The sequence below is a fragment of the Rattus norvegicus genome, chromosome 2 (assembly GCF_036323735.1).
Source record: "Rattus norvegicus strain BN/NHsdMcwi chromosome 2, GRCr8, whole genome shotgun sequence".
In the NCBI taxonomy this organism is placed as follows: domain Eukaryota; kingdom Metazoa; phylum Chordata; class Mammalia; order Rodentia; family Muridae; genus Rattus; species Rattus norvegicus.
Genome location: NC_086020.1, coordinates 67,011,656 through 67,155,834, shown reverse-complemented (window position 1 = coordinate 67,155,834; position 144,179 = coordinate 67,011,656).

Sequence of the window (144,179 nt, the reverse complement as noted above, 5' to 3'; positions counted from 1 at the left end):
AATAGGGCTGGTCACTTTAACATGGCAACAATTAAAGTGATTTTTTGCTACCTTTTCCTTTTCTAATCTCTTTGTGTTGAGTCTACTCGGTAAGTTCAGGTCATACTCAGGTTTATAATATTCCAGTGTAAGTGTGAGACTATTGTGAAAGTGTTGGAGGACACAAGGATATCTTGCTTTTCCTAGAAGATTTTGAGCATTACATTTAGCATTTAGCATTTACAGTTTTGAATGTGATACTCTACTGCTCACATGTTACCTGGTTCATTCTGTTTGTAGACATGAATCAATTTTTTTCTACAAGAATAGTGGTTTCACATTCGTGACTTTATATTTGTGTGTTGCTGTGTGTGTTTAATCAAGTCATTTATATCAATTTTTATTTGTGGATGAGCATATTTGAATTGGTCAGATTGTGCCAAAATCTCTGAATTTACATTCTTTGATCATCCTTATTTGCCTCTCATTTTAAAAGGATCTCTATTTTTGGTCTGATTTAAAATGCTGAACTAACATTTACAGTCTTTCATCAGTCACAGCATATTGTGCCATCTTCTGCTCGTCACCATGGTTTCTGAAAAGGAATTTGCTGTTATTTCAATTGCTTTCCCTGTAGCCTAGGTGTCTTTTTTCTGTACATGGACAATTTTCCAGTGTTTCTTTTCTGACAGTGATATTATAATCTCCTTTGCAATTTTGTTTTTCCCTCTACCCATTTTTGAATTTTCTCTGGATTATCATTTTCTCTAGGTTTCTATAAGTTTCACACATAAGTGTCCCATATTTAATGACTGTTACTTCTCTGTGTGCTTATTTTTACCTCATGGCCTTCTTCTCTTTTAGGTTCATGATGGCCCTGGTGATATGGTCCCTGAAGGTTACCTCTTTTATTCCTATTTCTTGATTACCTTGGGGGTTGTGATCTAGAATTCAGACATCATACTGACAGACTGTTTCTTCCATCATCTTCATCTGCTACTTAGTGTATTCACTGGTTCTTTCTTCCACATCATCTAAAATCGCAGGTTGTATTTCTGTATTCATTTGCTATTTCTCTCCCATATATCCCCACTGTGAAGTGGACTTTGACTAAGGTGTGGATACCATATGGCGTTGCCATAGCTGGTATCCTTACACTTGGACTTTTGTACATCTGAAAAGCCTTCTGCCTTGTATATTAGTAAGCAACACTTGAAAAAACTCCTTAGCATTCTCACTGGTTTTTGATGGTGGTGCTTGGTGGGCTTTTAGAAACATCAGCCTCCAACATAAATCATTACTTCCAAATTTATGTCTGATTATCTAGGTCAATATCTCTGTCTCCATCTTTGTCTCTGTCTCTGTCTCTCTCCCTCTCCCTTTCCTTCTCCCTCCCCCGCTATTTCATTCATTACACTACTGCATTTAGTCTTCACATACTTACTTCAGTTTTCTATGTGGTTCTCCTAGACAAGGACACTATCAGGGATACATGTCCAACATAAACCTAGAATGAGAATCTAAAAATGACAGGACTTTCCCCCTTTTCTTTCAATTTCCAGTTTAGTGACCTTATGTTTTCTGATAATTGACAAAAGTTTAATGAACTTTTAGTTAGTGTATCCTTTATTGAGTATTTGTTCTAAAATGGAGAACATCATTCTTTCCCAGTCTTTCAAACTCTGGTTTGAGAGGTGAAAGTAATTACTGACTGGTTAAAGTTTTAAGAGCTGGAAAACATTCTTCTATTCTCATAACAAGGAAAAAAAGACTTACCAAGAAATTCTGCATTAGAAATCTAACACTGATCAGTCTTTGCCAATGATTGTGGTGTATTGTACTCCAAACACCTCGCTAATGCTTTATAAATAAATCCATCAAATTAGTCACTTTGTATTTTTTCTACAATTTTAGAATTTGGATGATCAATTTTAAGGGAAGCTTAGACAAAGCACAAAGTATAAGACAATTGTTTTTAAGCTATATCAAACATATGATGCATGCATGTTAAAATGGTATTAAAGTCGATGAAATTTTCATAATGGGTAAGTTAATAAGATGTAAGTTTACGATTGTTTTAATATTATTTTGTATATTGATAAATTTCTATGAGCATTATTTATACTCATTAATACATTATAATTAATTTTACCCTGCCTTATTTTATAATAATGTAATTTTTATTATTCCTTGCAGCATCATGCTTCATAAATCTAATGAGATATAAATCAGGAGACACAAAATTGATTTGGTGAACACAAACTGTGTTATCTTTTTGAGCAATGTAGAATTGTTTTCTCTCTTTATCAAACACATTTTCCCTCAAATACAATATTGCAATTACAAGCCAAGCATGAAAATGTCTGTGCATTGTACGAGTGCCAATGAGTAATCTCCTGTTTGGGGCTATACACATTGCGGTTCAGCTGTTCAAAGCATGTTTACATAAGCTCACATCTTTCCACTCAACAAAATTTCTAAAAGAGCACAGCTCAGTGAAAAATTGAAGAGGGTATGATGAGGGGAAAACAAGTCTATTCTTAACAAGCCACAATCAAATCATTGCATGAAGCGCCTTTCTTTCTTTATTCTGCATATGGTATAATAGTCCTTTAGATGAAAGAAAACAATAAGAAATAAAAGTTGACAAATAGTGTTACAATTCAAATTGAAATCTTAGCGTCTCAAAAAAACAGATGCTGAGTCACCAAAAAAAAAGGTTATTAACAGTGTTTTCTATTGATTCTGGGAAAAGTTTTGCCTTGAGGGACAGTTGACAGGAGAACTCTTTTCTATGCAGTATACTAACTTGGGTGCCGTGAAAAGTAAAGTAGTTTTCTTCAACAGGAAGGATTTTGTTTATATATTGAAAAGGTTTTTAAGAATTAAAAAAACGAGGTTGGATATAAGATATAAATTCTGTGGAATAAAACTACAGTGAACTTTTCCAAGACAATCACTCTGATAAATAAGTTTGATTTTTTGTCATTAATGATGCTTTTTAGTTATTTTTAAAATTTACATGGGTACACAGAAGTAAAGTAACCTCTTTGATTTTAGACAAATTGTGAATTATAGCATTAAATAGAAGCACTTTGTCACTGGTATTTTCTGTCATCTTAATTTTGATCCTAGATAATTTTTCTTACCTCCTATAAATAACAAAGTTTTACCTCATTTGCTTCCTTAAAATTTGGAGGTCTAAAATAATGGGGATTCTTCTTCTAAGATCAAGAGAATCAATTAATTATTACATTTTAATATACAAGATATTTGGTAATATAAAAATTGAATGATATATTTTTCTATATCGAATCTCTTGTAGAAAGAAATAAGAGATGGATGGATGAAGAAACTGGAGACAGGTATTTTAGGAAACAGTATCAAAGGAAGAGGAATATTTTAGGTACCTTCCTCAAATGTCTGCAAACATCACTTTTCTCTTACCATTTGGATCAAACAACTACACATCTGAGGTACTTACACCCATATTTTACTATCAGCCTCTTTGGTACATGCACATCATAGAACAACAGATGTCAAGAGATGATGCCTCTGAAGCAGAAATATGGATTTGTTTTTAAAACTTCAAATATAAATTTTCTTTTTCTTCCTCTCTATCACAAATGAGTTTTTGACATATTTCCATCCATGAAATACTTTGTAATAAGGCAAGATACATACCATACATACATAGATCCATCATCCTTATATGTGTCTATTTATGTATCTAGGAATCTGTGTATGTATCTATGTATCTATCTATCATTTATATATCATCTGTCTATTCATCTCTCTATATCTATAATCTATAAATTTACAAATGAAAATGTAAGTGATTATATACATATCTATGGAAATGCCACCTTTATATTTTTTCAGTTCTTTACTCAACATAGATTAGAACTAATACTAAAATGTCCATTAACAAAGGCAGTTAGGGATCACAGCAATTGAAATCTTGAGTTGGTGTTCAGTGGTTTCCTTTCTGTGTAAAATCATCTATCATACTGGTAAGTTCATTAAGCCCACCAAACAAATGACTCAAAAATATCTCCAAAAGTCACTAAAATAGAGCAAATGCTCTATACCGCTTCCTCCAGTAATCTATGTACACAATAATTACCACTGCGGGATACTCTCAGAGATGCCGAGCAGCCTAGCAGAGACCAGAAAGCTGTCTAGAAAGGCTCATACTATCTTGAGCTGCCTGCAGGAGGACAACTGAGTTTTAGGTTTCTGTTTTTCATAAGCTGCCATATGCGCTGTGGTAGGCTTTTTGCGATGCCAGTGTCTTTGAGTGGTCTCAGCCCTTGTAAGTAACTGACCGCTCGCCTAATTTCTTGTAGTAACACTACCAAATTTATAGGTTTATATTTTTGGACTTTGATGCTATCCATACTTTGGTCTGCCATTGGTTCACTAAATTGGGAGTAGAAACTTGTTAATATCAATCATAATAGACAACACGAATACACTTGAGTTACTGGAAAGAATAGTTTTACAAGGAATCCCATTATTTAAAGATGTGGAGAGGACCTATAACAGTAAATATTAAAGGTAAAACTCTGTGGAGGCTTTATGTTTTCCCTTTTGAGATGTGATCTTATTATGCAGCTAAGAATAATATCAATCCTCGGGGATGTCCTTGCCTTATCTTGAGACTGCTGGGATTATAGAAACTTGCTAAGATTCCTGCCCAGGGAACACTCATCCTAAACTGTATTGATGATAATTCTCATATCAATTTTCATCCACTGCTTCTTGAAGTTCCTCAATTTCTCACCCATGCTCCCAGATATCACTTTTATTTACACTGTATTTTATTATTAATAGCTCCAAGTTGCAGCTTCTGATGGCTTATACTTTTCTTACCTTGGTCCTTAAGGTTCTCCATAGCAGAAAGTTCAGGATCATGAGCTTGGCATGGTCCACTGCCATGCGTGCCTGCTTACCATCCCCGATAACATACAACTCTCCTATTTCTAGAATAGGATGCTGTGATGTTTGAGTTTTTTTTTTTACTTCACCATAATGAATTGAAATTTTTCTCTAGTTTGTGATAATGTCCAGTGTCAACTGTAATATGATGTGAATATCTAACAAGTGCAGCTGGGAGTATGTGAGGAAAATTATACTTTGTGAAAGGTCTCTCTTATAGTTTTATATAAAATGAACTGGAAGAGCTAAAAATAGAAGCACTATTTAGATTATGTAGGGAAGTAGATAACACAATGTTATATTTAGATCCTAAAAACAGAAACACAAATGCGAGTCATGAGTAAGCATTGCTGATGTCATAGTTTAAAGGGAACAGGTTTATCCCCTTCAGAAGATTATTAGCTAAATTCGAGATGTTGCTCACCTGGGTCAGTGAGAGGGGAAAAACAGTGACCACAGGTGGAACAATTATAAACTCAATTCATTTACTGTGACTGTGTTCAAGGCTTTGGAGTGGGTCACAACTCTTGACCACTTATTATTGTCCACTGTAGAGTCTTTGCTTGTGTAATTTATTTTCAGGTCTTAACAATATTTGTATTTAGGTTAATAGGTATCAATAATAATGGAAATTCTGTTATTCCTCTTTCTATTGTATGAAACAATATTATGTGGTTGAAGTCCTATTTTGCAACAGAAAGATTTGCCTTCAAGAACTACTTCAAGAATGACTTTTGTACATTGTGCTGTTCTTAATTATGAAACAAAATTAGATTGATGAAACAGAAATTGTATCTGAATTTAAGACTCAATGGTATCACTGGATTTCCTTTTGCTTTAAAGATGTGTTCATATTTATTACTAGTATGTTCATTGTGCAAAAAAAAATCTGACTATTAGATATAAAGACACATGGTTTAAATAAAGCAACTCTAAGCAGCAGTTTGAAATGGATAAAAGTGGCTTTTTTCATACAAAAAAATTCAGAGCTATTTAGATGTTACCATTGACACCCTGAAACAATGGAGCAAGAATAAAGAAAAAAGAGGTCTGAAAAATATCATTCTCACCTTTTAAAAAAACAATTATAGATATATAATATTCATTCAATATTATTGAAGAATATCTTCATGTGCACATAAAAATGCATTAAGTTTCTACTGTGTATTACAGACTTGATATATCATGAGAGTAAGCAAAGTTGATTTATCATAGTTGATTTTCTAACTATATTTTAGGACATTAATGAAGCAAAAACATTGCATTAAAATCTCCTATAGGGTAATTAAAAGTGTAATTATTCTATTCAAGAAATACCAACTATAAATATATAAATATCATTATACATGTATAAAATGATTGTGAAAAGAATTTCAGAGGTAGATAAAAATATTTAATGAAGATCATTAAAGTCTGTATTTAAGTTAAACAAATATTCAGATTACTTTCTTCTGTATTCTCTCCTTTAATTCTCTGTCACTGTCCCAAGTTTTATAACACAACAAATTCATCCATGGTACAAAGACACATCAACTTTCTACCTTGTATCAAGTTCACTTGATACGCTGGCTTCTACCTTCTCAATAGCATTTTCCAAGGCTTAATGCACTGCTTTTGTATTTGTATATCTGCCCTTCACTTGACATAACGGTGTGTGGCAACCTCAGGTCAAAAGCATCCTGCTGGCAGTTGAAACATTTTCAGATTGCTATTGAACTTTATTTTTCCTGGTATTGTCCAATTTCCTCCCTCAATCTCAGGAGGTATGTCAAGTACCTATGCTTGAATAGAGGTTTGTGTGCTCACCCCTCAATAAGTTCACTCTCAATTTCTTGTTCATTTTTTCCAAGTTACGTGTATATAGTTCTTAACAATTGTTTCATTTCATTGACATGTTAGAAGACCACTGATTATGGATTGAACTGTTATGTGTGTGAATGAATACGAAAATATTCATCTGCATTATTTTAAGACAAGTTATTCTTAATGATGAGTGAATATTGATTAGTATCACCTATCTATTTTATTACCTTTTAGTACCATAAAATTATGGTACTAAAAGAAGTTGTGCTTAAGAAACAAATAATATTTTCTTTATTACTCAGCTGAGCAGAATGTATCAAACTTTATTGACTAATATCTGACTATGAAAAACTGCTAATACTAAACTAAATGTGCATTTTAACCCTTCGTTCACAGCCATATATTTTGCATTAAAAATTCATAGAGCTTCCAGTTCTAATAAGGCAGTCTATTTTAGAACTGTCTGCAACAAAATCATTTAACTAATAATCTAGGGGTAGGAAGAATGATGAATTTGCAGAGATATACGCATCTATAGGAACTGTTGGGAGGCCATGTAATTTGACAAAGAGGAATTAACATTGTTAACGAACAATCTCTTAATCCTGTCATCATTCCACACAGGAAGTTATGCTTAACTGTTCTAATTGACCTAATACAACAATTGCATTTGGATGAGGTTATGAAAATACACAGCTGTTAGCTTTAAAGTTGGAGGGAAAAAAATCTCAAGCTGGCAAGAATGCAGTGTGCACAGGCTTAAAAGACTCATTCATTCTAAGACTTCAAGAAAGGAACAATGTAACTTGCTCAAAACCTGATTCAAGGACAATGAGAATTCTATCAGGAGTTGTAAACGCAGTTTAATAGTATTTCAACCCAATAGTGGAGGGAATTTCTTATAGCTGTGCTATAAAGATAAAATGAATACATATACACCATAAAAGCTCAAAGTCTAAACCTTCCAGCAGCATTCTTTTGTGTATAATTCAATTTTACAGTATATCAATTTTCTGAACTAACATCATATTGCCTGGCCATATCCCCTTGATGTGTTGCTTCAACTCTTTCCATGAAAAAAAATGGTTGTAAGATATATACAGAAGTGCACACGGTTGCCTCAAGAGATAAGGCATATACCTGTTAAGAATATTCAAGGAAAATTTTGTCGACTTTTCACTGATTTTCATCTCACAAAATAAAGAACAGGGGACACCAACATATAACTCAGGCAGTATGTGCTTAAGGCACGGCATTGCTCCCTGATGGTGAAGCAGCCTCCAGCCGCAGTGTGTACATGATGCTATGATGAGGCTCTAGCTGGCACTTAAGGTTGAATATTCCTCTGCAAGGACTTTCTCAAAAGCATTTCCCTAGTCATCACTCCTGCAAAGGTCATTTTCTATTTAGGAGGACCATTCAGATATCTTTGCCATATAACATGGATAATAATCTATAACGATTGATTAAAATATATTTAACTATTACTCAGTTTTCCCGTAAGAATGAATAGCTAATTCAACTCTATATTTTCTATTTTTAGAAAGCTATTCAAACGTACATAAATATTTATACATAAAGTGTTCATATATGTATGACTATATGATAGATAAACATTATTAGAGAGAAAGAGGCAGATTGGAAAATGACATTGATAAATTATTTTTAAATCTTTTGCTTTCGTTTACTACACATCCAATTTAATAGAAAAATAATTTAAACCATACTTTACAATTTTCTAGGTTTGGACATTTTGTAAAGTTTTTTTTTTTTCAAATTTCTTAGTACCACCAGAGCTCAAATCAGTGTGAGCAGTGCAAAATATAAAGTTCTGTCATTCTCCTTGTGACTTTTATAACTATGGGATATCATTTTATAAAATACAAATAAAATACCCCTTTATAGTTTTATTTTAATGCACTTAGCTTTTGAGAGACTAACAGCTCTTTTTCAATTTAATTTGATTCCATAATATTTTCTAAAATTTTGTCATAGTTTTATAAAGGCACATTTAAGATCTGAGTTTAATTATAATTAACAGGTTTAATTTAATCATACAAATCTCCTAAATGCAGAGTGGGAAAACATTTTAAGTTGGTACAGTACTATTTAGAAAGAAAAAACAAAGAGACTGAGGAGAAAGTATTACTCACTTCTTTGTTTATATTTATTGTTACAGTTGAATACACTTTATATTTTAATGCTAATGGCAAATAAAATACTTGTGACTAAATGTGACTTTAATTAATATTTCAGTTTTCCTCAGTTTTAATATACCATTTATAATAGTGTTTCTTCCTTAAAACGTGGAGGTTTTCCTTTTTTCTTTTTTTTTTTTGATCATTTTTTCCCACTTTGGGATATATTTGAATTGTAAACCATGTCCATCATTAATCTGAAAGAGGAATCAGTCTTTGAAAACACTTATCACATATTATTGAAAACATTTAATTTGTATTTCTTTTTTCAAATTATATCTCTCTTGCTATATTCATTTAAGTTGGACTCAAAAGTAAACTCCAGGGACTAAACCACCATCCCAAGAGAACACAGGGTTGGACTTATGGCACCAGCTGCATATGTAGCAGAGGATGGCTTAGTCAGGGATCAATGGTACAAGAAGCCCTGGATCCTGTCAAGGCTAGATGCTCCAGTGTAGGGGAATGTCAGGGAGGGCCGGTGGAAGGGGGTGGGTGGGTAGATAGGTGAGGGAGACCCCTCACAGAAGCAGTGGGTGTGGGATAGCATGTTTCTGGAGGAGAAACTGAGAAATGGGGTAACAATAAATTATAAATAAAAATTCAATTAATAAAAAAAGAAAACTTCCATTGACTTATGAGGGTTTTTAAGAATTGTGGAAACTCTGGAGAAGAGAAATTAGGGAAATTACTGAATCAACAAAGTTGTATTTAGGAAGGGGATGAAAACAGTACTGGGAACTTCCAGTGGGAATGTCGACATTGTAATGCTCTTACTACAGCTAGGAACATACAACGCCATCTTTGATACGCCTCCACTAAGCACCCCGCACTACACCTTCAGATCATGTGCTCATCACTGTATGAAAGCAATCATTGGTTGAAATTCTATTTACAAGCTATAGGTCTTTCTAGACAGTACTATACTTGTGATATTTGAATCTCATCACAGTTTTTTAACTTTAATCTGTAGAAAGAGAGGGAAGCCTCAAAATTACATTATGAAATGAGGAAATGATATTTGAAAAAATCCTTACTGCATTTCAGGAAGATCAACAAAAATAGAAAATAGGGGCTTAAAAAATGGATTAGTGGGTAAAGCAATTACTCATCAAACATAAGATCTCAAAGTCACTTGAAGCTGAATGTGACAGTGTGTGTGTGTGTGTGTGTGTGTCTGTGTGTGTGTGTGCTGAGTGTCTGTACATTTGAAGACATGATGGAAAGGCATCTTGCATGTACTTCTGCCTTCAACAAATACATACATAGAGTACCCTCTTAGCAACAAGCATACACATATACCTTATATATGCATACACACAAATAAATACATGAAATAAATAGATCAAAGATAATCAAGGATGGGGAAAATAATCTGGTGAATACCTATGGTTTAATGCCTCATTTAAACTGTTTAGGATAGAATTAGGAAAGTTACATGAATGTAAGGGGTTTCAGAATTAAGTTTTAAAGGTATTGTTGGAAAAATATTCTGGGATGATGGAATAGCTACTGCAAAATCACTGAGAAATATTCTTGGCTGACTCACAGAGTCATAAAGGCCAAGGTAGATGGAGAAGGTGAGCAGAAGTGAAATCAGAAGGAAATGAGGTCAGATTGGTAACCATGAACCAGAACATTATTGGTCTGCAGACAGGCATAAGAACTTTGACTTTTATTAAATTAAATATGAAATCATTGCAGGATAAGGAGTAGAGACCCTATTAACAAAATACTGCAGTAATATAGAAATGCGAAGGTTGCAAAAGGACTTACACTAAACAAAAATGAATATTTTTCAGATTCTAGACAAGTATTGTGAAGAAAAGAGTTTCTAAAATTTTGAAATGTGGGTATAAAGATCATAAAACAATAAGGGAGACCTAGAAATTCTATTTGAACAAATAGAAAGATAGACAGGGCAGAAATTAAACAGGCAATAAATCAACGGGAATAGGGGGCTTAAGGTTGTGAATCTGTGCTCATGATATTATAGTGTAGTTATTTCAGACATAAAAGTAGGTCAGAATCTATGTCCTAGAACACACCAACATTTAAAATGTTATAGAAAATAGACAGCTACTAGAAACTTATAAATGTAGAACAATAAATTATGAGCAGGTTTTATTTTTAAAATTAATGCAAAAGGGAAAATATTGATGTGCTTGAAGACAAAACGAATGTTGTGAGGATGAAATAGCAATCTCCAGTCATGTATGAGGGAGATATTTTACATAAGCATGAACTCATGGTACCTGTGAATGCCTTGATTGAATCTGCACACAAATATGGAATAAACCATCCAACTTGATGCAGAAGGCTCTCAAGAGACCTTACAGCTCACTGCTGAACTATATGCTGGCAAAAAATTCTTGGATAGGGAAAATCATTCCCTTCCTTCACTGACTGGAGTATTTATGACCCCAATTAGACTTCAAACGATAATGCTAGATAGTTCCAATATCCCTGGTTAATGTAAGGTCATAAAGCAAAACAAAAGCAATAGTCAGGAGTCTTACAAAAAAGTGGAAGTGATCAATCCAGAAAAAAAGTGGGATGGGGGAGATATAAAGGGAATGGAAGTTTTTGATGATAGCGGAAGAAAGTAAAAAAGAAAATGTGTGTGTGTGTGTGTGTGTGTGTGTGTGTGTGTGTGTGTGTGTGTCTTTGAAATCGTCAAATAAAAAATCAGTGAATGAAAAATAGAACAACTACTTTGGGGTTTCTTATAATATCCTGGAAAAAGAATAGTAGACTAGTGAATACAGGGAAAGGGAAATGTAATTATAGTGAACAAGTATAATCCTTTCTTTTTGACACTGGTATTAGAAATGTAAGAGGAAAATGCAAGGAAAGTCAGTCAAGAGACCAGAAAGATACAGTATAAAACAGTCCATTTCTGCTGAGAGAAATGACTTCAGACAGAGCTAGACTCTTATCTTCCCTCTACATGTCTACGTGTTAACAGGATTTCTGTCCTAGCTTCTGTAGTGTTATCTGTGAAGTCCACGAACTGTCATGTTAAGGAAGAGGAAGGTGGAGATGCATGGATTTAATAACAGATTATAAGATAAACATCTGGATGAAGTGGAGTAATATCAGGAGTAGTGACTCATAGCATTTACAGACATTGATGCAGTAACACATTTAATGTGTGGCTAGTTATAAAGGTAAAGTTGATTTTTATCTGCCTGCCTTCATGCAAGCATGATCCATGCATATTGACATGAATAGACAGAAAATTTTACTAAATGAAGAATGAGGTAATTTAAGATAAAAATACAGTAAAGAAGGATAAGAATTGTAGTCCAATGAATTCTTTTCATAGAATGGCAAATGGTAGTTTATCTGTTAAATGAGAATAATAAAACAATATGGTTCCACAAAGAGATAAGCTGTAAGAATGAGAATTGGCGTCACCAGGCTAAATTCCCATACCATGTTTGTCTATTTTCGTGAATAACATATTTTGAAACACAGACAGAGACATCTATTTACTAATGTATGTGATTGTTGTTTTTCTTGTATTGGCAAAGATCAAATGACCCAGGGATAGTAAACTGTTTCTGGATCTACGCATTAAACTATGGAAATCAAGAACCTGAGCCATATTATTTATTTAACTCCTATGGCCATTTTTTCTGTATATATATATATATATATATATATATATATATATATGTTGCATACATAAAAATTACAGTACACATATGAGTACATCCCTCTGAAACCAGCAGAATTAAAAATTAGAGTGTATAACATAATTTTCTATTGATTCAAAACTTTGAAAGGCAAAATGGAGATTGCCCAAATCTTTTTTTTTTTGCCAGACATTCCTTTGCATGTAAATTACAATTGATTATTCTCTCTGATAACTAAGTGGAAGGCTTGTAGGTTTGGGTTAATGAGAGAATGCTCTCTGAATAGTAAAATATCAGCCTACTGCTTGTAGAAGACAAAACTGCAGAATGGAAAAGACGCAGGGCTTATTTTGTTCCAAATGTCAAGGACAATTTAAGTAAAAGAACAGAGGTGAAAGAGGGCAGAAAATGTGGAATGAATGAAAACTAGGTTTGCCTAGTTATAATATAGAATAGAAGCAGGGTTGTCTTGGAATCTGGTTTGCCCTGGTTATATCACAGAAAGAGGAAAAAGGTTGCAATGATTTTTTTGTGACCTTTCTGAAAACACATAGCATCAATCTACATATATTTAGGAGATACTAAATTTTGATCTATGACAATAATGTAATGTGTAGTCATATGATCATTTTGGTTCTATAGTGATTGTAAATATAAACAGGTTGTGAGATTACTCTACCTTGTAAATAACATATCTCTCCTTTATAAAAGTAGACTGGAGAATGGGAAAGAGTATGATCCAAATATATTAGATATTGTTGTTATATATTGCCAATAGTCAATAAATAACACTTCTCTTTTTGAGAGGTAAACATTACTGTATTATCAAATTTTTGAATTTAGAACTAAACAAGAAAAGTTAACTTTCCACTTCTTGTATTTATAAACTCACATTTCATAATAGAGAACCCAATACTTGACATTTTATTTCCAAATTTTCCATATTATACTCCATTAAATGATGTCACTCTTTTGAAGTATATTATATACCCTTTTAAAACAACAACTGTTCTAGTTGTTCTTAATTTTCATTTTGATTATCTTATAAAATGATTACAGAAATGCCTTTATATTAAACACAAATTATTATGAATTTAAAGGAGCAAGATAATATTTTCATACAATATGTTTAAAGTGGTTACCTAGTTTTAAAGTTTATCTGTGATAGTTTTAAATTTTTCCTTTAAGAAATATTAGTATTTCATATTTTGCTGTTCAAAAAGAGAATATGGAACTAGATAACATGGGAACTGCCATTATGGTTACTATTGTAGAGGTAACACAAGAAGATTTTGAGTTCAGGGTTTCTCTATCAACACTCTTGCTCCAAAAGAATCAAGAGCCAGTGAATGCTAAAGAGGACAGAGATTCTTGTAAGAAAGCATCACGGACAACCTGATTTCTACCCATATATTCCACATGACAGCAAGAGGGCTGATCCTGGAGGTTTTGGATTTAGCTCATTGGTAGAGCACTTGCTTGCCTAGCAAGTAAAAGGCCCTCGGTTTGGTCCTCAACTCCAGAAAAAAAAATGAAGTCACTTAAGAAAATTCTCCTGGGCAGCATTTTCTTTTAACCATACAGAGGACCCCCCCCCACTCACTCACACACACACTCACTCTCACACATACACACTCACTCACACACACACACACAGGGAGAAAGAGAGAGAGAAAGAGAGAGAGAGCGAGAGAGAGAGAGAGAGAGAGAGAGAGGTTGAATTCTCAATGTTGCAGCATGTAAGTTCTACACAAAGGTTCAGATAGATAATTTTGATGATCAATTTGATAGGTAAGTCAGAATGAGAAGCATAAAGCAGATTAGGAATGAACATTTTTGTGTTGTTTCTGGAAAAAATATTCAATACATAATGTTAATTCTGAATGTAGGTAGCACTGTACCACAGTTACGAAATATAATACCCTACAGATGCACACACACAGGCGCGCGCGCGTGCGCACACACACACACACACACACACACACACACACACACACACACTTCATCCATGATTTCAGTCCAACACAGTGTGATGTAAGCTGATTTCCCATGCCATCTGCACACTGGCACAGGGAAATTCAAGAAATTACTAGCTCTCTGACCTAAACTTAGTTCATCACTTCTTTTTCTCTCATTAAGGGGAATTTTTCTAAAATATTTAGATTTGAAACAAGTATTTTAGTTTTGCTTTAGTTCATAAAGAGAAGGTTCTATATATTATGAAGTTGTCTTGTATATAGTCTTTAAATGGAAGAAGATTGGAAATACTGGAATTAAAAATTAGCCTTAAATAGAGATCTATAAACCTACCTTTGCTAATATATGGATAAATATATAGGGACATTAAGCAATATAAGACTCAATACTTGGGGCTGGGGATTTAGCTCAGTGGTAGAGCGCTTACCTAGGAAGTGCAAGGCCCTGGGTTCGGTCCCCAGCTCCGAAAAAAAGAACCAAAAAAAAAAAAAAGACTCAATACTTAAGGCAAGATGTTATAAAAGCTTGCCTGTTGTTTTGTTTTCTAAGCCTTCAGCGGCTTAGCCATTCAGTTTTAGCATTTCCTTGATAGTTTTGTTCTTCTGAAATATGAGGAATATTGTTCTGAGATTAAGTAACTTTGATTTTTAGCTACTTGGATGGTAAAGATCCATGCATGAGAACCACTGCTCTTCAAAGAACTTTGTTTAATCGATTGTGTCAAATTCATGTTCCCAAGTGTTTTCTATTCATTTCCCAGAATCAAATACAAATCTCATAGATATCAGCATGGAATAGTAGGTCTTATAGTACATGCCACTGAGAATTAAACAAATGGATTCCAAAAGTTTCACATTTAATTTGCTTAGTCAACAGAAAGAGTAAGAATGTTGTCTCACACACACTTTCTATTCCTGTATTTTCTGTTTTGTTGCCTTCTAGAGAGAGAGAGTCGTTAACAAAAGGAGAAAGATACCTATGATTTCTATACCCTGATCAAAGGAAAACCAATAATGAGGAATTACCTAAAAGCAAAACTCCTAAGCACATAAGCCCTTTAAAATCATGTGTTTTATGTTTGTCCTTGGAAATACTTTTTTGTTGATTTATGGTCGTATCTCTTCAACCTCATTTAAAATTAGTTCTTTTTATTATTATATATGCATGTATATGCATGCTAAAATTTTCTAAGAAAATGTATATGTATTTCATATATAAACATATACTATATAAATATACATAATTTCTGGCATAAAATATTCAAATGGTATGTTGTCACTCCATTATATAGTTGTTTCACTTAAAATTCCCATGTATGTATGTATGTAAGCTTACTATCTCTAGTAGTAGGTTTTTCCTATCAGCAAAAAGATTTTATTTTATTTATTTTTATTATTATTAATTATTTTTTCATCTGCATACCAAATGTTGCCCCCCAAATCCTCCATAGCAGAGTTCTTTCCCCATCCCCACTCCTCTTCACCCTTGACCCTGCATCCTCTTTCCCTGGGACATCAATTCTCTACAGGAACAGGCTCATCTTCACCCACAAAGGCCCAACATTTGCTACATATATATGTACCAGGGGCCCCAGACCAGCTAAAGTATGTGCTTTGTTTGTCCTGGGTGGGAGAAGTAAAAGGGAGAAGAAAAGGAAGGCATGATCAGGTTTGGAGAGTAGAGGAGACAGGAGAGTAGTTCAGAGGGCCAGGAGATTGGAAATATGTAGGTACCAAGGGTGGGAAAATAGGGGAGCCTATTGAAAATCTCAGAGACCTGGGATAAGGGAGGCTGCCAGGAGTCAATAGGGTGTCCTTAGTCAAAATGCCCGACGGTAGAGATATGGAATCTGAAGAGACCATCTCTAGTAGTTAGGCATATCCCCCAGTGGAGAGATGGCACACAAAACAACATTCAAAAGTTTGGATGCAAAATTGTTATTGCCTAAACGAAATGAAGGTACAAAAATAGAGCAGAGCCTATTCATTCCATGGGTGAACACCAGTCCCTGAAATCATTACTGATGTTATGCTGTGTTTGCAGACAGAAGCCAAGTGTGACTGTCCTCTGAGAGGCTCTGCCAGTATCTGACTGAGACAGATGCAGACATTTACAGCCAACCATTGGATTGAGGTAGAGAACCCTTATGGAGAAGTTAGGGAAAGGGTTGAAGTCAGTGAAGGGATGACAACCTCATAGAAAGACCAACAGTCTCAATTAGACTGGAGGACTAGGAGATTTCAGAGACTCAGCCACCTGTCATAGACCACATGACTTTTTAAAGATTGTAGTATTGGTTATCACTTTTTCTATTTTCCTTTCCACTGCCATGGCATTCCCTTTCCATTCAATTCTTCTATTCTAATTTCCTCTTATGAATTGCTATGTTTTATTTCTCTTTTATGGAATATTATCTTCTCCTTCATAACTACCTTAAAAGCTACCTAAACTCTGGTTGTTCCGGTTGAAACACTTCTGGTTTAAAAGTTAATGTCTGAGGCTGGGGATTTAGCTCAGTGGTAGAGCGCTTACCTAGGAAGCGCAAGGCCCTGGGTTCGGTCCCCAGCTCCGAAAAAAAGAACCAAAAAAAAAAAAAAAGTTAATGTCTGTATATTAAAACAAACATTTAATTATTTTATCTTTGGGTCTGGATTACCTTATAGAGGGTAAATCTTCTTAGGTCTGTGGATATATCTGAAAACTTTATAATTTATTTTTAAATGTTTTAGTTTAGTGATTAAAATTACAACATATATTTTTCTCTCTGTTTCCTCTCAAACTTCCCAATATATATACCTCATCCTACCTTCAAATTCATGGAGACTTATTTCAATAATTATTACTGCATAAATTGTTATACATGTACATACACAGAATTCATAAGTATATCCTCCTAATTATGCATGTATGTATTTAGGACTGACAGCATGTCACTAGAAAACCAGTAACTGTGCTCTTTCCTAGGAGAGACCGCCTTTCTGACTCCCAGGTTTTTTTCAGTAGCCTGTAGTTCTTTGCACATGGATGAGGCCTAATGGGCTTTTCCTGTCCCCCTTAGCATGTCCATTTATGTTGTCCTTTTTTTTTTCACTTTGAGATAATCATTTCGGTGAAACTTTATGGGTATAGATTCTGACATTATTAAGTGATACTGTTTCATGAAAAGCCCCTGATCCCTGGCTCTCATAATCTTTCCACTCATATTTCCACAGTTTTCCATGATCTTTGTTGTGGGAGACTTTTGTAGATGTAACCTTTGGGACTTGTCTTCAAAACCTTGCATTTTGATAGGTTATAATTATCTTCACTGTCCTCTGCCTGTTGCAAAGAAAATTTTCCTCCATGAATTGCGAACATATTTATCTTGGGTATAAAGACAAATATTTAGGATGCAATTAAAACTTCTGCTGATTTAGCAAAGCATCAGTTGGAATTTCTCCCTTAAGATCTATTATATCACTACACATGATTGGTTGGCTAGGTTTCCAGTAACATGGGTGAATTCTTATTGAGAAAGCTTTAGACCCAGTTAGAGAACTGTTAGTCACCTTCAAGAACATTTGTGGCACTACCCAATGTTTAATGTTATGGTATCCTCCTGGCAATTCTTTTAGTTCATTGTCTTTAGATTGGTAGGACATTTGGTCGCTACCCACTGTTGGAAGTTTGCATACTACTTTCTGATACCATAAAATTTAGTCCTCCAGGAGATTATTTTCATGTCAGTTTCAGCTCCAAATCCTTTGGGTTTTGTCTGAAGTACATACTGTCTTCAGGAATAGGGACTTACCTTCCATCTCTGGGGATAACCACAGGCAATTATAATAGCCCATGTGTTCTAGGTGTCTTCTTGGATAACCCAGAACTACAACTCAAATAGAGATTTCATTTCTGGTGTTGGGGTTCTCCTTAGATTGTCTTTGACTCTTGGAGACAGGATTGTCATCCACAATGTCAAGCTTTCATTTAGCCAATATGTATATTTATTAATAGATTCACGTGAATTTTTGTTATTAGGTAGATAAATAACACTGTCATTAATTATGACTTTTTCAGATAATTTTAATGCTCTATAATGTCCATATCTCCTTCCTCTATAATTATTTCTTTTGGGTTTTCACATATGTAAACCTTCTGTGTGTAAGCCTAAACTCTTTGTGTAAATCAATAAAAAATGATTTGGGCATGGTGTCTCATGCAATTAATCCCAGTACTTTATGAATTCAAGATCAGTATTATCTATAAAGTGAGTTCCAGGGCAGAGATAGATACATAGTGTGGCTTGTTTCAAATAAATTCACTTAAAATAAGTGAAAATGAATAATTTAATTAATTATAATATCATATAATTTTGCCTCTTTTCTCTCTTTCCTCCTGGCCTTCCCTTCCATGTAACCCCCATTTTGATCTTGCTCAGATCCATGATCCTTTTTGCAAATATGTATGCATGTATGTATACATATGTATTATGTATGTATGCATAAATGAACATATATGCTATTATATTGTCTGTGATTATTGCCAGAGATAGAAAGTAAGCTCTTCTTGCTAAAGAGAGTATGCAATTCAGATAGGACCATAAAAAGCTTGAGATGCTGAAGGAAAGGCCATTCAGAGACTGCCCCACCTAGAAATCCATCCCATCTGTAGACGCCAAATGCAGACACTATTGCTGATACCATGAAGTGTTTGATAACAGGAACCTGGTATGGCTGTTCCCTGAGAGGCTGTGCCAGAGCCTGACCAATACAGAGGAGGATGCTCACTGCCAACCAGCAGGCTGAGCACTGGGACCGCAATGGAAGAGGTAGGGGAAAGATTGAAGGAGCTGAGGGAGTTAGCAACCCCATAGGAAGAACAACAAAATTAATCAACCAGATGCACCAGAGCTCCCAGGGACTAAACCACCAACCAAAGAATGCACATAGAGGGACCCATGGCTCCAGCTGCTTATGTAGGAGAAAATTGTCTTATCTGGCATCATAGTGAAGCAAGATGGGTGGGGGCAGGGGCTCCCTCACAGAAGAAGGTGATGAGGGATGGAAAAGGGGATATTTGGAGGGGAAACTAGGAATGGGAATAACATTTGAAATGTAAATAAATAGCACACATATACATATATTTTTGTTATTAGGTAGATAAGTAACACTGTCATTATGACTTTTTCAGATAATTTTAATGCTCTATAATGTCCATACCTCCTTCCTCTATATTATTTCACATATATATATATATATGAGCTGGAAATAATTTGAATATCTGTATAACTAACTCTTTATCTGTCTCTGTCTCGCTCTATATCTATATATTATAAATAGATAGATACCTAGATAGATAGATAGATAGATAGATAGATAGATAGATAGATAGATAGATAGAGATATTGCTCAGCCCATTTAATGTTACTTGCTTATGGATATTTTCAGGATGACCGCTTAAAAGTGGTCACCTAGTAAACACTTCATGCAGCAAGTTCAAGTGCTATGGAATAAGAGTTTTCTATTTCCCTGGTTCTTTATACTTGCTTTGGTACATATACTCAGGTGAATTAATTAAATTGCTTGTGATTATAAAAATAAAAATAATAGATTAACATTCACAGATTTTATGGAGAATTTTACATGAATTATTTCTAACTTCTCCAACGTGAACGGTGCCTAGCATAGCAAGCTCTTAGGAGATAAAAATGTTGCTGAAATTGAGGTATGGAAGCTTAATTACCTTTCCCATGTCACACATCTATTAAGTAGCATAAAGCTTAGATTAGATAGTAATTTCATCTGAGTCTAAGGTCTGCCTTCTTAATTACTGCATCGCTTAAAAGCCCTGCAGAAAGAAATGTTGCAATTTAACCAAGACTTGTTACGAGACTCTCTTTAAGCACTATTTTACTAGGTGTGCAAAGAGTTCAGGAGGGCACATAGACTTAAGATGAAATTCTAGAGCCGGTGAGAGTAAGGAGAAAAGAAACAACCTTTTTTATTTAAAAGCCAAGGGATTCACAGTGTGGGGCTATGTACCTGAGCATAAGGAAGTATTGAATGCCAAGTATGAATGCACGTGTCACTCAAAAGTAAATAGGTGTTTATTTGATAAATTCATAAATAATAGAACTCAATTTCCTCAAGTCTCTTAAGTATGATATGATCCTGAGTATACAAATAAGAGAAGGAGAAAAACGATGAAAAGAAAAGAAACTTTGTTTAGGCACACAGAAGTCTTTTTCACCTATGTTTAGACAAAGGGTATGTCTCATGTGTAAATAGCATGTGTCATTTCTTATTTTTTAAACTTTATTTTATGTAAATAAGTACACTGTTGCTCTCTTTAGACACACCACAAGAGTGTGTTGGATTCCCTTTCATATTGTTGTGAGCCATCATGTAAACTTGGAATTGAACTCCGGACCTCTGGAAGAGCAGTCAGTGCTCTTAACCGCTGAGCCATCTCTCCAGCCCCACATGTGTCATTTCTTACTATGCTTCTCTTTTCAGTTTTTGGTGAAAGGCATTCCATTTCTCATTTTGTCTCTATAGGTCTGTATTGCCTTCTCTTTTAAACATTCCTCCTCTATTCTCTTTGCCATTTGCATTTTTGTTTTTAGAGAACATCTATTCTATTTACTGTTTTGTCTTTGAACTCTAAGAAGAGCTATATGCAGGGTACAAAGTCAAAAATTAGCACAAGTAAATACTCAATGCTAAACCAAAATTTCTCAAATATATTATTTTGCTGTCTTTATCATGTACAGAAGAATGTTTACAAAATTAAAAAAAAGTTTAAAAAGGTAAAACTCAAAATACTGAGTATAAAATGTACATAACATATTTATGTTCAGTATTATGGAAATAAAAGCACTTGACTTTATTATGGAATTAGAGTTTTGTAACAAATAGTTACAAGTAAATTTCTTCGCTATTTATGCTTTAGTATTTCTAAAATGGATTGCATAAGTATGGTCTTTAAAAAATATGTTTTTATTCAGTTAAAATCTCTGCCTTTATAAAATCAGTGATAGCCATGTTGTTCTGTCTTGGTTTTATCAACCAAGGCTAACATTATTTAAAAGGTAGGAGAAAAAGATGCAAAGAAAATACAACCTGAAGAAAAATATTTTGTCAAATTTAACCTTGATTTTTACCAAGATTGTTATTTGTAATATATGAATCTATATGATATATCATTTGACCTATATTATTTTTATGCAAAGCTATGCTTGTTTATCTTTTGTTTATCTAATTTTTTTAATTCTTTTTCTGAACAAGATCTCATATAGCTGTGGAAGGCCTTAAACTATATGTTAAAGGATAACACTGAGAACCATGTGTCCCCCCACTCCTTATCTCACAAGTGCTTTAGCTACAGGATTGTTTCAACATTTCTAGTTCATTTAATTGCAAAATGATTTCAGTTTGTGAGCATTTCAGGATTGTATTGAATATTTTTGTATAAATGTTCATGAATGAAACTGGCCTGAAATTCTTTTTTCTTTGTTGGGTCTTTGTGTAGTTTAGGTATTAGGAAGATTATGGACTCATAGAATAAATTTTGCAATGTTCTTCTGTTTATATTTTGAGGATTATTGATGTTAGCTCTTCTTTAAAGTCTGGTAGAATTCTGCACTGAAACTATATTACATGGGGCCTCTTTTTTTGGGGGGGGTTGGACTTTTTAATGACTTCTTCTATTTTCTTAGTGAATATAGATCTATTTTGATTGTTTACATGAAGTGATTTAACTTTAGAAAGTGGTTATGCACACACACACACACACACACACACACACACACATTGAGAATGTACTCATTTATAAGTGGATATTAGCCATGAAGTGGAGAATAACCATGCTACAATCTACTGACCTAAAGAGACTAAGTAACAGGGCAGGCTCAAGGGTGGATGCATAAATCTCACTGAGAAAGAAAATAAAATGGGTGAATGGTGAGAGTGGACTGAATGGTCATGGAATTGAGCATAGGAACAGGAGGGATAGATGGGAAGGAGAGAAAGAAAGAGAAAAAACAAAATATTTATGGGATGAGCTAGAGAACCTATGGCAATTGTAACTCCAAGGAATTTATGAGAGTAATCCTAGCTAAGACTCCTAGCAATGAGGGATATGGAGCCTGAAAATGTCATCTCTGGTACCAGGAAAGACTTTCAATGGAGAGAGTGTAACAGCAACCCAGTCAGCCTACAACATGTACAAGAGAAAAGATAGAAACAAAATTGAGGGAATGGCCAAACAATGACGAGTAGAGACTAAAGCCACTGAAGGGACCCCACACATGACAGTGCAATATTCTGTGATACTTGTAGACAGAAGCCTTGCATAACCATCAAGAGAGAGGCTTCATCAGGCAACTGATGGAAACAGATGCGGAGAATCACATCCAAACATTAACCAGAGCTTGGGGGATCCTGAAGAAAAGGGGAAGGAGTGTTGTAGGAGCCATAGTAGTCAAGGACACTACATGGACACCTACAGAAACAGTTAACCTAGCCTGATAGGGGTTCCCAGAGACTGAAGTGTCATGCACAAGATTGAAGGAGGCCCATTGCATAAATGTAACAGTTGTGCAGCTTGGTCTTCATGTAAGACTCATAAAAGTGGAACTCTGTTACCTGTTTTTAGGGTCCTTTCCCTCTAATGGGTGGAATCTTCTAGCCTCAACAGAAGAGGCTCCTAATCTTACTGCATCTAGATATGCAAAGCTGATGGTTATCAATGGGAGGACTTCCCTTTTCTGAGGAGAATGGGAAGACCAGTGGATAGGTGCTGTGAGGTGGGAGGGGGAGCATTGGAAGAAGTGGAGTGAATGAAAACCAGAGAGGATGTAAATTAATTAATTTAAAAAAGAAATACCTACACAGAGAATGAAAATTGAAATGAAACAGATTTTGTATTTTATTAATAATTTTTGTTAATTTTACTGCACTGTTCCATATTTTAAAACACCTGTTCCATTCTTCAATGTGGAGAAAAAAGGCACGTGGAGATATTTTCACAGACTAACTGCTGTCTCCTGTCTGCTGTGTTCAGAAAACCACTATGCATGTTCTCTTTAAAACTAATGGAGCAGCAACAGAGCACGGTGGGTTGTGCCTTATACACTATCACATAAGTTTGGCAGAGGTAGGATGGTTGTTGGAAGTTTGAAGGCACCCTAATCTACATTTTAACTCTCATGCCAGGCACAGTTATGTAGTAAACAACTATCAATAAATGAACTGTTTCATAAAATGCAAAGTAGTTAGCAGACAGCAAGATGCAGAACAGATACAGAAATGAAAAACTGTACTTTCCAGAAAATTTAGTTAATGTTTATTATAGAAAAATAAGTATATTTATGTGTTTATATTGGTTTTTCTTCTCACCTACACGACAATTTGACTAAGTTCTAAAATATGCAATTATCAAAATAGCACACAGTAATGATGAACAAATTTCCTAATGATGGATCAAATACTTTCTGGTCAAGAAATTCCCAAATAATTTTGTCCCTTTTATAGATCACTGACCCTTTTATCCAACCAGGCCCTTCTTTCCATTCCCTGGGCTAGAACTGCATGCTAGTGAATGACCCAGCTGCCTTCTGCTACATCACCATTTGTTCCCAGAGGAATTTCTACTTCCAGATTTCTTGAATGTTTTTAAATCATGCCTTGACAACTGCTTCTTGAAGATTTTACATTAACAGATTTTATGACAGTGTCTTTGCTATTTAGAAAGATTTGGGATTGATTAACTGTCACAGGATAGAATATTACCTGAAAATTCACCACTTTTAATCTTAATATTTATTACACTATACTTACAAACTGGCGACAGATTGAAAGCTTGTGATTTTTTTCAATCATTTCAACTTTCTTTGTAACAAGGATGTGTTCTTACGGATGACTTATTATATTTCTACTATAAGAAATAAGAGAATTAAAACCTAGCACCATACCACAACTGACATGAATTAAATGTCTAAGGCCTTAGTTGCTGAAAAGCTTTTTTTTATGAGAAAGGAAGTCAATCCATCAGGTGTTCAAGGGCAACAATCATTTACTATGATCCTAAATATATCATTAGCAAACTGAACTAGTTTCTTTTAATTTATTTTCAATACTAAGAATTGAACCTAGGACTTTATGTGTCTAAGACATTCTACTAATTACCTTCCTCTTTATTCCTTGTTTTATTATCCAAAGGCTGATATAATAACCAATACACATTGAATATTATACAACAAAATAAATACATTATTGCAAACTCCTGTGAATCAAAAGATACAATCTCAACCTCATCAAGCTAGGTGTCAATGTTTGTGCTGCGTTGGGACATTGCTTGACTCTCAAAAGAGGATTCCTGTCCTTTCCCTTTTCCATTTCCTTGAGGTTACTTATAATCCTTGACTGTAGATTACTTCTTTCTTCATCTCAGCACATTTCTCTGTCCTTATATTTTCTACTATACTAGCTCTGATCCTCCTCATTCTGCAAACTTTTCAGACTATATGAAAAAATAAACCAAGATAATCTATTATATTTACATCTGTGACCTAACCATACCAACGAAGTCTATTCATTTTGTAGGGTTAGATATTCACATAGTTTGGGGGACTAGAATTCTGAGGACGAGAATATCTCATCTGTTCATTATATCCTTCCTAACATGGAGAGAGGAAAGTGTTAAAAACAGGAATGTATCACTCAATCATAGGAAGTGGTTTTAGGCCACTTTGTTTGATAATTGGAGTTCCGAATTTTCATTTACACTTTACTCTTTAGCTAGGTAACAATAGGTGACTAAATCTTTGTTCCCAGAAAGAATTAATAGACTTGGAAGGATTATTGTACACTCTAGAAAATTATGATTTCATTGCTGAAGTAATTCTCTTATTTATATTGATAAAAATCTCAGTTTATCCTTATACAAGTACTATGCTCTTGATCAGTGATTCCAATGTGAAAGAAATATTCAGAAAGAAGTAGATATTTTTTCATACACTCAAAGGTGATAGTAAATGCAAAATTGATTTGTTTAAAGTTATCCATTAATATCCATTATTATCCATTAATATCATCTATTTCCTTTAAGAAATCCTAATGTGGTTTTCTGCTCAGAGAAAGAATATACTCTTCTCATTTAAAGTCAGATCATGCCAATCAAACAAGCACAGAGACATACATTGCCTTGGAAACCGTAGTATTTAATAAAATAAAACTTAGACTTTAACAAGAATGAAAGAATTATTCATTTTATGTTTTTAATTAAGTTTATGTGTGTCAATATTTCCCAAAGTATAATCTTTACAGCAATGAAAATTGTGAATAAAGACAGCCGCTCTATTTGGTGAGAAAGGGAAAGTAGTTATATACTCCTCAATCACAGCAAAATACCATGATAATGCTGTGAATTTAGATTACTAAACTAGAGCTTAGGCCCAGAATAGGTTCAGAATATATCAATTTTTTTCCAATTTACTCAAAGCATGGATCTAATCAGAATTTATATAATTCTTCACAGATAAAAGGAAGGCTTGGATTTTGTGCAGTGAATTACTGCTTATTAAATTACGTTATACATTTCAAAAAAAACCAAGTGATTTCTTCTTCATTACTATTTCAGAATAATCACTCCATTTTACTTTCAGAGGGCAACTATTCATAGAAGGATGGACAACAATTATCTTTAAATATGTCTGACAACTGTTACAAGGTCGTTCTACTAGTTAACCCTGAAGAAGATTTAAGAAAAAAAATTCACTGACACAGTGAGGAATATGAATTTAGAATTATCTAGAGTCATGAGAATAGTGTTCATGTACGTAGAGCTATCAGGGAGCTACCGGGTCTAGCAATTTATATCTCTGTGCATACAAACTGTACTGATTGGACCTTCTGCAGGGGCAATAGAATTAAATAATTTTGCAGAAACAGTTTTGGGGGAATACAAGAACCAATGGTCTTGAAGCATATACTAGCAATCTTTTACAAAATGACCTGATATCTTTAATCAGTTGACTGCTAGAGTAATCTATCTCCATAGCCTGTAAAACACTAGGTTAAAAAAGAGGAAATGGCACTAATAGTGCAATTCTACAGGAAATGAAAAGACTAGTAAGATGTAATTTTTCTTAAGTTTGTCTCTTGAAATAAAGGGTTTTCTGCATAATGTACAGGATAGAAATTTATATCAACTCTCTTTAAGTTATTTATTTATTTTTATAGGAAATTTTCTTTACTTACATTTCAAATGTTATCCCCTTTCCCGATTTCCCCTCTGGAGTTCCTCTATAGCTTCATCCCTGGGTGGAAGCACTTGTCAACTATATAGGAACACTAATACACACAGAAAGATGAAAGAAACATGCTTGCCTTCTAAGAAAACCAGAAGGAATTGAGGGCAAAGAGAAAATATGAATAGCTGGGAAACTGCTAGTGACAAGGAGGTTGAGGAGTGCAGAGACATTTTATATGTTTTTACCAGAATGCATACCTGGAATGGGGATACAGCTCAGTGGTTAAAAGCAAGAAGAGTGGAACTGAAACACACCAAACCCATGAAAAGGCCAAGTAGACACAGAGAACTGCCTATAATTTCAGCACAGACACAGGGCACCCAGGAGCAAATTGGAGAGTGTCACTAGTTGTTTTTGCCAGCTCTGCCTTGATAGATAAAGTAAAGAGTTATCAATGAAGACTTTGAAAGCCTACTGCCTCCATAATTTCACCCACAAACACCATGTACTTATGAGAAAAAGAATAAAAGCCTTATGAGGAAACAGACGACATTAGTTTTCTTAGTTAAATTGAAAAATTCAATCACAAGTTTTAAAATGATTCAATGGCCATTTTACCAAAAGCGATCTGCAGATTCAATGCAATCCCCATCAAAATACTAATCCATTTCTTCAAAGAGTTAAACAGAACAATTTGCAAATTCATCTGGAATAAAAAAACCCAGGATAGCTAAAACTATCCTCAACAATAAAAGGACTTCAGGGGGAATGACTATCCCTGAACTCAAGCAGTATTACAGAGCAATAGTGATAAAAACTACATGGTATTGGTACAGAGAAAGACAGATAGACCAATGGAACAGAATTGAAGACCCAGAAATGAACCTACACATCTATGGGCACTTGATTTTTGACAAAGGAGCCAAAACCATCCAATGGAAAAAAGATAGCATTTTCAGCAAATGGTGCTGTTTCAACTGGAGGTCAACATGTAGAAGAATGCAGATCGATCCATGCTTATCACACTGTACAAAGCTTAAGTCCAAGTGGATCAAGGACCTCCACATCAAACCAGATACACTCAAACTAATGGAAGAAAAACTAGGGCAGCATCTCGAACACATGGGCACTGGAAAAAATTTCCTGAACAAAACACCAATGGCTTATGCTCTAAGATCAAGAATCGACAAATGGGATCTCATAAAACTGCAAAGCTTCTGTAAGGCAAAGGACACTGTGGTTAGGACAAAACGGCAACCAACAGATTGGGAAAAGATCTTTACCAATCCTACAACTGATAGAGGCCTTATATCCAAAATATACAAAGAACTCAAGAAGTTAGACCGCAGGGAGACAAATAACCCTATTAAAAATGTGGTTCAGAGCTAAACAAAGAATTCACAGCTGAGGAATGCCAAATGGCTGAGAAACACCTAAAGAAATGTTCAAAATCTTTAGTCATAAGGGAAATGCAAATCAAAACAACCCTGAGATTTCACCTCTCACCAGTGAGAAAGGCTAAGATCAAAAACTCAGGTGACAGCAAATGCTGGTGAGGATGTGGAGAAAGAGGAACACTCCTCTATTGTTGGTGGGCTTGCAGACTGGTACAACCATTCTGGAAATCAGTCTGGAGGTTCATCAGAAAATTGGACATTGAACTGCCTGAGGATCCAGCTGTACCTCTCTTGGACATATACCCAAAAGATGCCCCAACATATAAAAAAGACACGTGCTCCACTATGTTCATCGCAGCCTTATTTATAATAGCCAGAAGCTGGAAAGAACCCAGATGCCCTTCAACAGAGTAATGGATACAGAAAATATGGTACATCTACACAATGGAATATTACTCAGCTATCAAAAACAGTGACTTTATGAAATTCGTAGGCAAATGGATGGAACTGGAAAATATCATCCTGAGTGAGGTAACCCAATCACAGAGAAACACACATGGTATGCACTCATTGATAAGTGGCTATTAGCCCAAATGCTTGAATTACCCTAGATGCCTAGAACACATGAAACTCATGATGGATGATCAAAATGTGAATGCATCACTCCTTCTTTAAAAGGGGAACAAGAATACCCTTGGCAGGGAATAGAGAGGCAAAGATTAAAACAGACACAGAAGGAACACCCATTCAGAGCCTGCCCCACATGTGGCCCATACATATACAGCCACGCAATTAGACAAGATGGATGAAACAAAGAAGTGCAGGCAGACAGGAACCAGATGTAGATCTGTCCTGAGAGACACAGCCAGAATACAGCAAATTCATAGGCAAATGCCAGCAACAAACCACCATTCTGAGAACAGGACCCCCGTTGAAGGAATCAGAGAAAGAACTGGAAGAGCTTGAAGCGGCTCGAGACCCCATATGTACAGCAATGCCAAGCAACCAGAGCTTCCAGGGACTAAGCCACTACCTAAAGACTATACATGGACTGACCCTGGACTCTGACCTCATAGGTAGGATTGAATATCCTAGTAAGGTCATCAGTGTAAGGGGAAGCCCTGGGTCCTGCTAAGACTGAACGTGATTGTTGGGGGGAGGGCGGCAATGGGGGGAAGATGGGGAGGGGAACACCCTTAAAGAAGGAGAGGGTGAGGGATTAGGGGGATGTTGGCCCGTAAACTGGGAAAGGGAATGACACTCGAAATGTAAATAAGAAATACTCAAGTTAAAAAAATAAGATAAAATAAAATAAAAAAAAGATACAAACAATAGTAAGAAATGATATACTTTGTGATACTAACATAAGAACCACATTAATTATAGTAATGATCACTTGTGAGATATTTATGGAGAATTAGACACTCTTTTATTAGGAATGTATATGGAATTACAAGTTTGTTACTGATAACACAACTTTTCATGGATTTTGTGTTTCTATGGATTTCAGAGTAAACCTTTGAGATGGTTCTATATTCTAGCTTATCAATACCTTTGCTTGGATTAGGTCTCAGTTCTTTGAAATCCTTGTCAAAGAAACAAAGTGTCTTTATAAGGCAGACATTTAGGGATTAGGTTTTATAGATTAGGTTTTGGATATACTCAGTTGATTTCACAACACCTGTAAATTGATTTCATGAAAAAATTTGTATTATCCTGGATACCACACATCACAACTTTCTTAATTAGTTAGTTAATTATTAAATTTTACAGCATTTTTAAAATGAACACATAGCTAAATTGTCTTATTTATTTGTCTTCAAGATGGTGATCTAGAAGCAATCAATTTTTATGTAGGACTTTGGTAGTACAAAGGCCACTTTTTTTTCCTCCATATTTATTAACTTGGGTATTTCTTATTTACATTTCTATTGTTATTCCATTTCCCCGTTTTCCAGCCCAACATCCCCCTAACCCCTCCCCCTCCCATTCTATATGGGTGCTCCCCTTCCTATCCTCTCCCCATTACCGCCCTCCCCCCAACAATCACGTTCACTGGGGGGTTCAGTCTTGGCACGACCAAGGGCTTCCCATTCAAATGGTGCTCTTACTAGGCTATTCATTGCTACCTATGCAGTTGGAGCCCAGGGTCAGTCCATGTATAGTCTTTGGGTAGTGGCTTAGTCCCTGGAAGCTCTGGTTGGTTGGCATTGTTGTTCATATGGGGTCTCTGACATTTGCCTATGTATTTGCTGTATTCTGGCACAAAGGCCACTTTTAAGCATTTGCTGTTATTTTAAAAACCAAATCAAAAAAAAAAAAAAACTAAATCAAAAGTGTAAATAGTAAATCAATAGTGTAAATAAAAAAATCTCCCATAAGATTAGTATGTCAATACCCTCAGTGGACAGCAAATTTACAAATATAAAAGCTGCTATAGCTTCCTGGTTGCTGCCGCTGCAGAGAGCCCGTGGGCAGCACCCCGCGAGCAAACTTGGGCCTGGCGACCACAGGTAAGACCAACTTGTCTGCTGCGAGAAAGCTGCCTGGTGAAATCTGGACACACAGAGGCAGAATTCCTCTAGGACCGGGCACGTCCTGTGTTTACCGGAAGTCCCACACCCCCGGATCCCTGCCCGCAGCAGCTCTCTGCTCCCAGACCCCGTGGGAAAGAGACCTCACCGCCTGGTCAGGTGGGCACTCCTGAGGCTGCAGAGCGGAAGAGACCACCAACACTGCCCACCCCTGCCCACATCCCTGGCCCAAGAGGAAACTGTATAAGGCCTCTGGGCTCCCGTGGGGGAGGGCCCAGGAGCGGCAGGACCCCTGCCTGAGACACCGCCGGAACCTGAAGGAAACAGACCAGATAAACAGTTCTCTGCACCCAAATCCCGTGGGAGGGAGAGCTAAACCTTGAGAGAGGCAGACAAGCCTGGGAAACCAGAAGAGACTGCTCTCTGCACACACATCTTGGACGCCAGAGGAAAACACCAAAGGCCATCTGGAACCCTGGTGCATTGAAGCTCCCGGAATGGGCGGCGCAGATCTTCCTGGTTGCTGCCGCTGCAGAGAGCCCGTGGGCAGCACCCCACGAGCAAACTTGAGCCTCGGGACCACAGGTAAGACCAACTTTTCTGCTGCAAGAAAGCTGCCTGGTGAACTCAAGACACAGTCCCACAGGAACAGCTGAAGACCTGTAGAGAGGAAAAACTACACGCCAGAAAGCAGAACACTCTGTCCCCATAACTGACTGAAAGAGAGGAAAACAGGTCTACAGCACTCCTGACACACAGGCTTAAAGGACAGTCTAGCAACTGTCACAAATAGCAGAACAAAGTAAACACTAGAGATAATTTGATGGCGAGAGGCAAGCACAGGAACCCAAGCAACAGAAACCAAGACTACATGGCATCATCGGAGCCCAATTCTCCCACCAAAACAAACATGGAATATCCAAACACACGAGAAAAGCAAGAACTAGTTTCAAAATCATATTTGATCATGATGCTGGAGGACTTCAAGAAAGACGTGAAGAACTCCCTTAGAGAAGCACAGGAAAACATTCATAAACAAGTAGAAGACTACAGAGAGGAATCGCAAAAATCCCTGAAAGAATCGCAAAAATCCCTGAAAGAATTCCAGGAAAACACAATCAAACAGTTGAAGGAATTAAAAATGGAAAGAGAAGCAATCAAGAAAGAACACATGGAAACAACCAAGATTATAGAAAACCAAAAGAAGAGACAAAGAGCTGTAGGTACAAGCTTCACCAACAGAATACAAGAGATGGAAGAGAGAATCTCAGGAGCAGAAGATTCCATAGAAATCATTGACTCAACTGTCAAAGATAATGTAAAGCGGAAAAGCTACTGGTCCAAAACATACAGGAAATCCAGGACTCAATGAGAAGATCAAACCTAAGGATAATAGGTATAGAAGAGAGTGAAGACTCCCAACTCAAAGGACCAGTAAATATCTTAAACAAAATCATAGAAGAAAATTTTCCTAACCTAAAAAAAGAGATATCCATAGACATACAAGAAGCCTACAGAACTCCAAATAGATTGGACCAGAAAAGAAACACCTCCCGTCACATAATAGTCAAAACACCAAACGCACAAAAAAAAGAAAGAATATTAAAAGCAGTAAGGGAAAAAGGTCAAGTAACATATAAAGGCAGACCTACCAGAATCACACCAGACTGTTCGCCAGAAACTATGAAGGCCAGAAGATCCTGGACTGATGTCATACAGACCCTAAGAGAACACAAATGCCAGCCCAGGTTACTGTATCCTGCAAAACTCTCAATTAAAATAGATGGAGAAACCAAGATATTCCATGACAAAACCAAATTTACACAATATCTTTCTACAAATCCAGCACTACAAAGGATAATAAATGGTAAAGCCCAACATAAGGAGGCAAGCTATACCCTAGAAGAAGCAAGAAACTAATCGACTTGGTAACAAAACAAAGAGAATGGAAGCACACAAACATAACCTCACATCCAAATATGAATATAACGATAGGCAATAATCACTATTCCTTAATATCTCTCAACATCAATGGCCTCAACTCCCCAATAAAAAGAAATAGATTAACAAACTGGATACGCAACGAGGACCCTGCATTCTGCTGCCTACAGGAAACACACCTCAGAGACAAAGACAGACATTACCTCAGAGTGAAAGGCTGGAAAACAATTTTCCAAGCAAATGGTCAGAAGAAGCAAGCTGGAGTAGCCATTCTAATATCAAATAAAATCAATTTTCAACTAAAAGTCATCAAAAAAGATAAGGAAGGACACTATATATTCATCAAAGGAAAAATCCCCCAATATGAACTCTCAATCCTAAATATCTATGCCCCAAATACAAGGGCACCGACATATGTAAAAGAAACCTTACTAAAGCTCAAAACACACATTGCACCTCACACAATAAAGTGGGAGATTTCAACACCCCACTCTCATCAATGGACAGATCATGGAAACAGAAATAAAACAGAGATGTAGACAGACTAAGAGAAGTCAAGAACCAAATGGACTTAATGGATATTTATAGAACATTCTATCCTAAATCAAAAGGATATACCTTTTTCTCAGCTCCTCAAGTTACTGTCTCCAAAATTGACCATATAATTGGTTAAAAAACGGGCCTCAACAGGTACAGAAAGATAGAAATAATCCCATGCATGCTATCGGACCACAACGGCCTAAAACTGGTCTTCAATAACAATAAGGGAAGAATGCCCACATATACTTGGAAATTGAACAATGCTCTACTCAATGATAACCTGGTCAAGGAAGAAATAAAGAAAGAAATTAAAAACTTTTTAGAATTTAATGAAAATGAAGGTACAACATACCCAAACTTATGGGACACAATGAAAGCTGTGCTAAGAGGAAAACTCATAGCGCTGAGTGCCTGCAGAAAGAAACAGGAAAGAGCATATGTCAGCAGCTTGACAGCACACCTAAAAGCTCTAGAACAAAAAGAAGCAAATACACCCAGGAGGAGTAGAAGGCAGGAAATAATCAAACTCAGAGCTGAAATCAACCAAGTAGAAACAAAAAGGACCATAGAAAGAATCAACAGAACCAAAAGTTGGTTCTTTGAGAAAATCAACAAGATAGATAAACCCTTAGCCAGACTAACGAGAGGACACAGAGAGTGCGTCCAAATTAACAAAATCAGAAATGAAAAGGGAGACATAACTACAGATTCAGAGGAAATTCAAAAAATCAGCAGATCTTACTATAAAAACCTATATTCAACAAAACTTGAAAATCTTCAGGAAATGGACAATTTCCTAGACAGATACCAGGTACCGAAGTTGAATCAGGAACAGATAAACCAGTTAAACAACCCCATAACTCCTAAGGAAATAGAAGCAGTCATTAAAGGTCTCCCAACCAAAAAGAGCCCAGGTCCAGACGGGTTTAGTGCAGAATTCTATCAAACCTTCATAGAAGACCTCATACCAATATTATCCAAACTATTCCACAAAATTGAAACAGATGGAGCACTACCGAATACCTTCTATGAAGCCACAATTACTCTTATACATAAACCACACAAAGACACAACAAAGAAAGAGAACTTCAGCCCAATTTCACTTATGAATATCGACGCAAAAATACTCAACAAAATTCTGGCAAACCGAATCCAAGAGCACATCAAAACAATCATCCACCATGATCAAGTAGGCTTCATCCCAGGCATGCAGGGATGGTTTAATATACGGAAAACCATCAACGTGATCCATTATATAAACAAACTGAAAGAACAAAACCACATGATCATTTCATTAGACGCTGAGAAAGCATTTGACAAAATTCAACACCCCTTCATGATAAAAGTCCTGGAAAGAATAGGAATTCAAGGCCCATACCTGAACATAGTAAAAGCCATATACAGCAAACCAGTTGCTAACATTAAACTAAATGGAGAGAAACTTGAAGCAATCCCACTAAAATCAGGGACTAGACAAGGCTGCCCACTCTCTCCCTACTTATTCAATGTAGTTCTTGAAGTTCTAGCCAGAGCAATCAGACAACAAAAGGAGATCAAGGGGATACAGATCGGAAAAGAAGAAGTCAAAATATCACTATTTGCAGATGACATGATAGTATATTTAAGTGATCCCAAAAGCTCCACCAGAGAACTACTAAAGCTGATAAACAACTTCAGCAAAGTGGCTGGGTATAAAATTAACTCAAATAAATCAGTTGCCTTCCTCTATACAAAAGAGAAACAAGCCGAGAAAGAAATTAGGGAAACGACACCCTTCATAATAGACCCAAATAATATAAAGTACCTCGGTGTGACTTTAACCAAGCAAGTAAAAGATCTGTACAATAAGAACTTCAAGACACTGAGGAAAGAAATTGAAGAAGACCTCAGAAGATGGAAAGGTCTCCCATGCTCATGGATTGGCAGGATTAATATAGTAAAAATGGCCATTTTACCAAAAGCAATCTACAGATTCAATGCAATCCCCATCAAAATACCAATCCAATTCTTCAAAGAGTTAGACAGAACAATTAGCAAATTCATCTGGAATAACAAAAAACCCAGGATAGCTAAAGCTATCCTCAACAACAAAAGGACTTCAGGGGGAATCACTATCCCTGAACTCAAGCAGTATTACAGAGCAATAGTGATAAAAACTGCATGGTATTGGTACAGAGACAGACAGATAGACCAATGGAATAGAATTGAAGACCCAGAAATGAACCCACACACCTATGGTCACTTGATTTTTGACAAAGGAGCCAAAACCATCCAATGGAAAAAAGATAGCATTTTCAGCAAATGGTGCTGGTTGAACTGGAGGGCAACATGTAGAAGAATGCAGATCCATCCATGCTTATCACCCTGTACAAAGCTTAAGTCCAAGTGGATCAAGGACCTCCACATCAAACCAGACACACTCAAACTAATAGAAGAAAAACTAGGGAAGCATCTGGAACACATGGGCACTGGAAAAAATTTCCTGATCAAAACACCAATGGCTTACGCTCTAAGATCAAGAATCGACAAATGGGATCTCATAAAACTGCAAAGCTTCTGTAAGGCAAAGGACACTGTGGTTAGGACAAAACGGCAACCAACAGATTGGGAAAAGATCTTTACCAATCGTACAACAGATAGAGGCCTTATATCCAAAATATACAAAGAACTCAAGAAGTTAGACCGCAGGGAGATAACCCTATCAAATATGGGGTTCAGAGCTAAACAAAGAATTCACAGCTGAGGAATGCCGAATGGCTGAGAAACACCTAAAGAAATGTTCAACATCTTTAGTCATAAGGGAAATGCAAATCAAAACAACCCTGAGATTTCACCTCACACCAGTGAGAATGGCTAAGATCAAAACTCAGGGGAGAACAGATGCTGGCGAGGATGTGGAGAAAGAGGAACACTCCTCCATTGTTGCTGGGATTGCAAACTGATACAACCATTCTGGAAATCAGTCTGGATGATCCTCAGAAAATTGGACATTGAAATGCCTGAGGATCCAGCTATACCTCTCTTGGGCATATACCCAAAAGATGCCCCAAAATATAAAAAAGACACGTGCTCCACTATGTTCATTGCAGCCTATTTATAATAGCCAGAAGCTGGAAAGAACCCAGATGCCCTTCAACAGAGGAATGGATACAGAAAATATGGTACATCTACACAATGGAATATTACTCAGCTATCAAAAACAACGACTTTATGAAATTCGTAGGCAAATGGTTGGAACTGGCAAATGTCATCCTGAGTGAGCTAACCCAATCACAGAAAGACATACATGGTATGCACTCATTGATAAGTGGCTATTAGCCCAAATGCTTGAATTACCCTAGATGCCTAGAACAAATGAAACAAACTCAAGATGGATGATCAAAATGTGAATGCTTTGCTCCTTCTTTAAAAGGGGAACAAGAATACCCTTGGCAGGGAAGAGAGAGGCAAAGATTAAAACAGAGACTGAAGGAACACCCATTCAGAGCCTGCCCCACATGTGGCCCATACATATACAGCCACCCAATTAGACAAGATGGATGAAGCAAAGAAGTGCAGACCGACAGGAGCCGGATGTAGATCGCTCCTGAGAGACACAGCCAGAATACAGCAAATACAGAGGCGAATGCCAGTAGCAAACCACTGAACTGAGAACAGGACCCCTGTTGAAGGAATCAGAGAAAGAACTGGAAGAGCTTGAAGGGGCTCGAGACCCCATATGTACAACAATGCCAAGCAACCAGAGCTTCCAGGGACTAAGCCACTACCTAAAGACTATACATGGACTGACCCTGGATTCTGACCTCATAGTTAGCAATGAATATCCTAGTAAGAGCACCAGTGGGAGGGGAAGCCCTGGGTCCTGCTAAGACTGAACCCCCAGTGAACTAGACTGGTGGGGGGAGGGCGGCAATGGGGGGAGGGTTGGGAGGGGAACACCCATAAGGAAGGGGAGGGGTGAGGGGGATGTTTGCCCGGAAACCAGGAAAGGGAATAACACTCGAAATGTATATAAGAAATACTCAAGTTAATAAAAAAATGGTATTTTCTATTTAGCTACATAAAAAAAAAGCTGTTATATATTGAGATGCTGTGATGAGTGCCTTGTCAACAGTTGTGCTTTGGTGTTGACCATGGAAATTTAGAAATATATCATGGGATATAAGTAGTTTGAGGCAGAGAATTATTTATTTAACCAATCATTTGTAGTTACCAATGAGAGAGAGAGAGTGGAGAGAGAGAGAGAGAGAGAGAGAGAGAGAGAGAGAGAGATAGAGAGAGAGAGACAGAGACAGAGAGAGAGGGAGACAGAGACAGAGAGACAGAGAGACAGACAGAGATAGAGGACAGAGACAGGGAGAGATGAATATTTGCTCATCCTTAATTTGGAAACTTGTGGACACATATATTTGTTGAAATAAATTAACCTCATTGTATTCACTGATGCTTAGTTTTAATGTAACTTTACTGACGTTTAATTTTCTTTTTATGCATACTTTAACAAAACCATAGTGACCCTCAGGAAGAAGTTGTAATGAGTTTCACTTGTGATGTTTGATCAGACAGCTTAGTTAGCATTTGTTATTCTAGATGAATCACTACAGTAATGCTACAAATTTAAAATTCAAGGATCAACTCGCATATTCTTTTACATCAGCATTGAAGTTCATGCTACATTTATTAATAGGCAACAAATTTCATGTCTACACATTATTTACAGATTTCTTCCAATTATAATTATTTGCTGAAACTATTCTCTAAGGAATATCTATTCTTCTTATGCCATTTTACTTAGTTATTCTTAAACTTATTTCCTACCAACTATAGATGTCTGCATTATTTATGTTCTATTGCACTCTAGAAGAGAAGCTGTGATATAGGCTGAACCATTACCCATTTGATTATATACCAGATGTTCCTTGCAAATATTATAATGTCACTGAGTGTAGTCCTTCAAACACGACATTCATTTCACCATTTGCCATATCATACTCATTATGTTTAGAGAATGCAATAATGAGGTATTTTGGCTGTGTAGATTTATGCTATTATATATCATCCTTAACAAAGAATGTTTATTTTGGAAATAGGTTCACAAAGATACAATGTATTTTCATGCATGACATGTACACTTTATGTCTAGGAACTTGAACTCTTTCATCTACTATATTTTACATAAACAAAATTTTAGAAATAATAATTATGGATCAAAATTACCTTTTTATTGTAATAAACTATTAAAAATTTTAAACGTGTGTGTGTGTGTGTGTGTGTGTGTGTGTGTGTGTGTGTGTTGGGAATTGTTTCTAACGCTTTGAATTAATAATCCCACCAAAATCAAGTATCTGTTTGTCAAAATACTGAAGGTACTACGAATTCAGGTAAATGTCCACTTGCCACTTCCTGATTGGGCCTGGGGAAGCAGCAGAGGTTTAGGAGTCTCAGGAGTTCCAGAGGGAAGTTCTTGCTAGCAGGAAAAAGTTTTAGGACTATCATATCTTTGAGCTAGTCACAGCATGTCAAAATTTAACTGATTCCGTTAGAGTGTGTGTGTGTGTGTGTGTGTGTGTGTGTGTGTGCGTGTGTGTGTGTGTGTGTGTGTGTCTGTGTGTGTATGTGTGTGTGTGTGTGTGTGTGTGTGTGTGTGTGTGTGTGTGTGTGTGTGTGTTTCATTAGAGAATCCAAAGAGCCACTGAGCAGGTGGCTCGGAGTGTGACCCACTAGGAACACAAAGTTGTTTAGTAAAACTCAACACTACATATATATATGATTATGGATTGATTTTAGGACAGTATCTAGACTTATTCATTCAATTCATTTGAATTTTGATTATCACCTTTCCCTCAAAATAAATATTCTCAATCACATCTTACAAACACTGAGTCAAACAACATTGAAAAACATCACAATCATTTCTCATTCATTCTGATGATTTTGCCTATATATGCACCCCTATATTCAACTATTGTCATAATTATGTGCTACGTGTGTGGGTTACACTGAAGTTATATGTTGATAGTGGAGTGTGTGGGGAGTGGTCTGTGTTTGGGTTGTATGTTTAGCCTGTGTATATTTGGAATATATTTTATATTTGTGTTGGGTTCTCTGTGCTTTAGATGTGGTAGCAAGAAACAGACAGACATCAAAATAATTTCAATTATAGACATACATATACATTAGATTTTAATTTAGTTAAATAAATTATATTAATTCCTTCTTCCATTTCTACCATTCGAGTACTCCCTGCATCACTTCTAAGTCTTTCTCAAATTCATGGCCTCTTTTACTTTAGTTATCATTTTATACACAGAGGCAAACACACACACACACACACACACACACACACTCATGTGCATTTCCACATGCTATTGGCTTTGTACATTTATGGCCTGTTTACATGACCCTTTGGCTGACCACTCATTACTTGAGAAAGAATTAAACACTTCCCAGAATTACTCAGTTGCCTGAAGTTTCTTGTCTAGTCTTGTGGGAATGCAGGTGTTAGACTTTCAGGTTAAAACATCCATTGCTGTCCATATTGCTCAAATATTGTTCAGTCAGCCATGATGACTAGACTTCATGGGTCTAGAATTTCTGACATTTTTATAAGATACATTTTCACAGTAAACTTTCTGTTCCTCTGGCTCTTACAATGTTTTTCCCTCTCTTCAGCAATAACTCCCGAGTATTTGATTCAAGAATTATATCACAGATCTATTAGTTGGGTTTTGTCAGCACAGAATCTCTTATTCACTATGTTTTGTTGGTACCAGAAGGCACTATGCTAGCTTTGAAGACAGAGAAATAAAATAGTACAACTTACTTGTAACACTTATGTACCATAACATCCAAGGCATTTAGTGTGTCTATGTACTGTAAGTATGTCTGTAACCTAGAAATAGATCTAGATCTATCTAGATCTGGGATCTAGAACTGTCTTTGAAATAGATTGCATCTTTCGTAGAATCTGAGCTAACTTGTGCATATTTCTCAAATTAATTCATGCCTCAATATGCTTAACTTCATTTTAAGGCAGTAACTGAAAGCCAAGCAATCTTTCTAAAGAATATTTAGCTCAGACCTCTGGAGCTCTAGACTATGATGCCAATATTACTGTTGCTCTATTAAGAATTTCATCAGGAGGGTGTTATGAGAATATGGAGGAGAGGAAGTCATAGAATGGTAGAGTGATACTTATTTTCCACAGAGTGTTGCTGATTTGACACTTCGTAACAGCAGCTTGAAAAACTTATCTCATGCTCTTCCCCAGTGAGTATGGAGTATTTCTAGTGTCCCTGCAAGCTGAATAGGAATAGGAATGTCTACCCCTTTAAAAGGCCTAATCACCCTAGATCCCTCTCTCTCTCTCTCTCTCTTCTCTCTCTCTCTCTCTCTCTCTCTCTCTCTCTCTCTCTCTCTCTCTTTCTCTCTCTCTCTCTCACACACACACACACACACACACACACTTTTTCTCTTTGCTTTGTTCCGTCTGTTTTCCATGCTGTCTCTATCTCACGTGCCATTTTAAGATAGCCTTTTGTCCTCCTTCTGACCCGAATACACCTCTTTCATTAGATCTGGTGTTTGTTGTGATCTTGCTCAGTGTTCCCTTCTTTATCTAAATGAAACTTGATATTGTAAAGGTCCAGTAATACTATACAGCCTATCTTAGAAACTAGAGTGTTCTGTCAGCCTATCCATTTAGGATACCAAAGAAAGCAATCTGAGTATTTTGTAGAAACAAACAAACAAACAAACAAACAAACAAAGAAAAAACAGTTTTAAGGTTTGTTTGGTTAATTCACCAAAAGTTTACATGACTGTTGCTTAAATAGTGCATGCCAAACAAGGCAGCTGCAATTCTTGCCCTCTGTACTTCCCTGTACCTTACTAAACAGGTAGATTCCCGTATTTATGCAGTGCTCCATCCATTCAGCCACCAAAATCTTCTCCCTTATTTCTCCACTTTCTGATTCTGACTTAATTCTGTGGCTATTCGCTCAGGTCTGACTATGAAAACATTAAGGTCGAACAATCAACAATTCCTATTTGTTTACTCGTATTAACATACCAATTAGAATTAATGTACCAACTTATCTTAGTCCATTTTAACAAATTCTTCCCCATTTTTCCTTTGAAAATTACACCCGAAAAGAGAGATATTTGCTGCTGTTTCTGCCAGATTCAGATTCAACCAACTGATCTTTTTTCCTTGTTTAATAAAGGATCACTGTTTTCTTCTCCTTCTCCTTCCTTCTCCTCCTCCTCCTCTTCTCCTCCTCCTCCTCTTCTCCTCCTCCTCCTCCTCTTCTTCTTCTTTGGAAATTGGTGTGAGTGCCTTATGCAGAGGGGATGCAGAGGAGAGCATTAGCAGTGACTGTCCCTTTCAGGGAAAAGAAAAGATTAACTAAAACAAATAGTCTCTTAATTTATACATGCATCTTTGCAAGAAATCCACTCTAAAAACATACACATGCACACACACACACACACACACACACACACACACACACACACACACACTTCTTAAAAGCCTTTTTGTTCCTTCAGCCATCATCCACCATAGAAATTATTTTCTCTAAAGTGCTGTGAGAAGAATGAGTGCCATTACAACATTGTTAATAGAAGTACACATTTTAAAAATAACATAATTCACTGAAATATTGATTTATCCTGAATATGAACTCAATAAACTAACCAGAATCCAAAAGGTAGAGCCATTTATAGAAGGGAAGAAAGATGAACATGATTTAAGAATATATGCAGAACACAGTAGAACACAGGTGTAATTTATAAGGAAATTAATAGCAATAGGATTAATATTTATTCAGGTACAAATATTAAGAACAATGTAGAATTGGTCCATAGTGATAAAAACAAATTAAGAGAATTCAAGAAAATAATTCGAAAAATAATGATCATTAAATGTGGGCATTGTCCTATGTTCTATGTCAATCCTATGAGAGCATCACCCTCACTCCATTGTACATACTATTTGTTGCCTGAACTGCAAGAAGTCATATAATTCAGAATCCTGAAATAAGGGATCACAGATCACAAATATTGAAACTGGAGAAAATGGATGTCCTTCTCCTGTGTTTTCATATTGTGGTACCTGATCTGCAAACTCATACTGCAGTGATTCTGACTTAAAAGATGAATAATCAGCACACAGAGCATTTTTTAATTGGATATTTTTTATTAACATTTCAAATGTTATTCCTTTTCATTGTGTCCCAGACATAAGCGCTCTATCCCATCCCTCTCCCCTTCTTATATAAGGGTGTTCCCCTCCCCATTCATCCCCCCTTTCTATTTCCCTACATTCCCCTACACTTGGGGTCCAACCTTGGCAGGATCAAGGGTTTCTCCTTGTATTGGTGCCCAACAAGTCCATCCTCTGCTACATATGCAGTTGGAGTCAGCACAGAGCATACATAATATCCAGCTCCCCATCACTCTATTATATAAAAAAGGAATAGAAAAATTAATATTGGGCATCAGTACCTTCTTTACAGAAAAACGAATTCAGACACCTTGTGTTTCAGCTCCTTAGGAATATATCTGAATATTTAACTCTCTCAGAAGCTCTCATGCTTACTGAGCTTGTAACTTACTGAGCTGAAGGAAAGGGATGCAATTTCCTTTATAGAAGAAGTTTCTGTAACCAAAATTTAAGATAATCCTTTAACAATCTAGCCAATAAAGTTTACCTATTTTTCCTGTACCCCCTGTATATTTTCTTCTGAAATTGATTTGTGGTGAATATGATAATATAACACTTGTTAACAATATTGTGAATAATAGTCTCTATATTTTGTGAAATTCCATCCTGCATTAATTAATAATTTTGTGCTTTCAGTCAAACTCAGTTCATGACACATTTTTCAAAAATCCCTATAAATTATATGTTAAACAATATGTGTCTTTATAACATAGTTTGAATGTTTTACCTTTTAATTTTATATAGTTTTGAGATTTTTTTATACATGAATACTCAATTATTAATCCTCCCTCTTCTCCTTTTAATCCTCTCATGTCTCCCTAATATTTATAATATATATATTATAATATAAGGTATATAATATATACTACTGAGTCCATTTAGTGACCTCACAAATATGGTTTTAGATATGACCATTTGGTGTTCAATAACCTAAAGGGAAGCTCTTTCCTGGAGAAAACTCATTGCTTTATCCATCATCAACCATAAGTTGATAGTACCTCGACATTGAAGTATAGACTGTTGTGAAATTTCTCGCATCAACACTGTTTTGTCTATTAGGATGGTCATTATGCTTGTCTTTTTAGGCAATTATATTGTTGAGGCTCTGAGAATGCTCCTTCCCTGACACTTCTACAAGGCACTGTCCTAGTCTTTTGTCTCATACAGTGTTTTCTACTCTTTCCATCATGTCCGTCAAGGTTTAGGTGAAGGGAATGTATTATTACTATGGTTACTTAACTATATTTTAGATCAAAGTGATGCAGATATAATTGAAAACAATCCATAGAATATTGGGTCCTGTACATTTGAAAAACGACTAAAAATACAGAATTTAGTTATCTATAACTGTGGAGTTATATATACTTTTTCTACAACTTCCAATTGTATGGAATCATTTCATCTCCAACCATGTTGAACATTGGAAATATAAAGTAGCCATCATATGCCTATACTTTGAAGATTGCACTAATTGTAACACACACACACACACACACACACACATATATGTATATACATATATATACAATATCTTTTTTCTTAAACTAAATAATAAACATAGTACTATACTTCATTTTCTGGTCTGGATTTAAACATAATTTCTGTTTCTCTATTGTGATTAGAAAAAATGTCAGATATAATAGGAAGCCCAATGATTTATATATTAGCTACATTTGATTTAGGATAAGCTCTGAAACTCTGAATAGTATAAACAATGAAACAATAAGTGAAATTGATCATTTTATATTTGCTTATATTATAAATATTTATATATAAGTATATATTATTTTTAACACGTGTTCCACTATATTCATAGCAGCTTTATTCTTTTTCTTCTTTTTATCATTATTAATCTTTAATTTTTTTAACAGTTTAGTCATTATCACCCTCCAGGTCTACCTGAGGAGTATATATTTTTATAACATATATTTTTAATAACATATTTAAAAGGTACATTATTTTAAACAAATTATTAGAAAAATAACAAAAGTGTATATAAATAATTTTGGAAATATTAGCAAAATCATGACACAGAAAAGAATTAAAAAGGTATCACTTATTGCTCACAGAAAAACATATTTAGATATCTCATAACTTTCGTTTTTAGAACAGATACTCACACAGCTTCATTACCAGAATCTTCTCTCATAGTATTTATTTATCACAGTTAAATATCTTAACTAATTATCACATTATTGCCCGCAGGGCACAGATTATATCAGAATCCATTTTTATTGCATGGTGAACTTCGGCAAATTTATATATTTACTCATTATTACTGTAACATATAGATGCTTTCTACTGCCCTGTGAACTCTGTATTTTACCAATTTAACGTCTTTTTTAATAAAACCTTGGCAACCAGTAATTACTTATCTTTTTATAGTTTTAAATTTATGTTTCTTTTATATAGAAAATAAGATACAGTGTAGAATTTTTAATTTAAGACCTGAACATTCAATAACTTATGAATGGTCTTTAGTATCCTGGGGTTCACCCAAGATTGGCCATACCTCTTGGTTGCTCATTAGATTTAAATTATAAGATCCTATTAGTGAAATCATCACACACCTTAGTTGTAACATATGAAGAAGGTAAGTGGGACTCATATCAAATCTTTTTCTATCTGGCTATTTTAAATACTACTTGAATGCATCATGCTGACTTCCTGGGGAATCAAAATGTCAACTGCTTTACCAACCTTAGAACAATCATAATAGGCTATGATAGATGTGTCTACTTGTGTGATAGTGCAAAGACTATTCTGGTGGTAATCAATTGCTCTCTGGTTGAATTTAAGAAATGCTTCAAAAAAGTGAATCCATGCTTGACATTGTAAACTCACATAAAAACACATGCATGAGAGAATAATAGCAATAGAGAAATTCACTAATGTTTGCTAATCAAATTGACATTAAGCCATTTTCTAAATATCTGTGATTATTCCCATAGATAAAGCTACTCTAAATCTTAATCATAGAATCCTTTCCTTAAAGTAAACAACAGCTAACACAGAGATTTTTAGCCTCCTGAGGTATTAAGGATATGTGGCAATCCAAAGCTCAGCTTTGAACAAAATATTCTTAACTCTAATCTATGGCTTAGAAAAATTCACCAACCAGAGTGCAAAAACAAAACATATGAATCTTAATACAGGATAAAATGTCATGAAATCATAAACTCATAGCAGGTATGATTATCTGCACTGTTGCAGTACAAGAATAGTTGTCAACAGTCAATTATGAATGGTGATGAAGTTCCTTGCATTCTTTTATTCCCTGCTGCATTGCTGTCTACTGTCAGATTCTGAGAGACGAATGGTCCTTTGCTATATACTTATGGTGGAGTTTACCAGATATGAATGCATAATTCAAAACTCAGAATCAAAAACTTTAGTTTTATATCAGTGGTTCACAAAAGAAATAACGATATAAACACATTGAAGCTGCTTTCAAGGAAGAAGGGTGTTTGGCAACAGTCTAAGGAAGATAGCTTTGCTAATTCCTCAACCTTTCACACAGGACACTGTAAAAGTATCTTTTGTGTGGCTGAAGCAACTGCCACCTCTAGTCCCTACTGCCTCTGTTTACTAACCTAGGCCTAGTCCTGGAAGCTTCTAACCTTTATAGAATCTTATCTAGGCCTAGAATGTTTTAGCCTCTGAGACTTACTGGAGAATAACCTTGCCCTTTCTTGTTCTTTCTGAGCTTTTGCTGGCTGGTTCAACTCATCTGCTTTGTCTCATACTATATAGGCTGACTAATTCAACCTGGCTTCTCTCTTTCTCTTCCTCTCCTGAATTGCTCTGCTTGTTCTCAAACTAATTCTAGCAATCTCTTCTAATTTTCTGACTCCCTTTTATTCTCTGGCTAGTTTGTCTTTACCTTTGTCTCATTTGTTTTCTGCAACTTGTCTCTGAAAATCTCTACTGCTAAAACTCTCCTTCTCTTTCCCCTTCCTCTATTCTCTGATTGCTTAAGTAACTTCCCCTTCTTCTCTCTTCTTGTGACGAGAAGTTGAGCATATTGTACCTAAGTCTGCTGAATCTTTCTCTGATTCATCACTTTGTCTGTCCCTAAGTTAATCACTTTCAAACACTGGTGTTTCCTTCTACATACTAACTTTACTTGCATTGATTTGAATTAAAGATGTATACTGAGGGCATGCAGGAATTCTAGCAGAGAGATTAAAGGTCTGGGCTAAGGCTGAGCCACACAAAAGCTACAAACAACTTTTTGTTTCAGTAAGTAATACAATGTCAGTAAGTAATTCGCAATGTGATCAAATACCTTATAAGAGGACACCATTGAAGATCAAAAGTTTTGTGTCTGCGTTGGTCTTACATTCCTCTTTTGGTAGTATGTAGGGCACCTTCTTTACCAAGCATAAGATACCAGAATATAGGGTGTAGGTTGTCCTTAGCAATGGGGCCTTGCTCTCAGTTTGTGAAGAGCAGTCTATTATTGTCTTGACCACTACCTGGGTTATATGAGTAGATTTGTTTGTTTTCAGGCACTTCCTTTTTTATACTTTATTTTGTCAAAGTAACATTTCTGTATTTCAGAAAAAAAATAGATCAATAAAGCTGAACGTAAGATACACTCCACAGACCATATGAAGCTGAAGAAGAAGGACAACCAAAAATGCAGATGCTTCAGTCCTTCTCAGAAGGGGAACAAAAATATACCTAGGAGGAAATAAGGAGAAGAAGTTTGGAGCAGAGACTGAAGGAACGGCCATCCAGAGACTGTCTTGGGGATCCAGCTCACATAAATACAGCGACCAAACCCAGACAATATTGCTGATGCCAAGAAGTGCATGCTGACAGGAGCCTGATATCACAGTCTACTGAGAGGCTTTGCCAGATCATGACAAATACAGGGGTGAACAATTCCATCCAACCATTGAACTGAGACTAGGTCCCTAATGGAGGAGTTAGAGAAAGGATTAAAGGAGTTGAAGTGATTTGCAACTCCCTAAGAACAATACTGACCAACCAGAGCTCCCAGAGACTGAACCACCATCCAAAGAGTACACATGGACAGACCCATAGCTCCTGCTGCATAAATAACAGAGGATGGTCCTTTTGGGCGTCAATGGTGGGAGAAGACCTTGGTCCTGCCATGACTTGATTCCCCTTCCCCACCCCCACCTTGTGTAGGGGAATGTCAAGGCAGGGAGGCAGGAAGGGGTGGGTGGTTGAGAAAGGCAAACACCCTCATAGAAGAAGGGGGAGGGGGATGGGATAGGAGATTTATGGAAGGGAAACCAAACCGGGAAAGGGGGTAACATTTGAAATGTAAATAAATTTAAAATACCCCGTCCCCCAGAAAACATTGACACACAGAGCTAACACCATCACTCTGCCTGCTCAAGGCTTTGGTTCCATCCCTTATGTTGCCCAGAACAGAGACATTTTTTACAGTATTAAGAATGTTGATTCACATTATTTTTAAGTAGAATAATATAGTATTCACCCTTGAATTCCTTTTAGCTATCAGTCGCTATTACACCAATGCAGTTGATCTGTGTTGGGTGTACACATGATAGTTGACTTTCTCATTTCGCTTCTGCAGTAAGATGACAATGATGGAGATATTACAAAATTGGAAATTCTATTACCCAGTAACACAGAAGTTATAAAAATCTGTCCTTAAATCTTTCAAAACCTACTTTTATAAGGGTCCCTGAAGGCTCCAACCTTCCTTCTAACCCACAAACAAAATTTGGGGGGAAAGGTTAATAAAAAAATGGGGGTTGCAGAAATATTTAGAAGTAGTTTTGGGGGGCAGTTCCAATCTTTCCTGTCAGGATATCAACAACTGAATCTAATCTGCTAACACCCAACAGGAATCAGTAGCATTGGCTCAATCCAGAAGAAATCACAGCACGAGGCTCTGGCAAATCTGCATGATTCCCTGGAAGTGGCAAGAAAGAGCAGAAATACCAAGAGAAGTTCTTTGTGGGGGTTTCTCTCTATGAAGTCACAATAAACAAAGATCAGCGAAGATCAGCAGAGCATCTCAAGGCAAACAAATGCAAGAGCATCCTCTCACTGTGGGGTTATTGGGGTTATATTAGATTCTTTTTGAGCATAATGTGTCCTCTCAAGCACCCAGTCTGGCGACATATCATAGGCCCTCTCAAAAGACAGCTTCCAGAAAAACACCACATACCTCTTCCTTGCAAATATCCTCTCATAAGACAGTTTCCAGGAAAAATATTACATAACACAGTGAAGTCACTAGAAACACCAGAAATTTTCTCATTTTAACTTATTATTATTATTATTATTATTATTATTATTATTTTGCCTTTTTTGAGGGGGAAGAACCTGTGTTCATCAGGCTCCACTCAAGCTTGTTATGTACTCATGGATAACTCCAAATTCTTTATTCCTAGGAATTTTTATTTCCTGTGCCAAAGTTACAGATATGTGCTCCCCATCTTGTTTACTACTTAAGGATTTTTATTCATTCTTCTGCTGAAGAGCACTAGAGACATTTTTAAGTGAGGCTGTTGTAAAAAATCAGTGAGTATTAAGTATCATAGCAAATATATAATCATTTTGAATATTCATTTTTAATCTATCTCTTTTATTTAACCTCTCCCAAGGGGATGTATATGATTCAAATGAATGCACCAATGATTTCACCCAACTACTTTTTGATACGTATGTTGGGGTTCTAGCTGTGATTCCTTGTCCTCCTGTTCCTCCCATTCTATAATGATGAAGTAGAGTTCAGGATAGTTGGGATTCTCCAGGATTCTCATTTAGTAGGGAACAGGTGCAGGGGTGCAGGAGTGGGATTGAGGGTATGAAGGCCTTTTCCAGAGATCTTAATGTTGCAGCTTTTCTACAAAAAGGTCTTCTCTCATTCTCTCCAAGGAAACAGCTGTATTAACCAATCTTAGCTTATCTATATAACTTTATGTGGGTGGTCTTATATGTATACACTTTATTTAGGGTGAATATATGGACTTTAAAGAAGAAGGCATTGTCAAGGCTAATTAAAATCAGTGACTAGAGTTGTAAAGTTCTGTGACCTGTCATTTGCATGGAGAGATAGTCTAGGAACCTCAAGTGGTTTCTGGGTTGGTTCTTATTGAGAAAAGAGAACAGGGTTGGATGTGAGTGTCTGCCAAGGACTACTCAAACTTGCCAGATAGAGGGCGTAGTTGTCTGGGAAGCCAGGACTAGGTAGGTGAAGGAGAAGCTTTGCTCTCCTTTGAGCAATTTTTTCCACAAGCTCTGATGAGCTATCAAGTCATGGCAGTTCAGGTCATTAATGTGACCTTAATTAGCAGGGTTTCCCATATACTTTCTACAAGATGCTTGTTTTTGGAGCCATGATTTTTTTTATTTTAATTTTTTTCTTTCATTTTTATTAAATTGGATTTTTCTTATTTACATTTCAAATGTTATTCCCTTTCCCGGTTTCCAGTCCATCAGCTCCATAACTCCTCCCCCTCCCCTTCTATATGAGTGTTCCCCTCCCCATCCATGCCCCATTACACCCCCCCCAACAATCCTGTACACTGGGAGTCCACCCTTGGCAGGATCAAGGACTTCCCCTTCCACTGGTGCCCCTACAAGGCTGTGCATTTCTACCTATGAATTTGGAACCCAGGGTCAGTCCAGGTATAGCCTTTGGGTAGTGGTTTAGTCCCTGGAAGCCCTGGTTGGTTGGCATTGTTATTCTAATGGGGTCTCAAGACCCTTCAGCTCTTTCAGTCCTTTCTCTAATTCCTCCATCTGGAGTCCTGTTCTCAGTTCAGTGGTTTGCTGCTGGCATTTGCCTCTGTATTTGACATATTCTGGCTGTGTCACTCAGGAGAGATCAATATCCGGTTCCTGTCAGCCTGCACTTCTAGCTTCATCCATCTTATCTTGTTTTGGTGGCTGTATATGTAAGAGCCATATGTGGGGCAAGCTCTGAATGCCAGTTCCTTCAGTCTCTGTTCCAAATTTTGCCTCCCTATCCCCTTCTAAGGGTATTTTTGTTTCCCTTTCAAAGAAAGAGTGAAGCATCCACATTTTGGTCACTGTTCCTGAGTTACATGTGGTCTGTGCATCTTGGGTATATTGAGTATTTGGGCTAATGTCCACTTATCAATAAGTGCATACTGTGTGTGTTTTTCTGTGATTGGGTTACCTCACTCAGGATGATATTTTTCAGTTCATTCCATTTGTCTATGAATTTCATGAAGTCATTGTTTTTGATAACTGAGTAGTACTCCATTGTGTAGATGTACCACATTTGTCCTAAGAGACAAAACCTCACAGAAAATTCCTGGATCTTTCGTGTCCTACAATGATTCTGACTTTTAAGCTAATTTGTGTGTGTGTGTGTGTGTGTGTGTGTGTGTGTATGTGTGTGTGTGTGTGATTTATTATTTAACATTTCTTTTTCTATTAATCATTCCACTCATTTATATCTCAAATGATATCCCCCTCCCCAGTTACCTCTTGCCAAATTCCCCATCCCATTCTCTTCATCTCCACCATCCCCTTTGCCTATAAGAAGTTACTCACCTGACTCTCTCCACCTGCCCCTTTGCCTCTAAGAAGGTTAAGAAGGTACTTTCCTGTTCCACTGCTCCAGCAGCCCCCAGGCTAGGTCATCAAATCTCCACAGGACCAAGGGCCTCCCTCCCCATTGATCTCAGACAAGGCCACCATCTTTGACATATATATCTGGAGTCATGGATCCCTCCCTGTATACTCCTTGGTTGGTGATCTAGTCTCTGGGAGAACTAGGTGGTCTGGCCAGCCAACACTGTTCTTCCTATGGGTTGTACTCTCCCTTAGCTCCTCCAGTACTTCCAATAGCATCCCCACCAGGGTTTCCCCTCAGTCTAAGGTTTGGCTCCAAGCATTCACATCTGCATTGGTCAGTTACTGGCAGATCCTCCCAAGGAACAGCCATACCAGGTTCCTGTCAGCAAGCACCTCTTGCCAACACCTGAAGGAAGGGCCATCCAGGGAATGCCCCACCTTGTTATCTATCCTGTCTGTGGACACCAAATCTAATAGGTTTTCAACTGGGTGTATTAAATAGTGTAAGAATATCCAGTCACAGTCAGTGGCACCAACCTCTGAAAGGGATGTTATACTGTGCAATGAGAGAATGAATGTTGACCTATACTGTTTATCAACCATGCTCTGCCTCCCTAGGACAATTGAAAGGTGTCCTATTGCTTCAAGTTGCATCAGCATTTAATATACCACCATGATGCAGTCAACTATACTTTAAACTATGAGGCAGTTTTTGGTAGGAATAAGATTATTTCATATAGCAAGTTTTAGTTTACTGCTGAAGGAAAACATGGGAAGTCAAGACAGATACTTGGAGACAGGAACTAATGAATGGGCCACAGAGTACTACTGCTTACTGATTTTCATGGGTTGTTTAATCTGCTTTCTGATATCACACAGAAAAAATGGCTTCTTCACAGTGATTTTCACCTTTCAATATCAATTCCTGGTCAAGAAAATTTACCACAGATTTTTTTTTAATAAAATTCATTCTGGTGGAATCTGTTTATCAAATAGGTTCTTTTTTTTTCAAAATTTCAAGTAGATATAAATCTAACCAGCAATGATGGGAAGAAAAGTTCAGTTAAAATAATATTAGTTTAAAAATCTTGTTAAAGTCAAATATTGTGAAGATTACATGATAGTTTTATAGTAAAATGTAAAGAATACATGCATTATACAGGATGATAAGTAACAAAATTCAAGTTTAGACAAATTCTCATAGAATTAGTTCCAGACTAGTCTGCACATCAGAGTAAGTCTGACATTAAAGCACAAAAAGAGAACTGAGCTGTAGCTCATTGGTATAATATTGACAAATGTGTGTAAAGTCATTGGTCAATATTTAATGTGACTAAATAAAAAAATCAACACTGAAATTGTATGAACTAAGTGGTTAATCTTCCTTTAAATATAGATGCTACAATGGGTTTCATGAACTCATGCATGTAGTTTTATACAATTCTTTTATAGATAATGGATATAAAAATATCAGTTATTTCTCCTGGTTTCTTTTGCCTTTGGAAATTATTTAATCACCCTATAATTATTCTGTGTAGTAGATAATATATCAGCAATTCTATAGTTTTGTTATGATTATATGACACAATTATAGTAAAATATAAAGTATGCCTCCTGCTGCTTAGAGTAAGCCTTAAAAATTGTAGTTCTTATTATCTTGTATTTTGTTGTGGTTGCACTTAAATATGGAACCATTTAAATCTGTAGCTATCAAAATGGATTGTAAAACATTAAAATTTAAAAATAGATGGGTTATTTCACAAAGATTGTTCTATCCAGCAGGCAAATTATAAGTCATTTTAAGATTTCCTTATTCCTGGCTTGCTAAAATGCATGTACTTAACATAGTTCAGTGCTGAATTATTGCAAGTGAAAGAAAACAAATAATAACTAAATTATTCACTTTTTAACCAGGCTGGCAATAATAATTCATTCTAACTTCCAGATCAGTAACTGGAAAGGGAAAGGACAGAAATGCATCACTTGCTGAATATTTTACAATTCATTTACATAAATATTGGTGAAATAAATGATATTTTAAAAGAACACAGAACCCTACAACTGATAAAATATGCCACTCACACTATTATCCACATGATGGGTTTTAAAATGTTGGCAGATCTATATAGTTACATTAGCAGTATCCTCTCATTCATTTTTATCATTCCATGAATATATCAAGGAAAAATTCTTAGTTGTGAAATGTTGTAACTTATTTTTAAAACCGTGTATTAAGAAAATGAATGAATTTTAAACAGCTGCAAAGGGCACAAAATCAAACTGTGTTTATCTGATTGCATACTTCTGCAACTGATTACAAACACCTACTATAGTTAATTCTTCAAAAATCCACTTTAATCCGTAATGATGTTATATAGTAATAGTTTTACTTTGGACACAGCTCACAAGAACTAACCCAAAGTCCTATGGTTTCTATGCACTCTAATATCTAGTGACTGTTTCCAAAGTTGCCTAATAGAGCTAGGCTACTGTTAAATATGTAAAGAAATCAGAAAATTGAATTTGATGGAATAGTCAAACCATTTGTTGTTTCTCAGTGTACTTTACTAGGGAGGACTGGTTTTTAAAATGAAGATATTTTAAATGATTTTTTTTGTTTTGTTTTGTTAGGTTGTTTGTTTGTTTTGAGTAGCACTGGAGAAGACACTTCTAGTTTGTGATGGATTATAAAACATAAGTTGAAAAAATGCACAAGTTAAAGCAAAATGAAAAGTAAATTAACAGAGAAGTTGCTGTCGTTTATCATACCTTAATAGAAAAATTCCCTCTCCTGCAGATTTAGCAGTCCATCATCAGCAGTAATCACCTTTGTAGTTTTGAATGCTGGGAGCTGCTTCATTTCAGAGTCCTCGCATCAATCACCTCTTAAAGATTTCTAGTCAGAGAGTTAATAAGAATTGTGCACATCATCTTGTGATTTAGGGGAGAAGAAAGAGAACCCACTGATAACACAGCTGTCAGAGGCTTCACTGACAGATCACAATTTTGAAGAAAAATTTAGAAAAAAGTTACCAAAACTGATAATTTTCGACTGAAGCATTAGTTTCTGTAGTTGCATATAAACTATTACAAATTAAACTTATAGGTGTAGCCAAAGCTAACTCAAAGAGAGTAGAAATATTTGGGGCAGGTATAAGTTAGTTGAATATAAGTGTTCAGCAAATTCAAATCATTGTAAAGCAATCCCTCCCCTAATACTTTCCTTTTTCATTGTATTAGCATTTAATTGTACAAACTAATAGTTTTTGTAATATAATTCTAATATATGTCTACATTATTATATATATGCACACACCCCCAAATATAGATATATAATTATGTGGTAGTCTTCAATGCCCTATTAACAAATCCTACTTGTCCTCACAGTTCCTCTTTCCCTATAACAAATTACTTCTGCTACTTTCATGTATTATTGCTATTGTTTATATAGATAGACAGACAGACAGACAGACAGACAGACAGATAGATAGATAGTATTTGCTGAGTGTTTACTGTTGCTTATATGTACTTTTGAGGCTTCTCTATAGTTTGAAGCCTTTTCTCATGGAAAAGGCCTCTTGTAAATCAGACATTGGTCCCAAAAGTTCTGTGTCACCATTTTCCTAGCGTATCTTGCAGGCAAGACAGATTGTAGGTCAAAGGATTTGTGACTGAGCTGTTTACATTTCTCTTTTGGTAGCCCATGAAGTACCCACAGCGAGGGGAATGGAACACTGGGATGCATTTTCTATGCAGACATCAGTTTGTAAAAATCTTTGCAAATTTTGAGTTGAAACTGTATCCAAATCACAGTGCTCTTTGCATTACAGAAACTTCTTAGTTTCATGAGATAGCATTTGTTGGTTATTAATTTTAGTCCCTGTGTTATTGATGCTATCTTTAGAAAATCTTATACTGTGTTAATGGGTTCAAGGCTATTCTCCATTTTTCTCTTCTGTCATTTCCAATATATATAATTTTCATTAAATTTTATATCTATTTTGAGTTCAGTTTTGTACAGCTTAGTAAGTATAGATCTATTTTCACTTGTCTACATGCAGACACCCAGTTAGACCACAGCCAGTTGCTGAAATTGTCGGATTTTTTCCCAGTATTTCTCACTTCTCACATACATTAAAAAGTTGTAGGAGTGTGCATTTATTTCTACATTATTAATTTGATTTCATTGATCAACCTGCCTGCTTTAATACTAATACCATGTTATTGTAATTACTATAACTCTCAAGTACAACTTGAAATCTGTAATGGAAAGACACACAGGAACTGCTTTTTCCATTTCTTTGAAGAGTTGTATTGTGATTTTGATAGGGATTCCATTGAATCTGTAGCTTGCTTAGTAGGATGACCATTTTAATATGTTAATTCTGTCAATCCATGAACATGGGAGATCTCTCTATTTTTTTTTTTTTTAGATTTTCTTCCATTTCTTTCATGAGAGACCTGAAGCTATTGTCACATAGATTTTTCACCTGTTTGATTAGAGTTAACCCAAGAAATTTCATATTATTTGTGGCTATTGTGGGGCAATTGTTTCTCTAATTTATTTCTCAGCCTGTTTATCATTTGTATAAAGGAAGGTTACTGATTTATTTGAGTTAAATTTATATCCACCCACTTTGCTGAAGTTGTTTATCAACTGGAGAAGTTCTCTGGTAGGTTTTGGGGTTGCTTATCTATACTAAAATATCATCTGCAACTAGTGATACCATTACTTCTTTGCCAACCTGTATCCCTTCTGCCTGAGTTAGGGTTCTCTTGCTGTGAACAGACACCATGATCAATGTAAATTTTAAAAAGGACAACATTTAAATGAGGCTGGCTTATTGGTTCAGAGGTTCAGTCCATTATCATCAAGGTGGGAGCATGGCAGCATCCAGGCAGGCATGGTGCAGGAGGAGCTGAGTGCTCTACATCTTCATCCGCAGCAAGCCAGGAACAGACTGAGCATCCTCAGGCAGCTAGGAGAAGGGTCTCCAAGCCCACCCCCAAAAGTGACACACTTCCTACAATAAGGCCACACCTTTTAATATTGCCACTCTGTAAAGGGCCGCTTTAACATTCGCCACCAAAAGATGGCGCTGGCTTCCACTGTGCCCCACATGGAAGGCCAGGATAGCCTCCGCCATTACAAGATGGCGCTGGCCTCCGCCGCACCAGCCAACTTTCTTTCAGGAAGTTAACTGTGTGCGCATGTACAAGAGTGCCTTCATGCCAGGTCTTTGCCCACTCCGGAGTGTGCCTTATGAGATCATGGTAGAGCGACCAATCAGGTGTGGATGCGCCGCGCTAGGGTGTATATAAGCCGCGCAATGCGGGCGTGCGGGGCTCTCTTTAAGATTTAATAAAAGTTTGGCTGCCGCAAGGATTCATATGTCCCCGCGTGTTTTCTTGCTGGCAAGGTCGCGTGTGGGACACCACTCCTTGACCCAAGAATATGCAAACTATCACACCTTTGATCTTTCTTTGCTGTCCTATTGTTTTAGCTAGAACTTCAAGTACTATATTGAATAGATAAGGGGAAAGTGGGCATCCTTGTTTTCTCTGCAAATTTAGTAGGATTGCTCCAAGTATCTCTCCATCTAGTTTGATATTGGAAGTTGGTTTGTAGTAAATTGCTTTTCTTATGTTTAATTATGGGCTTTTTTTCCTGATCTCTCCAATAATTTTAACATGAATAGATGAATAGATGTTGTATTTTGTCAAATGCTTTTTCAGCATCTAAGGTGATGATCATGTGATTTTTTTCCTTTGAGTTTGTATATATAGTGGAATAAGACATGGAAAGAGCAATTCTCAAATTCTTCTTTAAAGGCAAAAATACTATTATAGGGAAAACAGTTCTTAATAATAAAATACCTGCTGTGCAAATCACCATACCTGACCTCAAGCTATACTACAGAGCAATTGTAATAAAAACTGCATGGTATTAGTACAGAGACAGACAGACTGATCAGTGAAATAGAATTGAAGACCGAGAAATCAAACCACACAATCACAGACACTTGATCTTTGACAAAGAAGCCAAAATATGCAATGGAAAAACAAAAACCTCTTCAATAAATGGTCATGGTCTAATTGGCAATCTGTATGTCACAATATGAAAATACATCCATATTTGTCACCTTGCACAAAGTTCAAGTCCAATAGAATCAAGTTCCTCAACATAAAACTGAATCTAATAGAGGAGAGAGTGGGAAAGAGCCTTGAACTCATTGACACAGGGGGGGGGGCATTTTCTTAATAGAACTCTAATGGCTCATACTCTAAGATTAAGAATTGATAAATGGGACCTCATCAAACTGGAAAGTTTATGTAAGGCAAAGGGCACTGTCAATAGGACAAATTGGCAATCTATAGAATGAGAAAAATCTTCACTAATGCCACATCAGATAGAAGATTAATATCCAAAATCTATAAGAACACAAGAAACTAATCACCAAAACCTCAAACAACACAATCAAAAATGGGGTATAGAACTAAACCAAGAATTCAAAACAGAAGAATCTCAAATAGCTGAGAAGCAACTAAAGAAATGTTGAAAGTCCTCAGTGATCAGGGAAATGCAAATCAAAATGACCCTGAGATTCCATCTTATAACAATCAAATGGCTAAGATCAAAACCTCAGGTGACAATACATATTGGCAAATATGTGGTAAAGGAGGAATACTCCTCTATTGCTGGTGGGCTTGCAACTGTTACAACCACTCTGGAAATCAGTCTAGAGATTCCTCAGGGATCTTGAAAGAGATCTACCTGAACATCCAGCTATTTCGCATATACTCAAATGATGCCCACCTATGTCACAGGGGTATGTGTAGCAGTTTCTTCATGTTTGTGATAGCCAGAAGCTTGAAACAACCCAGGTGTCCCACAACAGAACAGACAGAAAAATTATCATTCATTTACACAATGGAATACTACTTAGCTATTAAAAATGAGGACTGGTATACTAGGCTCCTTCAGTAAGCAAAAGCGGGTGGGCAGTTGGGGGAGCACCTTCATAGAGGCAGGGGAAGGAAGAAGGGGATGGAGCTTAGGGAGGGGAAATTGGGAAGGGGATAACATTTGAAATGTAAATAAATAAAATAACCAATTAAAACAAAACAAAACAAAGCAATAAACAAAAACAAAAAATAAAACAAAACATGAAGGACATCCTGAGTTTACAGGCAAATGATTGGAACTAGAAAATGTCATTCTGAGGGAAATAAAGTAACACAGATCCAAAAGAACATGCATGTTATGTATTCACTAAAAAGTGGCTATTAACCAAAAATGTACAGAATACCCACAATACAGTCCACAGGACTCAAGCCAAAGGGTGCAAGTGAGGATGCCTCAGTCTCACTTGGGAGGGAGACAAAAGCAATCACAAGGAGGGGGAGCAGACCCCCTGGGTCCCCCTGGGTGGGAAGGGGGACAGGGAGGAGAAGAAGGGAACATGATCATGTATTGGGTGGGGGAAAAGGACTGAATCCCTGAGGGCCAGCAGAAAGGATAGAAACAGGAAACCTCAGGAGCTTGCAGGTGGAGGGATCTTCCAGATAGTATCAGAGACTTAGAAGTTGAGAGACTCTCAGGTCTCAAAGGGAGAGACCTTAGATGAAATGCTCTACAACAGTAGGAAGAGGTAAGTTGTTAAGCACACCTCCGGCAGAAAGGCAGGACATCAAGAGAGGGATGGGTTTGCCATCTCACAGTCAAAAACTCTGACCCATAATTGTTCATATCTAAAAGAACTACAGGGGTGGAAATGGAGAAGAGCCTGAGGAAAAGAAAGTCCAGCACATGGAGAGACTCATGGCTCCAGCTGCATATACAGCAGAGGATGGCCTTGTTGGGCACCAATAGGAGAAGCACCTGGATCTGCAAAGGCTGGACCCCCACCCCCGGTGTAGAGGAATGTCAGGGTGGGGGGGGACAAAAAAGGAGTGGGTGTTTGGGGAGGGGAAACACCCTCATAGCGGAATGGGGAGGGTGATGGAATAAGGGGCCTTATGGACAGGGAAAGGGAATAACATTTGAAATGTAAATTTAAAAACAAAAAATCCAATAAAAAAGAAAAAAAATAAAGAAATTCCCCATGCCTGACACTATTACTGAGGTTATGTAGTGCCCACAAAAAGAGTGCTAATATGATTGCCCCCAAAAGACCCAAGGAGCAGCTGAAAGAGTCAGAGGCAGATATTTACACTCATCCAACGGACAGAAGGTGATTACCATGTGGTTGAATTACAAAAAAGCTAGAAAAAGGAGGAGGGTTACCATTTGGGAGGACTAGCAGTCTCAAATAACTTGGAACCCCAACATCTCTCAGACACTGGATCACCAACCAGGAAGCATAACCAGCTGTTATGAGGCCTCCAACACATACAGCAAAGGACTGGTTCAGTTCTGTGGGTAAAGTCAAAGAAGATGCACCTAACCCTCAAGAGACTGGAGTCCCCAGGGAGTGGGAAGGGGGTAGGAACATCCTAATGGAGACTGGGATGGAAGTAGTAATAGGATTTGGAACCCTCAGAAGGTAGACCTGGAGGGAGCCAAAATCTGGATTGTAAAAAAAAAAAAAAAAAAAAAAAGAATACATTAAAAAAAAAAGGACAGAAGACTTTTAGGTGTTGTTTTATTGCTCAGATTTGTTCTCAATGTCTTGTTTTTTTTTCATTTTTTGTTTTTTGTTTTGTTTTGTTTTGTTTTGTTTTTCCTGTATGAAGTTGAGAATTGTCCCTTCAAGGTGTTTGAAGAATTAATTGTTTTGGAATTTTGAGGGTGGTTGCACTGAATCTCTAAAATGCTTTCCCAGTACTTACAATTGCTAATAGTCCCATAGTCCCTCAGCTAACACTGAATATTCATGCCCACTTTTTTTTTTTTGCCATGTTGGGATTTTGTCTCATTTTGACCTTCTGTACCTATGTGACAATGTGACATCTGTTATTCTGTATATGCAGCAGCCCTGCTAGATCAGAAAGATAATATTTCTTTGTACTATCTACCACCTCCTCCATCATTTATATCAAGACCTTTTACAGTATGAAATCACTCACTATGGAAGTTGAGAAACTGGCAGTTTTAAAGATTTGAGTGCATTGAGCAAAAGTCAATTCAAAATTAAGTAATGGGCTTATTTGGAACATATGTACATATATATATATATGTACGTATGTATATATATATATATATATATACATATATATATGATTAATGTATGTGATGTTGAAAACATTTCAAGTTTGATTCTGATGATGCTTATATACCTCTTTGAAAATACTGAAAACACTGAATTGTATTCTTAAATGTTTAAGTTGTATTTAATATACTGTATTTTGTCTTATCTCAATAAAAATCAATGTATCTAAATAAAAAAAATGGATCACTATTTTAGAAAAACGCACACAAAACATAAAATTCAAATTTAAATATGTCATTAACTTGATACTAGTCCTAGCTGTCTGGAAGCCAGTCTTCAACTAGGGGCCTTAAGATGAAGATTTAGAACTCTCGGCTCTACCTGCAGCAAGCTTTGATGTTGCCACGATCCACCTTGATGATAATGGACTGAACCTCTGAACTCGTAAGCCAGCCTCAATTAAATGCTGTCCTTTATAAGACTTGCCTTGGTCATGGTGTCTGTTCACAGCAATACAACCTTGACTAAGACAGGTACTGGATTATTGCTGAGATAGGCCTTACCATGCTTCTGTTTGGAAGAATGTGGATTTAGGGACTTGAGATTTGGAAACCCATGGGAGGTTTTAAATGGTGCTTACTGAGATATCCTATAGAAAGATTTTATTACTGAGAGTGATTCGAATTATGTGGACCTGGCCCAAGAGGTATTAAAAGAATTTCAAAATGTGACCTACAGACAGTTTTTGTGGTATTTTGGCTACGATTTGTTCTTGTCTGAAGAGTCTACCTGAGGTTAAGATGAAGGGAGGCTAATTAATTGCATTGACAAAGGAAGTCTCAGAAATGTCCATCATAGACTTTGCTTGCTGGTTAAGTCTCATGAAGAGCATTTTAAACAAGCATAGCAAGGCGAGAAGGGAAAAATATAAAATATTTTTCACTTCCTGGTGAAAAATGAAATGAAGGAAGGAAAGTGAAGAAAGTGAAACTCTCTTTAGAACTCTCGGCTCTACCTGCAGCAAGTGGAAGTGAAATGAAAGTTAATCCTGTGTTTAAGAATTCCACCCAGCTAAATTTAGATCCAGGTATGGTGGAATACACCTTTAATCCCAGGAGACAGGCATGTAGATGTCAGAATTCAAAGTCAATCTATAAAGCAAGATCGTGGACAGTCAAGCTTAGGCAGTGAAGGAGTTGGAAAACAGAAAGTTGGTGATAATGCAATAGAACAAGGGGGTCATGTTCCAATTCCTGCAAGCAGTAAAACTCAACAGTTTCAGCTGTGTGGATCTGGCTTTAGAATGAGACTACTGGGACAATCGATGCTGCTTAATTGGAGCTGATTGTTGATTAAGAAGAGACCAGCATCAGTGAGGTGAAATCTTCTGGGAAGTATTTTTCCGAGAGCACAAAGAAACCGTGTTCCAGAGCTAGGTAAGATTGTACACCCTGATGCAGCTGTACTTGGTAATGTGTTAGTCACCCAGGAGGTACTGGTTTTGAAGGCATGAAGGGGTCATGAAGAACTGCTGAGCCTTGGCACTATGAAGAGAGCCTAGGAGAGGCTGTTGGGGAAGTCCAGTTGCAACAGAAGTCCCCAGTGTATTGGAGATGCCAGTACCATGGGATGATCCCCAAGAGTTGCAGCACCAATTGAGTGGATCAACCTGAGTTTAGAGTGCAACAAAAGGCAAAGTTGGAGAAGTGAAACAAGCCTTTTCGAGCAGAAGATCATGTGTGGATCTCAGACATTGAAATATGAAGCTCTAACACTGAAGTTGCCTTGAAGACCCCAAGAGGTTTGATATGCCAGAGCCATAGGATATCTGCTGAGGAAAGCTACTAACAGAGAACCAGCCCAGGAGAAAGAAGTTTGTTGACAAAGGACTTTGAGATCTGAAGACTGCTTTGACATCAGACATGGAGATGCAGAGTTTGGAGTTTGGACAGCTAGTTTCCTGTGTTTGGGAATTGCTTCAAGTATCTCTCCACTTAATTTGATATTGGCTGTTGGTTTGCAGTAAATTGCTTTTATTATGTTTAGGTATGGACCTTGAATTCCTGAACTCTCCAATACTTTTAACATGGATGGGTGTTGTAGTTTGTCAAATGCTTTTTGTGCATCTAAGGAGATGATCATATGATTCTTTCCTTTGAGTTTGTTTATATAATGGATTACATTAATGGATTTTTGTATATTGAACCTTTGCATCCCTGGGATGAAACATACTTGATCGTGGTGAATGATGGTTTTAATGTGTTCTTGGATTCAGTTTGCAAGAATTTTATTGAGTATTTTTGCGTCAATATTCATAAGCGAGATTGGTCTGAAGTTCTCTTTTTTGGTTGGGTCTTTGTGTGATTTAGTTAAAAGAGTAATTGTGGCTTCATAGAATGAATTAGGGAGTGTTTCTTCTGTTCTTGTTTTATGGATTAGTTGAGGAATATTGGTATCAGGTCTTCTTTGAATGTCTAGGAGAATTCTGAACTGAATCCATCTGGCCCTGGGCTTTTATTGTTTGGGATGTTTTTAGTGGCTTCTATTTCCTTATGGGATACTGGTCTGTTTAGAAAGATTACCTACTCTTGATTTAACTTTGGTATGTTGTATCTGTCTAGAAAACCACCCTTTCATCTAGATTTTCCAGTTTTGTTTGTACAGGCTTTCATAGTAGGATATGATGTTGTTTTGAATTTCCTCAGATTCTGTGGTTATGTCTCCCTCTTCCTTTCTGATTTTGTTAATTTGGATACTGCCTCTGTACCCTTTAGTTAGATTGGCTAGGGCTTTATATATCTTGTTGATTCTCTCAATGAACCAACTTTTGGTTTTGCTGATTCTCTGCATTGTTCTCTTTGTTTCTCTTTGGTTTGATTTCAGTCCCGAGTTTGACTAATTCCTGTCTTTTACTCCTCTTGGATGAGTTTGCTTCTTTTGTTCTAGAGGTCTCAGATGTGCTCTTATCCACCAAAGCCTGGTTCAATATCAAGCACTGAATACACACAAAAAAAATGAAAAATAAAGTTGTTCCTTAAAAGCAGAAACATGATATGAAATAATAGAGATGCTATTATCATTGTTGCAGTCAAGTCTTTCATACATTTCAATATGACAATGTTAAGTTTTGGAACTTATGTTTCAAAAACAGAAAAATTAGTGGAAACATTCTTTTTGCACAAATAAATTTTCTATCCCAATTATTCCACATAAATTCACAGTAGTGAAATGGTATGTATACTGGCTATTCCCACTTCTCAACTTGACCGTATCTGGAATGAACTACAATCCAGAATTCGAAGGCCGACCTTGACCTTGATCTTGTCCTTGAGGCTGGGAGATACACATTTCTGACCTGGATCTAGGTATGGAGATCTTGAGCCAAAGTGGCTATGAACTGCAGGAGCTTAAGGCAAGATGATCACTTAGTTCAAGGTCATCTGGGACAAAGCAAGTCCCAGATCCAAGCTTGATGGTACACACCTTTAATCTGAGACAAACCTTCTGCTGGAGGCCTACATAAGGACATTGGAAGAAGGAAGAGTCTCTATTTTTCTCCTGCCTGGGTTGTGGGACTGAGCCATCCCTAGATCCTTGGACTTCCATTTACAGCTTCTGATGATCATTGTTGGGGAGTTGGACTATAGACTGTAAGTCATCAACCAATTCTGTTACTTTTTAGAGTCTACCCATAAGTTCTGGATTCTAAGCAATCCTGACTAAGACAGTATTTTTCTAAAACATTTCTTGTATTGAAAAAAAACATTTATTTTACTGCTTTTAAAATTTTGATTTGAATTAAAGTAACATCTTACCATGTCTTTTTAAATGACTATTATGAGGGGTTGGGAATTTAGCTCAGTGGCAAGTGCAAGACCAATTTAACTCAGTGGCAAGTGCAGATCAATGACTGTAATGGAATTCTCCCACTATTATTGTGTGAGGTGCAATGTGTGATTTGAAATGACTGGAATTAATATTTTTCCCAATAGTTAATATTTTTATATGAAAATATCAATGATTATATAATATAAAAGAAATAGCAAGAAATAGCATTTGCTACTTAGTTGCTATAGGTGATAAGTTGGTATTTTTAGAATTAATATTCATTTTATATTATTTATTTAACTCAATTTACTTTAGTATTCAGTAAACTAATATATAAAATCTGCAAATTACAATTAAATTCTGATTGAACAAGTAATAAAATACAGAAGCATCTACCTACAGAAGATAACATTTTAATATAAAATCTAAAAGCTGTATTTAAAATACATTGTAACTAAATATTCTATAGCAATAAAGTCAGAATAATTAATTTGAAAGGTAAGAATATTCTCCTTACTGCTGTTACACTGGTCAACTTTTCAAAATTTGTTAACCACTATCTATGGAAATCTAAATTCTGACAGTCAATAGATGGTGCCATATAATTAAGCATGCAATGTTAATTTTATCTTGTTTTATTAAAATAACACATTCTCTAAATATTTTGGAAAAGAGAATACATGGTAAGTAAATGAGCTCAAAGTTATAACAAAGCAAGATCCATTTCTCAAGTATTTTAATTACTGATACATTATTACATGAGGTAGCAAAGAAAGAGATAAAGTTAAATATTCAGGAGCTTTTTTTTCACTAAGCACTCCCTGTATATCAAACTTACAAAGCAAATGTGCCTATTCTTCTTGACTATAATACAATAAAACTAAATTTTGTAATTCTTAAATATGTGATTTAGCATCATGTAACAATTTTCTCATAATTTCTCTTATTATTGCTTTAAAGAGTTTCAGTATCTTGTAATGGAATGCTGTGTATAACAATTAAAACTTCTTGTCATTAAAATTCTGCCTACCAACAGGCTAAAAGTTCTAGGGAACTCATTTGGCTGCTTTAAGTTTCATTTCCCAGGTTCATCCAAGCAGAACAGTTGCCAGATGTTCTCCAGACTGTAAGAACAACTATCCTATGTGGTAAAAATTTTCAAAATCCAATACTTAGAAAATAATATTTTTGTACAAAAAATAAAAGTAATTTTAGAAAGAGGAAATGCTCAGTCTATGTATATGGCTTACAGTGAGCTTCAAAAGGCACATCTTAAAGGTACAAGTATCAGCTTTGAAACAAGGTCTCACTTTTTTTAACCTTTGAATCTTATATGTACACTAATTTCACAATATGCTTTAGAATAAATCACAGCTTTTTGAAGGGGATTTTCCTATGGAACATTTTGTTAAGTCCCATTGCATGAAAGAAAATACTGGGCTAGTATGGTCTATGATATATTGATATATAACTTTTCAAACAACTGACATGTTTTGTCTATGTTATATTTATATATAACTATAAATTATATATATTGTATTACATTACTACATTTTATTTATGTTATATATAATGCATAAGGTTACATATCAATATATAAACTTATCAATCACATGCTATTCATCAACATATTAAAACCATGTCATTATTGTATATAGTTAATATATAAAATTACATCTAGTGTATTTCTTATTTATTTATGTGTTCTATGATTTTAAGGAGTATCAGTATCTAGGACAGGATAAGCTTTGACCTAACTAGGAAATCATGCTAGCCTTAAACTTAAGAATAAACTGCTTCAGCTTCTGAAGTGCTAAGATTGTATACTTGCGCTTCTTTGCTATGTCATATGCTGCTTTTAAGGTTTTACTCACACCAAATATGAGGTCTTTCCATTAACAGACATTTCTGTCCAAGTAGCCCTGCTTGTACCTAGAGATAATGACACTGTGCTATTATCATATGGATGGCTCAACTATGACAGTGATGATATGTGTATATACATATATGCAATAATTTTAAGTCACCTGCTAAGCTCCAGACTATGGAGCTAATAATATACAATTTTTAATATTTGATTTGTTTAAGTAGAACATTTTTATATTGTTTGAAAATGTTATACATGTTTATACTTTTCTTTAACAAGTCTGTGTATCTCCCACTCCCTTCCCTGCAACTCCTCCCATCTAGAGTTATACTGTTTTACCAACTGATAGGCAAGGACTCTTTCTTGAATTTTAATTTTGATAATATAATTTCATTACATGTTCCACGTCCTTCTCCTTCTTCTGATCCCTCCTATATACATCTGCCTACTGTCACTCAAATGCATAGGCTCTTTTTAATATGATTTGTCACTGCATGGATAGATATTTATGCTAAGAGCCACTGAGTCAATTTCATGTTGCCAGTATGTTGGAACCTCTATGATAGCAGTGCGGTCTATTGGAAAATCTGCCTTCCAGCAACTACCAATTGTTACTACCTCTTTAGAGACACAACATCATGTGCTGTCGACAGCCTCATTCATGTTAAGATGGTAATATGTATTTCTACACATCTTGTGCACAACCCAAGAGTCTATGAGTTCATGTGTGCAATGACTCTGAAGCTCTGAAAAGCACTGCTTTTCATCAGTAATCCACAACTTTTATCACTTACAATCTCTCTGTCTCATCTCCCTGTCTCTATCTCTCTGTCTCTTTGTCTCTCTCTCTCTATGTATGTATTTGTGTGTGTGTGTGTGTGTGTGTGTGTGTGTGTGTGTTTAGAGGAAACAGTGTGATTTTCTATATATCTAAATGTGTCTCTGCCTGTGTGTATTTGTGTGGATATAATATATATAATTTGGAGCTGAGCATTTCAGTCTCTCATTCTCTGAAAATTCATCAATCTCTGTATTAACACAATCTTCTACCGATAGAAGCTTTCCTGATGAGGATTGGGAGTGCACTAATTTAGAAGTATAAGTCACCTACTTAGTGGTAGCTAATGGTCCCAGATACTTGAGTCACAAGACATGGAGAAATACAATTAATGCCTACCTTCAAGATAGCTATTTTCTTGCACTACTGACAAGCTTTCATTAGAAGGCACTTTGCATGCTGCTATATAAAATGGTCATGTAAATCTCTCAACTATAGAAGTTGCTATAGAAATTGGCCTGATGACACATATCCACTGGTTCAATAGTGGCATGAATATTAGGAGAGTAATCAACCACGTTCTATTTGATGCCATTTCTAAGAAGGAACTTGTGCCTAGTACTGTTTACTGAACACTAAACAAGAACCTGTTACTAGGTAGTTCATAAGCCTTGTGGAGGAATCTATTACTAGATTCTATTGTGACAAATGGATAAAGTATAAAGATGGTCTCTAAGTAATTATGTTTAGATATATAGGTTAGTACAGCTGTCAGTCCTCAATAAAAGATATTCTCCTTGCATGATTTTAAAATAGAGTATCATTTATAGCTCAGGCATTCCTTAAACATACTATGTGCCTTTGGGTGACGTCAAATTCAAAATGGTCCTAGTTCTGTTTCTTGAATATTAAAACACCAGATGTATACTCTCATGCCTTTATTTTTATTTAAATTGTTCAGTAATTAGCATACAAAATAATATATTTCATTATGACAAACATGAACATAACAATTAAACTGAATATTCTTGCCACATATGCATTGCTACTCTCTGTGCTCCTATTGCTCCCTGCAACTAGAATTGACAGCATTTGAGGAAAGTATGAAAATTTTACACAGTAGAAATTTCCTATAATACAATTAGATGGTCTTAATGCAGCCTCTATATAATAAGGGAGAAAGAACCCCAACTGGTTACCTTTTGGCTTAGGGAAACTCATGGAAATCGCCCTCAAAACAAAACAAAACAGACAAAAGAACAACAATAAAACAAAGAAAGAAAACCCAGGCTATTGCTGGGAATATAGGTTATTCTCCACATACTGACATAAAGGCAGAAAGTCCTCATTCCTTAATACAACACCCAAACAACTAATCATCTATGGAGATGCAGACCTGTGGCCTCCATGTAACTTTCACACATATATTCTTACATCCATCCCATAGAAAGTTTATCTGCAGGCTAGGAAAAAGAAAACATAGCATGAAATTAACCACAAACTTCTTTGATCTATAATTTGTCCTGCCCACAATATATGCTAGGGCATTATTGGCACAAACCTCATGAGAGTAAGTCACCAATATGTGATTTGACTTGAGGTTCATTCCATGAGACGGAACCTTTTGCTGACACTGCTTGGATGACCAGGAACAAGAGACAAGATAACACAGAGACCTAGGGTAAACAAATACTACTGATTTTCAAAAAGTAGCAATAGAGTAACTCAATGATATTCTGATTTTCTCAAATTGATGACGTATTCTACCTCTAATTTTGGTCAGTCGTAACCTTCTGTTGCCAATGTCAGAACAGGAGTTAGTGTAGTAGATATGAATGTTCCATGATTCATCCAATTCTTTTTTTTTTTTTTTGGTTCTTTTTTTCGGAGCTGGGGATCGAACCCAGGGCCTGGCGCTTCCTAAGCAAGCGCTCTACCACTGAACTAAATCCCCAGCCCCAATTCATCCAATTCTTTTCACCATCTCCTTTTCCATGTTATGCTTTTAGGACATCATAGATGTTGTAGAGGAATTTTAATACAGCAACAAGGAAGGCTTCTCTTGCAAGGGGTCACAACTAGGTCTGTGTGATCCAACTGCAATAAAGACATAACTTTAATACCAGGAGACAGAGGGAAAGAGATCTCTGAGTTCAAGTCTAGCCTGTTCTAGAGCAAGTTTCAAGAAAAGAAAAGCTTAAGACCAGGCATAGTGGTTGATACACTCCTTTAATCCTAGCACTCAAGAGACTGAGGCAGGCTGATTTTTAAGTTCTGTTTAGTCAGTTGAGTTCAGTGCACTGAATGTACTTCAGTGGAGTTAAATTCTTTTGTAAGTTCACACACTTCAGTGAAAGCCTGCAGAAGCAGTTAAAGCCAGAGAATAAGATTGAGACAGAAGATTAGGGGGTGTGTGTGAAATTTCAGACTTAGTTTGAGAATAAGCAGAGCAATTCAGTGAGAAGCTGAGAGAAGCTAGGTTGAATCAATCAGCTTGGAGAGGATTTTGAGCCAGACAGCTAAGTTGAGCCAGTAAGCCAGAGGTCAGAAAGAGGTTAAAAGGATGAGCTTATTCAGCAGTAAAACAATGAGATGACAATTGCACCTGGTAAAACAAACAAACAAACAAACAAAAACTGTTACTTTTCCAAGATGAAGTACAAATTGTTTGGAAAATGGATTTAATTCTACAGGGATATACTTAATTTGAAGAACTGAATTTTTCACTGCAGGTATATTTCTAAAGCACTTTGATACTAAGATGTGAACAATAAAGGCAACACCTTACTGAAGGAGGGTATTTAAAGGAAGTGTTTCGAGAGCCCCTGGGCAGCACCCCACGAGCGAACCTGAGCCTCGGGACCACAGGTAAGACCAACTTTTCTGCTGCAAGAAAGCTGCCTGGTGAGCTTGGGACACATGGAAGCAGAATTCCTCTAGGACCAGGCACGTTCTGTGTTTACCGGAAGTCCCACACCCGCGGATCCCGGCCCGCAGCAGCTCTCTGCTCCCAGACCCGGTGAGAGAGACCCAACCACCTGGTCAGGTGGGCACTCCTGAGGCTGCAGAGCGGAAGAGAACACCAACACTGCTCACCCCTGCCCACACCCCTGGCCCAAGAGGAAACTGTATAAGGGCTCTGGGCTCCCGTGGGGGAGGGCCCAGGAGCGGCAGGACCCCTGCCTGAGACACCTCCGGAACCTGAAAGAAACAGACCAGATAAACAGTTCTCTGCACCCAAATCCCGTGGGAGGGAGAACTAAACCTTCAAAAGGCAGACAAGCCTGGGAAACCAGAAGAGACTGCTCCCTGCACACACATCTCGGACGCTAGAGGAAAAAGCCAAAGACCATCTGGAACCCTGGTGCACTGAAGCTCCCGGAAGGGGCGGCACAGGTCTTCCTGGTTGCTGCCGCTGCAGAGAGCCCGTGGGCAGCACCCCACAAGCGAACTTGAGCCTCAGGACCACAGGTAAGACCAAATTTTCTGCTGCAAGAAAGCTGCCTGGTGAACTCAAGACACAGGCCCACAGGAACAGCTGAAGACCTGTAGAGAGGAAAAACTACATGCCCGAAAGAAGAACACTCTGTCCCCATAACTGACTGAAAGAGAGGAAAACAGGTCTACTAGCACTCCTGACACACAGGCTTATAGGACAGTCTAGCCACTGTCAGAAATAGCAGAACAAAGTAACACTAGAGATAATCTGATGGCGAGAGGCAAGCGCAGGAACCCAAGCAACAGAAACCAAGACTACATGCCAACATCGGAGCCCAATTCTCCCATCAAAACAAACATGGAATATCCAAACACACCAGAAAAGCAAGATCTAGTTTCAAAATCATTTTTGATCATGATGCTGGAGGACTTCAAGAAAGACGTGAAGAACTCCCTTAGAGAACAAGTAGAAGCCTACAGAGAGGAATCGCAAAAATGCCTGAAAGAATTCCAGGAAAACATAAATAAACTAGCAGAAGCCCATAGAGAGGAGACACAAAAATCCCTGAAAGAATTCCAGGAAAACACAATCAAACAGTTGAAGGAATTGAGGATGGAAATAGAAGCAATCAAGAAAGAACACAGGGAAATAGCCCTGGATATAGAAAACCAAAAGAAGAGACAAGGAGCTGTAGATACAAGCTTCTCCAACAGAATACAAGAGATGGAAGAGAGAATCTCAGGAGCAGAAGATTCCACAGAGATCATTGACTCAACTGTCAAGGATAATGTAAAGCGGAAAAAGCTACTGGTCCAAAACATACAGGAAATCCAGGACTCAATGAGAAGATCAAACCTAAGGATAATAGGTATAGAAGAGAGTGAAGACTCCCAGCTCAAAGGACCAGTAAATATCTTCAACAAAATCATAGAAGAAAACTTCCCTAACCTAAAAAAAGAGATACCCATAGACATACAAGAAGCCTACAGAACTCCAAATAGATTGGACCAGAAAAGAAACACCTCCCGTCACATAATTGTCAAAACACCAAACGCACAAAATAAAGAAAGAATATTAAAAGCAGTAAGGGAAAAAGGTCAAGTAACATATAAAGGCAGACCCATCAGAATCACACCAGACTTCTCGCCAGAAACTATGAAGGCCAGAAGATCCTGGACTGATGTCATACAGACCCTAAGAGAACACAAATGCCAGCCCAGGTTACTGTATCCTGCAAAACTCTCAATTAACATTGATGGAGATACCAAGATATTCCATGACAAAACCAAATTTACACAATATCTTTCTACAAATCCAGCACTACAAAGGATAATAAATGGTAAAGCCCAACATAAGGAGGCAAGCTATACCCTAGAAGAAGCAAGAAACTAATCGTCTTGGCAACAAAACAAAGAGAAGAAAAGCACACAAACATAACCTCATATCCAAATATGAGTATAACAGGAAGCAATAATCACTATTCCTTAATATCTCTCAACATCAATTGCCTCCACTCCCCAATAAAAAGACATAGATTAACAAACTAGATACACAACGAGGACCCTGCATTCTGATGCCTACAGGAAACACACCTCAGAGACAAAGACAGACACTACCTCAGAGTGAAAGGCTGGAAAACAACTTTCCAAGCAAATGGTCAGAAGAAGCAAGCTGGAGTAGCCATTCTAATAACAAATAAAATCAATTTCCAACTAAAAGTCATCAAAAAAGATAAGGAGGGACACTTCATATTCATCAAAGGAAAAATCCACCAAGATGAACTCTCAATCCTAAATATCTATGCCCCAAATACAAGGGCACCTACATATGTAAAAGAAACCTTACTAAAGCTCAAAACACACATTGCACCTCACACAATAATAGTGGAGGATTTCATCACCCCACTCTCATCAATGGACAGATCATGGAAACAGAAATTAAACAGTGATGTCGACAGACTAAGAGAAGTCATGAGCCAAATGGACTTAACAGATATTTATAGAACATTCTATCCTAAAGCAAAAGGATATACCTTCTTCTCAGCTCCTCATGGCACTTTCTCCAAAATTGACCATATAATTGGTCAAAAAACGGGCCTCAACAGGTACAGAAAGATAGAGATAATCCCATGCGTGCTATCGGACCACCACGGCCTAAAACTGGTCTTCAATAACAATAAGGGAAGAATGCCCACATATACATGGCAATTGAACAATGCTCTACTCAATGATAACCTGGTCAAGGAAGAAATAAGAAAGAAATTAAAAACTTTTTAGAATTTAATGAAAATGAAGGTACAACATACCCAAACTTATGGGACACAATGAAAGCTGAGAGGAAACCTCATAGCGCTGAGTGCCTGCAGAAAGAAACAGGAAAGAGCATATGTCAGCAGCTTGACAGCACACCTAAAAGCTCTAGAACAAAAAGAAGCAAATACACCCAGGAGGAGTAGAAGGCAGGAAATAATCAAACTCAGAGCTGAAATCAACCAAGTAGAAACAAAAAGGACCATAGAAAGAATCAACAGAACCAAAAGTTGGTTCTTTGAGAAAATCAACAAGATAGATAAACCCTTAGCCAGACTAACGAGAGGACACAGAGAGTGCGTCCAAATTAACAAAATCAGAAATGAAAAGGGAGACATAACTACAGATTCAGAGGAAATTCAAAAAATCATCAGATCTTACTATAAAAACCTATATTCAACAAAACTTGAAAATCTTCAGGAAATGGACAATTTCCTAGACAGTTACCAGGTATCAAAGTTAAATCAGGAACAGATAAACCAGTTAAACAACCGCATAACTCCTAAGGAAATAGAAGCAGTCATTAAAGGTCTCCCAACCAAAAAGAGCCCAGGTCCAGACTTGTTTAGTGCAGAATTCTATCGAACCTTCATAGAAGACCTCATACCAATATTATCCAAACTATTCCACAAAATTGAAACAGGTGGAGCACTACCGAATTCCTTCTACGAAGCCACAATTACTCTTATACCTAAACCACACAAAGACACAACAAAGAAAGAGAACTTCAGACCAATTTCTCTTATGAATATCGACGCAAAAATACTCAATAAATCTGGCAAACCAAATTCAAGAGCACATCAAAACAATCATCCACCATGATCAAGTAGGCTTCATCCCAGGCATGCAGGGATGGTTTAATATACGGAAAAACATCAACGTGATCCATTATATAAACAAACTGAAAGAACAGAACCACATGATCATTTCCTTAAATGCTGAGAAAGCATTTGACAAAATTCAACACCCCTTCATGATAAAAGTCCTGGAAAGAATAGGAATCCAAGGCCCATACCTAAACATAGTAAAAGCCATATACAGCAAACCAGTTGCTAACATTAAACTAAATGGAGAGAAACTTGAAGCAATCCCACTAAAATCTGGGACTAGACAAGGCTGCCCACTCTCTCCCTACTTATTCAATATAATTCTTGAAGTTCTAGCCAGAGCAATCAGACAACAAAAGGAGATCAAGGGGATACAGATCGGAAAAGAAGAAGTAAAAATATCACTATTTGCAGATGACATGATAGTATATTTAAGTGATCCCAAAAGTTCCACCAGAGAACTACTAAAGCTGATAAACAACTTCAGCAAAGTGGCTGGGTATAAAATTAACTCAAATAAATCAGTTGCCTTCCTCTATACAAAAGAGAAACAAGCCGAGAAAGAAATTAGGGAAACGACACCCTTCATAATAGACCCAAATAATATAAAGTACCTCGGTGTGACTTTAACCAAGCAAGTAAAAGATTTGTACAATAAGAACTTCAAGACACTGAAGAAAGAAATTGAAGAAGACCTCAAAAGATGGAAAGATCTCCCATGCTCATGGATTTGCAGGATTAATTTAGTAAAAATGGCCATTTTACCAAAAGCAATCTACAGATTCAATGCAATCCCCATTAAAATACCAATCCAATTCTTCAAAGAGTTAGACAGAACAATTTGCAAATTCATCTGGAATAACAAAAAACCCAGGATAGCTAAAGCTATCCTCAACAATAAAAGGACTTCAGGGGGAATCACTATCCCTGAACTCAAGCAGTATTACAGAGCAATAGTGATAAAAACTGCATGGTATTGGTACAGAGACAGACAGAGAGACCAATGGAATAGAATTGAAGACCCAGAAATGAACGCACACACCTATGGTCACTTGATTTTTGACAAAGGAGCCAAAACCATCCAATGGAAAAAAGATAGCATTTTCAGCAAATGTGCTGGTTCAACTGGAGGTCAACATGTAGAAGAATGCAGATCGATCCATGCTTATCACCCTGTACAAAGCTTAAGTCCAAGTGGATCAAGGACCTCCACATCAAACCAGAGACACTCAAACTAATAGAAGAAAAACTAGGGAAGCATCTGGAACACATGGGCACTGGAAAAAATTTCCTGAACAAAACACCAATGGCTTACGCTCTAAGATCAAGAATCGACAAATGGGATCTCATAAAACTACAAAGCTTCTGTAAGGCAAAGGACACTGTGGTTAGGACAAAACGGCAACCAACAGATTGGGAAAAGATCTTTACCAATCCTACAACAGATAGAGGCCTTATATCCAAAATATACAAAGAACTCAAGAAGTTAGACCGCAGGGAAACAAATAACCCTATTAAAAAATGGGGTTCAGAGCTAAACAAAGAATTCACAGCTGAGGAATGCCGAATGGCTGAGAAACACCTAAAGAAATGTTCAACATCTTTAGTCATAAGGGAAATGCAAATCAAAACAACCCTGAGATTTCACCTCACACCAGTGAGAATGGCTAAGATCAAAAACTCAGGTGACAGCAGATGTTGGCGAGGATATGGAGAAAGAGGAACACTCCTCCATTGTTGGTGGGATTGAAGACTGGTACAACCATTCTGGAAATCAGTCTGGAGGTTCCTCAGAAAATTGGACATTGAACTGCCTGAGGATCCAGCTATACTTCTCTTGGGCATATACCCAAAAGATTCCTCAACATACAATAGAGACACGTGCTCCACTATGTTCATCGCAGCCTTATTTATAATAGCCAGAAACTGGAAAGAACCCAGATGCCCTTCAACAGAGGAATGGATTCAGAAAATGTGGTACATCTACACAATGGAATATTACTCAGCTATCAAAAACAACGAGTTTATGAAATTCGTAGGCAAATGGTTGGAACTGGAAAATATCATCCTGAGTGAGCTAACCCGATCACAGAAAGACATACATGGTATGCACTCATTGATAAGTGGCTATTAGCCCAAATGCTTGAATTACCCTAGATCCCTAGAACAAACGAAACTCAAGACGGATGATCAAAATGTGAATGCTTCAGTCCTTCTTTAAATGAGGAAAAAGAATACCCTTGGCAGGAAAGGGAGAGGCAAAGATTAAAACAGAGACTGAAGGAACACCCATTCAGAGCCTGCCCCACATATGACCCATACATATACAGCCACCCAATTAGAGAAGATGGACGAAGCAAAGAAGTGCAGGCCTACAGGAACCGGATGTAGATCGCTCCTGAGAGACACAGCCAGAATACAGCAAATACAGAGGTGAATGCCAGCAGCAAACCACTGAACTGAGAATAGGCCCCCGTTGAAGGAATCAGAGAAAGAACTGGAAGAGCTTGAAAGGGCTCGAGACCCCGTATGTACAACAATGTCAAGCAACCAGAGCTTCCAGGGACTAAGCCACTACCTAAAGACTATACATGGACTGACCCTGGACTCTGACCTCATAGGTAGCAATGAATATCCTAGTAAGAGCACCAGTGGAAGGGGAAGCCCTGGGTCCTGCTAAGACTGAACCCCCAGTGAACTAGACTATGGGGGGAGGGCGGCAATGGGGGGAGGGTTGGGAGGGGAACACCCATAAGGAAAGGGAGGGGGGAGGGGGATGTTGCCCAGAAACCGGGAAAGGGAATAACACTTGAAATGTATATAAGAAATACTCAAGTTAATAAAAAAATAATAAAGGAAGTGTTTCCCTGTGTTCTTATTGCAGTCTGTGTTCTTACTGTTATATTTGAAGCCAGTTGAGGCTGTTGTAAGTTGGGTCTCTCTCGGCCAATGTAGGTTCACGTGAGTGTGCTAGTATTTTATTTTAATAGTACCTAGACCTCAATTCCATATCACTTCAATTAGAATGTCTGAAAAATACATAGCCTGCCAAATTGCTCTTGCCCAGAATATCAAGGATGCTTTGAGAATGTGGGAGTATGTACAGAATGAGGTCTACATGGTAGGCTGCATAGCCAAGGAACTGATGACATAAAAAAATCATATGATCCTACAAATGAGAACAGCAAGTCCCAGAGAAGGTAACTGAATTTCACAAATGTAAATACCAAATGAGTGTCAAAGTTCCAAAAAGAAGTCCTTCTTTGATATTTATATTATTTTTTTCTCATCTGTTTGTGTACTCCTTAAATATTGTCACATGATTCCCTGTAACATTGTATAACATTTATATTATATAATCAATATGTCAGAATAAATGTGTCTGTTTCCACAAATATTTCCAATTTTTACATTGAAAAATGTTCTTCAGGCTTCTTGAAATGACAGTATATTATTCTTATTGGTAGGCACATTACTGTGCGGTATCTATGAAATGTCTTTTATTATGCTAGGGATACTTTGTCTTGTCTCAGTGGTAGAGGATGGTAGAACATGTGCCAGGTTGGGTTGGTGTGTATGAGAGGCTTCTCTTTCTCTAAGGAAGTGAGGGGATAATGGGAAGGGATATGAAAGTAGTACTTGGAGAATAGACTGCGATCTAGATGCAAAGTGAATAAATAAATTAATAAAAAGAATAACTCAATACTCAGTGATCAACATTTTCACACCAACTTCTCTATCTCTGCTCTTCTCAGCACCCGATCCTCACTGTTCCACTCCCGGCTTTTGTAAGATCAAACATTTATATACTACCTATGATCATTATCGTGGCCTACTTTTCTACCTGGATAAAATTTCACTCCTTCCAAAGTAGACTAGTGTCCTTGTCTTCCTCTGTATGTAACTCATAGATTTTGAATGTATTTAGCATATGATAGCTACATATGATGCTTTTTATTAACCTATTGATGTGAGTGCTACAATGAACAGGGAAGTACAGCTATATATTAAACATATTCACTTTATTGCCCATGTATATGATCCCAGAAAGAGTACAGCTAGATCATATAATTCTGCACTATGAACTGTGATCAATGTTCTAATATTTTTATCTCAACAATGCATTATAAATGTTATCTATTTTCTGTAATATTACCACCAAAACTTGTATTTAACTTTTTGATACTAGTAGATACTACTGACATGAAGTGATGTTACATCTTTCTGTGCTTCTTAATGAACAATGGTATTTAGCATATTCCTTGTATATCTTAGCCATTTTCATGATCTGTTTCTTTATATATCTGTTTTATTCAGGTTTTTTGCTTTGTTTTTATTTGTTGTTTTGCTTTGATTTGCTTTTTAAGATTACAGTGCAATGACATCATTTTTCTCTTCCCTTCTGTCTTAGTGAGGATTTTCATTACTCTAAAGTGAAACTATGATAAAGGAAATTCTTAAAAAGGATACCATTTAATTGGTGTTGAAGCCAGGTTCAGAGTTTTTTCCATTATTATAGTGGTAGGAACATGGTAAATCAAGGCAGGCATGGCACTGGAAGAGCTGAGAGTTCTACAACCTCATCCTGAGGAAGCCAGGAGAGAGTCTCACAGCAGTTAGGAGGAGAGTCTCAATGCCCAACCCCACATGACAAAGTTCTTTGAATAAGGCAACAGCTACTCCACACCTCCTAATAGTGCCTTGGCCAACCATATTCAAGTCACCATACCTCTCACTCTACAACTCTCATATACCCCTTCTTCCTGTATTTCCAAACCTTATTTTCTATTTTTTGTGTCATTGTGTGTGTTTGCATGTGTGTGTATGTGTGCATGTGTGTGTATGTGTGCATGTGTGTGTGTATCTCGGTGTGTGTGTGTGTGTGCGTATAAATATGTACATGAAAGATGCCCATTTTGTGAGTTACTTGTATGAATATGCTTGGAGACTAAGCATTTAATATTAGATAACCAATTTGTGTGCTTTTTTTCTGGGAAAAACTATATCTCCTGTTCTCTTCATTATTTAATTGCCTGTTGTTCATAGTCTAATGTTGAGATCATGAACACTTCAGGTCATAAAGAAGCATCTATTTTGTCAAATGACAATGTTCAACAAGAGGGAAATCATATATGGTACCGGAAATCTCACCAGACATTCAGGCACAGTGAGGCAAGACTTTTGGAAGCAAACTGTAACTTTACTAACTAACTATAATCTCAAACTATATAATATTTTGTACCTATGTGTTTTCTTTAAAGAAATGGCTTATTAAGTTATCATTCATTTTGGTCATGTTATTTGTTTGATCTTTTTATATTCTCAGTCTTTCTATGGTGTGTATTTATGGTTTAATTTACTATTTTGATGCTAAAGGGTCTTCAGTTAAGACTTTCAAGTCCAGTTTTAAAGGTTCAAACTTACCAATAAAAATACTATAAAATTCTAATCTTTTGTAAGTTGCTAACATATTATAAATATTAACGATAATTTAAATACACAGGTCAATCATCAGTCACTGTATAAATTATAAAATTTCTTAACAGGTATCAGGATAGCTCTCTGATCATATTTTGAATCCCAAGATTGTAAAGGGGAAAAACCTGTCTTTTGTTGTAGTATGGCTCAGCCCCAGCACCACACCTACACCTTTAATCCTATAGCTTTCTCTTTATTGAAATTAAGATTAAATAAATTCAATCATAACTCAAATGGTGGAGCAATAAGTTGAAAAGGAGTGAACATAATACAAAACCAGGGAGTGCAGATAAAGAGAACTGATAGAGAGACACCCAGGAAGCACAAAAGAGAGAAATTTTGTTTGAAGGGTTTATCAGTGTGGAGAAGAAGGGGTTTGTTCCTTCTGGAAAGTAAGTTAAGGAGGAAAGTTAGCTGGGTGCCTTTTCTTCCTCCTAAGCTAGTAGGTTTTCATTCACCCCAACATCTGGCCCCTGAGTCTTCATTTGGTAAAATTAAACAATTGAGATTTTGATTTTAAAAGCAATATGTAACATCCTTAGATCCAAAGTTTTCAAATATCAAAAGGAAAAGAATACTAGAAAACTCCATGTTAATGAAGCCTCTTCCTGTAATGCATTGATACCTAAAATAGCTAGAGAGAAAAATAAGTGGAAAACAAATCCAAATCTTACCTATAATTTACTAAGTTTGTATATGGAGAGTCAATAGTGGAAGTAAATGCTATTTAGAAATAACTACAAAAAAAACCACATTGAATATATAGTGCATTATAAAGAAAGATTCTCCACATTGGATAATATAGCTTTGGTTTCAAATTACTCAAATGACTTAAATATCATATTACAAAAACCTGTAAGTAGAAAAATGCACCACAAAAGAAAGCCATACAGAATATAAAAATACAAATTTTAAATTATTTTCACTTCTCTTCATTTTTTGTGTGATTTTTAGCATCAGTTTAAGTTAATTTCTGGGTTAGAGCACTGAGTCTGTACTCAAGGAGGAGCTCTGGAGTAAGTGAAAGCCAATGAGGGCTAAGATGGCAGCTCACAAGGCTGAATTTAAGTCAAGAATTTGGTGGCTAAGCTGAGCCTAAATGATGAATGCATCATAAAGCATGGTGGAAAATGTCTGAAGGACGCAAAGGCTGGCCTAATATTTGTATCCTGTGTGATTCTATCACACATGAATATCATATTTTTCTTGCTTCAGTGTGAATCCTGACCACATACATTGTGTAACTATACCACTTTGTTTAAAATACTATTTATCTTCAGTTGATCCATGTATCTACTTTTATGAGAGCATCATTTTGTTTCAATTACACCTTGTAATTATTTTGTTAGATCAGGTAAAATTCAGTGACATGTCTTTTATTTGTTTTGATCAATACATTTTTGGCTATTCAGAGAATCTATAGTTAGATATTAACTGTAGGAAATTTTCTTCATTCTTTGATTAACGTTGTTAGTATTTTTACAGCAACTGCAATGAATCTGTAGATTCCTTAAAGTACCTGGAACAATTTGACAAATCTTACTCTTCTATCAACTCACTCTTTTTGCCATTTTCTTCTGCCTTTTTCAAATACTTTTGTTCAACTTATTCATAGATTTTTTTCTTTTTTTTCTCTCCTATGCTTTTTATTTACATTTCAAATGTTGTTCACCTGCCCCCATCCAACCACTCACCTTTTTCTGCGTCTACACCTTGACATTCCCCTACCCTGGGGGGTTGGGTGGTGGCTGTGTCCAGCCTTGGCAAGACCAAGGACTTCTCTTCCCTTTGGTTCCCAACAAGGCCATCCTCTGCTACATATGCAGCTGGAGACATGGGTCTGTCTGTGTGTACTCTTTGGATAGTGGTTTAGTCTTTGGGAGCTCTGATTGGTTCGTATTGTTGTTCTTATGGGGTTGCAAACCCCTTCGGCTCCTTCAATCCTTTTTCTAACTCCTCCAATGAGGACCCCATTCTCACTTCAGTGGTTGGCTGCAAGCATTCGCCTCTGTGTTTGTCATGCTCTTGCAGAGCTTCTCAGGAGACAGCTATATCGGACAGCTATATTGGGCACTTTTTTTTTTTTTTGGTTCTTTTTTTCTGAGCTGGGGACGGAACCCAGGGCCTTGTGCTTTCTAGGCAAGCGCTCTACCACTGAGCTAAATCCCCAACCCCAGCATGCACTTTTTTGCATCAGCAATAGTGACTGGGTTTGGTGGCCTTATGTATTTGGACTGGATCTCCAGGAGGGGCAGGTTCTGAATGGCCATTCCTTCAATCTCTGCTCCAAACTTTGCCTCCACATCTCCACCTGTGAATATTTTCGATCCCCCTTCTAAGAAGGACTGAAGCATCCGCACTTTCATTGTCCTTCTTAAGCTTCATATGGTCTGGGAATTGTACCTAGGGTAAATCGACATTTTGAGCTAATATCCACTTATCAGTGAGTGCATACCATGTGTGTTTTTTTGTGATTGGGTTACATCACTCAGGATATTTTCTAGTTCCATCCACTGGCCTATGATTTTCATGAAGTCATTGTTTTGATAGCTGAGTAGTGCTCCATTGTGTAGATGTACGACATTTTCTGTATCCATTCCTTTGTTGAAGGACATCTGGGTTCTTTCCAGCATCTGGCTAAAACTCTATTTGTTTATCTTGATATGATGCCATACCTTCTTCTTTTATATAAGTCTTTATCTCAGTGATTTCTGTCACATGTTTACTGAGATTTCTCTACTAATTTGACCTAATTCTAGAAACGCTTTAATGCCTAATATCAACATTTTATTTGACCATTTTCACAATTTCTGAATTTTTTTTATTTTTAACTTGAGTATTTCTTATTTACATTTCGAGTGTTATTCCCTTTCCCGGTTTCCGGGCAAACATCCCCCTAATCCCTCCCCCTCCTCCCCTTTATGGGTGTTCCCCTCCCCATCCTCCCCCCATTACCGCCCTCCCCCCAACAATCTAGTTAACTGGGGGTTCAGTCTTAGCAGGACCCAGGGCTTCCCCTTCCACTGGTGCTCTTACTAGGATATTCATTGCTACCTATGAGGTCAGAGTCCAGGGTCAGTCCATGTATAGTCTTTAGGTAGTGGCTTAGTCCCTGGAAGCTCTGGTTGCTTGACATTGTTGTACATACGGGGTCTCGAGCCCCTTCAAGCTCCTGAATTTTTTTTTAGAATTTTATTTTTCCTTCCATTATTATCCTTCTTTTAGTACCATTTTACACATTTTAATATATAGGCATTATTTTTCAGTTACCCAAAATAAATAGCAGTTATTCTCAAAATTGAAATGGTCTTATAAATCAATCCTTTTGGCTTCAGTGATTGATTACTTTTCTTATCATTGTATTTGAATTGTGAAAATCCAAATATATCTCTTCACGACTGTGTTAAAAGTGAAAACAGTTTGGTAGCTTAAGTTTGCCTTCCTTTTTTAGAATCATTGTCTCATATTTTAAGTTATAGGTATTATTGTTCCTCAAAATTACCCTGTAGGCTGTTTTCATTGTTCTCTACTATAAAGGAATTGTTTCTGCTATGCTACCCTTATGCACATTATTTGGGATAAATTTTTTGCCAATACATTTTGAAAAGTGATTATCAACCTTCATTTATACTGATATCATATTTATTTTATCCATTTGTTGGTCACCTGTCTATCATCTATGTATTTATCTATTTGTAATCTATATTCATGCATTAGTATTCATGTACATATTAAGACTGATAGCCATATGCAGATATCTTCCATCCCAGCTTTGTTTATACTTACATTAATAAGTCATGTGATATTTGAAAAATATTTTATCAATTGAAAGTAATGTCTATCATTCCCTATAATCACCACCTACATCTACATTTTTCCCATTAGTAATTCTGGATTTTGTGTGTGTGTGTGTGTGTGTGTGTGTGTGTGTGTGTGTGTGTGTGGCTTTGGTAATTTCCCTGAAATTGAAATACTCCTTCCAACAATTAAAGGGTTCACTAATGAAACTCAAGAAATTACAATGTACAAGTCTCAGAAAAGGTTGGTCTCCATATGAAGTCAACAAATAACTACTGGGGTTGGGGGACTCTTCCACAAAGTTCGGTCCATAGAAGAGATGCTCTGACCTATAAACTATCAGGAGTCTGAAGCAATACAAATAATTCCAGAATGGTAAATTTTCGTTAGTTGCCACTGATGCTAGGTGGGATTTTTTTTTATAATGCATGCTCTTTTTCCCTTAATTAACTCATCACCTACGATTCTGTAAGTAGCTTGAATAAATTCAGGTTTAAGTTGGACTTTTGCAAAATGATTTCTTTTATCTGTCATTGGTTCTTTGTTTGGGCTTAAAGATGTTTAGTTGCATCTGCTCAACAATACTCTCTCTCTCTCTCTCTCTCTCTCTCTCTCACACACACACACACACACACACACACATTTATAAATTTTCTTGTTTTTTTAACTTTTATTTTTAATCAACGAAGTGTGCCTTCAACACATTCATTGAATGTCACAAACGCTAAACATTTATATTTCTTTTATTAATTTCCTATACTCCTTGGACGACAAAAGATTAATTCTATGCTTTCAAATGATTCTATAACATGATTATATTTATATCACTTTAAAATTTAACATTGAAAGAAATAACAAATAATAACATTTTAAAAGTGTTTGCCCTGACAATTCTTCAAACTTTAGGTTGAAGAAAATAGTACTATGAAATATAAAATTAAAAAAAACCTTTAGTTTTTCTTTTTTTTATAATTCTTCAAAGTGTCTTTCTTTTAGAAAGTTACTCAGGATGAATCTCCACTCTTCCATGTGATATGCTAATCTGAGTGTTCATTACAGGATATTGTTTATGTACTTTGAAAAGTACTTGGGAAGCATTACATGACAGCTGTCTTCTTAATACTCTCACAGAAATTAGTTCTTCTATTTCAAGAAACTATCCCAGTAATCCCAATACAGCTCCATAAATAAATATGTAAATCTATTTCAGAATCATCCACAGACTGTATATTATAGATGTCTGTCTGTGATTCACATTACTTGCTTCTAAAATATATACCTACACACAATGATAATATGCAAATGGCTTAACTTGTTATGATTAAAGCAATTAAAAATAATGATGCTATAAAAAATAAAGAGAGGTAGGTGCAAACCTTTTCACCATAATAAACCATTCTACAATTATATTTTCCACCATAAATTTAACGTTTTCATCAGTGATATTCCATGAAATTGAGTAATTGGAATACTTGCGCATGAAATAAACATCTGCATGTAATGTCCTTAATTTTCACAACTTTAACACAATTTATTGTCAGAGAACATTCTCTTATCAAACTAAATGAAAATAAATGTGAATGTTTTAAGTGAGAAAAATCAACATTTTTAAAATATTACATGTCCTGTTGTGAATTGCATAAATAAAATATTAATACCAGACTAATAATAAATACACTTTTTAAAATATAGTTCTAAACTAGTGTACCATATAATACAATAAAAACATATTTTAAGACTGGGATTATAAGCATTCTTCATCACTCCAGGAAATTTTAATGCAAATATTCACTTCTTTTACTTACTTTCAAGGGTTTCTTTTTGGATAATGTCACTCTTGTTTACATTTGCAAAAGTGCATGTTTTTGATATCACATTGAAACTATTTTCTCTGAAAATTTATGCCTTTATTATTTTTGGAGTATTCTAATTGATAGTTTTTCACAGCTTGCTTAAGTGCCATTTTCTCACCCCAGTCATCTGAACCGTGTTTAGAATGTTACTAGACATTGTCCTGTTTACTTATGTTCATGAATTGCCCTGGATATCTGTCTCCAATGTGAAGAGCATGCTTGAGATGGAATTTCATGAAGGAAACATGAGATAGAAAAGGTCAATATATATCAGTAGGCTGTATTTCTTTACAATTACTGAAATCAATAACATACTATTCTACTATTTTAATGTCTTACATTAAATTTGTTTTTTTACCAATCTGAATTTTCCTTGCATGTGTTTAACATATGTTTCCATTATGTTATAGCAGCATAAAGATATTGCATCACATCAAATAATTTGTACAATAAACTAAAATTAAAATAAATAAAATAGGATTTTGGTCAAATAACTTTTATTTATTGCACCACCCAGTTATGACTTCCCTTAGGAGGTTTATAGTATATGGGCACCCATCTTCACGTAGACAAATATGATTTACTTGGCCTTTCTATGTCAGCAATCTATTGTCTTTGATTTCCTTAAAAATTATATTTGTTAAGTGAAGTAGGAATTTTTGCTTGTGTCAAGTGATGCAGCCTCATGTGATGTTTGGCTGAAGCAGACCCATGTGACATTTTGATGAAATATACCTCTGAGAAGACATGTGATATATGGAGAACGTGTAAGTAGGACAAAACAGACAGTGACAGTAGACTTCCACAGCTAGCCATGCAACACTTTGTCTTGCTTTACTTTGTGCAGAAAGGCACAACAGGGATCATCTCCTGTCATTCAGGCTGGTTCTGTTCATTCCTGATGACTCATGCCAATTTGCAGGAGGCCTGTTTGTTTTTTTTTTGAACCACACCACTATTGTTGGTGCCTGTTCAATGACACTTTTGCACTGGATTGTTACTAATTTGACATTAATGAACTGGACTGCTTGTATCCTGACAATACAGATTGAAATCACCCAAAAGAATTGCTTCTCAAAAAACCCTATATTGCCATTGTCCAATTACCCATTTTTTTCACTACCTTTGGACAGTGGGCTAGAGGAGGGGTCAAAGCATTTGAGAACCATTATTAAAGTAGGTTTTGAAAAATTTAAGACTACAGGTAATATGGGGCCATATTTGTGACAATAACCTGTGAATCTGTGAATTATCAATCTGCATTAGGTAGTTTGGTACAATATGATTAAGTAGAATGTGTTGGTTCAAATTTTTGGAGCCTGACCACACAAGGCTTATTTTAAGGGTATTTAATCACAACATAGTTTGATGAAAACTTTTTCCATGATAATTAACTCTATCCCATATGTATAGTAATATCTATATCTATATCTATATCTATATCTATATCTATATATCTATATATATATATATATATCCTTGAGGATCATATGTGACTACATGGAACTGTTTATACACTGTTTGTGAAACCTTCCATAAAGATGAGATTCTAGAGTCATTACATGTGACATCATCCATAAAGATAGGATGTACAGATTGAGAAAAACAAGCTTCTGACAAAACTCTGGTAGTGTCCACTGTGGTGTGACGACACAATGACTCAAAGTTCTCCAGGATAATTCCTACTGACTCCTAGACTTCTGGGCAGATAAAAGGTTATTCCTTCCTTCCCTTGAAAAAACAAACCTTTGTTCTAACATTTCATGGTCCCCTAGGGTTTATCTCTAAGTGCAAGGTCTGCTCTGCACCCCTTATAGGTAAATGCTTTTAACGGTCCACTTATAAATATGTGCTGTCAAGCTTTTATCTTGACTTCAACAGGAAACCTGTATTTATACTTACAATAAATAATATACATATATATCTATGTAATCTCTAAGAAAATATGAACCTACAATTTTTTCACATTAACATTTTGTAACACTAATTTAGAGCAGATATAGCCAGAAGAAAACTGAAATAAGCTTATGTTTAGAGGATGAATATATGTGGTGAAAATTATTGTGTAAGAAGCTGAGGGGCATGCTTAGGTTAACAGGAGAACTAAGTAGTTATACCTTGGATGATCACATTCACTCCATCTGTTCTATTTTATTAAAATCCTGCTTAATTTCCTTTATAAATGCTAGCTAACAGCTGGTCTAAAGGTTTTCATACTTCTGTTGCCTGGCTAAAATTTATAATTTGCATTTTCAAATACATTCTCTGTTTGAAATAATAAATATAATATCATTTGATGCTCAGCCATGTTTGAAAATGTGAATCTTATATTATAAATATGCATTCCATTTTGTGATTTTCTTTGATGGCTAACATAAATAGCTATGTTGTACTTTAAATATAGATAAAGACATATCAAAGAATACATATTTGTAACAGGCAGAGAAACAAATGTTTTATTTGTTACTATCAAATTAATATTAATTGCAGTTTGAATTATTAAAGATTTGAAAAGAAACTGTATTACATGAGAACTGATTTGACAATATTTGTTCAGCAATAAGATATGAAATTAAAGGATTAATACATTTAAAATGTTTTGGATTGTTTTGTTATATAAGAAAAATATTTTAAATTCTTTATTGCCATAGTTTCCACATGTCATATAATACAACTTTATTGAATATATAAATATGTTAATTTAAATGAAATAAGCTTGTGTTTTGTAATCTGACAAGACCATAATGATTCCAAGACTTCTCAGGAAAACTCTAGTGTGCTGTAAAATAATTTAACATTAATTACCAGACTGATAAAATGACCATTTTTATTTTATAGCTATAATGTTATAATGTTGTATAGCATCTTTTTCAAACAGTGTTCTTGAATGAAAGTGTTCCCAGAAAGAATGAAGTAATACATAGTTCATGCTTTGAATCATAGGAATATTTGTGTTCCACATTTTTTGAAACTGGAATTTGGAACCAACTTAGCTAGTCACTTTTCTGAACAATGTAACTTAAAGTCCACATTTGAAGTTTAAATCTGTTTTGTCCATCCTGAGAATTTACTCCTCTGAATTTGCAGAGGATAATCTGGTATGTGGAAACAATGGGGTTAAACCAACGTAGAGTAGTGGGAAAAAGGAGTTTCTTCCTATTAGGTCACATTTGGATAGTGTGACAGGACACAGAGTTTCTTTGATTAGCTTTGTGCATTACAAATGTTTCCTTCATCCTGTCCTTCCTGCTGTTCCATTATTCTCTGCCAGAGAGCTGACTCAGGGTGATCTTTGTCCTTTAAAGACACCAATATTCTTAAAAGGGAAGCATACCTTTCCCATTTTCAGTGAATTTATTTAGATGAAGATACCAAAATATTGCAATAAACTTCTTTCCCAGATGTTTTCTGTAAATGGATTCTGCCAGTGATTTCTTGAATTAGAATTGGATCTTCTCATGTACCAGCAGTACACTTTTCATATGCATTTGTGGGTGTTTTAATTACCTATTTCTTTGTGTTTGATTTCTGCATTTCTTAGATCTTTGATATCCTTTATGAGTAGACTAGAGTGTTATCTCTTATTGGATTAAAGGATAGAAAAATGGTAGAGCACTAGCAAGACATAAGAGGCAGGGAATTTTTGCAGAGGTGACATGTAAGTATTGAGCATGTTCAGATTGTCTGATATGATGATCTGAATAGAAATGAGCCCCTCTCCCTACTGACTATAAGTAACAATATTTGACAACGATTTGGAGGTGTGACCTTGGTGAAATAGGAATGGCCTTGTTGAAAGAAGTATATCAATGAGAATAGGATTTGGGGTTTCAAATGCCCAAGTCAGGCCCAGTGTCTAGTTCTTTTTCTGCTGTGTGAAGATACAGATGGAGAATCTTTATAAAAGAAATCATTTAATTGGTTATATTAATTATCATCACAGTAGGAAGCATAGAGCACTCTTTTGTCAGAGTTGCTATGGTCATGACATCTCTACATAGAAATAAAACACTGATTAAGATATCTGAATATCTAGATCCCAAGAAAAAGAGGTAGAAATAATTAAAAATTAGATTACCAACAAAAGGAGAGGAACGGTAATTTTTAAGGCTTAAGGAAAAATTTAGAACATTAGAAGTGCAAGTTTATTTTCCCCCAAAATCATGTGAAGCCTGGATATCTGTGAAGATAATGACACCTATTTGGAAGTTTGCTCTTCCTCCTCAGATAGATAAAGGTATTGTGATTTGTGGTAGTAAACATGGAGAAACAACTTAACAAATTATACCAGAGTTAGACACACATCAAATTCCAGACAAACGTGTTTTTCTATGGATCTGATTTAGAATAATTTTCACTCATAACATATTGTTTATAATATTATTACAGCTATCATTTATAAATATGCCTAGAATGTCAGGTGTAAAATAGGTACCTGAAAACTACGAGAATGAAAAAATAGTAATGCCTTTTTATTCATTGGTTATTTTTATTTATATTTCAAATATTGTTCACCTTATAGTTTCCCCTCTGCAAACCACCTATATCTCATACCCCCTTCACTTTGCCTGTAAGAGGCACTCCTCCTCACCTCTTTAACATCTCCCTATACTAGGGCAACAAGCCTCTAAAGGATCAAGGGCTTCTCCTCCCATTGATGCCAGATAAGGCAATCCTCTGCTACATATGTAGCTAGAGCCCTGGACAAATATACATGGACCAATCCATGTATATTCTCAAGACAAAATATAAGAATAATAGAAATAGAAGAGAGTGAATATTCCCAATTCAAAGGTCCAGTAAGTATCTTCAACAAAATCATAGAAGAAAGCTTCCCTACCCTAAGGAAAGAATTGCTGATATACGTACAAGAAGCCTAGAGAATGCCCAATTGATTGGACCAGACAACAAATTCCTCCTGTCACATAATAATCGATATTAACATCTTACTGCAGAGTTCAAAAATATAGGTTATAAAACCCCACCCTTAGAGAGCTGGTATCCCAGGAGAGCTGGTATTCATTCTTAAGTCCACAGATTATACCACCACTTTTGCTCCAATAATTGGCCAAAGAGTGGACCACCAGGAGAACACAGGGCACAGGAGCCACAGAGCAGCCAGGAACAGGATAATTCCAGTTTCCATCATTTCCTGGGAGCCACCCCTGTGACATAGCTCTCTACACTTAAATAACCCCCTGAAAGAGCTGTTGTCCCAGGAGTGCTGACACATCTAAGATCACAGGCTCAAAGGCTCACAGGTAGAGCAAGCTCTACTCAGAGACAGTAAAACTGGCTAACATCAGAGATAACCAGATGTTGAGAGGTAAGCGCAAGAACCTAACCAATAGATTCAGACATAAAATCACTCTCATGATGATGAAAGAGGACTTTAAGTAGAACAAAACTAACTCACTAAAGAAGTACAGGAGAACACAGGTGAACGGGTAGAAACCCTTAAAAAGGAAACAAAATTTCCTTAAGGAATTATAGAAAGACACAATAAAACAGGTGAAGGAATTGAACAAAATTATCCAGATCTAAAAATGGATGTAGGAACAATAAAGAAATCACAAATGGAGACAACACTGGAGATAGAAAACCTGGGAAAGAGATCAGGAGAAATAGATGCAAGTATCACCATGAGAATACAAGACATAGAAGAAAGAATCTCAGGGGAAGGAGATACCATAGAAAACATTGACACAATAGTCAATGAAAATGGAAAAGGCACCTAACCCAAAACATCCAAGAAATCAAAGACAAACATGAGAAGTAAAACTTGAGGATAATAGGTATAGAAGAAAACCAAGATTCCCAAAGTAAAGGGCCAGTATATATCTTCAACAAAATTTTAGAAGAAAACCTCCCTAACGTAAAGAAAGTGATGCCCATGACCATACAAGAAGTCAACGGAACTCCAAATAGACTAGACTAGAAAAGAAATTCCTTCTGTCACATAATAATCAAAACAGCAAATACACAAAACAAGGAAAGAATATTAAAAAGCAGTAAGGGACAAGGTCAAGTAACATATAGAGGCTGACCTATCAGAATAAAAGCAGATTTCTCACCAGCAACTTTGAAAGCCAGAAGATCTTGGGCAGACATCATACCAATCCTAAAAGAACACAAATACCAGTCCAGGCCACTATACCCAGCAATTGTCTCAATTAACATAAATGGAGAAGACAAAATATTTCATGACAAAAACAAATTTACACAATTTATCTCCACAAATCCAGCTCTGAAAAACGGTCATAGATGGAAAACTTCAACACAAGGAAGGAAACTATACCCTAGAAAAAGCAAGAAGGTAATTTTCTTTCAAGAAACCCCAAAGAAGATAGCAAGACTAACATAACTTTACCTCTAACAAAAAAAAAAAAAAAAAAACAGGAAAGCAACACTCACTTTTCCTTAATATGTTTTAACATTAATGGATTTAATTCCCCAATAAAAAGATGAGGCTGCCGCCGCAGAGAGCCCTTGGGCAGCACCCCGCGAGCAAACTTGAGCCTCGGGACCACAGGTAAGACCAACTTGTCTGCTGCAAGAGAGCTGCCTGGTGAGATCGGGACACACAGAGGCAGAGTTCATCTAGGACAGGGCACGTCCTGTGTTTGCCGGAGGTCCCACGCCCGCGGATCCCGGGCCCGCAACAGCTCTCTGCTCCCAGACCCTGTGGGAAAGAGACCTCACCGCCTGAATCCCTATACCTATCATCACTTGATCTTTGACAAAAGAGCTAAAACAATCCAGATAGCATTGTAAACAAATTGTGCTTGTTTAACTAGAGGCCAGCATGGAGAAAAATGGAAGTCTATCCATTCTTATCTCCTTGTATAATACTCAAGTCCAACTGGATCAAGGACTTCCACATAAATCCAGGTACACTCAAACTAAGGAAGAAAAATTGTGGAAGAGCCTTAAATACATGGAAGTGGGGGAAATTTTCCTGAAGAGAACACCAGTGGCTTATGCGTGTAAGATCACTCTTGAGGATATAACCAAAAGATGCTCCAACTTATAATAAAGGTGCATGCTCTATTATGTTCTTTGAATCCTTATGTATAATACTCAGAAGCTGGAAAAAATCATATGTCCTTCAACAGAGGAATGGATATGGAGAGTATGATACATTTACACAATGGAATGTTACTCTGCTATTAAAACAATGACTCCATGAAATTCTTATGAAAGTTGATGTAACTAGAAAATATCATCTTGAGGTAACCCAGTCACAAAAGAATACACATACTATGTACTTACTGATAAGTGGATATTAGCCCAAATCCTCTGAATACCCAAGATACATTTCACAAACCACATGAACCTCAAGAAGAAGGAAGACCAAAGTGTGGATATTTCAGTCCTTAGAAGGAGGAACAAAATACTGAAGGAAGGAAATATGGAGAAAAGAGTGGAGCAAAGACTGAGGAAAAGGCCACCTAGAGACTGCTCCACCATCCCATATACAGACACCAAACCCAGACACTATTGCTTATGCCAAGAACTGCTTCCTGAGAGGAGCCTAGTATACCTGCATTCTGAGAGCTCTGCAAAAGCATGGCATATACAGAGGAGAGTGCTAGTAGCTAACCATTGGAATAAACAGGGAGTACGCAATGGAGGAGTTAGATAAAGGACTGAAGGAGCCGAAGGTGTTTGGAACACCAAGGAAGAAGAAAATCAACCAACCTGAACTCCAGTGTGCCAAGGGGCTAATCTACCAACCAATTACACATGGACCCATGGTTCCAGGTGCATATGGAGCATGGGTTGGCCTCATCTGGCATCAGTGGGAAGAGAGGCCCTTGATGCTGTCAAGGCTTGATGCCCCAAAATAGGGAAATGCTAGGGAGCTGAGGCAGGAGTGGGTGTGTGGGTGGAGGAGCACCTTCATAGAAGGAGGGTCAGGGAGGATGAGAGAGGTGGTTTCTGGAGGGGAAACCAGGATAGCAGATAACCTTTGAAATGTAAATAAATAAAATATACAGAAAAAATATAGGTTATGTCATTGGTTGATATTAAGAAATTCCTTCTTTTTTTATTACATAATTTTTAAAATTTATTTTTATACTCCGGATGTTATTCCCTTCTAGGTCCATCCCCAGAGAGTTCCACATCTCATATCCCTTTCATGCACCTCCTCCCGCAAGGACATCGCCACCCCACCCATCCCACCAGATCTCTAATCTTCCTGAGGCCTCCAGTCTCTTGAGGGTTAGGTGCATCTTAAAATCAGTGGTATTAAAAAATTGTATCAAAATATTTTGCCTCATATAAATAATAATCCAACTAAAATTTATAGGAATAGAAAGTGAGTAAGAGATGAAAAGTTGTACGAAGAACAAACAGAAATAACGTAGTAAATTTTGTGATACTTAGTAAATGGTACTCAGTGCATGAAGATAAAATAAAAGTACTGGAAATAACAGTAAGATTAGCACAATAGGAAAATGTTAATTTTTAAAAATATGAATCTACGTAGTATGTATGATATCAAATGCACAAAGTAATTGTCATCAGCTTTGATCTGATATCAAGCACTCTGGAAACAGAATTTAAAATAAGTATTTATGTTCAAATGAGTTATTAAAAATGGTTTTTAAGAGAATTTAGGAAAAGTATCAGAAAACTTTAACAGAGTATGCTTTCAAATAATATTCCAACTTTATCTGAACTCTTTAGGAGACTCTGTGTTGAAAATCATATCTCAGCATTTTACTCCTGGAAAAGCAGCTGTGTTTCCATGGTCTTTATGTCATTGTCTCTGCTTTATCCCAAGGAAATACCAACTACAACAGGAAAAATATTTTCAACATCTCTGGTGCCCAAAGACTCCAGACCTACACTATGTTGTAAGTTTCCAAAGGGGAGGAGTGATTTAGAAACTGAATGACATTTAAAGATCTCAGGAGGGGCCTGGCATGGTTTATATAACTTTTTATGAACTATATTTTACATAACTATATTAAGTAGGAGAATTTAATATAGTTATTATCTGAAAGCTACTTATTTTTGAAGTAGTTTGGGTTTAACTACACTCATTGGATACCAGAAACATGGATATAACAAAGATTCCATTAACAAATCTGATTATGTAAAAATATAAAGAAATGTTGACTTTGATCATATATATGGGATAATATATGTGAGAATATATATGTATTTCACTGAGTATATCTGAGAATATGGTTAAAGAAAGTAGGGAATTCTAATCTCTTAACTGGAAATATACCTACAATTACTAATAGGCTCCTGTGTTCTAAATCTGTGTTATGATCCTCTCTCATCCATATTTCAAATGCTCAAAAACAGCAAGATCTATATAAAAACTGAAAGTGGTCAGATGTTCCCAGATAGGTTTAGAATATTTAAAGTAATTAGCTGGATTTCTCTAGTGATTGTGTTTTAGTTGTTTCTTTACTCTTCTTTAGCAGGCAATCAACCCTCCTGACACTCTTGTGACTCACCTCTTATTCATATTACCAGATAAATTTCATTACATGACACTCTTTCTATCCCAAAAGGCTACATGTATTTTTCTGATAACTTTGAATTATCATTCATATAACAATAGTAACAGAAAGAGACAGAGCTTGAAAATACTTAAATATAGATTGAAAGTAATAATTTCCAAACTCTTCATGCTGAGCAAGCTAGGCATTCATGAAGCTGACATTGTCCTGGTTTGGTTCTTGTTTAGATGACCATGTTACTGAGGTTTCATGGGTAGAGTATCTCTGATATATAAAGGAAATGCACATTTGCCGTACGTGCCCTGCTGCTTTGTCTCTTTCAATTTTCCGTCCCATCTTCTGTGATATTTCCTGAGCAATAAGAATAAAGTTGTGTTTCAAACACCAAATGGACCCACCAGGTTGAATGTATATAGACATCCACATATGGATTATATAAAAATAAACACATACATAGACACTGTTTCCATTTATGAAACAAAAATAATAAAAAGACTTCAAAGATTTGGGGAAGGGGTACCACTGGAGAGGTTAGAGGAAAGAAAGAAGGGAGAATGATGGAAAAAGTACTCGTAACTCACATTTTAATTTAAAGTAAAGATTAATAATGGTATAATTGTATAAACAAAATGAACATTATTATTTTTTACTGAACTCAAATATCAGAGCATAGAAGTTAGAGGGAAAAGTTGGTGCTGAAAGTTTTGTTTTAGAGTGAGGATTAAAAAGCAGAGAAAGAAGAGGAATGCTATCAGTCAATGGGTGTTTCTTCTACAACAACCTCTGATTGCATCAGTCCTAATCCCTATAGACATTTTCAACTTCTGCAAAGTTTGCAATGGCGAAGAAAACTGACTGATTGAGGCAAGTGAGAATTATAATAGGCAGAGTGTTATAATCAGAGATTAGTAAGGGGTTTCTTATGATGTAAAATGAGTCATCAAAATGCAAGAAAATGAGAGGATTGGTATGTAGATTATGGGGCCATCTGCTGAAAAGTATAGGTTCATTTTCTTTATCATAGATGCATATGCTTTGTGAAATGAGACACCATTTTCTGAAATGTCTATATGACTGCATACTCACAAATAATAAAGACTAAGTATACTAAAATAACTTTTTTCCAACCTTAAGGGCGAATGACTCATCTTTTTTTTTTTTTTGTAAAATAGTGAGATAGATCAGTTTTAATAATTAATACATATAACATTAAAATTTGGTGACAATTGTAAAATTGAAGCAACAAATTTACTAACATGAAATAAACCTTATGAAATGAGTCAAGCACCTATGTATATATCCTTATGTGATATGCAGACACATATTCTAACAGGAGTATTTATTTAAGCACATTTGTCATACTAATCTCCTATTTTGCATTACAGTTTTGAGGTATGTTGTTTGGTGCCAAATGTAAAATATTAAGTTTTAACCTCAAAAATTACATTAGAAGATCAACTTGTATCATGGGTATCTACAATTCCTCATAACCAAAAGAAGGGCATCAGCATAGAATTTTTTTTTGGTTGCAGAGCACAGATCAGATGCTATCTGCTTTTTTCCTTCTACTGAAGTAGAGAACCAACAGAAATATCTTGGACGTGACCACAGTAAGTGGCAATGATACCCTGCTACTGCTATTGAACACATAGGAAGTCTATTATAAAAGAGAGTTCAGTGCATTCTGAAATGATCCTTTATTTTCTGAAGCCCTCTCATCTTATGCTCAAGCTTGTTATTTCTCTATGACATCACCTATTCTGAAAGTTACTGTACAATAAACTGTAGAGTTTATTACTCTTGGTTCATATAGATGATGCATGTTTACATTTAAGGTAATTTTATGTGAAATCAGACTTTTTCACATATGCATGTGGTATATATTCATGAGTGTAAGTGAGCACAGTTGTGTGTCGATGTAGTTGCACATGTGTGCATCTGTATGTGCAGGCTTGAGTTTAACATGAGTATTCTTGGACTGCTCTAGACCTTATATATTAATTCAAGTTCATCGGATGAATGTGAAGGTCACTGTTTCACCTGATCTTGCTAACCAGCTTGCTACAAGGTTGCTCTGTCTTTGTGCCCTGTACTAGAAAAACAAAATAAAATAAGCAAATTCAGTTATTTGTGTGTGTGTGTGTGTGTGTGTGTGTGTGTGTGTGTGTGTGTGTGTGTGTAAAATACTGGCAAACTACCAAAATTTCTATGAAAGAGGTTACAAAAATGTAAGGGAAATGGCGTTTGAGTTGCATCATTTTGATGAAGTTGATGTAGAACACAGAGAGAGAGAGTAGTGGTCGTGTCTTTCTATGGCTGTGGATTATAGGATGAAACTAAAACTTATGACAGCTCAAATCAGCTTTCTGAAAAAGTCTTCTGAAAAAATACATTAACATATAATGACACTTATTTTTCTTCATTTTTACTATGAAATGTCGTGTTATTGTTAAATTCCCCACCTAACAAATTTAGTATTTTTGGATCAGTACAGTTATCTGAGAAATAACTTTATATAAAAGTAATGCTCCAAAATGAGCCTCATTTATTTACATAGACTGTAATCATAAGTTATTACCTGAAAAGCTTGATATTTGACTTGGATTCATAGGGTTTTAGAGGTGTTATGTATATTTTAGTAAAATATATCCAAATCAAAATCAAACTTCATGTGTAAATACTACATAGAAATAAAGCCAGAATTACATAAAATTTATAAAACTTGGTTATGGCTGTATCAGCACTGTTGTATCTGAGATACACAAGCACAGAATCTGAGAGCCATGAAAACTATATGATACAGGTTAAAGGAAGCTTGGTAAGGAAGAAAATGATGTAATTATAACAAAGTCAAAAATTAAAAACTATACTTATTGAAATACAAACTACAATAATATAATTAATAAGAATTTTTAATTCCTTAATTGTAATACAATTTTAATCGTTATAATAAGATATATTTACAAAACATTCAATGTGACACTTAAATATCATCGGAACTAAGACAAATTGGACACTTACTGAACATTGTAGATGTATATTTTGAATTTTGAAATCTGTTTTTAATTTTTAAAATTAAGATACACTTGTAAATATTCCCCTCTTATCTTTGTTCCAGTCAACCCCTCCCAAGTACCGTTATCCTGCTTATTTCTTTCCAATTCTTGGCCTGTTTTTGTCATTGTTATATGTATGCATAAATGTATAAATATAGGAATATATCCTGATTAATCTATTTTATATTTCTCATGTGTATTTGATTTCAGGGCTAAATACTTGAAATTCAGGTAAATCATTTCTAAGACAGAGTAATTTGCCTTTTCTTAATAGTTCTTAGGTCCCTGTTGTTCTTTGAGTTGGGACCACATAAGAGTTTTCCCCTTCCATACATAATAGCATGACTATTGCTATTATCAATATTCAGACTCTGTTCAGTCAGGCATAATTTTGAGGAATTATGAATGTCATTTCTATGTCACTTCTAAGAGGCATCATCACACATCACACCAAATCCCTGATCTTCTAGCTCTTATGCTTTTTAGTCTCTTTGTACTCCATCTTCTTTGTCATCACTGGGGTTTAGGTATGCTAGTTGTCTGTACATGTATGCATTGGGTCTTGGCAGCCATTATCTATTATAAATAGAAGCTTTTTTGATAAGGGGTAACACCTACACCTTCCTGTGGGTATAAGGCATTTTAAAGCATTTAGAATGAATAAATTAACTATAAATCCTGTAAGGTGTCAGTGGAAGCTTCTCAAAGATCCGTGTGATCGATAGTCCCCAGACGTTGGATAGGTTTCCAACAGAAAGAATCCTTTTGAATTGCTCTTAAGTCAAATATTACAGGGATTGGTTAGAGCAAGATATAAGTAGCAATACTGCCCCTTGGGTGATATCTTCTAATGAGAGTCATGGTCATAGTTCATAGGGGTTTTAACTGGGTAGGACTATTGGTTGATTTTCTTCCCTTCATCTTCTACAGTATCTTCTGCTACAAGAAAGACTCACCCTTAGGTTTTTCACATCAGAAGCATCTGGAATCTTCTAAGTCCTGTATATGAAATGCATGTTGTCTTCAACAACAGTGAATTACCTTCAACATCTTGGTGCTTGGGAACAAAGGAAAAATACAATAGTTTATAATATGTTGGGAGTATTATGGATTCTCCTGAACAACAATTTGAAAGAAGGCTTACTATGCTTAGTAATATGACTTATGTTTAATATTTTATGATTCTTAGCTGTAGCATTAAGGATGAAGTGAAATAATCGCATTTAAAACACACACACACACACATACACCTACACACACACACACACACACACACACACACACAGATATAATGTCCTTATATGTGTTATATATTTAATTTGGGTAAAAAAAGTGAAAATTATTGATAACTTTTTCATACATCCTTAGTGCTATTCTGTATTTTTTTTTCTGTCCATTGGACAATGTTCAGTTCTCTTCCCCATCCCATGTTAAAATATTCTATTTTTACATTTCCGACACCATATCACCTTCCCATCTCTACCACTCACCAAATAGAAACTACTCACTTTGTTTCTGTAGTTACTCCATATTCTACCCTCACATCTCAACATTTGTAGGTAGGAATCACAGATAAAGAACATGAAAGGGCATTGTCTTTCTAGTTGTGAGTTGCATTACTCAAAATAATCTTTTCTTGTTCTATCCATTCTTTATATATTGTCATGATTTCGATTTTCCACATGTTAATAATATTTCTTTGTTTTTATGTACTATACGTACCTTATCTTTATCCAATATTATTCTAAGGACATAGTTGTTTCCATTTCCTCATTATTTTGACTAGGTCAGCAGTTAACATGGTTGAGCAAATCTCTCTGAAGGCTGATGTCAACTTGGGGTCTCAACAATGGAATGATATAACTGTGTGTTATGGTAACTTACTTTTTTCCAGGTAGAATAATTCTGTATTGATTCCCAAGGTGACAGTAATTGTCTGGAAGTTTAATGATAATGAATAAGTTTTCTCCTTTCACCACATCCTATCTAGCATTGAAGTTGATTGTTACATTGACTTTTGTCAATATGACTGGGGTAAGATTAACTTCTCACTTACATTTTTTAATTTTATTTTTATTAGATATATTTCTTTATTTACATTTCTTTTTTCCTCCATCTTTATTAACTTGGATATTTCTTATTTACATTTCAATTGTTATTCCCTTTCCCGGTTTCTGGGCCAACAACCCCCTAACTCCTCCCCCTCCCCTTCTAAAGGGTTGTTCCCCTCCCCATCCACCTCCCCCATTACCGCCCTCCCCCCAACAATCATGTTCACTGGGGGATCAGTCTTGGTAGGACCAAGGGCTTCCCCTTCCACTGGTGCTCTTACTAGACCATTCATTGCTACCTATGCGAATGGAGCCCAGAGTCAGTCCATGTATAGTCTTTGGGTAGTGGCTTAGTCCCATTGGTTGGTTGGCATTGTTGTTCATAAGGGATCTCAAGCCCCTTCAAGCTCTTCCAGTCCTTTCTCTTATTCCTTAAACTGGGGTCCCGTTCTCATTTACATTTTTTAATCCATCATGCACAGTTTTTGTTGATGTTGTTGTGCTGGTTTTACTGTTTTTTATTTCTTTTTTGCTTTACTGTACAAATATGATGAAGGAATCATATGAAAAAATATCTAAGTAAATGCTGAAGATGTAGCTCAGTTTGTAAATGGAATATGCTTTATGAAACTCTGAGTTTTATTTCCAGCAATGCAAAAAGGCATTGTGTAACATACCTCTAATCACAGCTCATTGATCACTAAAATTGGGGCCATTTTTACTTGCTTCTATTTCCAGCTGTGTTTCAAGTGAATAAAGTAGTATTTCTATTCCCACAAGCTAGGCAACATTTATTTCATATCATATATTAGTTACAAGTGCAAAAATCAAAGAAAAAAATCAGTGTTTTCACATTACTTCTTGGTTACATAAAAAGAAATAAATGAAGTAGAAAGTTGGTGGCTATTAATGCATATTCATTTCAATACTGAGTATCTTTACAAGGTTCATTTTGTTAACTTTTAGTCTGGGGGTGCACTCTTAAGAAATGCATTTTGAGGGCTGGAGAGATGGCTTAGCCATTAAAGGCTAGGCTCACAACCAAAAATATAAAAAATGCATTTTGTATAATTAACATGAAACTGCAGGTACACTTACCACTATGCATTCAAAATATAATGATAATATATGCTTTATTATTAAGGCGTTTTCACAGTTACTACTTTATATAAAATAAACAAATATTTAGATAATGATCCTGATAACTATTGATTGCATGGCAGTTCACCAGGTAAAAACATCTCTTCATCCGTGGAAGTGGTATCATATGGCTGGATGTGTGAACACAATAATATAAATGAAGATTGAAGGGGCTTGACCGTGACCATGGAAAATCTACATCTCTGTCTCAGTGTCTTGATCCACTTGAAATGCTAAGTGTAATGATCCTAGTAGTATATTGTGCTCAAAATCACTTTGAAGTAATGAAGATTTAGTATAAATACTTGGTAATCAATATTTAATAAAAAGAAACTAAAGGAATGAATTTTATCGTATGTGTTCTTATGATTTGAGTACTCTTCATTTTTCAAGAAGCCTTTTTCTTAGAAAAATTTGAAGCAAAAATATGGGTTATGATTCTAGCAGAAGTAACTATGCTCGGTCAAGATGTCCTGAGAATAGACACTGAAATAGTAAATGGATATACTGCTGTTTTCACTACAGATGGATCATAGGAGAGTTTGAGCAGAATAACACTCAGCAGAGGAGGCCCCTGCAAGTATATATAAATTTGCTTCAGCATTTCTGCTGTCAGTGTGGAGTCTGCTTAAGTGCACAATTTCACGGTTGACTGGTCATTGTCCTTGCTTGAATTTATTTTCAGTGATGGTAAAAAGATCATTGGCTTTCCAGTTCCTGCTCAGCAGTCATAAATCTATATGGAAAATACCAATTCCAGTGCAGTCTTAAGCTTTAGATTACACACGTATCACTAGGACAAGAGTATAACCATCCTGAATTCATCAATGCTCAATGTCTGAACTAGGAAATGCACTTTTCAGTCAGTATTTTCATTATGATTCTCTATTTAAATAATCATACTTTAATAAATTTAAGGTTTCAATCCATATAGCAAAGAAATAAATACCATAAACCAAGTACAACCACAACAAAAATGGGAAAAATTCAGGTCAGGTCGTTTATATAAATATTTAGAGAATGTATCTTTTACTTTTTCTCTAGCTTTTCTAGCAAAGAGGTTTGACATAAGATAATCTGTTATCAGTTTTATTTTGTATTTTTTCATTCTGATATGCATTATAAAATTTGTAAAGAACTACTGCTAATATTAAAATTAATCAACAATAATATGTCATCTTCAGCTACAAACCTAGATTGAGAACATCCATAGTTACATGAGACTCTATCTCAAAAACTGAATACCAAAACATATCCATATGTGTATACCTGACAACTGGGGATGCATAAAATATTGAGGGGCTTAGCCTTGGAAAAAATTGATTCTCCCTTTGATTGCCTGTAGCTATTTCTTTGTCTAGCATCAAGATTCTGTGATTTCCCCCTTCAAATCTGCTATATAAAATGGTATTCTTATTTTGCAAGTTTTGTTTGGGAAACCATTTTGTTTGGTTTTTATAGGTGCAGAAATCTTGTCATGTTCAGAAGACACTACAGAACTCCCCACAAAAAATAAATATAAAAAATAAAAGCATAGACAATTAAGAGTAAACATTTAAAAATGTAATGAGTTTTTTGTGCCCCATAAATGTGAACAACATTTATTTGTGATATTCATCCACTGTTAATTCTATTAATAGAAGCTTATCTCATGTATATTCATGTAAATAACTTGGTCTTTGTTTATTCTTCAAGAGTGTATAAATAACTATCTGGGAAATAATTACCATTAAATGTCTTTATTAATAGTAAATAATGACAACCATGATTATTTTTCTTCAAGTACAAGTTAAATGTAACATATGTGTGTGTATTTGTGTGTACGTGTGTGCATGCACATGTATGTGCATGTGTGTGTGTGTATGCATGTGTGTGTAAAATATAAATGTAATAAATATTTGTATGCTATGGTTTCCAAAGAACAGGACATATCTACTTGCTATGGCATTGATGTTTACAATCAATTGAAGTTTTTATTTCTTCTTGTATATATTCCTACTTTTATATATTCCAAAACAAACAAACAATGACAACAAAACAAAGACAAAAACCCCAACTTTGGACACTGAATAACTCCAAGGACTGCTCATTTATTATTTCATCATTTAAGTGGAATCAGAATGGGCGTTAACCGGGTCATGCTGACTTGAGGTGTTCAATCTGGTAGTGTTTATGATCATGAGAAAAATGATCACTTATCAGGCTAATGTTTACCTAGAATGAGAGTCTCATAGGTCCATTGGTAGGAGACAAAGTACCATTTTGACTGTTGACCAATAGCTTTTGCAAGATTTTGCTTGCGTGATCCAATCAGCAGACTAGTTATTTATTTCTATGGCCATCGTATAACAAAGTAAGATATTAGAAGGAGATGTGGAAAAGAAAGCATCACTGTCATTTTTGAGTTAAGACTTCAACATGACTGAAGAGAGAAAATTCCTTCTTGATGGTTGGAATATGACAATATGTGTGGGCACATTAAAACCAAGAGTATATGCACGCTGTCCACATAATATTTAATTTTCCATTAAATAAGAGTAACAAAAGAAAGCAAACAGCAATAAAAGAAAAAGTACCTTAAATGACTGAGAAGTCTCACAATATTATCAATTCAGTCAGAATTTTGAAACCATATCATTAGATGTGACTACAAATAAATCTCATTATCAGTTCATCTTCAGGTCAATAGGTTATGTTAATATTAAGATTAATAAAATAAAGCCTTAGAAATTTGCCTACTTTTTTCTTCAAAATGTAATTCTCTGAAGACTAGAATAAATAACAGATAATGTTTCAAATCCAGAAATCAGATGATACACAGGATTTGTGTCTGTCAACATATGCAACTAGTGATACATGTTCCTGTTGAAAATGTATGTGGGTTGGGGATTTAGCTCAGTGGTAGAGCTCTTGCCTAGCAAGTGAAAGGCCCTGGGTTCGGTTCTCAGCTCCAAAAATGCATGTGTGATCAATAACCTATATAACATATAACATTAGGCATATAATTTTAGACAAAGGATGATGAAAGTCCTAAAATTCTCAAATGAGTCGCAACTTATGCCTTAGAAGAATCCTTTACTATAGCTTTGTGCTAAAAGTTTTTAACTGTGTTTTTAACTCTACATGAAATTATTTAGAACTCTTAACTATCAGAAAACATATTGAAACTTTACTTTTCCTACAAAAACAATAGTTTGTAGAATATACAGAAGACCAATCACTAGTATTCCAAATAATTACCACCTTTGAAAATATTTACAGTAATTTCACTAAAGAAAAGATGATGGCATAATAAGCATGAGAATACTTATTCACTCTCATTTGAAAATGCTCACAGACATTTTAATACAGAAAATATGAAGGATTAGTAAATACATGAAAACTCATTGACTAATATTGTACATTACTGTGCATGTAATTCATAAATAAGCTAAGAGGGTGTCATCAAATCCTTAAGACAGTTTATATCCATCAGCATATGCAGCCACAAAACCCAGTCAAGATTGCTGATGACAAGAAGTGCTTGATGACAAGAGCAGGATACGGGTATATCCTGAGAGGCTCTGACAGAGCCCTACTGATACAGATGAGGATGCTGGCAGCTAACCATTGTACTGAACAAGGGAACACCAATGGCGGAGTTAGAGAAGAGATTGAAGGAGCTAAAGGAATTTGCAACAGCATAGGAAAAACAACACCACCAACCAATCAGACCTCACCAGAGCTCCCTGGGACTAAACTACCAACCAATGAATACACGTGGAAGGACCCATGACTCCAGTCATATATGTAGCAGAGAATAGCATTGTCCAGCACCAAGAGAAGGAAAAATCCTCGGTCCTGTAAAGGATCGTTTCCCCATTGTTGGGAAATGCCAGGGCATTGTGGTTGGAGTGGGTGGGTGGGAGTGGGAACATCTTCATAGATGCAGAGGGAGGGGGGATAAAGGAGATGGGAGAAGGGCAAAACATTTGAAATGTAAATACATAAAATATCCAAGAAAAATAATTTTTTAAAAATGATAAACACTTTAGTAGTATACTAAACGATAAAGAGTTTACTAGTATTAGTAGTATTACTAGTACTAATTGGACAAACTTCCTATAGATTTATGGATTAGTTGATAACAAGAATTTTAGTCGTAAAACAGAATAATATCAAGCTCTTTCTCTCTCTCTGGCATGTGCAAATATTGTGGATTGGTATCAGTATACTATATTAATAAAATAGACATCACCTAAAATAGTTACTTTGTATGATGCAAAATTTCATAAAATTCCACAAAAGAAAAACATGAAAATGAAAGCTAAAGAAACAAGCAAGCAAACAACAACAAACAAAAAACAGAAAAACGATCTACCATCAGGCAAAATGCTTTGGTTGACTACTGCTCCAATGCTTTCTTTTAAATGATACAAATTTTTTTTTTTTTTTTTTTTTTTTTTTTTTTTTTTTTGGAGCTGGGGATCGAACCCAGGGCCTTGCGCTTCCTAGGCAAGCGCTCTACCACTGAGCTAAATCCCCAACCCTAAATGATACAAATTTTAAAAAAAATTTATATTTTCTCTACTTTAAAGTATATTACTTTTAAGATAACAAAGCATGTGATAATCAGCTAAAATATATCATTATGTATCAATAATTTAAACAGCCAACCAGTCACTAAAATATAAAACTTCATGAACACAATTAATGTTATTGTTAAATTAAACTTACTCTCCGTGTGTGAAAATGCTAGCTTTTCTCCACTGAACTAACAAAATCAAGAAAGAAAATAAATCTAGAAAATATGAGAACAATATGTACCAATATGTACTGAGACTATCTTGCTTGAGCCTAGACAATATCTACAGTACTTTAGTATTATTAAAGATAAGTTTTTATTATGTAATTTTTTAAAATATTTAGAAAAATTAGTGGGTGTGGCTATAGTTACTGCTCGTGTATGTATATCTTTGTCAGTGTTTCAAAAATTTGAACTTTGCTTAGTTACACCTTATATCTTTACCCACGAAATAATGGGTAACCAGAAAATACAATTTATATCCACCTAAACAGTTAAATCTTGGTGTTGAGAAGGACCTTATGAAATATAGCTAAATCATCAAGTGTACTCTCTGGCCATTATATAAGTCACCCAATTTGCCATATATTGGTTTTACTATGTTTATGTATGGGCTTTGAATGACTGAAAATTTCAAGACTTTTAGCATGAAGGGGGGTTGACTATTGTCAAATGATTTCTCAGCATCTAATGAGATAATCATATGATTTCTTCTTTGAGTTTGTTTACATAATGGATTACGTTGATGGATTGCCATACATTGAACTGCATCCCTGGGATGAAGGCTACTTGATCATGTTGGATGATCATTTTGATATGTTCTTGGATTAGGTTTGCAAGAATGTTATTGAGTATTTTTGCTTAGGAATTCAGAAGGGAAATTGGTCTGAAGTTCACTTTCTTTGTTAGCTCCGTGTGTGGTTTAGGTATAAGCATAATTGTAGCTTCATAGAAAGGCTTGGTAGTACTCCTTCTGTTTCCATTTTGTGGAATAGTTTGGATAGTATTGGTATTAGATCTTCTATGAAGGTCTGTTAGAATTCTGCACTAAACCAATCTAGTCCTGTGCTTTTTTTGGTTAGGAGACTTGTAGTAATTCCTTCTAATTCTGTAGGAGTTATGTGACTGTTTAGATGGTGTATCTGATCCTGTTTTAACTTTGTATCTGATCCTGGTTTAATTTTGCTATCTGATACTGTCTAGAAAATTGTCCATTTCATCCAGATTTTGCAGTTTTGTTGAATATAGACTTTTGTAGTAGTATCTGATGATTCAAAATAAATGGAGAGAAACTTGAGGCAGTCCAACTAAATTCAGGAACTAGACAAATATTCCACTCTCTCCCTACTTATTCAATGCAGTACTCAAAGTCCTAGCCAGGGCAATCAGACAACAAAAGGAGGTCAAATTAGAAAGGAAGAAGTCAACATAACGCTATTTGCAGTTGATATCACAGTTCACTTAAGTGACCCCTAAAGTTCTACCAGAGAACTACTAAGCCTGATAAACAACTACAGCAAAGTGGCTGGATATAAAATTATCTCAAGCAAATCAGTAGGCTTGCTCTACTCAAAGGAAAACAGGCTAAGAAAAAAAAATTAGGGAAGTGACACCCTTCATAATAGTCACAAATAACATAAAATATCTCATGTGATTCTAGTGAAACAAGTGAAACATCTGTATAACAAGTACTGCAAGTCTCTGAAGAACGAAACAGAAGAAGATCTCAGAAGATGGAAATATCTCCCATGCTCATGGATTGGCAGAATTAATATTGTAAAAGTGGCCATCATGCCAAAAGATATCTATAGATTCAATGCAAACCCCATCAAAATTCCAACTCAATTCTTCATAGACTTAGAATCAGCAATTTGCAAATTCTATATGGAGTAACAAAAACCCAGGACACCAAAAACTATTCTCAACAATAAAAGAAATTCTGGAAATCACCATCCCCGACTTCAAGCTGTGATAAAAAGAATGTATGGTATTGGTACTAGACAGGCAGGTTGATCAATGGAATAGAATTAAAGACACAGGTATAAAGCCAATAGTCACTTGATCTGTGACAAAGGAGCTGAAACCATCCTGTGGAAAAACATATGATGCTGGTTCAACTGGAGGTCAGCATGTAGAAGAAAAGAAATCAATCCCTTCTTATTGCCCTGTATAAAGTTCAAGTCCAAGTGAATCAAGGATCTCCACATCAAACCAGGTACACTCAAACTAATAGAAGAAAAAGTGGGGAAGAGCCTTGTACACATGGGCACTGGGGAAATTTTCCTGAAGAAAAGAACAATGGCTTAAACTGTAAGATCAAGAATTGACAAATGAGATCTCATAAAACCCCAAAGCTTCTGTAAGGAAATGGACTCTGTCATTAGGACAAACTGACAACCATCAGATTGGTTGAAGATCTTTACCAATCCTATATCCAATAGAGAGCTAATATCTAACATATACAAAGAATTCAAGAAATTAGACTCCAGAGAAACAAATAACTATTAAAAATAGGGTACAGTACTGAACAAAGAATTCTCAGTTGAGGAATATTGAATGACTAAGAAGTACCTAAAGAAATGTTCCACATCTTTAGTCATCAGGGAAATGCAAATCAAAGCAAGCCAGAGATCCTACCTCACACCAGTCAGAATGGCTAAGATCAAAACTCAGGTGACAACAGATTCTGGTAAGGATGTGTAGAACAAGTAACACTCCTTTATTGTTGGTGGGATTACATGCTAGTACAACTAATCTGAATATCAGTCTGGAGGTTTTTCAGATAATTGAACATAATACTACCTGAGGACCGAGCTATATTACCACTGGGTATATACCCAAAAGATGCTCCAACATATAGCAAGGACACATGCTCCTCTATGTTCTCAGCAGCCTTTTTATACTAGCCAGAAGCTAGAAAGAAACCAGATGTCCTTTTATAGATGAATAGCTACAGAAAAACGTGGTACATCTATACAATGATGTATTATTCAGCTATTAAAAACATTGACTTCATGAAATTCATAGGCAAATGGATGGAACTAGGAAATATCCTGAGAGAGGAAACCCTATCACAAAACAACACACATGGTATGCACTCAGTGATAAGTGTACATTAGCCCAAAATCATGGATTACCCAAGATTCAATCCACAGATCACATGAAGCTCAAGAGGAAGGAAGTCCAAAGTGCCCATGCTTCAGTCCTCCTTAAATGGGGGAACAAAAGTATTCATAGATGGAGATATGGAGACAAAGAATTGAGCAGAGACTGAAGGAAAGGCCATCCAGATACTGCCCCTCCTGGGGATCCAGTCCATATACATACAGCCACTAAACCCAGAAAATATTGTGGATGCTAAATATGCATGCTGAAAGGAGCCTGATATATCTGTCTCCTGAGAGGTTCCTTCAGTGCATGACAAATACAGAGACAAATGCTTACAGTCACCTATTGAACTGAGAGTAGGGTGCCGTTGGAGGAGTTAGCAAAAGGATTGAAGGAGCTGAAGGGATTTGCAACCTCATAATAACAACAATACCAATCACGCAGAGCTCCTAGGGACTAAACCATCATCCAAAGAGTACATATGGATAGACTCATGGCTCCACCTGCATATGTAGCAGAGGATGGTCTTGTTGGGCATCAATGGGAGGAGAATCCCTTGATCCTGCCAAGGATGGACCCCCAGGGTAGGGGAATGTCAGAGCAGGGTGTTGGGAAATAGTGGGTGGTTAGGTGGGGGAATACCTTCATAGAAGTAGGTGAAGTGGTGATTTGATAGTAGGTTTATGGACTGGAAACCGGAAAAAGGGATAACATTTGAAATGTAAGTTAACAAAAAAACTATCCAATGAAAAAGAAAGGAAGGAAGGAAGGAAGGAAGAAAGAAAGAAAGAAAGAAAGAAAGAAAGAAAGAGAGAGAGAAAGAAAGAAAAGCCAGGCCGTCTATTAACTTTTTATTAAGGCCATCAAAAATCCTGAATACTTCTAGGTTCTAAATATCACTGTATTAGTTGATTTCTTCTTTTCAAAGATATTGTATTCTATATGCATAGATTTGCATGTACGCTATGGAATAAATTATTTAAATAAAACATTCATAATTTTCAACTATGTTGGACCTACCATCTCTTCTCTCAACAATATACGAACCATTGTTAGAAACTGATTTTTACCAAATAATGACTACTAACTAACTCTACATGTATAAGCCAATATCATGAATTAGTTTTTATGATTGTTCACTTACACATGTTTTCCTGAGTGATACTATAACTCTAATACAGAAGCAGTTAGAAGTATTTGAATGGCTCAGAACCCCATTAGAAAACATGATTAGGTCCTTTGGAGGGCAGTCATGATTGGTCTCATTTTGTGAATACCCTATAGCCTCAGTAACGGCATCAAGTCCTAGGATCTCCCCTTGAGCAGGAACCCACTCTGGGCCTGTTTCTGCACCTTCTTTTCCTCAGGCTCTTCTCCATTTCCATCCCTGCATTTCTTTCAGACAGGAAGAATCACGGGTTCGAGTTTTGATGTGGCATAGCAACCCCATCCCTCACTTGATGTCCTATCTTTCTCCTGGAGGTGGGCTCAATAATTTCCTTCGCCCCACTGCAGGATATTTTATCTAGGGCTCCCCAACTTTGGGTCCTGGGGTTCTCTCATTTCCTAGGTCTTGTACATTCTAGAGTGCCCTCCCAAACTCTTTCCTCCTGAACTCACCCATTTCCATTCTTTCTGCTGACCCTCAAGACTTCATTCCTTTTCCCCCACACAATATCAGATGATATTCTTGTCTCTCCCCACCCCCATCTGCTGTCTCTGCCTCCCTCCTCCCTTGTGGTTGCTTTCTTCTTCCTCTCAAGTGGGACTGAGGCATCATCACTTGGGCCCTTCAGCTTGTTGAACTTTCTGAGTTTCTGTGTACTGTATTTTTGGTATTCTCTTCTTCCTCTTCCTCTTCCTCTTCCTCTTCCTCTTCCTCTTCTTCTTGTTCTTTTTGTTCTCCTCCTCCTCCTCCGCCTCCTCCTCCTCCTCCTTCTTCCTCTTTGACTAATATCTACTTAATGTTAAGAACATACTCTGTATGTTCTTTTTGGTCTGAGTTACATCACTAAGTATGATATTTTCTAGTTTCTTCCATTTGCCTGCAAAACTCAGGATGTCCTAGTTCTTAATAGCTGAGTAGTATTCCATTGTGTAAATGAACCACATTTTCTGTATCCATTCTTCTGTCATGGGACATCTGGGCTTTTTCTAGCTCTGACTATCACAAATAAGGCTACTATGAACATAGTGGAACATGTGCCCCTAAAGCATGGTGGGGCATCTTTTGGGTATATTCCATAGAGTGTTATTGCTGTGTATCTAGGTAGGTATATTTCCAATTTTCTGAGGAATCTTCAGATTGATTTGCAGAGTGGTTGTAACAATTTGAAATCCCATCAGCAATGGATCTTTCTCCAGATCCTTGCCAACATGTATTGTCACCTGAGGTTTTGATCTTAGCCATTCTTACTGGTGTAAGTTGGAATCTCAGGACCCTTTTGATTTGCAATTCTCGGATGAATAAGGACTTTGAGCATTTCTTTAGGTGCTTCTCAGTCATTTAAAATTCCTCTGTTGTGAAATCTCGGTTTAGTTCCATACTCCATTTTTTTAAATTGGGTTGTTTAGTTTTTGGTGGTTAGCTTCTTGATTACTTTATATAATTTGTATATTAGCACTCCATCAGATGTGGGGTTGGTGAAGATATTTTTCCCAATATGTAGGTTGCCAATTTTTCTTATTGACGCTGCCCTTTGCCTTACAGAGGCTTTCCAGTTTCACAAGGTCCCATTTATCAATTCTTAATCTTAGAGTATGAGCCATTAAAGTTCTATTTAGGAAATCTCCCCTTGTGCCAATGATTTCAAGACTCTTTCCCACTTTCTTTTTTTTTTTATTAGATTCAGTGTATCTACTTTTATGTTGAGGTCCTTGATCCGCTTGGACTTGAGCTTTATGAATGGTGAAAATGTGGGTCTTTTTTTCATTTTTCTACCTACAGACAGCTAGTTAGACCAGCATCATTTTATTTTTTCCATTGTATATTTTTGTTTTCTTCTGTCAAAGATCAAGTGTATGGAAGTGTATGGTTTTATTTCTGGATCTTCAGTTCTATTCCATTTAGTAACCTGTCTGTCTATGTACCAATACATGATGTAGATATGTACACCCAACCAATGAACAGAAGCTGTTGATCCCTCTGGTTGAATTAGGGAAAAGCTGAAGAGGAGGACAACCCTATAAGGGGTCCAGCATTCTCAATTAACCTGGACTCCTGAGATCTCTCAGACACTGGATCACCAACCAGGCAGCATACACCAGCTGAGAAGAGGCCTCCAACACATTTACAGCACAAGATTTACTGGTCTGGGTTAAGTCAGACCTATCCCTCAAGAGACTGGAAGTCACAGGAAGTTTAGAGGACTGAAAGGGTAAGTAGGTAGGTTAGGCCCATCTTTTTGGAGAGTTGGGGGAGGTATGGGATATGGAACAGTCAGGGGGTGGACCCAGAGGCCAACAAAATTTGGAGTGTAAAAAAATTAGATAGTGTCCTCAACTTGAAAGAGAAGACCCCAACAAAAATAAGACAACAAAGCAGCCTATATTTTGGTCACAAGAATATTTGAGTGAGTCAACTGGAAACTTGATTATTCTAAATTATGCTTAATGGGCCTCAGGATTTTATGATTTTTATATTGATACATATTGGGGCTTCAGGTTTTTAACGATCTTTATATCTATATCAATACATATTTAAGGCAAGAATCATGCAGGTTGCATTCTGCAGGTAATGTGTCATTCCTAAACAGGCCATTGAAGGAGGATCCCTGTACTTTCCACTTATACATGCTATGTATCATCCAGTCACATAACTCAAGATACTGTACTATCATTGGTTTGTACAGGCACACTGAATCATGTGAAATATTATAATTTTCTAGTCTTCATTTCTTCACTTTGAATATTTTTCAGACATCAAATATCTTTGTAGTTCTATTTTTATACTTTTAATCCATTAACCTATTAAAGATGTTATTTTATATGAAAAGTGTAAAATTATGTGGCTCAGAGAACAGATATAAAGAAATGTATAATTTTGCTAGGAAGATATAATGCCAACTCTATTAGGTAGATCTCTGTATACTTCTATACTTGTAATCTTGAAACTTTAACATTGAATCTCTGTCTAGATTGCATCTTTATGTTTTATAATATTTTCATTCATAAGTCAATAACTAAAGAAAATAATGTCTCTTGAATTGCGAACTACTTAATCAAGTTATTGATTTTTAAGGAAAGTTTTCTAAAAACTCACACTTTATAATTAATAAATGCTAACCGTGAAGCAAGTGATGTTTGTTTTTAGTTCCAGATGAGCATAGAATAGAGTACTCAACTCCATAGGATGCAACCCTTAAGACCTGATTTTGTGCAATTTTGTGTAGGTAGTGCTGCACTTTACTGAGTTTTTATAAAATAAATGGTATCTAGAGATTCATTAATTAATTCCTAATGAAAGCAAAAGTCAAGTACATGCTCCAGTGTGTATGAACTTGATGTAAATGTGTTGAGAGTTTATATATTTATCACTCTTCATCTTGCATTTCTGTTCATTATGTAATTTAGAATTTTATGATGTTTAGTTATTTTTAATATGTCTTGATTTCTTTCTTCTGAACTTTATCTCACCTATTTTGGTGCTTTGCTATGGAAACCTTTAATATGGAAAATATTTAATCCTCTTTATTTACATAGCAAATTATCAATAATTTTCTAGCAAAGAATTCGTTTTCCAATTCTGATTCCCAATAAAAGAGAGCTGGTGAGTTTATCACTAGAATTCTTCATAGATTCTCCTTTCTGACTTTTTGCAATGATGTATGGGTGTGAACACTAAGCTCAGTATGTATTCACTGATGTATATTGTCAGTAGAGGTCTACCAGATCTGAAAGCCGACTCTATTCATTCACTACCTGTTTTTCATATGTTGGTATCCTTTTGCTCTCTTTGCCATGGTTTTGAAAGTCCTTACATCCCATAAATTTTACATATTCCCCATGATTACAAAATATAGCAAAAGTGCAATGCTGTGAATAACTCTTGATCTCGGGACAGAAATATAAGTGGCATAATAAAGAAAATGTGACAGTAACAGACTGCATTACATTTGCCTAAATATTTTATACAATCTTTAAATGTTAAGACTTCCTCATTTTAATGTATATATATATATATATATATATGTTTTCATTTTATCATTTGAATTTCCTAATGTAAATGTCATATGTGAACAACTGTTTTAAAACAGAAGAGTATTGATTTCTTCTAGTACAGTATGGGTCCTAATATCTCACATTTTTGTATGCTTTATCTCTGAGTGTTTCAGTTTTTTACTTCAATATCTTATTAAAAACTATATTGAGAAAATTCCATTTAAAAATCACTTAATAAAAATGGTCAGGACAATCTATTAAGGGACACTCAGTTTCTGGTTAAACACCTGTATTGTATGCATCTTTCCAATTATGTGTTGGATTTATTTTTGCCAATTAACATTGTTCATTTTAATCATTTTTATGAGTGTGTCAAGGTTATTATCTTGACAGAGAAGTTATAAGATCATTACTAATATCATATGCTCAGGTCATTTAGAAATAAGAAAAAATTCATATGTGAAATACATAATTTATATTTCTATGGTTTAAAACATTACAAAATCCAGGAAATATTTATTGCACAGGACTTAACATTGAGCAATAAACTTTTAAAATGTTGAAGACCTGAAACCAAAATTGTCATTTATTTTAGAGGACTTAGTATGAATAAAACTGTTCCTTCCTAGTTCCCTGATATAAACTTAAGAGCTCCATATGCTCTAAACTAATGTATATTTTTATTTTTATTATATATATATATATATATATATATATGTTGAGAGTGTGTGGTATTTTATAAAACAAGAGAAAAATATGTATAGTAATTGTTAATGCATACCTGAATTATTATAAGGAAAAATAGAGGGAAACTGTCTTACCTTATGTAAATTTGAGTATCTAAGATTGCAAAGATAAGCCTTCTAGCTTAGCAGGATAGTGAAAGTTCTGCATTTTCAAATATAATTTCATGGAAATAGGTTTTCTATAAGAGATAGCAAAATATTCACACTTCTCTGAACTGTCAATCAGACTCACACATCAAAAGAATTTCTGAAAGAAAAGTTTTTCTCAAACTAAATATTCTAAATTATGGAAATTCACAGCCAAGGAATGAAAAGAGAAATTATAATGAAGTTGCTTTTCTGTTTGAATATATTCTCCTAAAATGTTACAAAATAGAAAAGATAATACTTATACTATGGTTTGGATCAATTTCACCCACATGGTCCTCTGTTAAATATCTCCTCACTATAGTAACAATTATAAGTCTTGTTGTGGGCATTCACCTAGCAGTGTGATGGGACAGACTTAAGTTATTGCAACTGTACCCTCCAGTGGGATTGTGGAGATGGTCATTGCTCATCTTCTTCATCTTTCTCTCTACTATGAGATGGAAATGGTATTGCTACACCACATATCCCACCAGGATGTTTTTCCTTAATATAATCTCAAACATAAAGTATGCGTAATGCATGGTATAGGCCACCAAATCACAACTCATGATCATATTTGTTATTTTATAGGAAACTAATCAGGTACTTTGAAACAATGACAGAAATTTACATTCCCTTAATGTATTTTTAAGACTCCTAATATTTTGCTATATTCAGAGATCAATGACTTTTTCATCTATCATAGGAAAGTACCTTCTGAAGCATTTAATAACACAGAAACCCACAGCCAGGCATTAAGGAGAGAGAGAGAGAGAGAGAGAGAGAGAGAGAGAGAGAGAGAGAGAGAGAGAGAGCTTAAAAGACACAATTCTAGAGATACTTATTTCCGTCAAATTCTGATCCTGAGGACCCAAGGAATAGCCAGAGGAAGAGGAGGCAGGAGTAGGGAAGAAAAGGGAGACCGAGGACACCAGGAGTACAAGGCTCTCTAATACAATTGTACACAGCTCATTTGCTCTCAGAAATGCTAAAGCAGAAATCAAATGTCTACACAGGTCTGCACTATGTTCTATCTACTATAGCTTTCAGTTTAGTAGTTTGATGAGCATTCTGAATGTGTAATCAAGTGGGTCTCTGATTCTTGTGCATTCCCTCAGGGGTATTTTATATTTCTGTTGGCTTGTACAAATTTCATATGATTTTTATGGAACATTTTATTTATTTACTTTTCAAATGTTATTCCCTTTCCCGTTTTTCTCTCTGCAAACCTCCTATCCCATCCTCTCTCCCCCTGTTTTTATGAGGGTTCTCATTCACCTACCCACTCACTCCTGTCTCACCTCCCTAGCACTCCCCTACACTGAGGCCTTCACAGGACCAAGGGCTCCCCCTCCCACGGATGCCAGAAAATGCCATTCTCTGCTATATATGCAGCTGGAGCCATAGATCCCTCCACGTGTACAATTTGGTTGGTGGTTTAGACCCTTGGATCTCTGGGAGGTCTGGTTGGTTGATATTGTTGTTCTTCCTATGTGGTTGCAAACCCCTTCAGCTCCTTTGTCCATTCTCTAACTCCTCCATTTGGGTCCCTGTGTTCAGTCTGACGTTTGGCTGTAAGCATCAGCATCTGTATTTGTCAGGCTCTGGCACAGCCTCTCAGAAGACATCCTTATCAGTCTCCTGTCAGCAAGCATTTCTTGGCATCCACAACAGTCTCTGTGTTTGGTATCTGCATATGGAATTGATCCCCAGATGGGCCAGGAGACGTGGGTGATGTACAGGGGGTCAGGGAATTGAACAGAGGTGCGTAACAATGGGGGATGGGAAACTAGGGGTAGCCACCAGAAGTCACAGATGCCAGTAATGCAAGAGGCCCTCAGGACTCAACTGGGATGACATTAGCTGAAATACTCAACAAAGTAGAGGAAGTACCTGTAGAGACCGTATTCAGAGGTTAGGGGGCCTCCCACTGATCTCTAAAATTTTAACCCAGAATTACTCCTGTCTAAAGAAAATATGGCAACACAGAGTGGATCAGAGACTGAAGGATGTTTTTTGTTTTACATATACATATTTAATTTTATTGTTTCTTTATGAGTTTCATGTCATGCACTCCACTTCTGCTCATCTCCCCTTTCCCTCATATCAACACTTTCTCCTTGAAACCCCTCAAAATAACAGAGAGAGGAGAGAGAGAGAGAGAGAGAGAGAGAGAGAGAGAGAGAGAGAGAGAGAGAGAGAACATTTCATCGTGGAAGCTGTAGGATGTCACACTATGTCTCACAGTATATTCCTCTGTCCAGATACCTTCTCTTGCAAATGTTCATTGCAATGATACATTGATATCATTCCAGATCTCTTGCTTCTGTGACACAATCAATATTGAATCCTCACTAGGCTTCTGTCCAGTTATCCTGTTGTTTTCCTGTGTCAGGGAGATCCTGTGTCTTTTGATAAGAAGGACTGGCCTCTGTTTATCCCAACTGATTGATGATATAGAGTTTGGTGTAGGCCAACTCAGAGCACTAGATCTGGGATTGGGTGGTAGCTGACCTGCTCACAGCACCAGTGCTCCCTTATTTGGACCACTGGGACCAGCTCTGCAGCAATGCTTCAGCTAGGTATCATCAGTAGGAAACAAGGCTTAGCTCTTCTACTCTCATGCTTTTGGGGCTTGCTCACCCTTACCCATGCTTCCAGTGCCAGCTCCACTATGCTCCCTAGTCAAGGTCTGATGCTTGGTCACCCAAGTGCTGCAGCTGTCAATGGGTTAGGCCAGCTCAGCCACTCTCATCCATTTGGGCTACTTCACCTATGCCTTCATCATCAGGGACAACTCCACTATGTTGCCCAGAGGAGGTGAAGGGTCTGCTCTACCCAGTGTTACAGCCAGTGAAGGGGCAGTACAAGGTCTACCCCTCTTATGATTATACGGCCTCTTCTCCTGAGTGCTACACCTGGTAAGCAGTAGGGCTATCTCTCATGTTATCAGGACCTCAGAACCATGTTTCCCTCTCTCTCACACTTGAAGCCTGTTCACCTGTGTTCACTCCACCTTGGCCAGCTGTCCTGTGTTACCCAGGGAAGGTTCACAGCCCACTCCTGAGTACTGCAAGTAGCAATGGATGGACAGAGCTAGCTCTCCAGGGCTCATAGGGAGTCGTCCCACTGCAGAAGGTGGCAATGGGTGGGGGCTGAGGAAAAGAGCACCGTTGTATTTGTGCAACTCCCTGGTAGATGAATAGCAAGGTGAGCCCTCCCATACTCACAACCTGGGCTCAGCTCACTCGCATCCCTTTCCCCAAGGAGAGCCGCACTATGCGGCTTGGGTGAGGAGTAGGGCCTGCTTAAATCATGTTTTAATTCATTGTGATTTGTTACCAGTTAAAAGACAGTAGTTTTTTAATAAGAGACTGAGAGTCAGTAGATTCAGATGAGAAGGGTGGTGGGAAGAACCGGGGAAGTGTAGAAGGAGGGGAAATTGTATTCGAATCATATTCTATAAGAAAAGAATCTATATATAATCAAAGGGAAAATATTCCTAAGTTGAAAATGCTACAGCTTCACATATTAAGGAACATTTACCTTAGTTTAGTACAAGGCAGACTTTTTGGTTAAATGTATAATTATTTTATCAACAGGATTTTTGTTTTCTGTTTAGGAATTTTAATATAACATGGCTGCTATTGCAAACCATCACATGCAAAGGAATTCTAGGACTGTAGGATCTGGATGCAGTATAAAATTTCCCTTGGTATACAACTTTACACCGAAACAATGATGTCCGGCTGGAGTGCAGTTCAGTTAAGTTGAGTTAGTGCAGTGAGTACAGTGCACAGCGTACACAGAGTAGAGTGCACAGAGTACAGCGGAGTTAAGTTTATGCAGTGCAGTGCAGGTCACCATATGCAGTTGAAGCCAGAGTATAAGAGGGAGTCAATTGATTAGAGCAGCTTGCCTGTTAGTTTGAGGCCAAGCAGAGTTCTTTAGTCAGAAGCCAATAGAAGCTAGTTTGAATCACCCAGCCTGAAGAGGAGTTTAGGCCAGAACATTTGAGTTGAACCAGCCACTAGAGTTCAGGAAGAACAAGAAAGGGTGAGCTTATTCAGCAGAAAGCCTCCAAAAAGACAATTATCTCAGGAGAATAAAAGATACAATTACAAATTTCAAAGCAATTTAAAGCAAGATTGCTGTGTATGTAGAATGAAATTGTCTTATAGTGATCTGAAGTATCTATAGATCCAAAAAGTAAAGAACTGCAGATGATGTGGGAGCAGCTAGTAGCTACTTCTCTAATTTTCCATCCTTAAAGGAAATAAGACTATTGAAATTGCCTGTAACTAGAGATAGAATGTGGACTTCTGGCAACCTTAAAGGAAAAGTGGATATTTTATCTGATTGAAAATCCCAAGTTTAAAATTGATGATTTTCCTGGGGCTTTCACAGCATCTTGTGAAAATACTACAATAATTTGGACAAGAGGGTCTATTAACCCTGAATTAATTGACTAAGAGGACTACTTTTGTTTCATATTTTTGGAAATTGAGCTTGATTTATTTTTGTGAAATTTCTTAATTTTTCTTATCATGGACTTCCATGAGTTTCTATTTATAGATTATTCAAATGAAAATTTTAAACCTACCTCATTTGGGGTTTAAATTACTTAGTAAACCCCAAAATGCCAGTACAGTAGAAAATCAGGAGTTGAGTTGTACTAACGCACATGTTACATTTACAAAAACCAAATGCAGAAAACAGAGAGTTTACAATATCATTTGATTTTCAAGAGAGCCTAACCTGTGAAGAAGTCACTAATAATTATATTTCAAATCTGGTATTTATGCACAGGTCCGTCTGTATTCCACAGACCTTTAGAATGCAGTCAACTGTGCATGATTTTTTTTTCACATTCTGATGATGAAGCCTGAAGGAAATAGAAATCAGGTGTATTGCTATTGCTATATGATGTATCATTCCTGAGGTCAGATGTGTTGTTGTTATTGTAATAAAGTTGTGCATCATTCCTGGTATACACATAGCTCTGAATTAGGCTTTGAGCCAGCTAGATTCTCAAGAGTACTATTGTGATTTTTCAAGTTTTAATATATGTTTACTCCGCGTGTTAACAAGCTTTTGGGTTTATCTCCAAGTATTCTTTGTTTCTTTTACAGCAATATAATTATGTAGTAAGTATTTTTGACAAAAAATATGATCCCTTAGAAGTAGTTTCATCACTATAGATAGTTCCTAGTCAGCCAAAAATAAAAGAGCAGTTTGATGAGAACATCATCCAGAGAATAATCACAGAGATCAAAATTAATTAATTATAACTGTTTTTAAATGAGGTATTTGTTTTCAGATCTCTGCTTTAAATAGAATATAAAATTACTCAAATTGCTATTCCTGAGCATAAGCATAAGATAGGGCAGAGATAATTTAAGTCATTATAAAGCATCCTATTCTTGGAATTATTTTATTGAATATAGATCCCTTTGATTGCTGTAATACTCTCATTAATTTTTAGCAGAGTGAAAATAGTCTGGTATTTTTTTATAAAAATGTAACTCATTTGTGGAAGAATTTGTAGATCACATTTTAATATATTTTAGCCTAAAAATTTACTGACTTTTGAAGAAAAATGTCAAAAAGTCAATGGGAGAAAGAAAAGAAAAGAGAAAGAAAAGAAAAAGAAAAGAAAATCTGTTCTTATTCTTTCCTCATCAAAAGAATCATGGAAACTTATAATTTGAAAGTTATCATATATCATTAATTGTTCAATTGTTTTATGGAAATATCTCACACATATCACCCATCCATTCTACCATTGAACTTTGCCACAGAGGTAAGACATCTCTAAAATTCAAATAATTGTATAGAAGGTGTGGTAGTGCTAAATTTACACATAAAGTGTACACATCTATCAGCACATGTGTATATATGTGTTTTTCTCTGAAAATTAACTGACTTATACTAAAATATTGTTTGGTATAACAAATTCATAAAATATTTAGGATGGTTGTGCAAGGTGGCACTTGACTGTAATACTTGCAATGACACTTGCAATGTCAGAGTCAGGGTCATAACTTCAGTTTAGGGTCAATTTTTTCTACATGTAATTTCCAGAACAAATTAGCCAGCAAAATGCTATTTTTTTTACAAAAGTAAATCACAATCTATAAAAGAGCCTTCAAGATTCACAGTACATATGAAATGAAAATAAATGTATTTTTAAAAGTAGATTATATTTTCTACATCGTATATACTGATTACTGTGTCACTTTCTTCTTTTCCTTCATGTTTCTTACCATTTCCTATATCATCGAAGTCACTATACATTTAGTCTCTCAGTAAAGTAATAGGATTCCAAGATATTAGAATAGAATATATGTGATACAATATAATAAAATTGAAACTAACACTCAGGAATTGGAAAAAAGAAACAGAGTTTTAAATCTATTAGTTGACAGAGTAGTTGCAAATATATATATATATATATATGGGGTTAAATATTAAAAATATATAATATTCAAGCAAAACATAATATACAAGCAAAACAAATATTATTTTCAACATTTCAACATAGGTATAATTGAACTTCTCTTTTATAGTGTAATTATTTATAGAACTTACAGAAAAATAAATGAAACCAAAATTTTAAAATTAAACAAATCTAAACTAATTTAATGATTGTGTATGGTTAAAACATATGTTAAAAATAAATTGTAAAACCTTCAGAAGGAAAAAAGTAAATCTGATATTAATATAAAAACATATGTTCAGGTTTGGGAATTTCTCCTAATCAATGGTATCTTGACTAATAACCACAATTAAGATATTAAAATTAATATATTATATTCATGATTATGTATAAATCTCAACAATATTTTGTATTTGGGTTCTATCAACTATTTCTAGAAATATTTTCTTTTTTGCTATTTTGTGAAATTTGCAATATGTATGAATGCTTGTTTCTTAAAGAGCATTGATATAAATGACATATATGTATTTATATATGTTTATATATTATATGTATATATGTCCATAAATGAATATGTTGCATATAAACATAAATAAATGTACATATATACAGATATATTTATTTGTAGATATGTACATTTTATATTTGTGTATATCCATATACATTTATATACACATATGTACTTATCTTTGTATGTTTGTACACATATACACATAAACATAACAACACACATACACATATGTAACTTTTTATGCTGAATTCACGTAAAAAGTCTTAATTGTATCAATGTATAAGGCTAACCAGTGTTAACAAATAGGAGTTTGTATATCAAGTGTCTTTGAGTTTGAAAACAAATGAATGGTTTCATTTAAGTTTCTGCATAAATTCTTCAGTATAACATTAAATCTGTTAAAAGTAGTGAATAATCATGCTTGTAAAGACTTAAATGGTTCTATAAAACTGATTTTGTTACTGTACAATTAAAATGTGTGTATGTCAAGGAATTTCCAATAAGCAGCATGATTACTCTGGAAGAGATTAAAACCAAAGATGTAATCTGTCCAGAACACAGGCATGCTTTCAGTACATACATTTAATCCCAAACAATGATGCCTAATTGAGGGGCAGACAAAAAGATTTGACAGAATGAATCAGTGATAGGATAAGTCAAACTCTTCATAAGAACAAACATGGAAGAGGTGGAACTTATAGAGTAGTGAGGAAGAGAAAATTGAACTCAATTCACTTCACTTCACTTCAGTTCAGCTCAGATTAGTTCAGTTCTGTTCAGTTTGTGGAGCTCAGAGGCAGTCTTTTCAAGTAGCATAATTCATTGAGAAGCTAAGGGAAACCAATTTGAATCAGCCAGCTTGGAGAAGAGTTTGAGCCAGAGTTCTGAAGAGCTAGAAAAAGTGAGTTTATTCAGCAGTAAGTCTCACAGGCTGAAACATTCTAGGTCTATCTTAGATGAGTGAGACTGGAAGCTGAAGGTTTCAAGGTTCAGTCTTGTAGAAGATTAGATCATAAAATGGCTAGAAACCTCCAAGCCTAGTAATAGGAAGTGTTAGTACAGAGAAAGAAATAGTTTATGCACAAGCCCAATCCATGTATTCTCACAGCTTGGGTATATCTCTCATCCCATCAATAAAATGAAAGGATCTGCATTCACATGCAAACTTGCAAACTCACAAACACAAACACAAACACACACACACACACACACACACACACTCATATAGTGGCATAAAAATAAAAAAATACACAATTGATAAAAGCCTATGGTTTAGGACATAATGACTATATAGCACATAAATCTAAATATCAAAATGATTTCTAGGTTATCTCTGAAAATATAATCTGTTCACAAATTAGATTACTTCAATTACATATTTGTTTCATAATGACTTTTTCTGTTAAGAAAAGATTTTAATTTAAATATACATTTCTAGTGACATATTTTCCAAAACAAATAATAGTCTTAAAAGTAGAGGTTAGGTGTTGTATAACGCAGCCAAGCTTTTAAGGATACCACAGTGCATTTCTGTAAAGGAATTATATGAAGAAATAAGTCAATGATGTCCTGGCATAATCTAGCTTAACAGAAAAAAATTGAAATCTTAGGTGAATTCAATATTTTTAAAAGTTCCTTTCCTAAAATTTATCTTATGATAAGATAAAACTGTGTTATGATGATATAATAAAGTTTGCAATGAAAGCAAGAAAAAATATTAACTGGGAAAACCACTCTAATGTAAGAAACATAAACAGCTGAGAATACACAGCCAGCCAAAGTTTCAGAGGCTTTCTTCCAAAGCACACCTTGTTGTTGTTGTTGTTGTTACTTGCTTTTACTGCTATTTTATTTTTATAGGGGCAAACTTATGCCAGAAGCATTTTCCATTTAAATCATCAATTCTGGAGTGAAGGAAGCAAGTTTAGCATTTGTAACTAGCTCTAAAGTAACAACACACATGTATTAAATTTAAAGATTTTTGTTTTGAATTTGAGTTAAATCCTCCACATGTGAAGTAGTTAATGAATGTGAAAAAAAATGATTCTTATTCTTAGATTACGTTGCTCGTGTCAAACCTGGTTCAATTCTCATATGAGACAGGCATTCTTCTCTGAAAAACAGTGGTAGCCATGTTATTTTTTAAACTAACTTGTAGAAAACATATTTTAACAAATTAATTAATTTTTCTTATTCATCATATGAATTTGAACAAGTTGTAGTGTAGACTGAGCATAAATTATCAGAGACCTCAAAATCCAACATATTTTTAAAACCTGAACTTTTGAAACAATAGAAAGAATACTGTTTGGTTTATTGTTTCATTTTGAATGGGATAGTGATATTCAAAATATTCTCAATGATAGAATAATAGTTAAGTCCTTTTTGTGTTTAATAATTTTTCTTGCTATCTCATGATCAATTGAAAATAACTCCTGAGAAAAGTCTTTGACCCCACTTTCACCTAAATAGTTTAAGCATGTCCTTTTCTAGATACATTCTTTGGCAAATTCTTACTTGATTTCTAAGTAAGTTCCTGGCTTCCTGTATTTTTTAATTTTATTGAATTATTATAGAATCTAATATATATTATAAATACAACTTAAACTTGAGGATGCAAGATGTTATCCAAGGCTTTTACGAATTATTTTCAGAATAAAGGAAGCACCACAGAAAAAATTTTGTTTGTTTGTATAATGTGATAAATTGAGCTGTCAGCCATATGGACAACATGCTTAAATTTAGTTTTATACTGTAAAAAATAAGAGTAAATATATTCAACCCTGTGCAAGACTAACTCTATAATACCTTGAAACAGACTTGATCAGTGGTCTAACTCAGACCAAAATCATAAAGCACTTCCATAGCTTTGAATCTTTCACCAAATAATTTCATTCATCATTTTATTTGCCATATAAATGATATTAACCTCAAAGCATGGACTAAAGTTTAAAAAAAGTGTTGTTACTATCTATCTATCTATCTATCTATCTATCTATCTATCTATCATCTATCTATCTATCTATCTATCATCTATCTATCTATCTATCTATCTATCTATCTATCTATCTATGCATGCTCACTGTTTTCTCCTGTTTTAAATATTTCAGAAGATACTGTTTGTACTTAAATAAAGAAACAATAGAAATGACCGTTTATTTTAAAATTGAGCACCTGTGTTGTCATAGACTGTAGATAATATACTCCCATTCTGATTCTGGCCAACTCAATTCATTTGATTAACAAAAACCACAAGGAATGCTTATGCATCAGTTTGATAAAAATGACAGAAAGAATAATCAAGTTTTTAAAAGTTATTATTTTCTCTCTGTTTGTAACTCCTCCCAAATAATTCAGTATTTTCTTTCTGAAAATCAATAAGAATTGTGTAAGGAGCTTATCCTATGGAATTCTATGGGAACTGTATCTCATGCTTACTTTGAATGACCTGTTTCTGAAAAATGCTACTCAGAAACACCTGAGTGCAGCCTACCAGTGGGTTCAAGTTCAGGTTATTATAAAACTAGACACGTATTCTTATCCTTTGAACTTGAGATTTTAATATTTATTCTAATTCTGTGTTTTTATTAATTACATTAAGTGGGGTTTATTAAAAAGAATATTACGTTAGCAATTTTCAACTATAATACAAAAATTTGACTTGTCTTAAAGCCTTTTTTTTTCCCATGAGTTCATTTTTTTTTTGCAGTTCCTTTTTTTATAATTGGATATTTTCTTTATCTACATTTCAAATATTCCCCCTTCCTGGTTTCTCCTCCAAAAATCCCCTCTCCCATCCCCCACCCCTTGCCTCCATGAGGATTTTCCCCTACCCACCTATTCACTCTCTTCCCCCTCCCTGTCCTGGGGCATTGAGCCTTCACAGAACCAAAGACCTTTCCTCCCACTGATGTCCAATAAGGTCATCCTTTGCTACATATGTGGCTGGAGCCATATGTCCCTTCCATTTGTATTCTTTGGTTGGTGGTTTAGTCCCTGGGGGGATCTTGGAGTCTGGTTGGTAGATATTGTTGTTGTTCTTTTAATTGGAACTTAGATTATTTTCCCTCCATGGGAGTGAGGGATGAAAGAGTTTACTTTGGCTTTCCAGTAATACCCCATTATTGAAAGAAGAAGGATAAGAACTCAAGGCTGGACAGAGAAAGCAGGAACTGAAGTGGAAACCATGGATGAACATTGCTTATGTGCTTGCTTCCTCTGACTAACTTAACTGCCTGTTCAAGGGCCAGAATGACACCATTTACAATGGGCTGAAACTACCCACATTAGTCACAATTCAGAAAATTCTCTATTGACCATTCAGTTTCTATTGAACAAAACTTCTTAATATGATGTATTTTTCAATAAATATTATTTTATCTTTTTTTTCTTTTTTTCTTTATTAACTTGAGTATTCCTTATTTACATTTCGATTGTTATTTCCTTTCCTGGTTTCCAGGCCAACATCTCCCTAACCCCCTCCACCTCCCCTTCTATATGGGTGTTCCCCTCCCATCCTTCCCCCATTGCCGCCCACCCCTAACAATCACGTTCACTGTGGGTTCAGTCTTAGCAGGACCAAGGGCTTCCCCTTCCACTAGTGCTCTTACTAGGCTATTCATTGCTACCTATGAGGTTGGAGTCCAGGGTAAGTCCATGTATAGTCTTTGGATAGTGGCTTAGTCCCTGGAAGTTTGTTTTCTTAATCAACTTTTTTCCTTAGTGAGTGCTAGATTTATTAAATGATCACCTTTCAACTAATTGCAATTTAAAAATTTATAATGAGTTATTTGTAAGGATATTCATGCTTTTGATCTACTACTCAGGTCTGTTCTTCCTTTACAGTTTTTTAAGTAAAATTGCTTGATCCTTTGATGAACATTAAAGAAGAGACATCATGGTACTTAGTGGTGTATAATTGTGCAGTGTTTATATATATTTTACAGTGCAAAATTAACTCTTAGAATGAAGATATATTATAGCAGTAATAAATGCCAGATTATCAGATTATTGTGTGTATATCTGTGTGTGTGTGTGTGTGTGTGCGTGTGTGTGTGTGACAGAGAGAGACAGAGAGACAGAGAGAGAGGAAGAAGTAGAGGTAGGCAGAGATGGAGATAGACATGGACAGGGAAAGGGAGGAAAAAAGGATTTGGAGGAGGAAGAATTGTCTTTTTTTTTTTTTTTATTAACTTGAGTATTTCTTATATACATTTCGAGTGTTATTCCCTTTCCCGGTTTCCGGGCAAACATCCCCCTCCCCCTCCCCTTCCTTATGGGTGTTCCCCTCCAAACCCTCCCCCCATTGCCGCCCTCCCCCCATAGACTAGTTCACTGGGGGTTCAGTCTTAGCAGGACCCAGGGCTTCCCCTTCCACTGGTGCTCTTACTAGGATATTCATTGCTACCTATGGGGTCAGAGTCCAGGGTCAGGCCATGTATAGTCTTTAGGTAGTGGCTTAGTCCCTGGAAGCTCTGGTTGCTTGGCATTGTTGTACTTTTGGGGTCTCGAGCCCCTTCAAGCTCTTCCAGTTCTTTCTCTGATTCCTTCAATAGGGGACCTATTCTCAGTTCAGTGGTTTGCTGCTGGCATTCGCCTCTGTATTTGCTGTATTCTGGCTGTGTCTCTCAGGAGCGATCTACATCCGGCTCCTGTCAGTCTGCACTTCTTTGCTTCATCCATCTGGTCTAATTGGGTGGCTGTATATGTATGGGCCACATGTGGGGCAGGCTCTGAATGGGTGTTCCTTCAGTCTCTGTTTTAATCTTTGCCTCTCCCTTCCCTGCCAAGGGTATTCTTTTTCCTCATTTAAAGAAGGAGTGAAGCATTCACATTTTGATCATCCGTCTTGAGTTTCGTTTGTTCTAGGGATCTAGGGTAATTCAAGCATTTGGGCTAATAGCCACTTATCAATGAGTGCATACCATGTATGTCTTTCTGTGATTGGGTTAGCTCACTCAGGATGATATTTTCCAGTTCCAACCATTTGCCTACGAATTTCATAAACTCGTTGTTTTTGATAGCTGAGTAATATTCCATTGTGTAGATGTACCACATTTTCTGTATCCATTCCTCTGTTGAAGGGCATCTGGGTTCTTTCCATTTTCTGGCTATTATAAATAAGGCTGCGATGAACATAGTGGAGCACGTGTCTCTTTTATATGTTGAGGCATCTTTTGGGTATATGCCCAAGAGAGGTATAGCTGGATCCTCAGGCAGTTCAATGTCCAATTTTCTGAGGAACCTCCAGACTGATTAAGAATTGTCTTTTAACTTGTAGAAATTCAATTGCTTCTTCCTGGGAGATTACAGGCATGTTCCTTATTACTTTTCCTATGTTTGTTCATTTTGTATCACTGTATTCTCATTCTCTCAATCTAGGTCTAACATGTGTGTAATTTTATATGAGAAAAATTCAAAATACCCTGCAATGGAAAATTGAAAATTGGTTGAAGCATTCAAACTTTGGCATCCCTTCCTGTTAATCTTCATGTAGTCTCTGAGTTATAACACATGTAATGCACTAGCTTTTGGACTAATATCCACTCAACGGTGTGTCCATACCACGTATGTTATTTTGGTACTGGGTTATCTCACTAAGGATGAGATTTTTCTAGTTCCATCCATTTGCCTACAAAGTTCATGAATTCATCATTTTCTATAAATGTATCCATTTTCTGTATCTATTCTTCGGTTGTTTGTAGTTTCTGGCTATTATAAATAAGGATGTTATGAACATAGTAGAGCACATGTCCTTGTGAAATAGTGGAGCATCATTTGTGTATATGCCTGGGAGTAGAACCGCTGGGTCTTCAGGTAGAACTATTTCCAATTTTCTGAGGAACCACCAGATTGATTTTCAAAGTGGTTATACAAGTATGCAATTCCACCAACAATGGAGGATTGTTCCTCTTTGTCCATAACCTCTCCAGAATCTGCTGTCCCCAGAGGGTTTTTTTTTAAACCTTAGCTGTTCTGATTAATATAAAATAGAATCTCAATGTGATTTTGATTTGCATTTCCCTGATGACTAAGGATGTTGAACATTTCATTGTGTGCTTTTCAATCATTCAAGATACCTCAGTTGAGAATTCTTTACACAGCTCTGTACCCCATTTTTTAAGTGTGTTATTTGGCTTTCTAGAGTTTATCTTCTTTAATTATTTGAATATTTTGGATAATTACCCTTTTATTGGATATAGGGTTGGTAAGGATCTTTTCCCAATCTGTGGGTTGGCATTTTCTCCTACTGACAGTATCCTTCACTTTAGAGAAGCTTTTCAGTTTTGTAAGGTCCATTTGTCAATTGTTGATCTTAGAGCCTGAGCCATTGGTGTTGTGTTCAGAAAATTTTCTCCTGGGCCAATGTGTTAGAGGATATCTCCCACTTTCTCTTCTATTAGACCTATTAGATTCTGCCTACCTGGTTTTATGTGGAGGTAGATCCTTGATTCACTTGGATATAAGCTTTGTTCAAGGTGATAACAATGGAACAATTTGCATTTTTTCATGTAGTCCATCAGTTAGACCAGCACCATTTGTTGAAAATGCTTTTTTTATTCCCCCACTGCATAGTTTTGGCTTCTTTGTAAAAAAAATCAAGTGACCATAGGAGTGGGGGTTTATTTCTTGGTCTTCAATCCTATTCTATTGATCCACCTGCCTCTCTCTGTACCTATATCATGTGCTTTATTATCATTATTGCTCTGTGCTACAACTTGAGGTCAGGAATGACAGTTCCCACAGAGGTTCTTTTATTCTACACAATTGTTTTCCCTATCCAGATTTTTTTTTGTTATTCCATATAAAGTTGAGAATGGCTCTATCTCTGCTAAGAATTGTCTTGAAATTTTGATGGAGATTGAAGTGAATCCTTAGATTGCTTTAAATAAGATGACCATTTTTACTATGTTAATTCTACCTATCCAAGAGAATGGGCTATCTTCACATCCTGTTAGGTCTTCATTTTTTTTTCTTCAGAGACATGAGGTTTTTTTTTTTTTCCACGTGGAGAGGTTTAATGAGAGAAGAAGAGAAGAGTGGAAAGGCTGGCCATGAGCACATGGAAGGAAGCTTATGGGGGATGGAGGGAGAAGGGACAGGGAAGAGGGGAAGAGCAGGGAAGAAAAGAACAAAGAAAGCAAGTGAGCAAGAGGAGACACTGGATCTTGTCATAAAGATCTTTCACTTCACTACAGTTACACCAAGACGTTCTATATTATTCTTGACTGCGAAGGAAGGCCAAAGTGTGAATGCTTCAATCCTACTTAGATTTTGAACATTTCTTGCAACAAAAAAAATTCAAGGAAAATTTTGTTCAAAATAGTAAGGCAGAGGGAGGCAAGGACTTGCGTTCGAGAAGAGACGGGGAGGTAAAAGGGAGAGAGCAGGATAAAGTATGGAAAGAGACAGGAGTGAAGTCCAGAGGGCCATGAGAATGAATAGAATTATGCAGCAATGTGGGGTGGATGATGGGGGCAACTGTAAAAGTCCAAGACTCCAAGGATGCCAAAAGCTGCCAGAACACAATGGGGAGAAATTAGAATGAAAGACCCAATAGCAGGGAGAAGGAACATGAGAAGATCAACTCCAGTAGATAGATACTGGCCTCTGTTGAGGTATGGGGCTACACACATATATCAAAAAATGTAACCCAGAATTGTTTCTTTCTAAAGGAAACATAGGAACAAAAATGCAGCAGGTTCTGAAAGAAAGGTTATCCAAAAACCAGCCCGCCTGGGGATCCATCCCATATACAGACACCGAACTCCAACACTATTGTTGATGCCAAGGTCTGCTTGCAGACAGGAGCCTAGTATGGCTGTCCTCAGAGTCTCTGCTAGTACCTGACTAAGACAGATGATGATACAGCGAACCACCAGACTGAGCCTGGTGACACCAATGGAAGAGTTAGGAGTAAGACTGAATGAGCTTCTCCAATTCCAACCATATTAGTAGAACAACAGTATCAATTTACCCTTACCACTCATAACTCCCAGGGACTAAACCAACAACCAGAGAATATCCATGCGCTAGTCCATGGCTACTGCTACATATGTAGTAGTGGATGGCTTTATTAGTCATCAGTGGGAGAGGGGGTGTTTTGTATTATTGAGGCTTGATTCCCCAGAAAAGGGGGATGCTAGAGAAGTGAGGCAGGAGTGGTCATGAGGTAGAGAAGCACCCTCTTAGAGGCAAAGGCAATGGGGTTGTGGTGGGGGATTCATGAAGGGAAGACTGTGAAGGGGAAAACTTGAAAAAATAATTAATAAAAAACAAGAAATAAACTTGATGCAGCCACCCTGTGAAGAGCACCAAGTCCACTACCATATTGCCACAACAAACACAACTCAGAATCCTACTATGTCACAAAGACTGATTCTGAGCAAATCCATGATTGAGCAAATACTGTGAATAATCCTTCTGATTCTCTGTCTCTGTCTCACTGTCTCTGCCTTTCTCCTTCTTTCTGAGACAGTAGCTCACTGAACTTCTGATAAGAGTGGAATATCATCACAAATTCTGTAGTTCTGCTTCCTCCCTGGGTGTGCAGGTACCACTGCACACTGGGCAGGAAAAGATGAGGAGAGGATGAAGAGGAGCCTGGAACACGTAGGTCAGCAGGATCACTGTCCAGTGTGTTTATGTGCATGCACGCACACATGCGTGTGAGTGTGTCTGTGTGTATGTGTGTGTGTGTGTTTGTGTGTGTGTGTGTGTTCTCTGATGAGTTCAGTATTACAGTTCTTTTAGATGATATTCAGTGAAACAGTTCTCTTAGACCATATGCAGTGAAAGTGCTTGCTTGCTTTACTTAGGATGAACAAGGGATATTATAAACCTTTGACAGTGGGAAAGGATTGTTCAGGATGATTGTATATTGTCAGAGACTAACAGTAATGGGATGCCTCGTTTGAATGGAGATGAATTCCAGGAACTTGCCAGGAAGGTCCTTGTCAGGAGAAAGGGAGCTGAACCTGTAATTTCTCCAAGTACTACTTGACATTTCTCAGGTGGGGGATGTAAAGTTTGGTCTTCAGAGATATGGTCAATTGGAAAAAAAAGAAGATCCACTGAAAATAAGAGTCCTCCATTTTGCACTGAGTTCAAGGGGCTATAGACTCTGTAATCATACTCTGACCTTAATAGTCGGGTTTCCTTACAAATTCTGTCACTGAGAAGCATACTGCCCAGTTTCTCACTATTTTTTGACATTCACTTACATTGCTTAAGTTTACATAGATCTCCCTTCTTTTGATTCCACCAAAAATCTGTGATAGTTTTCAATTCATTTTTCAAAACAACCAGTAAGCTAATGGTTTTTGGTTTACTTTATATTTTTCTCTTGTATAAAGCTACAAGGCAAAAAAAAAAAAAAAAAAAAAAAAAAAAAAACAGAAAAACAAAGAAACAACCTTTGAGCACATTTATTTTGTTGATGACAATCTTACTTATAAATTGCTCAATTAGTTCTCATCTTTTATATTAAAATGCTTTTATTTTTATCCTGAGACTTTCAACTTCTTTAAAAACAATTTCCATTGATATGATTGCAATAGATATTACTTTATTTCATGGGAAATATTGAGAGCTAAATCCTGGCTATACTTATGAAATGATGACTGTGTGAATTTCATAGACAGTAGTATTATCAACCAAAAGTCCTATTTGATTGGGATAATAAATTGCAACACACTTCAAACACATTCCATATGTCTTTATTAGAAATTTGAGTTTGCAGCACTTTTAAATAAAATAAATAGAAGGAAAGTATTGTAGGCTATAAATATATTCTTTCTTCTTCTTTTTTTTTTTTTAAATTCTAACTTCTTACATTGAAGAACCAACAAAATTACATAATATAAGGCTGTTAGTCATTCCTAATGATATCACTTTATGGGCTCTCTAAAATTATAAGCAAGCTCATGAAATGAAAACTCAAAATCAATCCTCTAAATCTATCTTGAAATGGCAGTTGGAGTAAACAAACTGGCTGTAATGTTCTCACAAGTTTCAAAACCTCATCAATCCTTTGTAAATCCTGTAACAATCTCTACCTGTTTGATTTTTCTTAATTACAAATAAGTTTGAGTTAGTCAATGTAACACTGGCAATCCTTAATCACAATCTTTCAGCTCTCCTTTTAACACCAGAGCACAGCCACAAATTTGGAAAGTCATCTGAGTTCAGAGTACTGACTAGGCAGCTGTTCTTGGGGCAGTGGAATTAGCATCAAAATACAGATAGCTTCAGGGCAAACCACAACTTTGGGTTCTTTGTATATTTTGGATATAAGGCCTCTATCTGTTGTAGGATTGGTAAAGATCTTTTCCCAATCTGTTGGTTGCCGTTTTGTCCTAACCACCTTGTCCTTTGCCTTACAGAAGCTTTGCAGTTTTATGAGATCCCATTTGTCGATTCTTGATCTTAGAGCATAAGCCATTGGTGTTTTGTTCAGGAAATTTTTTCCAGTGCCCATGTGTTCCAGATGCTTCCCTAGTTTTTCTTGATGGTTTTCCTTATATTAAACCATCCCTGCATGCCTGGGATGAAGCCTACTTGATCATGGTGGATGATTGTTTTGATGTGCTCTTGAATTCGGTTTGCCAGAATTTTATTGAGTATTTTTGCGTCGATATTCATAAGGGAAATTGGTCTGAAGTTCTCTTTCTTTGTTGGGTCTTTGTGTGGTTTAGGTATAAGAGTAATTGTGGCTTCATAGAAGGAATTCGGTAGGGCTCCATCTGTTTCAATTTTGTGGAATATTTTGGATAATATTGGTATAAGGTCTTCTAGGAAGGTTTGATAGAATTCTGCACTAAACCCATCTGGACCTGGGCTCTTTTTGGTTGGGAGACCTTTAATGACTGCTTCTATTTCCTTAGGAGTTATGGGGTTGTTTAACTGGTTTATCTGTTCCTGATTTAACTTCGATACCTGGTATCTGTCTAGGAAATTGTCCATTTCCTGAAGATTTTCAAGTTTTGTTGAATATAGGTTTTTATAGTAAGATCTGATGATTTTTTGAATTTCCTCTGAATCTGTAGTTATGTCTCCCTTTTCATTTCTGATTTTGTTAATTTGGACGCACTCTCTTTGTCCTCTCGTTAGTCTGGCTAAGGGTTTATCTATCTTGTTGATTTTCTCAAAGAACCAACTTTTGGTTCTGTTGATTCTTTCTATGGTCCTTTTTGTTTCTACTTGGTTGATTTCAGCTCTGAGTTTGATTATTTCCTGCCTTCTACTCCTCCTGGGTGTATTTGCTTCTTTTTGTTCTAGAGCTTTTAGGTGTGCTGTCAAGCTGCTGACATATGCTCTTTCCTGTTTCTTTCTGCAGGCACTCAGCACTATGAGTTTTCCTCTTAGCGCAGCTTTCATTGTGTCCCATAAGTTTGGGTATGTTGTACCTTCATTTTCATTAAATTCTATAAAGTTTTTAATTTCTTTCTTTATTTCTTCCTTGACCAGGTTATCATTGAGTAGAGCATTGTTCAATTTCCACGTATATGTGGGCATTCTTCCCTTATTGTTATTGAAGACCAGTTTTAGGCCGTGGTGGTCCGATAGCACGCATGGGATTATTTCTATCTTTCTGTACCTGTTGAGGCCCGTTTTTTGACCAATTATATGGTCAATTTTGGAGAAAGTACCATGAGGAGCTGAGAAGAAGGTATATCCTTTTGCTTTAGGATAGAATGTTCTATAAATATCCGTTAAGTCCATTTGGCTCATGACTTCTCTTAGTCTGTCTACATCTCTGTTTAATTTCTGTTTCCATGATCTGTCCATTAATGAGAGTGGGGTGTTGAAATCTCCCACTATTATTGTGTGAGGTGCAATGTGTGTTTTGAGCTTTAGTAAGGTTTCTTTTACATATGTAGGTGCCCTTATATTTGGGGCATAGATATTTAGGATTGAGAGTTCATCTTGGTGGATTTTTCCTTTGATGAATATGAAGTGTCCTTCCTTATCTTTTTTGATGACTTTTAGTTGAAAATTGATTTTATTTCATATTAGAATGGCTACTCCAGCTTGCTTCTTCTGACCATTTGCTTGGAAAATTGTTTTCCAGCCTTTCACTCTGAGGTAATGTCTGTCTTTGTCTCTGAGGTGTGTTTCCTGTAGGCAGCAGAATGCAGGGTCCTCGTTGCGTATCCAGTTTGTTAATCTATGTCTTTTTATTGGGGAGTTGAGGCCATTGATATTGAGAGATATTAAGGAATAGTGATTATTGCTTCCCGTTATATTCATATTTGGAAGTGAGGTTATGTTTGTGTGCTTTCATTCTCTTTGTTTTGTTGCCAAGATGATTAGTTTCTTGCTTCTAGGGTATAGCTTGCCTCCTTATGTTGGGCTTTACCCTTTATTATCCTTTGTAGTGCTGGACTTGTAGAAAGATATTGTGTAAATTTGGTTTTGTCATGGAATATCTTGGTTTCTCCATCTATGTTAATTGAGAGTTTTGCAGGATACAGTAACCTGGGCTGGCATTTGTGTTCTCTTAGGGTCTGTATGACATCAGTCCAGGATCTTCTGGCCTTCATAGTTTCTGGCGAAAAGTCTGGTGTGATTCTGATAGGTCTGCCTTTATATGTTACTTGACCTTTTTCCCTTACTGCTTTTAATATTCTTTCTTTATTTTGTGCGTTTGGTGTTTTGACAATTATGTGACGGGAGGTGTTTCTTTTCTGGTCCAATCTATTTGGAGTTCTGTAGGCTTCTTGTATGCCTATGGGTATCTCTTTTTTTAGGTTAGGGAAGTTTTCTTCTATGATTTTGTTGAAGATATTTACTGGTCCTTTGAGCTGGGAGTCTTCACTCTCTTCTATACCTATTATCCTTAGGTTTGATCTTCTCATTGAGTCCTGGATTTCCTGTATGTTTTGGACCAGTAGCTTTTTTCCGCTTTACATTATCTTTGACAGTTGAGTCAATGATTTCTATGGAATCTTCTGCTCCCGAGATTCTCTCTTCCATCTCTTGAATTCTGTTGGTGAAGCTTGTATCTACAGCTCCTTGTCTTTTCTTTTGATTTTCTATGTCCAGGGTTGTTTCCATGTGTTCTTTCTTGATTGCTTCTATTTCCATTTTTAATTCCTTCAACTGTTTGATTGTGTTTTCCTGGAATTCTTTCAGGGATTTTTGCGATTCCTCTCTGTAGGCTTCTACTTGTTCTCTAAGGGAGTTCTTTATGTCTTTCTTGAAGTCCTCCAGCATCATGATCAAATATGATTTTGAAACTAGGTCTTGCTTTTCTGGTGTGTTTGGATATTCCGTGTTTGCTTTGGTGGGAGAATTGGGCTCTGATGATGCCATGTAGTCTTGGTTTCTGTTGCTTGGGTTCCTGCGCTTGCCTCTCGCCATCAGATTATCTCTAGTGTTACTTTGTTCTGCTATTTCTGACAGTGGCTAGACTGTCCTATAACCTGTGTGTCAGGAGTGCTGTAGACCTGTTTTCCTGTTTTCTTTCAGCCAGTTATGGGGACAGAGTGTTCTGCTTTCGGGCGTGTAGTTTTTCCTCTCTACAGGTCTTCAGCTGTTCCTGTGGGCCTGTGTCTTGAGTTCACCAGGCAGGTTTCTTGCAGGGGAAAAGTTGGTCCTACCTGCAGTTCCAAGGCTCAAGTTTGCTCGTGGGGTTCTGCCTAAGTCCTCTCCGCTGTGGCAGCAACCGGGAAGATCTGCGCCGCTCTTTCCAGGAGCCTCCGTGCACCAGGGTTCCAGATGGCGTTTGGTGTTTTCCTCTGGCGCCTGGATGTGCACAGAGTGCAGTCTCTTCTGGTTTCCCAGGCGTGTCTGCCTCTCTGAAGGTTCAGCTCTCCCTCCCACGGGATTTGGGTGCAGAGAACTGTTTATCCGGTCTGTTTCCTTCAGGTTCCGGCAGTGTCTCAGGCGCAGGGGTCCTGCCGCTCCCGGGCCCTCCCCTACGGGAACCCAGAGGCTTTATACAGTTGCCTCTTGGGCCAGGGATGTGGGCAGGGGTGGGCAGTGTTGGTGGTCTCCTCCGCTCTGCAGCCTCAGGAGTGCCCACCTGATCAGGCGGTGAGGTCTCTCTCCCACGGGGTTTGGGAGCAGAGAGCTGCTGCGGTCCGGGATCCGCCGGTGTGGGACTTCCGGTAAAAACCTATTCTTTCTTCTTATATAAAATAATTCACCAAATTATTTGTCCATAGAAAAACATTCACATTAGCATGCATGAATATATTATTAGTAATATGTGTATCTGTCTGTATGTCTCTATAACTGTCTGTGTGCATGCATTTCCTATATAGAAAGGTAGAAAACTAGACTCAGAAGCAGTGTAAATAGTTTTCTTTTAGAGCAAGAATGTTACTTCAAATGATATTCAAATATTGCTGCACAGGGCAGCAATAAAATTAAGAAAGTGGCTTTGTTCTCTGCATGCTATTTTTTTAGTATTGCTGGAAATTACTTCCCTTGTGGAACTGACTGTCAATTAGTAACCAGCAGACGGTAGCCATCTCCTTAGTTTTCAATTTTACTAGAAATAATTCTCATATAGTGCTGCTCCTTTAACAAGCACCTTTACCATGCAAGACGCATATAAAAGTAATTAAATTTAATAGTCTCATTGCTTTTAAGCAAAGCCATATGGTGTACTTAGATTGCAAATTCTAATTGAAGTCAATGAGATTTTATGTAGAAAATACTTTTGAAAAATCTAGCTGTGTAATCAAATATATATACAACCCATGACTTTAATCTTGACAAGAGTATCACTGCAAAGCTCTTTCATTGTTTTTTTTTTTTCATACATTCACTGGAGGATTATTGTGAGGCTGAGTCTTGCTATGAAAAATAACTTTAAAATTAATGATTATCATTGTTTGTGTATGTAAAATGCATCATTTTCACTGCCCTTCTATCTAAATTTTAATATTGCAATAATCCTTGGAACTGTGTTTTGGATTACAACAGCAGTACGTAACTGAGACATGGCCCGATTCATTCACGTTTATTGGTACTATTATGCGCTGTGAAATGAGAGCTCCATAAAAAGCTATAAATGCAGTGGGAAATAACAGGGCAAACTAACATGGAAATAGCTAAAGCCTTATTGTTTTTTCCTTAGTTTGAATAAATATTTAGAAATGTGATAATCTTGGTGCATAAGAGATCTAGTCACCAAAAATGTAAATGAATGCGATTTCAGAGATATAAAGATAATATGTCTTGCCAATTTCTACTCTATGGTATCCAGTTTAGGAACCACAGTCAAGGCTAGTGTGGTCCACCTCCTTCACGCACAGGAAAACCACTATAAGCATAGGAAAGATTTCAAGAACACATTTCACAACCCCTATGTAAACTCTAATGTTGGGCATGTTCTCTACCACTGCTAGTTCCCGACAACACTAGAAAACAGCCAATCCAGTATTTGATGCTGCAGGAACTCTTCACAATCAGACACCTCTGTTTCTAGGGACATTGACCCTAATAACACGAAAAAGTCAGTTTAGACCAAAAATCATATAGATACTTCTCTCCAGTGCATGCCAAATGTTGCCACATGCAAATGCCTATATCTACAGTGAGTTAAAGGTGGAGTCCTGTTAAAAAACCTAATTTGAATCTATGATCGGAGATGTTATTCCAGCTTTTTATCTCGTTATAACTGTAGACTCTTCCCACACAAATCTTCAATCCTAGGGCACGTGTGTTTTACGTTATGTTTGTTCATTTAGCTCCTTAAAATATTTTATTTTCTACTCTCCCTACTTCTCCTCCCCTACTATCTTCTCTCATTCATTTTCCTCCAACTACTGATGATCTGTTTTCTCTCTTTCTAACTAGCTTTCCTACCAGCATACAAGACTTGTACAGGTGGATGCTGTTCCTGTGTCTCGTGATTACAATGGCCATGCCATATCCATAAGCCAATGATTGAAAAATCCTTGCTGATTCAGAAAAAAAGTCAATACTGGTTAAAATGCACAGGAATTGGGGGGAGGTATGGAAGAAAGCATAGATTAGGGTTAAGTTAGGGAGACTACTTAGGTCTATGAAATTTACCGAGAATTAAGAAGAATCAGTTTTTTTTTTTTTCAAAATGATAAAGGGATTCCCATGCCTCTTACACAATGACGTGGGAGCCAGATATCTACATTCGTACCCTGTCCAATCTAAGTCTTATCTTGCAGCTCTTTGATATTTTACCCTCAAAAACCAAACAAAACAAAACAAAAACATGAGGTGAAAAGCCTTTTGAATTATAAATAAAATGCCTAGGAAGCTTACACATATGCATCCCTTTTACCTTAGCCCTTTGTGTTGGATACGTTCTTATAATACATAAGAACATCACAGAGGCACTGCATTAACTGAATCATTGTTTCGATTCCGCCTGATATTTTGCTAGTTTCTTTTGGTTGATTAGGAATAAAATGGGCTAATACTGTTATTTATACCATGTTTTTTAGAGTTTTATATTTCTCTCTCATCATTCAAATATAACTCATTTATTCTTGCTGGATGTGTGGATTGAGACAATGAGGCACAAAAAAAAACACTGATGAGACATTTTATGTGCACTTGTGTGCAACTAAGATTTTTTTTCTTTCTGAACATATACTCTGATTGTATTCATTTTTCAGATTTGGGAGTACCTGAGAGTCATTTCCTACTCAGTTTGTGTATTACTATATGCTTCTTTGCATATCATTAGCCTGTATAAAGCTATATCAGGACATTTGGTATTTGCAATGGTTGACATATACTTGGCCCAGAGAGTGGCACTATTAGAAGGTGTGGCCTTGTTGGAGGAAGTGTGTCACTGTGGGGGTGGGCTTGGAGACCCTCCTAGCTGCCTGAGGATGTTCAGTCTGTTCCTGCCTTCCTTTGGGTGGAGATGTAGAACTCAGCTCCTCCTGCACCATGCCTGCCTGGATGCTGACATGCTCCCACCTTGATGATAATGGACTGACACTCTGAACCTGTAAGCCAGCCCCAATTAAATGCTGTCCTTTATAAAAACAATAGAAACAAAACCAAAACATAATAAAAAACAGAAAACCCAAAAAATTATTTATATTCATTTTTTTTATAATTCATTTCAGTATATGCCCAAAAATTGTCTTATAGTGTCTTTAACATGTATCAAGTTAACTGTCTGTCATCTATTCATATAAGCTAAGGACAACTGAAATTTCTTTTAATTGACAGATGTAATTAAAAATATAAAAAATAGATAATTTTGGCTTTATCGTGTTGAATATAAAGTAGAACTTTAGCATATACATGCTATATATCTCAAAGATTTCTTTGTTGTATGATGCGGAAACCCTCTTTCACTTTATTTGAAGTCATTACGTTGGTTCTATATTGAGTAAGTCTTTTTCTATTCTTTTGTTAGGATTTTTTTGTTATTTTGTTTTGTTTTTAATATGTTTCACAGCTTGTTTTAAGGTATGAGTTGGGATCAGTATTTCTTTTCTTTTCTTTTTCTTTTTTTTTATTAACTTGAGTATTTCTTATATACATTTCAAGTGTTATTCCCTTTCCCGCTTTCCGGGCAAATCCCCCTCCCCCCTCCCCTTCCTTATGGGTGTTCCCCTCCCAACCCTCTCCCCATTGCCGCCCTCCCCCCATAGTCTAGTTCACTGGGGGTTCAGTATTAGCAGGACCCAGGGCTTCCCCTTCCACTGGTGCTCTTACTAGGATATTCATTGCTACCTATGGGGTCAGAGTCCAGGGTCAGTCCATATATAGTCTTTAGGTAGTGGCTTAGTCCCTGGAAGCTCTGGTTGCTTGACATTGTTGTACTTTTGGGGTCTCGAGCCCCTTCAAGCTCTTCCAGTTCTTTCTCTGATTCCTTCAATGGGGGACCTATTCTCAGTTCAGTGGTTTGCTGCTGGCATTCGCCTCTGTATTTGCTGTATTCTGGCTGTGTCTCTCAGGAGCGATCTACATCCGGCTCCTGTCGGTCTGCACTTCTTTGCTTCATCCATCTTGTCCAATTGGGTGGCTGTATATGTATGGGCCACCTGTGGGGCAGGCTCTGAATGGGTGTTCCTTCAGTCTCTGTTTTAATCTTTGCCTCTCCCTTCCCAGCCAAGGGTATTCTTTTTCCTCATTTAAAGAAGGAGTGAAGCATTCACATTTTGATCATCCGTCTTGAGTTTCGTTTGTTCTAGGGATCTAGGGTAATTCAAGCATTTGGGCTAATAGCCACTTATCAATGAGTGCATACCATGTATGTCTTTCTGTGATTGGGTTAGCTCACTCAGGATGATATTTTCCAGTTCCAACCATTTGCCTACGAATTTCATAGACTCGTTGTTTTTGATAGCTGAGTAATATTCCATTGTGTAGATGTACCACATTTTCTGTATCCATTCCTCTGTTGAAGGGCATCTCGGTTCTTTCCATTTTCTGGCTATTATAAATAAGGCTGCGATGAACATAGTGGAGCACGTGTCTCTTTTATATGTTGAGGCATCTTTTGGGTATATGCCCAAGAGAGGTATAGCTGGATCCTCAGGCAGTTCAATGTCCAATTTTCTGAGGAACCTCCAGACTGATTTCCAGAATGGTTTTACCAGTCTGCAATCCCACCAACAATGGAGGAGTGTTCCTCTTTCTCCACATCCTCGCCAGAATCTGCTGTCACCTGAGTTTTTGATCTTAGCCATTCTCACTGGTGTGAGGTGAAATCTCAGGGTTGTTTTGATTTGCATTTCCCTTATGACTAAAGATGTTGAACATTTCTTTAGGTGTTTCTCAGCCATTCGGCATTCCTCAGCTGTGAATTCTTTGTTTAGCTCTGAACCCCATTTTTTAATAGGATTATTTGTTTCCCTGCGGTCTAACTTCTTGAGTTCTTTGTATATTTTGGATATAAGGCCTCTATCTGTTGTAGGATTGGTAAAGATCTTTTCCCAATCTGTTGGTTGCCGTTTTGTCCTAACCACAGTGTCCTTTGCCTTACAGAAGCTTTGCAGTTTTATGAGATCCCATTTGTCGATTCTTGATCTTAGAGCATAAGCCATTGGTGTTTTGTTCAGGAAATTTTTTCCAGTGCCCATGTGTTCCAGATGCTTCCCTAGTTTTTCTTCTATTAGTTTGAGTGTGTCTGGTTTGATGTGGAGGTCCTTGATCCACTTGGATTTAAGCTTTGTACAGGGTGATATGCATGGATCGATCTGCATTCTTCTACATGTTGCCCTCCAGTTGAACCAGCACCATTTGCTGAAAATGCTATCTTTTTTCCATTGGATGGTTTTGGCTCCTTTGTCAAAAATCAAGTGACCATAGGTGTGTGGGTTCATTTCTGGGTCTTCAATTCTATTCCATTGGTCTATCTGTCTGTCTCTGTACCAATACCATGCAGTTTTTATCACTATTGCTCTGTAATACTGCTTGAGTTCAGGGATAGTGATTCCCCCTGAAGTCCTTTTGTAGTTGAGGATAGCTTTAGCTATCCTGGGTTTTTTGTTATTCCAGATGAATTTGCAAATTTTTCTGTCTAACTCTTTGAAGAATTGGATTGGAATTTTGATTGGGATTGCATTGAATCTGTAGATTGCTTTTGGTAAAATGGCCATTTTTACTATATTAATCCTGCCAATCCATGAGCATGGGAGATCTTTCCATCTTCTGAGGTCTTCTTCAATTTCTTTCCTCAGTGTCTTGAAGTTCTTATTGTACAGATCTTTTACTTGCTTGGTTAAAGTCACACCGAGGTACTTTATATTATTTGGGTCTATTATGAAGGGTGTCGTTTCCCTAATTTCTTTCTCGGCTTGTTTCTCTTTTGTATAGAGGAAGGCAACTGATTTATTTGAGTTAATTTTATACCCAGCCACTTTGCTGAAGTTGTTTATCAGCTTTAGTAGTTCTCTGGTGGAACTTTTGGGATCACTTAAATATACTATCATGTCATCTGTAAATAGTGATATTTTGATTTCTTCTTTTCCGATCTGTATCCCCTTGATCTCCTTTTGTTGTCTGATTGCTCTGGCTAGAACTTCAAGAACTATATTGAATAAGTAGGGAGAGAGTGGGCAGCCTTGTCTAGTCCCTGATTTTAGTGGGATTGCTTCGAATTTCTCTCCATTTAGTTTAATGTTAGCAACTGGTTTGCTGTATATGGCTTTTACTATGTTTAGGTATGGGCCTTGAATTCCTATTCTTTCCAGGACTTTTATCATGAAGGGGTGTTGAATTTTGTCAAATGCTTTCTCAGCATCTAATGAAATGATCATGTGGTTTTGTTCTTTCAGTTTGTTTATATGATGGATCACGTTGATGGTTTTCCGTATATTAAACCATCCCTGCATGCCTGGGATGAAGCCTACTTGATCATGGTGGATGATTGTTTTGATGTGTTCTTGAATTCGGTTTGCCAGAATTTTATTGAGTATTTTTGCGTCGATATTCATAAGGGAAATTGGTCTGAAGTTCTCTTTCTTTGTTGTGTCTTTGTGTGGTTTAGGTATAAGAGTAATTGTGGCTTCGTAGAAGGAATTCGGTAGTGCTCCATCTGTTTCAATTTTGTGGAATAGTTTGGATAATATTGGTATGAGGTCTTCTATGAAGGTTTGATAGAATTCTGCACTAAACCCGTCTGGACCTGGGGTCTTTTTGGTTGGAAGACCTTTAATGACTGCTTCTATTTCCTTAGGAGTTATGGGGTTGTTTAACTGGTTTATCTGTTCCTGATTTAACTCGATACCTGGTATCTGTCTAGGAAATTGTCCATTTCCTGAAGATTTTCAAATTTTGTTGAATATAGGTTTTTATAGTAAGATCTGATGATTTTTTGAATTTCCTCTGAATCTGTAGTTATGTCTCCCTTTTCATTTCTAATTTTGTTAATTTGGACGCACTCTCTGTGTCCTCTCGTTAGTCTGGCTAAGGGTTTATCTATCTTGTTGATTTTCTCAAAGAATCAACTTTTGGTTCTGTTGATTCTTTCTATGGTCCTTTTTGTTTCTACTTGGTTGATTTCAGCTCTGAGTTTGATTATTTCCTGCCTTCTACTCCTCCTGGGTGTATTTGCTTCTTTTTGTTCTAGAGCTTTTAGGTGTGCTGTCAATCTGTTGACATATGCTCTTTCCTGTTTCTTTCTACAGGCACTCAGCGCTATGAGTTTTCCTTTTAGCACAGCTTTCATTGTGTCCCATAAGTTTGGGTATGTTGTATCTTCATTTTCATTAAATTCTAAAAAGTTTTTAATTTCTTTCTTTATTTCTTCCTTGACCAGGTTATCATTGAGTAGAGCATTGTTCAATTTCCACGTATATGTGGGCATTCTTCCCTTATTGTTATTGAAGACCAGTTTTAGGCCGTGGTGGTCCGATAGCATGCATGGGATTATCTCTATCTTTCTGTACCTGTTGAGGCCCGTTTTTTGACCAATTATATGGTCAATTTTGGAGAAAGTACCATGAGGAGCTGAGAAGAAGGTGTATCCTTTTGCTTTAGGATAGAATGTTCTATAAATATCCGTTAAGTCCATTTGGCTCATGACTTCTCTTAGTCTGTCGACATCACTGTTTATTTTCTGTTTCCATGATCTGTCCATTGATGAGAGTGGGGTGTTGAAGTCTCCCACTATTACTGTGTGAGGTGCAATGTGTGTTTTGAGCTTTAGTAAGGTTTCTTTTACGTATGTAGGTGCCCTTGTATTTGGGGCATAGATATTTAGGATTGAGAGTTCATCTTGGTGGATTTTTCCTTTGATGAATATGAAGTGTCCTTCCTTGTCTTTTTTGATGACTTTTAGTTGGAAATTGATTTTATTTGATATTAGAATGGCTACTCCAGCTTGCTTCTTCTGACCATTTGCTTGGAAAGTTGTTTTCCAGCCTTTCACTCTGAGGTAGTGTCTGTCTTTGTCTCTGAGGTGTGTTTCCTGTAGGCAGCAGAATGCAGGGTCCTCATTGCGTATCCAGTTTGTTAATCTATGTCTTTTTATTGGGGAGTTGAGGCCATTGATATTGAGAGATATTAAGGAATAGTGATTATTGCTTCCCTTTATATTCATATTTGGATGTGAGGTTATGTTTGTGTGCTTTCATTCTCTTTGTTTTGTTGCCAAGACGATTAGTTTCTTGCTTCTTCTAGGGTATAGCTTGCCTCCTTATGTTGGGCTTTACCATTTATTATCCTTTGTAGTGCTGGATTTGTAGAAAGATATTGTGTAAATTTGGTTTTGTCATGGAATATCTTGGTTTCTCCATCAATGTTAATTGAGAGTTTTGCTGGATACAGTAACCTGGGCTGGCATTTGTGTTCTCTTAGGGTCTGTATGACATCAGTCCAGGATCTTCTGGCCTTCATAGTTTCTGGCGAGAAGTCTGGTGTGATTCTGATAGGTCTCCCTTTGTATGTTACTTGACCTTTTTCCCTTACTGCTTTTAATATTCTTTCTTTATTTTGTGCGTTTGGTGTTTTGACAATTATGTGACGGGAGGTGTTTCTTTTCTGGTCCAATCTATTTGGAGTTCTGTAGGCTTCTTGTATGCCTATGGG